Below are 130568 nucleotides of genomic sequence, written 5' to 3' on the forward strand. Positions count from 1 at the left end.
GTCAAGTCAGCATGCTTTGTGTAATGGTCCTAGTACATGTGTGTGTATGTGTGCCAAATATTACAAACAGTAAATACAATTCTGTGCATGGTTTGGTTTCCAAGCATTTCACAGGAAATTACAATAATGTTTGTGATTTTCTGATCATTCCACTGGCCTCCTGACGCGGCTCATCTGCCTCTGAAGCACTTGTGAGAAGGGTGTTTTTAAGTTATATTACCATTTAATATATGTAATTTGGATTAGATTAATGGTTTCTATGGAAAATCACATGGTTGAAGGATAATGCAAGTCCAATTATTTATGTCTCGTGATTATGGGGAAACAGCAAGAACAAGAAATCTCTTTAATATAATGAGCAATAGATTGTACGAACTTCAGAAATGAAGCATGATAATCAGCAACCAGGCCTTGACAAAGTGAACATAATCCAAACAAATACAGCTAAATCTTAAAATATCAGCTTTTTATATGAAGGCAATAATTGCGAAGAATAATTGCTGCTTTCTTTCTGCAAAATAGTCAAGCTTAATGGACAAAGCAGGAAAAGAGAAAAGAAAAGAAAGAACTTGAAAGTGATAAAGATAAAGGACATGTGAATATAAAATAGTAAATTTTGTTTTCTTTTGCCTCTTTCCTTCTGAATGGAAAGCAACGGTCACTCTTTTGTTCTTTAGGCCAACCATACAAATTTAAGCTCCATAGAAAAGTAAAATGTAATATTTCTATGAGCAAAAGTTACAATCTCTCAGATCTATCCAAAATTATATCACAATTTGTGGCAATAAATAAAATTTAAAATATTTACTAATCCTTTTGCTATCACAATAGATCTCATAAAAGATTTTATTTAAATCTTTATGTGGCTTGAATTTTAGATAAATTTTCATGGACTCGAATTGTGACTCGATCTGAAAATTTTGTATTCTGAATTGATTGGATTAGAAGTGAGTTCTAGTGGTAGTGGAGGGCATGGGTCAATAGCCCAAATTCTATCATTTGTAGGTAGAGTTGTACCATATTGAAGAAACACGTTAGAGTTAGAGTTTGAGAGTTCTAACTAATGATTGTATCTTGCTCTTTTGACCATAGTTCTAACTTTTTCTCGTCTTGCTAGACCTTACGGTTCTTTTGTTATGACTGTGCAATTGTATGTGTACCTTAAATTTGCTAGCCTACTATAACAGGTCCATAAACTTTTTTCAAATCAAATCATAGTTTGGGATGAATAAAAAAAATATCTAAAATACAAGCTAGTTCACAACAACATAGAATTTGGCTACAACAGTCACGAAAAATTGTTTTAAACCTTCAATTCACTGCCAGCCCTTATATATCCATTTCTTCAATCTCTCTCTCTCTTATCCTCCATGGTTTGCTTCTCTTTTTCTCTCAAGAAATGTACACGTCTAAGAGCTCCATGGCCTCTAGTTCTTCCTTTTCTTGCTCGCCTTTATCTCATGATTATGAGAGACCAGACCTTGAATCCATAAAGGCGCTTCTAATTGCAGTAAATGAATATTTTCTCGAGTTCTTAGCAAACGCTGAATTATGGAATTCTTTGAAATCTCAGTGCATTTCCAAGCTAAATATTAGAAAGCAGGAGTTCTTTGAATTCTATGAGCATTCAGTACTCTCAAATCTTTACTGGGGCATTGAAAACATTGAAGCTGCAATACATGCAAAATGCACAGAAGAGAAAACTACTTGGCTAATGAACTCGGAAAGAATGCTTCAGGCCCCAGCATTGCTTGATGAACACGGAGTCACAGCTGGAATTCAAAACCACTACTTGGTTTGCAGTTCATATTTTTACCTCTCAGCAGTTAGGAAGCTCCAAAATGATGAGTGGCAAGTTGCCCTCCATTTTCTCCAAGCCATGTTGGTGTCTCCAAGACTTGTTCGAACTGAACTTGCGCCAGAACTGTGTGGAAATCTCTTTCCTTCGAGCATTGTTTTGGAAATTCAAATCATGGGTGGAAAGAATAATAATGAATCTGTGGCAGATTTTCTTAAGGAGGCCAATGTCAATGATGCAATCAGGGAGATTGCAAGGAGATACAAACACTGGCTAATGTATTATCAGGTCATGTTACATGGAGCAACTCCTCAGTGGCATTGCAGAAGCAGAGGGAGTTCGTCCTATAAAGGCGAGTCACTGCGTTTTTGGTAAGTTTAGCTTCTACTTCCATCATAGTTAATGAAGGACAAAGTAAATGATTGTAGATTGATTTTTGATCACAATAATTTTCACGGCAAGCTCTTTGATTAACTTAGGATTAGCTTTTGAATGATGATGTCTACAACAATGATACATATTGTAAAAGTAATATCACCATAACTCACTGCAGACTATCATAGAACCTTTGTGAAGGTATGAACTCTTCCCAAAAATAATATATACCACGACCACCATGAGACATTTTGTTCATTAAGGCTGTGAAATGTAACATTAAGAACATGATTATCATTTAACTATGTTGTCTTCATTCAGTATTTGGTTTATAAAATACTCATCAACTTTCTTTATTTATTTAGAAAGTACATGAATTTAATTGAAAAATACTATAATCATTCACTTCTCATGACAGGCAAGCGACTAGCAGGACTGACTCTTCAAATTCAATAGAGCACGAATACTTCCAAAAGTACAAGGTAAGCCCAAAACTAATAAATAATTTCATTTAGACTACATGCAATTACAGATATCCTCTTTCGTAAGAAAAATGGTCAGTTCTGAATTTAAAAAATATACTGTTAATGCAGGACAAGAAATTGCATCCATTTGGTCCTCAACAATATACAGTTGATGATACAGCAGAGAAACCTAAGACATGCACGGAAATTCGAGAACTTCAGGATGACAATAAAGCTTTTAATCAGTTGGATCAAGTTCCAAAGTTGAAAATTCAGACTGAAAAGTATAAAAGCATCAAATGCCTCAAGGAAGTACTGTTGGAATCCCAATCAGATACACCAACTTCAGCAAATTCAAGCTACAGTTATTATCTGGAAGAAGATGATGGAGAGGTAATGGTTTGAAAGCTAAAATAAGCATGGGATTGTCTTTTGTTGCTGAGTAGCACTAAAACAAGATTTTTTGAGAATTACAGCCATTGAATGGTCACTAATCCTTTGTACATCAGGTAAATATGGATGAAAGTATAAGCTCAATCAGAACTGCAGGTGAAGATGATCTGCAACCAGAAGTTTGTGATCAGTTATGTTCAGAATCATAATTATATGGTATTTTAAATTATCAGATGAGAATGTTGCAGAGATTAGAGAGTTTAACATTGAAACTGTGCTTTTATTTCTGTACAGGATGCCGCAGGCTTCTTGCTTCACATTGGACCAACTATGCACAATGATGAATTTTCCACCTGCTTCTCAACAAAAAGTGCAGGAAGTTGATCAAGTAAATATTAGTAGCTTCTCTTCTGGAAGATTCCCCGATTCTATCAGTTGTTTTGATTTATCCATCTTGGAACTTAGAAATAAAAAGTCAGGCGCCCTCCAGGATCGCAATGTTGAAGACAATTCAGCTCAGAGGACATCATGGAAACACAATGCCCAAGTCACTAATCAAGTGGCAACTGCAGCATTGCAGAGTTGTAGGCTCATGCAGAGGGATGACCAGAAAAAAGTTAAGGATAAGAAGGAGTACTCTCACTGCCAAAATAACTTGAATGAACTTTGTCTTCAATCTGGAAAGGATTCCAACAGTGAGTTAATGGTGATACTTGAGAAAATTATTTCAAGACTATGCTTCTCAGAAGGATTAGCAAAATGTGAGGAAGACTATGCTGTCAAAGTTACAGCCGTTTACAAAATGTTAGACAGCAAAAAAGAAATAAAATACACAATCTTAAAGGATTTTATTCTGGATCAGCTGCTGACTGCTATATCAACATCTAAAGAGGAAAATGTCACAAGGGCATCAATTTCTATTCTTACAAGTATTGTGTCAATAAACAAGTCAGCTATAGAAGATATCAAGAATAAGGGTTTGCGGTTGTGTGATTTGGTAACTGCTCTAAAGCAAAATATGCATGAGGCAGCTATTCTTATCTACTTTATAAATCCTCCCCCAGAAGAAATAAAAACATTAGAACTTTTGCCAGAATTGATGGAGATTGTGTGCACTTCAAACAGCTATAAAGGAAAACCAGCTTCAGAACTGCTGACACCTCCTGCAGCATCATTGATGATTATTGAAATACTAGTAACTGCATTTGACTGCGATACCAATAACATGCAGTTGGCTGCAATCAGTTCTCCCCATATTCTTAGTAGGCTCCCAGATGTTGCTAGAGATAATAATTTGGAAGAATGCATCTCCATGGCCAAAATTTTTATAAAATGCATGCAGTTTGATGGACAATGCAGAAAACATATATCACAACTTACTCCTCTGGCTCCATTTAAACGTCTACTACAAAGTAATGAGAAGCGTGCCAAGTTCACAGCCCTTCAATTTTTCCATGAAATCCTTTGCATGCCAAGGTATGAGTTTCCCTTTCATCTTCTCTCATTTTAGGGTGAAGAGAAATTTGGTTACCTAAAAATTACCCAATCAGTATGTGCATTCTAATATCAACCAGGACCATCACCCCAGCACAAAAATTAGGCACAGCTTATGGTCATTACATAGGGAAAGGTCATCAATATCAAGCATCTCATTTATTTCCAAGGATGATAGATAGAAAAATAATCAGAAATGGCTTTAAGCGTCAATTATTTTCCACATTTTTTTCAGGTCATCAGCCATTAGCCTGTTGCAGCGGATACGTAAAGAAGGAAGTGATGACATTATGAACTTGCTGTTGCAGTGTGTCCAACAACTTCAAGCTGACTACCAACTTTTGGCAGCAAATTTATTACTGCAGTTAGATGTTCTGGTTAGTACTGTAACTTGGAAGCTAAAATATCACAGGAGAAACTATCATTTGTCCATGCTTACACAAGGAAAAAGATTAGATCTTTATTATGGGACTTTATCCCTCAACATGTTTTGCTTCTTTCTATATAAATCAATTAAATATAACTGCATTTCAATTACCATAGGTTGTGATCTGAATTGATCTGGTCAGATATTGAATATATGCAGGGACATTCATCTGGTAAAAGTATGTTCATGGAAGAGGCCATGCAAATCATCCTCAAGTCGGTGGCATCTGAAGAAAACTCTACTTTGCAACAAATATCTACTTTCATTCTGGCAAACATTGGAGGAACTTATAGTTGGACAGGGGAACCATACACAGTGGCCTTGCTGGTGAAAAAGGCTGGCGTGACCTCCTTGTATCACCGGAATATGATCAGAAACTTTAACTGGTCAGACCTTAGCCTGCAGGTAAGATGTAAGAAACAAATAAACAAATGAATCAATGTATGTGGTGTTTTGTCCCTATTAACTAGAGAGGTTAAGAAAGGTTCATGAAATGCAGGATGCAGGAATGGACTCATGGTGTAGCAAGATTGCAAAAGGCATCATTAGTATTGGGAAACCTGTCTTCCATGCTTTAGAGAAAGGCATAAGAAGTAAGATCAAGTGGGTCTCTAAGAACTCTCTCACAGCAATCGCATGGATTGGATGTGAAATTGCCAAGTATCCTAACAGCCTAAGAAATTCTGCATGTGAGATACTGCTTAATGGAATTGAGCAATTTCTGCATCCAGGGGCAGCGCTTGAAGAAAGACTGCTAGCATGTCTGTGCATTTATAACTATACTTCAGGCAGAGGTAATGCCCTTACTAAGTAACAACTGCCGTACTGGCACTCAGAGCAATAATAGTCAGATATATTTCAATTAAAAAAAAGATATAGAAAATCAGTATAACTCAACTGAAAATAGTTTCATCCTTTCTTTTGCTTCTTGAAGAGGCTGTTACATTGCACTAAGGCTCACCCTCCTTTGGTCCAGTGGCTTCTATTTAGATTTACGCGTTCTTTGTGCAGGGATGCAGAAACTAATCCATTTCTCAGAAGGAGTACGAGAGTCCCTAAGACGCTTTTCAAGTGTAACCTGGATGGCTGAGGAACTACATAGAGTAGCAGACTTTTACTTGCCCAACAAATCTGTTAGTATTCTATTGCACTTAAAGCTGCACTATTCATGTGAGAGCATAAGCTCTACATTCTATTTGCTTTCTGGGAAAATGTTTTTCACAGAACCCAATAGTTCCATTGAACTCATAAATTATAATCCAAGTTATAGATTTATGTCAGATGTTTTTTTTATTGTCTAACCAAACTTCTTTTAATGGCAAGACCAGCGTATATCCTGTGTACATACACAAATTTTAGAGGCAAAACAGAGCAAAAGTGGAGCTGTAACTGCCCTTATCTACTACAGGGGACTGCTTTACAGTGGCTATTCTGATGGTTCAATTAAGGTATGTAATACTATCATAGATTTTAGAGTTGGATTCAAAAAGTAAGCTTGCAAAGGTCCAACTTGTGCGCTCATGAAACAGGTGTGGGACATCAAACAGCAGTCAGCCACTCTTGTATGGGACCTGAAAGAGCACAAAAAGGCAGTGACATGTTTTTCACTCTTTGAACCTGGGGAAAGCCTTCTAAGCGGATCTGCTGATAAGACCATCAGGGTATTTACATAACATGTCTTATTGCAAAGATTGCATTCATTGATTGTTCTACTTAGTGCAGTTAATTAAACCAAGCCTTAATCCTGCAGGTTTGGCAAATGGTCCATAGGAAATTGGAGTGCATTGAAGTTATAGCAATGAAGGAACCAATTCAAAAGATAGAAACATATGGCCAAATGATTTTTATGATCACCCAAAGCCATAGGATGAAGGTAATAATGAACGAGAGAATATAGATGATCAAAGTGATTGTTGTGTGTGTGCACATGTATGCATAAGTTCATTCACCAATGGAGAAAATACAAATCGTAATGCCCTCGAAAAATTGCTTGTGAAAAACTGTTTAACTACAGGACTTATTATTTAACAGGTGTTTGATTCATCCAGAATAGTAAGGGAGATGAGCAAGACTAAGAGGGCGAAGTGCATGTGTGCAGTCCAAGGGAAGCTTTACATAGGCTGCATGGATTCAAGCATACAGGTTGGTTCGTTAGTGTCAAGGAACCACTCAATCTAAAAGCTTAAGCTTGTAGATGAGGGCTCCAATAATAGTTCTATATCTCTCCATTATGCCCCTGCACGCAAAAGCCCACTAGGCTTGAAGCGTGAACAAGCGCAGGGCCACTTTGTGCTGAAATATTCAACTAATAAATGGGGCTGGCCAGGGTTTAAACTCTGGATCTTTTGGTCTGAGAAGCTCTGATACCATGTCAATGAACCACTTACTCTAAAAGCTTAAGCTTATAGATGAATTCTCCAAGAATAGTTATATATCTCTCTATCAGTTAGTTGGTTTTTATAAGCCTCTTTTCATACAAATTTGCGAGAAAATTGGAAAAGTACCAAGACACATTACCTTTTCAGGAAGTAGCCACTGCAAACAATAAGGAGAGAGAGATCAAACCACCAATAAAGAGTTGGAGGATTCAAAACAAGCCAATCAATTCTATTGTTGTGCACAAAGATTGGCTTTACAGTGCGAGTTCAATAGTTGAGGGTTCAAAACTTAAGGTAAGAGCTAAGAACCCAAAAATGTAAATCTAATACAATATAAGAGAGTAGAAACCTCCAGTGACTGGAAGAATTTTGCAGGAATGGAGAACACAATACAAACCCCAAATGTCAATAGTAACAGAGAAAGGCAGAAATATACTAGCAATAGGAGTGGTGGAAGACTTTATATACTTGAATTGTAACTCATCAACTAGTACGCTTCAGGTATACAGTTTTCCTCTCTCTTATGAAGTAATTATAGGTGGTTAAATCTTGCCAAAGCATTTATGGTGTGTTGCAACAAATGAAAAAGTAATTTTCACTGTGAAATTAGATCTGGTTGAGAGGGACACAAAAGAATGTGGGAAGGATATCAGCAGGCAGCAGAATAACAAGCCTCCTCACAGCCAATGACATTGTTCTTTGTGGTACTGAGAAGGGATTAATTAAGGTTTGTTCATTTAAAGCATCTGATATCAAGTTTCTTTGCTTTGTTCATTCACTTCAATGGTTTTTCCTCTTTATGATAGGGCTGGATACCACTCTAAAGGCAAAAGTATCATGTGAAGTGGCTAGAATTCCACTACTGGTGTATAGTGTCAGATTTTAATTCCATGTAAATACATAGCCAAGAAAGAATGAACTATAAAAATCAGTGTTGCAAAAATATAGTTTTGCCATTTGTATTACAGTTGAATAACAAACATGGAGATCAATAAATTTACAGCCAGCCTCTTTTTGCTTCAATTGATCATGAGATTTCCCAATTAAATAAAGATTCATTACCACACAGTATATAGTTTGTCAAGAAGCTGCAATAAGTTGCGAATTGCTGACGCTAAATTATTTAGAGAAGATGGATGAACGCCTTGGAGGTTCGCCTGAAAGAGTGAAAGACCTTCACAATTGCTTGGAGAGAGTGTGGTTAGGGTTAGCCCACTTGCTTAAAACACCTTTGTCAATATCGATGTAACAAAATCCTTCTCATCCTTCCGTGTATCAAAATCCTGCAGAGTTGATAACAAAAAAAAAAAAAAAAGAAAAAGAAATCCTGGAGAGGCATCCAACTATGGTTAGCCCACTTCCATGCGGTGCTGTTAAGAAAAATGTTTATTAAAAATTAATTTAAAATTTATTGATTTATTTTAATAATATAAACTAAAAAAAAAAAAAAGCACTTCAATGCCTCCGAGCTCTACATTTTTATCAAGATCCTAATTCGGGCGGTGATAGGTCCGACACAATAGATGGGCATTGAAATCGGACCTAGGTTCCCTCTTAATTTACCATATTCCTCTTTTTCTCTATCAAAAACCCTACTGATAGCTGCTCGCAGAGGCCATTGGTGGTTAAAATGCCAGGGCCTACCCAGGAGATGGAGCCAGTTGAGCCGCAGTCCGTGAAGAAGCTTAGTTTTAAATCCCTAAAGAGCGCGCTCGATCTCTTCTCTCCAATTCACGGCCAGCTAGCTCCTCCCGATCCAGATAGGTTGCTATGGAACGTAATTCTTATTGTTCTTCGTGTTGTAATTACATCTTATTATCTGAAAACTAGTTGGCTTTTTATTTTATTTTATTTTTTTTTATCGTCCTGATGCAGTAATAGAATTCGCTTTAGCCACAAGGTTAGTGAACTAGCTTTGATTTATTTAAATTGGGTTTAGTTTTGTTGTTAGGATTAGCTTGGCATGAAGCGGGTGTGTGATAAGTTATAATGGCATTTGAATTCACTATGTGGATAAATGCCGAGTAAGGAATTAAAAGCACAAATGAACTTCCAAGATCAGTTAATTCTACTGCAACCAATCCTGACAATCAATCTTCAGCACCTTCCAATGCCCTCGCTCTTCCAGGTATTATTCTAAATTGTTTGATTATTAAGCAGGCTTTTTTCTAAATAAGCAGGACCAAAATTTTGAGCTTGGCATTGGGTGAGCTGGTTAATTTTCTTTTCCATACTGATGTGTGAGGATGACTATAGACTGAGGGAATCACAATGAGTACATAGCTTGGAATAAGAACTTAAACAAGTAGCTTGGAATTAAAGCCTAAACAAGTAGCTGGTATGGCGGGACACCGGACTTGTGAACCAGAAGGTTTGGGTTCAAGTCCAAGCTTACCTCATACATGGTTCTGTGCACAGAATCATGTATGGGGACTTACTGGAGCCATAGAGATTCCTCATCATTCCAGAAAGAACAGTTGAGGTTGAGATGGAATGAGGGTATGGTATGACATACTATCTTGATTTTGCCCAAAAACTGTTGTGGTCAACCTTTTTTTATTTAAATCCCTTGGCCTGTATCTATGAAAAGAGAGGTAAAGGTGCTTGCGATTCCAATTTTAAGGAGATAAAGTCTTTTAACTTTATAATACTAGATTAGGTAAATATTGTATTTTTATAATGATTTCCTTAACTGAAGCGCATTCTAGAATATTGAAAATACATTTTCTACTTTTGCAGTTCTGCCGTATACAGGATCTAGTATCGTTTGTTTTATTTTGTTCAGGAATTGCCTTGCCTCTGCCTCAGCTGACAACATAAAGAAATTCAGCCTTCAAAAGGAGAATTCTTGCACAACATGCTGTAAGTTTTTAACTTTAGTATATTGTTGCTAATATTCTGGATATTGCAATTTGCTCTTCTTCTTTTAAATATGTGTTGATACACACACATGAAAAATTATCCATTTAGCCATTCCCAGCTACTATGGGATTAATGCTTAGCTTAGTATGTGTGTGAATTTTGATGACTCAAGATTGTTGTTGATGACCCTTTTTTGCTCAGTAAAGATCAATTCCTTAGATCAAAATGGATTTGCAAGTAATCTTCATAATATTTATCATCATTTTTTTTATTCTGAGAAATTAGAAAATTGTTTGGTATATTTAATGTGCACATATTCATAATATTTATCTTGTATATGTTTATACCTTTCATCCTGTAATGTTGTTACCATCCTTCATGGATGTTAAAGTAGGCTGGAGGAAAAAAAGTGTTTTCTCTGTCCCGAGTAAAACTTTCTCAGTCTTTCTTTCTAGAAGAAATTTCTGTCACCGTGCCTAGTTTTTCTTTATTTCCTCACGCTTTTGCTAAAGATCTGTCTTGGTCCAAAGTCTTAAGTTTTTTTTAGTTTGGTAATGGTTCTTATTGGAGAGTATGGAGTTTGCTGAGTCACCGATTAACGAGCTTTGCTAAAAAACAAGTCTGCTCACTTGGGATGAGGTAACTCTGGAATTAATTGATGATGAGGAAGCCACAGTCTCGGCAGCAAATCTTAGATTGGTGGGTAGGATTATCTCCTCTAAACAGTTTTCTTTTGCTCATGTTCGTAATATTTTGCTTCAGCTATGGCAGTTAGCTTTTGCATTTGAAATTAAGCCTCTCCCCTCCATCAAAAATACTTTTCTGTTCAAGTTCGCCCATGAGAGAGATAAGAAGCGAGTTTTAGAAGGTGTGCCATGGTCCATTAGCAATCATCTCCTTATTCTTAAAAATTGGTTGCCATATCTGAAAATTGAAGAAATAGATTTTACTAGTTGTCCCTTTTGGATTCAGGTGCATGGCTTGTCTTTGAATCAGATTGTAACACCCAAGATTTTAAATTTTGTTATTTATGAGTATTTTTGGTATTTTAATTTTTTTAAAAAATTTTAGGAATTTTTTTGAGATTTTTCGGATTTTAAAAATCGGGTTCGATTTTCCGAAAATATAAACTTTGATGATTTTTAAAAATTAATTTAAAGACCACGTGGCAAAACTAAAAATATATTTGGAGTCTACGTATTTTTCTGAGTTTTATGGAATTTTTTTCGGAATTTTTGGACCTCGTTTTCGGTCCCGAGGCAGAGTAAAAATTCAAAATTTTGTATTTCGAATCGAACCGGCCGAATCGAACCGGACCGGATCGGACCGGTCGAATCGGACCGGTCTCTTCTCTTTTTCTTCCTCCCGCGTCGTCCCTCTCCCTTTTCTCTCTCGTTTCTCTCTCCTCTCCACCCCCAGCCGCCGCCCAGCCCAGCCAGCAGCCCGGCGCCGCCGCCCAGCCCAGCCAGCCGGCCGGCCGCCGCCCGAACGGCCGGAAAAACGCGCCTGAAACGCCCCCTGCGCGCGCGCGCGCCGCTTCAGCTTCCCCGGCCAAATCCGGCCGATCCGGCCACCGATTGGACCGGGTCTTGTGTCCAAAATCATCTACTCGGCGAGAGCTTTCCATAGACACCAAGAACGCCGAAATCCATCGAGCGGATTGTCCGATTTTTGCTCGGGAAGATTTTAGCCCATTTCGACTTTTGGGCTAGATTTCTCGAAAACCGTGAATCCCACGAGAAAACCGAGGCCACCAGCACGCTCCATTCGTCGAGAGCTTCGCAACGACATAAATTTCGAATTTTTCCGACACCGTTTTTCGGTGGGTCCCACGGAACTTCGCAGTGTATTTTCGAGCATTAAATGAGCTTAGAAAATTCTGAAAAATTTATGTACTAACCCCCGTGTTATGGGCTTCGTGTAGGTATCCTCGATTCGCGGAAATTCGACAGTTGACCGATCGCAAAATTCGCCGCATGCACTGCACTGGAAAAGTCCCCGAATTGGATCGAGGTTTTGGCTAGCCCCCCATTGTCAGACGTCCCGAGCGCGTTCCCGAAGTCGGAATCGGCAAAGGTAAACCCGAACCTTGCTTTTTCGTAATTTTCTAGTGCTTAAATAGGATTAAAAATCCATAAAATATTCGTGGTAGCTTAGAAAATTACGATTCTTTTTGCAATAGCTTAGTAATATTGCTAAGGACCGCGGGGCAAAGTTTTATAATTTTTAGAGCTTGTTTGAAGTTTTTTGCAAAAATGATCAATAATAAGGACTAAATTGAAATTTTACGTATTGTGATGGGTGATTGATTTGATGGGCCCAGGAGGGGCTGTGTGATATGATTGAACTGTTGATATATGGATTGTGAATATAGAAGTGCGTTTTTAGCCCTTTTGCAGGTTGGGTAGGTCCTAGGTATAGGGGAGACTCTGCCGGATTTTCGGCATGACTTAGGACGTAATTGGTCTTTTCTTTGTTTGTATTGAGTCAGATTGTATTAAATAAATGTAATATGATTGTCAGGTGAGCCGATGACCTTCTTCCTCCGCCCACCGCCACGTTGATCATTGCCAAGTCTATGAGTAGAATATTAATTTTAATTGTAATTTCGATATTATTATATGTTCAGCATGCTCATGCATCACTTATATGCATATATTTATGTAGTTAAACTTTAGGCACGATTTTTGATGCATTGATAAATGTTAAAGTGCCATGTATGTTGTTGTGGTAATTTGGAGCAGTGTGCGTGCGTTGGCGTGCGTGTGATGTGGTTTGGACTATGGATAGTACGGGTAGACACGGCTTGAGTTCTTCGCTGGGACCCGGTCCTTCGGAGTAGACACGGCTTGAGTTCTTCGCTGGGACCCCGATTTGGTATTTAAGTGAAAGTCCGAGCTGAGTTCTTCGCTGGCACCAGGTTGGATTTAAGAGAGCTGTATAGGGGATCAGCTCCCATATATTATGATTGATGTTACAGGGTGCGTGAGTGCTCCAAATTACCTTTGTGATGTTATGATGTGAAAATGATGTGGATGTTGCATTTCACTCTACAGGGTGCATTAGATTTAGATAGTTATAGAGATTATGGTTAAAATTGATATTTTACTCTCTGAGTCGAACGCTCACTCCTGTTCAATATTTTTTTCAGGTTACAGGAGGATTTTATTTTGGTTAACCTGCTTTTCTCCTTCGCAGGTTGTTTATCAATATTTGTGTAATTATAATTACTCCTAGAATTTCCGCATGTGTTAGCAGTAATTATTTGAATTTGGTCTGTAATATTATTATCATGTTGGACCTGTAAACTTAATATTTTAAGTCTGTTTTGATGGATTGGATGAGGGAGCTGAGCTCCCATTTATTATTATGTTGATGAGTATGTGGAGGGTGAGCTGAGCTCCCCAATGGATTGTTTATTGTGTTTACAGGTCGGGTGAGTCAAAAACTCCCCGTTGGTAAGTCCATTTTATGGTCGGACTCTGTCCGTTTGTTTTCTTGAAATTGGGCCCAAATGGGCCTCAGGATTGGGTAAATGAACAGTTAGGCTTACTACGGGCCTCGGGGGCTTTAGGCTGGCCCAGGTCCTAGTGCCGGTCCGGCCCATAGGTTGGGTCGTGACACAGATGACAAGACAAAATGCAAAGCAGATTGCTTCTATCTTTGGGGGATTATTAGAATCTGATTTTGCTGAAGATTGTGATGTGTCGATTGGGGCCTGCTTGCGCATCAAAGTGAACATTGATGTCACAAAACCTCTTATTGAGAGTTTTACAAATAAGAAAGCTAGCAAAATGGAAAGGGTACAATTCAGATATGAAAGGCTTCTGGACGTGTGTTACATGTGTGGGTTGTTTGGGCACCAAATTCAATCTTGTCCTAATGTTGCTAAGGTGACGAGTCCAGAAAATCAAGGCCGACGACAGGAATATGGACCTTGGATGCGAGCTGAAATTTGGGTATCCAAGTCGAGAAAGTCAGCCACTAAGGAAGCTCTTGCTTCACATCCAGATGATCAAACCCATCAGCCTAATGAAGAAGTTGGTATGGTGGCGCGTTTTCCCCAGCTGCCGCAAATAGTAACTCAAACCCAGATGGGGGTTGATACTTCAGACACAAATGTACCATCAATAGCAGGTATGAGTCAGGGTGTTGAGCCCCATAATTGTGCCGCCATTTCATGTGACGCTAACATACAGTCGCAATACCAATCTTGTCATTATGAACCATCTACTACCCAACAGCTTTTAACCATTACAAGAACTAAAACTAGAGAGCTTGTTCTGTCATCTATTAATTCTCCTACCAATCTTGACGAGCCTCCATCTGACACACACCCTGACCCACACGTTGGCCAAGAGACAGGTTCTCTTACGAGGAAACTTTACCCTTATGCTTTTACAGTAGCCAAAAAGGTCAAAGATCTCTCCAATAGCCCACAGACAATGATGGACCCTAACCCTCGGTCACAGCTTTCTATTTTTTCTGGACTATCATGGGCTGAATTTGTGGGCAAACCAATTCATCTCCCATCTGGTAATCCCATTTTAACTTTAAATAGTTTACCGGGTTGTGTCCCTAACCCAACTGATGTAGCAGAAAATCCAAATAACAATATCCTCTCAAGCCCACACCCTTTACAACCTCTGAAACCCAAACCCAAACTTAAATCTCAGCTCAAATTAAAACAATTGGCTTGCCATCGTCCTCTCACATCTAAGGTAAATTTGGGTATTGAGGAGAGGAGAATGAGAACAGAGGAGCAGGGACAGGAAGATTTGGAGAATGGGCTGGTATGTACAAATTCTGAGGCTCTGGTGGCTGGCCTAAAGCCACCACAGCAGCCATGACAATCCTAAGTTGGAATTGTCAGGGGTCCGGGTCCCCCCTGACAATGAGGACGCTTAGAGAATTAATCTCTGCTAATAAACCCGGGATTGTGTTTTTGCCAAAAACAAAGAAGAAAAGTGCCTTTTTGGAAAGATGGAAAGCTCGTTTTGGTTTTAACCATTCATTTTATGTAGACCCAATTGGGTTATCTGGAGGTCTGGCTTTGTGGTGGAGAGATCCTATTTCTATTCAGATTTTGAATGCCTCTAGCAGATGGATTGATGCAATGGTGCACTATCATTATTCATGGCATGCGACGTTCCTATATGGAGAATCGGAAGCAGGTAATAAAATTTCCTTTCTTAGGCAGCTGAAAAATCTTCATTTGAATACGGAAGACCCTTGGTTGTTAATTGGTGATTTTAATATCTGCAACTCCAATAGAGATAAATGGGGAAGAAGAACAATAAATTCCCAAATTGCATCTGCTTATAATGATTTTCTGATGGAAGAACAATTGGGAGAGCTTAAGTTTAAAGGGTCGCGGTTCACCTGGTCTAACAAGCATCAAGTTCCCTCTAGAGTAATGGAGCGAATTGATAAAGTAGTTGTTTCTTTAGAATGGAAAATGCTTTTTCCTTACTGTCAATTGTTTCATGATAAATTGCTCGCCTCGGACCATCGTCCACTTGTGTTGGTCCTGTTGTCCAAGGTCAGGAAACCTCGGAGAACTTTCAATTTTGATCTTCGTTGGACCACCTATAATAACTGTGACCGTGTAGTTGCTCAAGCTTGGCAGCAAGTGGACTCAACTGAACCATTTCAAACTAAGTTGATGGATTGTAGGAGGATGTTAAGTAGTTGGAGTGCTCAAGAATTTGGGAATGCTCGGTGGCGTATTCAAGAGTTATCAAAGCAGCTTGATATGCTTCAATCATACCCAAGGGGTATTTCGTCCCCTGAAGAGATTGATTCCATAAAAGCTGAGCTCAAATTTCAATGGCAATTAGAAGAAATCTACTGGTACCAGAAATCTAGGATAAATTGGTTGCGGTATGCAGATAAGAACTCTCATTTCTTCCACTCCTCTACAATAATTAGGAGGTGCAGGAATCAAATCAGCAAAATTAAGGGGGCAGATGGGAATTGGATCCAAAATGATTATGCTATCAAGCAAGAGGCTCTGAATTTTTTCAAACAGCTTTACCAAGCTAGACAGGTAACTACCTCTCCTGAGTTACTAAATTTTGTACCTCATGTTGTGACTGATGAGATGAATGCGGCAATGTGCAAGCCTGTGACTGAAGAAGAACTCAAAGATGCTGTTTTTAGCCTTGGTGCTCACAAAGCGCCAGGACCAGATGGTTTTCAAGGGGTTTTTTATCAGAAATATTGGAGTATTGTGAAAAGTGATGTGGTGAAAACGGTGCAGGATTTTTTTCTTTCAAATATTCTTCCATTACATTTAAACACTACTAATATAGCTTTGATCCCAAAGACAAGCGATCCTCAATTTTTTTCTGATTTTCGGCCTATTAGTCTTTGCAACTTTGCTTACAAGATTATATCAAGGACTTTGGCTAACCGTTTGAAGCCTTGGTTGCAGGACATCATTTCCCCTATGCAATCTGCCTTTGTGCCTAATCGAAGTATCCAGGACAACATTCTGGTTGCTCATGAAGCTTTTCATAGCCTCAAATGTCGCAGGAGAGGTACACATGGAGCTATGGCTATAAAAGTGGATATACATAAAGCTTATGATAGTGTAAATTGGAATTTCTTGATTTCCATTATGCATAAAATGGGTTTTCACACTAAATGGATCTCTTGGATAACTCAATGTATAACTACTGTCGAGTATGCTATTTTGGTGAATGGGGAGCAACCTATTTTTTTCCATCCTACAAGAGGGATTCGGCAAGGGGATCCCATATCACCCTAGTTATTTCTGATGCTTTAGCAAGAATGCTTGATTGGGCTCTTTCTAGAAATCAAATTGTGGGTTTCCAAATTAATCGCCATTGCCCAAAGATAACTCATCTACTCTTTGCAGATGACACCATCTTGTTTGGAAGGGCCTCTTTGGAAGAAGCAAATCAACTAAAAGAATTTCTGGATGATTTTTGTATAGTTTCTGGGCAGAGAATTAACAAGCACAAATCTGATATTACCTTCAACAGTAACACTCCTCACCATATCCAGTCCAGTATTGCAAATATGTTGCAAATTTCTAACTCTGGTTCTTTATCCAAATATCTTGGCTTGCCTATATCCGGGGGACGGTCAAAATGCAAGGCGTTATCTTTTCTGAAGGCAAGAGTGGTCAGTAACCTTCAAGGATGGCAAACAAAATATTTATCTATGGCAGGAAGGGAAATATTAATCAAGGCTGTTATTCAAGCTATTCCATCCTATGTGATGTCAGTGTTCAAGCTACCTTCAGGCTTTATTAAAGAGATTCAGCAATTGACATCTAAATTTTGGTGGCGACAATCTATAGACAAGGTAAAAATTCACTGGATGAGTTGGGATAAGTTGTCCTGGAGTAAGTTTGCGGGGGGGAATGGGTTTTAAAGACTTGAACTTGTTTAATGTTGCTCTTTTAGCTAAACAAGCATAGAGAGTGATCAACAACCCTCAGGCTTTATGGGTCCAAGTTTTGAAAGGCATCTATTATCCACACTCTGATTTTCTAAATGCAAAGAAATGTAAGTCTGGATCGTGGGGGTGGCGCAGCCTTTTGGAAGGGAGAGAGGCTCTTAAAGCAGGGTTAAGATGGCAGATTTCTGGTCCTTCCTTTGTGAATGTCTGGAGTGATCCATGGATTCCCACATTACCTGCTTTTAAAGTTTCAAGTTCTAGGCCAAATGATAGTCCTATCATTTATATTGCTGATCTTATAGATGTGCACTCAAATCAGTGGAATCTGCAGTTATTACAAGCCTCATTCCCAGAGCAAGGTTGGAAGGAAAAAATTAAAATTCCACTAGCAGTCAATCCTCATGAACCAAAAAGAGTTTGGCACTATACATCTAACGGGGTCCCTACTGTGAGATCCGTTTATTTCTGGTTGAAAAAATGGCATCATGAAGCATCTCGGCAGTCATCCCCATCCTCTTCTAGGTTGGTAAATCCACAGTTTTGGAAAAATCTTTGGTCTCTTCCTTTGCCTCCAAAGGTTCGAGTGTTTCTGTGGAGAGCCTGTTCTAATGCTTTGGCAGCTAAAGTGAACTTGTTTCCCTTATGTTCACTTTGTGGCATGCAAGAGGAAACAGTAGAGCACCTGATATTTTTTTGTGACCATGCTAGGGCTGTTTGGTTTGGTTCCAGTCTTGGATTAATTCCACAATTACAGGGCTTTAGCTCTTTTACAGACTGGTGGCAACATTTGTTTGATGTTTTGTATTCTAGGGATTGCGAACAACTTATTTTGGCAGGATTGTTATGTTGGAATATTTGGAAAGCGAGGAATGCGGCTCTTTTTGAATCTATTAAGCCTAATCCTTTGTTTCTCATTACAAAGGCCCAGAATGCCGTTGATGAGATGCTCTCTTTAGCTACCCAGCAACACCATTCTGAGCATATCCCTATTGATGGTAGAAGGGCACCTTTTAAGTGGCAGCCCCCTCCTTTTGCTGTTCTGAAATGCAATGTAGATGCTTCATTTGTGAAGGATTCTGCGATAGCAGGGTATGGTGTTATTGTTCGTGATCATGTGGGGCAATTTGTGGATGGTTGTGCAGCTTCTTTCACTTGTGGTTCCCCTTTAGTAGTTGAGGGAATTGCTTTGCAAGCAGCACTCCAATTTGTTATCTCTAGAAGATACAATCAGGTGATTTTTGAAGTTGATTCTTTATCTCTTGTTAATATGCTGATTTCACCATCTGCTACAATTCCATGGGAAATTGAGGCTGTTGTTCATGATATTAAGGTTTTCTGGACATCCTATCCTAATTGGTCTGTAAGACATGTTTCTAGATGTGTCAATGAATGTGCTAACTTGATTGCTAAAGTTGTAAGGCAAGGTTTACTGTACCAACTACCAAGGTTGGATTCTTAATCGTCCTGATGAGTTAGCTTATGCTCTACTTAAAGATAGGTTGTATGGCAATCTTTATCATGAATGAAATCATTTCTTCTTCTGAAAAAAAAAAAAAGTAGGCTGCCTTGTAATCCTAATTTAGACAGTATTATTTTGTTCATCCTCTCCTCCTAGTGGAACCCACATCTTTCCTGAAAACAAGGAATACAAGATAGTGTTTCAGTCCATAGATTCTTCACTAAAAAATCATAAATTCTGTTTCTAAGTGTCGCAAGGGTTTTTGCGATCGCCTGGACGAACCCTCACCGAAGTGGGAAGGAGTGAGGAGTCGCCACTTTAATTTTGAGGGAAATTAAAGGAAACCATTTGAGAAAATAAATTAAAAGAAACCACTTCAAAGACAGAGATTCTAGGTTCGGGGTCCGTAAACGGGTGGGGAAGGTGTTAGGCACCCCACCTCGTCCCTCAATGAGGGTGAGCAGATTTAACCTTACGTTCTTTATAAATTAAAATCGATAGTTAGGGGGGTTCGAATGGAAATGTTAATCCTTTTAATAAAAGGGAATATTTGATTTTTCACTAATTCGGATTACCCAGATACACAAGTAAATGAGACGACCTTAGTGAATTGATGTCGCGTAACGGTTTTTCATTTATGGGATTATTTTGCGTATTTGTTAAAATTTCGATTTGAGAATCGGATAAGAATTCTCCTCCGATCTCTTTTAGATGTTCATTAAAATTTCAATTGGAGATCGGATAAGAACTCTCCTCCGATCTCTTTCAGATATTCATTAAGAATTTTGATTGAGAATCGGATAAGAACTCTCCTCCGATCTCTTTCAGATATTCATTAAAAATTTTGATTGAGAATCGGATAAGAACTCTCCTCCAATCTCTTTTAAATATTTATTAAAGTTTTGGTTGAGAATCGGATAATAACTCTCCTCCGATCTCTTTTAATTATTTATTAAAGTTTTGGTTGAGAATCGGATAAGAATTCTCCTCCAATCCCTTTTATATTAAAATTTCGATTGAAGATTGGATAAGAACTCACCTCCGATCTCTTTTAGATATTTATTAGAATTTTTTTGGATTGAGAATCGGATAAGAACTCTCCTCCGATCTCTTTTAAATATTTATTAAAATTTTGGATTGAAAATCGGATAAGAACTCTCCTCCGATCTCTTTTAAATATTTGTTAAAATTTTGGTTGAGAATCGGATAAGAACTCTCCTCCGATCTCCTTTAGATATTTATTAGAATTTTTTTGGATTGTGAATCGGATAAGAACTCTCCTCCGATCTCTTTGAAATATTTATTAAAATTTATGGTTGAGAATCGGATAAGAACTCTCCTCCGATCTCTCTTAGATACTTATTGGAGTTTTTATTGAGAATCGGATAAGAACTCTTCTCCGATCTCTTTTACTTGAATGGGAGTCGGATAAGGATTTTTCCGACCTCTTAAAATTTGATTACAGCTACACATCATAAGAGCCTAAGACTAAGGGTTCTGGCATCTGACGATGCCAGGGACCCGAATGAGGCTTCTTTTAACTCATTGGTACCTCATGACTAGATAGGGGACATCAGACTGAATTTTTTGACCGACCTCCTATGTGGTCGCCTTTACTAATAACTTCCGGCAGGCAATATTTGCTTTATTTCATTTGCTAGTCTGAAACTCAATTTTATTCCGACACTCCACCTTACGTAGTCATCTTCTCGAGCTAGTCTAGTGGTTCGACTTCATAACTCTTTGATTTATTATCTGAACGTTTATTAAAAAACTCTTATATCAAGATACTGCTACCAACACTTTATAAAACTACCTATACGTTACCCGTAACCTGAACACCCGCATTGGGAGATAAATAAAGACCAAGAATAAATAAATGACATGAACTGTTGCATCAAAAGATAAACTCATGAGAATAACCACCTACGTGGGACCTTCTGACACAAGACAAACTTTAACGAAAATTACGTGCATAAATAAAAAGAAAATAAAGACGAACATTGGATAAGGCAACGGTTCAAACACTCACCTGCAGGAAGTTGAACCTATTGAACTAACTATGGAGTCGCGAATGTTGCAGAGTTTCGGGCTAACAGTCTGGGGACTAATGCTTGCCTTGAAATGACGAATGCCTAGTTAGCATATAATTGAACCAGAATGATAATGAATGAGATTGAACTCAGAAAATAAAAGTGGATATAAAGGTGGTGAAAACAGAACTGAAACTTAAGAAAGGGTATCACAGAGCGATGAACAAACTGAAAATCAGGAGTTCCAGTGTCCAACACTTCTTCAGAGAAAATACTTGAGAAAACTGGTTTCTAAAGTCTTTCTAGCTTAAAAATAGCAGAGTAGCGAAACTGAATTAATTTTCAGAGCCTTTCCACTATAATTACCACCCTTTTCTTCGTGTTCCGCTATCAACAGTTTTCATGCAGGTATTTATAGGGAACGTGTGCTCCCAATGAAGGGTCAGGATTCCCCTTGAAGGAGATGGACGGTTTGGGTCTTAAAGGACATGATCTGATGGTTGAGAATTAAAAAGAATCAAAACGAAGGACCGAGATCCTTTTCTGCATATTTGTCCTTTCTCCTTTCTAATCTGACGGCTCAGAATTTTCTTGTCAAGGGCGATCCGAAGGCTGAGAATAAAGAGCGCCGGTCTTGTCATCTTGTTCTTTGATCCAAGGGCTCTGGACTTGTCCTTACAAGTAAGATCAACGGTGGAGATTGGGATGTACAGCACTGTCATGACATACTCGCACCGCCGCAAGAATGTGGGCGATTCTGAGGCGTGCGGTGGAGATTTCGTCTGCAACGCTTTAACTACCTCGGCTCTGATCATGACGACAGTTAGCGGAAGTTGTCTTATTCTCTTTGTTTTCCGACCTCCACTCCCTTCCGATCTTTCTAACACGATCATTTTCCGATCTCTCATGCCGGGCTCCCCTCTTCCGACCTCTCCTACTTCGGTCTTCTTCTTTATCCGGTCCGATTCAGTCAAAGCATTTATTCCTTCGATTTTCGAGGCGTCCGCTTCGTTTTCTGCTCGCAATAAATGCTCAGACTTTTCCCTATATATATACCTTCAACAGGAAACCCCTCCGCATTTGATTTTCTCCTCTTTCCCTCTCACATTTCTTGTTCTAACCGCTCCGGCAATAATCCCAGCCATGATAGTTGCTTTTGATCTTTTTCCGATTGTCCTCTTTATTCCTCGACTGAAAATTTACGATCCCGGTGATCGGAGAATTATGATAACCTCATTTGATGACAGTGAGAGAACCGGACTAATTTGCCGACCTGGATCGAGGATCTCGATCGTGTCGATCTCGAATCGTTCAACCAATATAATCGGCGAACTGATTTCGGGCGAGAAGACTACTAATATTCCCATTAACATCGGTGACTGCCTCTCGAAGTTCATTTGGCTCCTCACCACATTGGGCGTCCCGACTTCAACTCGGTTCTGGTCGATGACAGTGGAGATGACTCACCATCCTCATGAGAGTCATAATCACCCCGTCTGAGCTGTACGTCTATCCGTTGTCTATGGCAGGACAAATCTTTTGATTTAGCCACGAGACTAGGCTTTGACATAGGCCTTCACTAGATAGGGTGTATTGTCGATCTCTAGAGATCGCCCAAATGATGTAATCTGACCTTCAATGTAATCCGATCTCTAGAGATCGCCCAAATGATGTAATCCGACTTTTAATGTAATCCGATCTCTAGAGATCGCCCAAATGATGTAATCCGACCTTTTGGAAATAAAATTTTTATTTTGTCAATTATCATTTTATTATTATTGTATTGGTTATTTTCCGATCACTGATGTGTTCATCCGATCCGGTTCCTGACTGAACAGCCCTTAACCGATCTGCACTTCCAAACATCCGCCTTAATTCACCGATCTCTAACTAGTCGATCTCTCCTTATTATGGAATTTCTGGAATGTTCGTGAGACGTGTCAGAAAAAGCTAGCGAATCCCCCGAATCGATGCGCCGCTTGGGACACCGTAAGCATTAAATGCTCAGACTAGTATAAATAGGGGATGAGTCCGCCAGTCGCGCCCTTATGTCATTTTCAGCCTTTCACGAGCGATTCCAAAATCCTCTCATTTTTTTCAAGTTCTTCCGACACCGATCACACTCCGGTAAGGATTTTGATCTTTCTTTCAGTTTAAATTTCCTCTTTTCTTTGAAAATGAGCGGCGCCGAGGGTCAGAGAGCGGCAAGCCCCCCTTCCGTTCAGGTCTCGTGGTCGTCAGATGAGGTAGAGGTAGTCGGAACAAGCGGGCGATCTGAACCCCCTAGGACCTCCATTCCAGCCCGCGGTCAAGCAGCATCCTCAAGGCAAACACATTCTTCAGGGAGAGAAAACCTTCCCATGGACGAGCTGCCATCAATCCTTCAAGAAACCGACCTGCAGTCGTTCAGCCAAGAGTATAACATTCAGCCCGATTCATACGAACTCATTAAGTGTCACGGCGATCTTCGAGCCAATCACTTCTTCGAAGAGAATGATATGATCATGGTATATGAAGAGCAACTAAAAGCCGAGCTGCGGTTCCCTCTTGATGACTTCTTCAAGGAAGTTTTAAAATTTCACCAAGTGTGCATAGCCCAAGTTCACTCGAACTCATGGCGGATCCTAGTGGCATTCAGAGGTCTTTGCCGAGCCAAAGGACTCAGTCCAACGGTGAAGGTATTCGCCGGGCTACATAGGCTAACTTGCCGAAAGGACGACGAGCACTGGTTCTTTCAGGCGAAGCCACATTGCGGGTTCTTTACCGATCTGCCCTCCTCCCCGAAGAATTAGAAGAATCGCTTCTTTATTCTGAGGAGCAAAATTCCGAATGGCTTTAAGGGTTTCCCACGTAGCTGGCTACACCAGGGCCCCTTACTTTCGAAGCGCATCACCCTGAATAGGGAAGAGGGTCTAATGGTGATGGAACTGAAAGATCAGGCGGGCAGACAAAAATTCTCTTGTTTAGATGCGATGTGGCGAATCGCATCATTGGACTATGCAGCTGGTCACCGGCCAAGAACGCGGGCTTCAGCTCTCTGACCTCGGCTTCGGTACTTTCTATATCTCTGATCTTTGGGCCTTAGCGATCTCACTGACCTTTTCTTTGTGCAGGTATGGCAAGCGGCGAGGCTTCTAAGAAGAGCCGGAAGTGGAAAAGAGAGGTCTCCCAGAAAGTGCGGGAGATGAAGCGGGCTGAGCTGCTTCAGACGCCCAGGCATGATCCTGGGGAAATGCAAGGAGGCTCGTCTCAACCCTCGGGACAGCCGATCCCCGACATAGAAGTGGTCCGGTCTCCTCCTCGTCAAGAAGAGCCGCCACCACCTCCTCCGGTTGCTTCAAGCGCGGAAGGGGGTCCTTCCCAACTACCTGTGAGGACCCTTTCCCGAGGCGCCCAGATCCTGATCCACTCGCTGGAGAAGAACCGCACGGTTCGAGAGAACCCGGGTTTTGCTAAGGTCTTGGGGTCCTCCATCTGCCTTCGGGAGGATCGGGATAGGCTAACCCCGAACAGCCTCGACGATATCCTGACACAAACTATGAGCCTGAGCGTGGAGAGTCTGGTGAACCAACATATTATCCGGGAGAAGGCTCACCGCTTGAGGCAGGATGTCGAGAAGGTGGGTCAGGAAGCTGCTTCCCTCCGATCTCAACTTTCGTCCGCCCAAAACTACATATCTGAAATTGAGGGGCGGATGAAATTCTACGAGGATAAGCTGGCCGAGCAGGCTCATGTTCTTGAAGAGGTTCGGGTGCTCCGAGCTGCTGAAGTCGCTCGCCTCACTGAGGAGCTTAAAGCAAAAGAAGAAGAGGCAGTGACAAGGGAGGCCGGTGCTTATGTGAACGCTCATGGGGATCTCTTGGCCGAGCTCAGGAAGCGTTATCCCGAGGAGGACTTCTCCTGGATGGTGGATCTGGCTCCCCAGGACGAGGAGGATAGCGAGGAGGAGGCCGAAGGTGATAGAGGGGGTGACCAAAATGTAGAACAGGCTGGGGGTGATCCTCCAGCCGAATGACTTGTATAAATTTTAATTTGAAATGAAATGAAGTTCCCCTTTTTGTTCAATGATTGGATGCGATCGGAAAGTATCTAAGTTGCATAAGCACTTGATTGTCTGAACATATTAGAACAACAACTAAAAGTGATTATTAATCTAAGTGTAAGAGGTCGGAAAATACTATAAGCGTGAGATCGGCTGAGAACAAACGCTAAACGGGACTTGATTAAAATTGGAAATTTGATTTAAACACTTAAGATTGGAATCATCATTAAACCGATTGGAACCTTAACTTTATCAGACGATTATCCCCAAACTTTTAAAAGGGAGATCGGCAATAAGACTGGTGACATGAAGGTCTAGTATTGGTTCAATTTCGTTTGACAAGAGAGATCGGAAATGTAATTGACTAGTCAGGAGACTTGACAATTGGTTTGAGAGATCGGTGAAGCTTTAAATGATATGGGGACTTAGTATTGATTTGATTCCTTTTGAGGAGAGATCGGAAATGTAATTGGCTGGCAAAGGGAGACTCAGTGCTGGGGATCGATTTCAGAGTTTATTGATTTCAGGGATCGGCCAAAATATGGTGTCGACACTAAGAAAGTGCCATAATGGCATTCTAGGTGTGTGATTTGTTGTTAATTTTCTGAAAATATGCAGAAGAGATAGGTGCAAAAACTTTCTTGTCCAATTAAAATGAATTTGGTAACGTCTTAAATGGAGCGAGTTCTTTTAAAGAAAAAAGGTTGATGTACATATCTTGAAAAGTTATTCAAAATAATGGCACTGCATGCTTCCATGCAGTTATTTTAGTTGCGGTTCAAGTAGTTTTTTGGAAGACTAAAGATGCAAAGTGCTACGACTTCTGCGTGCCTGTTTCTTTTAACTTTCAAAATTATACTGTCTCATGTTGTTGTAAATTCTAACAAACCTGAATTTTTGCCTTTTTTATTTGATCAGCTCTCAGCAGAAAACCATCATTAATGCAATGGCTATCAATGAGGATGGTGTAATGGTTACAGGAGGTGCGAATTATTTTAATATAAATTAATAAATAATTGGTTCAGTATGAATCATCATCTTAGTTCTACTGGTGTTGTATGTCTTAATGTGATGATTGGCATCCACAGCTGACTGTGGGTTACAGGCTGGTAAAGTAAGGTTGATATGTAGCGTCAGCCCTAGCAGTGTGATCAATGGCCGTAAAAGCATGAACTTGCCCCTCTATACCTTATTAACAACTGAATCACTCAGTTGGGGTCTTGCTGGTCTGTACTATGTCAATTTTTAGGCTGATCCAAAAAGAACATTTGGCCTAAGTTTGTTTCAGTTTTGTTTGATTGGACTGGAGGAGCATAGATATATTTTGACTTAGTAACTTTTTGCCATTGTTTGCCCTTCGTGTTATTTTAGGTGATAATGGGAGTATATGGTTCTGGGATTGGAGGAGTAGTCATAATTTCCAGCAAGCACAAACGACTGTGCAGCCTGGCATGTCCTTTTTCCCTCCCCATCTTTTCCCTTTTATTTTACTGGGGAATGAAAAGGTTGACAATGATGGGTATTTTGCTCCAGGCTTATTGGATAGTGAAGCCAGTATTTATGCTCTCTCGTATGATATAACTGGCTCAAGGCTTGTTACATGCGAGGCTGACAAGACTACTAAAATGTGGAAAGAAGATGAAACTGCAACCCCAGAAACTCATCCCCTCAACTTTAAGCCTCCAAAAGATATCAGGCGGTTCTAGCGGTCATGGTGCTGCTTTTGTTTTTCGCAGGTTGGCAACAGATCATATGAATTCATGGTAAATGTAATTGGGGGTTCATTCGCATCAGTGTACCAGAATGAACACGGGGTTTAACACGACTTTCTCAACATTGATAGTGCAGTCTCAGATCAAGTTCTTGAAGCGTTCAATCTTTTTTCTGTACAAGCACATAGCATGACCTATCAAATACGAAGCATTTTGTGATCTTGAAGCTAACGTTAATTCTTACATCACCTTGCATGAAAGCCCAAATTCAGGAACGAGAGAGTATTAGTTGTTCCCAAGAATTTATGTATTCGTATGTTGGTGTTGATGGATCAAGTAATGTGATTATTTATAATCCCTGTATATGATATTTAACTCGGTGAATAGTCCAACTCATACGGTGCTGCCTTCAACATTTCTGCTCTGAGGACTTCACTCATAGAAAATGTCCATGTAACCTTACCGAGCAAGTTCCAACAGAAAAGTTTAGAAAAACAAATGAAGTAACTTCGGAATGGATTCGAATCATTAAATATGTATGATTAATCGTTAAGAACCCTTTTTTTATTATAGAAGTAACTGGTTTTTATCAAAATCACTGTAAATATAAAAGAAAAGAAAGATATAGGGTCTATTTTGTATTGTGATTGAAAGGTAAATAAATTAATTTGAAATTATTATTTTTTAAATTCAGTTTAGATATGATTGAAAGAGTGTGAAAATTTTATTTTTATTCTATTTGAAGCTTTAATTATTAAAATATATTAAATTAAATTTTAAAAATTTTTAATAAATATTTTTAAGTCCATTGATTAAACAATATTGTCAAATTGTTGTTGTAGAGATTTTCTTAGGTTTGTAGCCCATTTCAAAAACAAGCCCATGTAAACCCTAAGAGGCTAGAATTCGTTTGCGGGGATCAACAATCAACAGGCCCAATGATTCAAATGAGTTGCAAGGGCAATAAAACCCTACTGCAATCCTCCCGTTCTTTTCCCTTCACATCTGCGGCGTTCCAAAACCCCACCTACCATCTATATCCAATCGGTAAGCCCCTCTCTCTTTCTCCGTTTCCTGCTTCAGGTGCGGGTGAATGCGTATTTATATATCCATTTATTGTATCTTCATTTCTGTTTTCTGTGTATATAGCAATTAAATTAAAGAGAAGTGAAGAAAATGAGCAGAGGTGGAGCAGCTGGGGCCGGTGGAGCCAAGGGGAAGAAGAAAGGAGCAACGTTCACGATTGATTGCTTGAAGCCGGTCGAAGATAAGATCATGGACATTGCCTCTCTCGAAAAGTTTCTTCAGGAACGCATCAAAGTCGGTGGCAAGGCCGGAGCTCTTGGTGATTCCGTTACCGTCACCCGTGAAAAGTCCAAGATCACCGTCACCTCCGACTCCAACTTCTCCAAACGGTAAATTCCATATTTACACGTGTTTTTGTGTGTGTATGTTTTGTTTGTTATAGTTACTGGTTAGACGTGGTAATCAGCTATTACATTGGAATTGGCAGAAAACTGATAAGAATTTATTGAACTAAATGGTTCGTTGCATTGCTGTCGAAAGTGAACTGCAGCTTTTGATCGTGTGCATTTTAGCAATAAAAAGGCCTCTGCGTGTATCAGACGTTATGCCTTATTTTATTTCAATAATTAGAACTACTAAGCAGCATAGGTCAATATTCATTTTTTAGTATCTTTGCTCATAAGGGGGCTAAAGTATTGCATGGATATTCTAGTAATGATGTGTTTGCTGAACTGTCTTTCATTACGTGTCTCTTATAGCAACCTTCTTGGGATTGCCCAATGGGTGCATCATCTTGTGTTGATTATCATTTTGCCCGTGCAGATATCTGAAGTACTTGACAAAAAAGTACTTGAAGAAGCACAATGTGAGGGATTGGCTTCGGGTCATTGCTTCCAACAAGGATCGTAATGTTTATGAACTGAGATACTTTAACATTGCTGAGAATGAAGGTGAGGATGAAGAATAGATTGTATCGGTTTGTTATTTTCATACCCCTATCTCTAATTTTTTTCCTCTTTTTAGTAATGTTTCTTACTTGATCTAGGGTTTCTTTTGAATGTTTTGGAAGTTGAAGACATCCAAATTTTGTTAAAGCTATTTGCCATTTTCAAGATTTTTTTTGTTGAAACAAGAATGCTTGCCTTCATTATATCGGTCTTTTTTTTTTTAAGAAATTATTATTGGTATTTATCCATAGGAATAATGATCTTTTGCTGCATCCTACTTTTGCCTATAATTTTCTTGCCACTAAATTTGATCTAGTATTCTGGTCTGCCTTCTGTGACTCTGATAAGTCATGAGTTTGTTAGGATTTGGAAGAAAAGCCGAGTGCTTAAGCATTCATTATATTTATAGAATTTTAGAAATTACCTTCAAGAAATTGGGTAAAATTCCCTAGCAACACATTCTATTTAAACCAACGTATTTGGTTATTTCATTTGTCCATATGCTTGATACATCAGCCGTTGCATTGTAAATGCATTTCCATACTGCACTATTGCACTTGAACCCACTCCCAAAAGCAACTTGTCAGACCCTATCGCCCCTTTTCATCGTCCCTTTAGCTTCTATGTCGCAAAGCTCATACCCTACAGAAGAAAATGAATTATTTCCAAATCTGTAGGGTGTCAACTTAGAGGCCTCAGCATCCGCTTTCTTCAAAAGTAAGCCTCTTTCAACTGCTTGAATTACAGTTTTTCCTCCAGCGTGTGGCAGATGTGTTCAAAAGCTCTCTTGAAATTTGGTATATAGGAGTTTGTTGTCCGTAAAATCATTATCTTCCGATGAATTATTGAAAGTACGTACTTAAATTGCTCTGATAATGGGGAAAGCCGAGGTGCTATTGCAGATGTATTTCCCTTAATGCATCCGCTGCTACATGGATTATATCCTTTGATATTGAAACTCCTAATTTGTTCAGAGTCTGTCCTGAAAAATGCATGTGTAAGAAGTGCTTTTTTTCTTCGAACAAGGGGATGCAGCTCATACTTGCCTTTTTCTTGTCTTGAAATTTGCTTGGCATCAGTATGGCTGCTCCAACAGTTAGGAAAAGACATTAAGGGTGTGTTTAGTAGAAGGTTAAAAAATTAAGGGTTAAATGCTATCTTTATAAATTTTAATCTTTAAGGAGGGTAATTATTAATTTAAGTCCTCAAAAATTAATATTTAATATCTCAAAAAGGTATAAATATTAATAAGATGAAAAGTTAACTAAGACAATTAGTTAACAATATCAATGTATTCTTGCCAGTGTACTTAGTATCTTTGCTAACAATGAGCGCCAATGAATTTTAATGAACCCTAATTAGGTCTCTGGCCAGGCTAAAAGTTGCTATTCCAGCCCTGCATCCCATGCTTGACAGGTTATAACTCTTGATACTGCTCCTCATCTTGAATTTATTAATTATCATTGCACTCAGAGATGGTTTTGGCGCAAACAAGCCGTCATTAGATACGAGTATGTCTATAGCTTTTGGGTCGATGTCTTTGCTCCGCAGATCTGTTACGATAGAAACTATCGTTGTTGCGGCCTCCTCTATGGCGAAAGAGAGAGTATTTCTTATTGGGGTTTCAGCAAAAGATTCAAGAATCACCAAACCCTGATTTTTCTAGGATCTTGATTTGGAAATCAATACTTTTCGGATGAAATCTGCTGTCAAGATTGACATGCTCTAGGAACAGAGTCGTGGGCACTCTATTAGAATCAGGTGGCCGGTAGCAAGTGAAGTCTGGTAAACACACAGCAATTCTTCTTCTGTATGCAAGTTATAAAAGCGTCAAGTCTGCTACACCAAGCATGGCAAAGTGGTAGGAGGTGAAGAGAGCATTAGGCGTTCAGAGAAGTGTGCTAGTATCATAGCCAAGAAGGAAGACTTCACTAGCTGACTTCGATTTCGCAGAAGTCCATGGCACAGATTCATGGATTGGAATCGTGGGATAGTGCACTAGTTGTGTCAGGTGGGGCACGACAGACGAAAGATTGTAGCTTGGGGAAAGTTATGGGAAAAGAAATGTGGTTTACGGCACCGAGCATGCTCTTGCAGAAATGGAAATTTGCACGCAAATAACACCATGATAGCAAGCAGCCAAGCAGCACTACTTTGCAAGCCAAGTGGCATAGGCACATAGCTATCAGCTATGGACCAACTTGTATGGGGCTTTCACTGTTACTTCTTTATGGAGCAACAAGGTCTCCTATACAAGGGACAGAAGGAAAAACCTTATGTCACTTGGAACTAATGATTAAACAAAAACCCTATCCTAATGAAATCTCAGACACTACCAGGATGTACTGCTCGTCATTTATGTACAAACTTCATTGAGAGGAAGCCTGAGCTCCCACTTGTATTGGTGAATGGTGAATAATATTTCCAGGCCCATTTGGAAAATGAAACCAATCACATCAACTGCGTGATAAATGGCCTGGAAATTTGCAATCCATACCTTAATCATGTGCACGTCCACCTACCATTAACAAAACAGATAACGCCTAAATTCCAGGGCCGTAGCCTGTAGCCACTTCCAATGTAATGCCTAAATGTGTCCTAATGCACATAAAATTGTCTTAAATGAAAAAGACACAGGACAAACCGAAAGAAGCATTGGTGGGCACAAATGCGGTCTCCACGACCATCTGCAAAACCTTCTTCACCGCCTGAGCAACGAGAGCGAGCCGCTAGGTCCTGCAGAAGAAGTGCCTTTTCCTGAGAATCCATTTCTCAGAAGAAAACCTACCTTCTGCACTGCAGTATCAGCTTCGTATACAGGGTTAGGCCCACACTAGAGCTAGAAGTAGTCCTTCCTGGGCATCTTATGATATTGTTGCTTTAATCTTCTTAATTATAAAGTTGAGCCTCATACTAGCAGCAATCAGCAACATTGAAATCTTCTATTGTCTAAAGTTAATGAAATTTGAATTTCAATTGAAGTGAATTTCATTAAACAAATGTCATCTTCCTAAACAGATTATAAAAGAGATGCATGAATATCATTCAATTTTTATTTGGATAAATTTTAATAATTGTCCCTGAACTTATATAATTGTAACACTACAGTCTTTCAAGTTTAAAATGTAACATAGTATCTCTTAAATTTTTAAATTTTACACAATAAAATTTCTCTGATTGATTTTCCGATTAGAAACCTACGTGAATGGTTTCTACATGACACTTTATCAATATTTCTTTCTCCTCTCTTATGCAAAGTGTAAAATTATTATTCTTTACATGTAAAAAATTTTTTATCTACAAAGAGAAAAATGATTTAATTTACACATTATTTAAGAGAAAAAAGAGAAATACTAATTAAACTTCATGCTATAATTATTCAGATCAGCGTCTAACTAAAAAATTAATAATTTGAAATTTGAGAAATTTTATTATACAAAATTTGAAAGTTAATAAAATTTTATATTATATTTTTAAATTAAAAAATTATAATATTATAATTATAGAAGTTCATGGACGATTACCAAAATGAAACCTGGGCGGGGAACATCATCATGAAATTAAGTCTAAAAAAACAAACTACTTTTTGAGGCCAAATTCTTATCCATTCATCAATGTATGGGCTTAAGATTAAGACTCCACTGGCCTCTTTAATAGCGGCTTAATTAGCCCATTTACTCATTAACTCTATCCTTATAATTACATTCACCTCTGCTAAGTTAGGAGTGGCCACAAGAGGCCCATCAAAATGCCCTGCTTAATTTACCCTCAATTCATATTTTGGCTTAATTTGCTGTTAAAAAATCCATAAAGTATATGGAAAGGAATAAGGTTTTCTTTTTTCCAGGATTTTTTAAGACCTTTTCACCTTATCTGAAATGGATTCTAAACTCAGTAACACCAAATTTGGGATAAAAGGCTGAAACTTTTTGACAGTTTCTTTGAAGAAATGACAATGGGAGTGTTGAAAAGTTGAGAAAGAAAGAGCAAAGTTATAATAGTATGGCTATTTCAATAAGCTTTAGGAAGATGTGTCATATGGCTTTAAATATCAATGTCTTATTAAAACAGAAATGGGAAGATGAAAGATCATCTTGACACTGCGCTCAAATATTTGACCAAAATTTTATTAGACACAGACACATGCTGCTCCAACAGGGACCCTTTTGTTCCTTTTCTCTGTTGGGTCCTTATCTTGATAGCAAAATTACACAGCACATGAGCCCAATTTGCATGTAGATGTAGAATCGAATTTCACTATGTGGCTTCTTTAGGCTTCACTGGATCCAAACAACTTATGCACCTTCCCAATGACCCAAACTCTAATCGAGAAGTGAGCACCTTTGTAGGGGTGGGGTGCGTTGGGTGCCCTTAGCTTGGAGAAAATCTAAGCCCTTGGGTTAAAAAAAAAAAGTACATGTTTTAAGGGTCCACTTATTAATGTTCAATGTCCCCTGAGGCAGCCTTTTTCACTTGTCTTTTTCCATTTGCATACTTCATCAAAGCGCAGCCCTTGTCTCCCCTTCCATCATTTTTCAGAATTTTCATTTCTTCTTTGCTTGGAATTTGGAAGTTAATTTATTCCAAGAAAGTCCTTCCACGATTCTTTTTAACCTTGTCAAACTAATTTCCACCTTGTGTCTATATTATTGAAACAGTGCATTGGCTTAGTATTGAAATAATCTGTATCTTGAGATATATCAAATACTTGAACATTTAGGGAGTAAAATGCCTTTGCTCTGCAATTGTTTAGCAAACAATAGAGAAGGATATGTATGTTTTAAAAGCCTGTACAATACGAGTAATAATAACCTAGGGTTTGCATAGCAGCTGAAGTAGCTCATAATCTGAAACTAGGATAAGCACTATTTGATTTAAATTGAATAAATCGAACCAAGTCATTTTAATTTAAATATTCAATTTGATTTTTAAGAAAATTTAATTCGATTCAATTTTAATTTTAAAATTTTCAATTATTTAAATTTGATTCAATTTTATATTTTTAAAAAATTAATTAAATCGAATCAAACTGAATTACTTCATTAATTTTTTTTATAAAAATTTATAAATAATATGTAATTATATATATTATTTAATTTTATTGATTAATAATTCTTAAATTTAAACTAAAATTAAAATCAAATAATTTAAAAATTAAATCTAACTTAAAAAATTACTAAAATTTAAAAAACAATTAAATCAAATCAAATTAAATTAAAATAAAATAATTTAATTTAATTTTTTATTTATTTTATTTTGATTTAATTTTTAAACTTTGATAATTTAATTTTAATAATTTAATCCAAATCGAACATTTATCCCTATCAGAAACTGCCAAAAATTTATTGTCTACATAGTGAGTCACTCACAAAATGGACAATTAAAACACAAACCCTACAAACCACAATCAAATAAAAAAATTGCCCGAAAAAGAGGTTAAAACTTCGTAGAGGAGGCTGGCTATGAACACGACAACAGCGTAATGATAAGCAAAATAGGATCATAGAGCTTCCAGTGTGTTCAGTACCACCGGACATGTGTGCCCATGTGATGTGAATATCCAAACATAGTCCTTGCAATTGCTAAATGCATTTGAAATTAAAAACACATTAATTTCTTTGTCACTGCATCAGATACAGAATACAAAATAAACACTAGAAAGAGATTAAAGAATACAAATTCAACACGAAACCTTCCAGCAAATCAAAGGAGTGATTGTGAATGTCAAATACATGTTGTATTGGTAAACATTTCTCCTCCTCCTGCAACTAGTCCAAACTGACCAGCCAGACTCACCTGCGTTTTTGATGGAGTTTTGAACCCACATTACATATGGAAACTATCTAAAAGATAATAATAATAATAATAATAATAATTAGCAAATATGACCATCAATTTCAGAGGAAGAAAAATACAGGTGTGACACTGCCTATGAAATAGAGACCAAGATAGAGATAATAAACACAGAAATAAGCAAAGATGACCAGATATACTTTGTATTATAACCCGACAGGCCCTTGATTCTTCTCTTTTTAGCCTCTCACAGCTAACAATGAAGGAATGGCATTTAAGTTTGGAGCATTGTTCTTATTGGAAGCTTCTCTAATGTCCCTCTTGCCATCTTTTGAAGAAGGCTTGCTAAAAGCTCTCATTGGACTAGCAAAAGCCCAACCCCAGCTTCTACTCCTACCATGAGCAAGAGGCCCGGCTGCAACCCCAGCTCCTGGTTTCCCATTCACGTCTTCTGCTGACGATGAAACCCAATAAGATGACGATGATGAAGATGAAGATGAGGATGTGATCATGAACCCGCCAAAGATGCCACCGCACTTGACTCTTTCTTTCATGTTAGAGGTGGCTGCAGGGACCTTTGGCTTGCCTTCCCTTTGCGACTCCACTCTCCTAAGAGTGCAATCTCCAAACCCCGTTGAGATTCTCTCGAAGAAGTCACCAGAGAAGCTCCTGCTTCCACATCCTACAGATCTGGATCTTGACACCTTTCTTTCAAAAGATGAAGCAGAAGCAGTAGCTTGACTATTGGGACTATCATCTTCTTCTACCACCACAATGTCTCCTTTCTTGGACAAAGAAGACCCCAAGCACTTTTCCTTCGGCTTCACCACAGACCCATTTGTTGTTGATGCAGATGCTGATGCTGATGTTGCTACTGTTAATGATGACACCTTATCTGTTTTCTTGGTAGTACTAGACTTGGAGGAAGAAAGATAAAGAAATGACCAGAACCCACCTCTTCTTCTCGGGCTAAAATCCTCTCCATCATCAGTGGAAGTAGAAGCATACAAGAAATGGTTTCTTCCAGGGGTTGTAGTAGATTTGCTTCGCTTGAAAACAATATCACGATCTGATGATGATGCGACCATGATTTTCTTCTTCTTTTTAGCCAAAAGAAAAGGGATCCTGACCCTCCTCGTGTAGTATTCTTGATAGTGACTATTATTGCCACCTTCAGTTCTACCTTTTGTAGATGTGGGACGCACAGAAAGAGAAAGTGAAGGAGCAACACCACCATTGCTAGCACCAACACCAGCACCAATATCAGATCTAAAAGAAGGAGAAGAAGAGGAAGAAGAAGAGCCACGAATAGGTAATGGAAAAGAAGAAGAAACCAGCTTGCCAAGCTTTTCTTGAAGGCAAAAGGCACAGATCCCACCTGGGTTGTTTCTATAAGGATGGTCACTGCATTGCATACCATCACCCATATCTTCTTCACCAATACCAACCCTACCACCTCCTCCACCACCACCGCCACCACTAATACCTCCTTTGATGATTCCATCCATCATGATCTATATCGATGATTCTTTCAGCAATCTTTTTAGTTCCAAGCTAGAAATCTTTTCTTGATACTGGTCTTTTTAGGCAACCTGAAGGGGCCTTTCACTAGTTTTTGCTTTTCTTGAGAGAGAGAGAGAGAGAGAGAGAGAGAGAGATGCAAACAAAAGAGAGGGCACAAATGGTCAGAGAGTGTAATCGAGTGTAATAAAAAAATGTGGCATTGAATTGGAGTAAGGTTTGGGAGAGGGACTGAGGGGAGAGTCCCCAGGAGCACGTGGAATCCTGACTTACCCTATTATATATTTTTTTAAAAAGTCGTAAACAAGACAACCAAAAAGTGCAACCAAAACCCTAATACATCCGAGGCCCTCCCTTCCTTCCCCCTCTTCCATATACAAGAATCTCCTAAAGCCGGTCCCAACCCTCAAGCCTAAGCCCTCTTAAGTTTACCATCCAATAAAACAATAAAACAATCTTTCATTATTATTATTTTTTTCTTTCTTAGAATTAGAAGAGGAATAAGCTTCTGCATCTTAGCACCAGATTCCTTCTATGCTATTAGATCAATTTTTATATATTTTGCTCATACACTACGTGTCCATTTTCCTAGCGGAGACACCATTAGTACCAATTTTTTCCATGTTTCTTAGGTTGTCCCTTATGTGATTTACTGTGGATTATTGTCAATGTTTAAAAGATTGAATGCTTAAGATGGTAATTTGCTTTGATGCAGTGAAACCAATATAACTAGTTGATTGATTAACTCGGGACCCCACAAGCTTGTTTGTGTTGACTGTACACCCAGATATCCAAATCTATCAACTGTGAGGAAAAGATTGTGATGTTTATAACACCCATGTTCCCTGCCATTTTGCCAATTCATCTACGCATGAGCCAGAATGCCACCCAACGGATCCTGAACTGAGGCCCCCATATTTACAGATTAATTAGGAGTTGAATTAATGATATAGAAAATTTGTAGAATTTTCAAGACACATTCTAGTGGACATTTCCTCCATACTTGATGGCATAACAGTTGATAATGGCGCAAAGTTTCAGGAACCCAATTGCAGATTGCAGAGAGTGCTCCTTTGTTTATTTTTTATTTTTTTGCAGAAAGAGTGCTCCTATTCTTTAATATATATATACATATTTTTTTGTATCAGGTCATTTTAAGAATCAGATAATGGTAGCCTGTGGATCTTACCCCGTGGGTTTATGCTTAATCTTATCATATCCACCGATAGATTCCAGAGTTGCACATGGAGATCTTCACATTTCTTTGTCTTATTTGAGATCTAACCCATGAAGCTAAGCTAAAGCCTAAAGCCAGGCCAACGACCCAATGCATTTTCGTTGGAGTTTTTCGTTATTTAATACTACTTTGGTTGGTGTACGGTCTTTTTGGCCATTGCTGGCTGGGTCTCTTCCCTTCTTGAATTTCTGATACCACATGATTAGAGAGGGTAACCCAAGGCCAAGGCCAAGTTAGTGTTGAGTCCCTATCCCGCTATCTGCCCACCCATGGATTTTTCTTGATCGTCTCTTTCTCTGCTGTTCCTTTGCATCAGATTAGACCACTCAACCGTACCATCTTAGCCACTAATTTTACTTTTCACTGTAATCATAAGTCAATCAAACGGCTGAGATGAAATCAGAAATCGAAAGTTTCCTGTTTTGGTTTGTCCATGTTACACTGTTGAACCCCAATAATTTTCTCCAATAGTCAATACATGGGCCAACTATAAATTACGATCATTCATACATGATTTATCTTAAAAGCAAGTGTGATTCGTCAATTATAAAAAGACATTAATGTACTGTTTCATGGATCTATCCATTTAGAATATTATGTGTTGTGTTGTGTTGCTTTGCCAGTTCGGTTAAGCAGTGCTAATCAAGTCATAAGACTTTGATTAATAGAAAAAGACGAGATTTTGGTGGTAATATTTGGATATTTAGGGCACAAATGCATGATCTCACTAATTAATGCAGCTCAGTCTTGGACATCTTTCTAGTGATGATTTGTTTATTTGCATGGACAGGTTAGCATGAACATAGGAGCATGACAAGGCAAGGCAGCGACACAACCAGCTTTCTTTCTTTAAATAATTAATGACCCATTTGTTGATATAACGAGAGAAAATTGATAATAATGCATGTGAGATGGACGGCATTCAGTATGCAATTAGAGTTGTTCTTATTTGTGGTAATTGATAAATGATAATCAAAACATGGAGTGGATATGATGATGGCTTGATGAGTTTTACTTCTCACCTAATCCACCCATAAACAAACCCCCAAGGGCGAGGCAGACAGTTTTCTGGTGGAGGGTAAGAAAGGGCTCTGTGTCTCCCTCTTATGGGCCTTGGACCCATGTTCTATGTTTTCATGTCCTAATACAGGAATTTGAGAGAAAAAGATATTAATGGGTGTTGTAAATTTGCAGTGAAGAAAGGCAAAACGACTCTTGGGTCAGAGAGAAAGGAAATGACTCGAAGATTGTTGTTGAACAGCTTCCAAGAACAATAATGGAAGAAAACAAAATAATGTTGGTTAATGCAATGGGTTTTGAGTCAGCCCAAAATGATTCGGCAGTCCCAAATGGGTTTTGTGATTCCTTTTTTTGGGCTGGGTTGTTCTGTATCCCAAATTTGAATATCTCAACATCGAAGAAAGAGATAAAACCAACCCATTTCCACAGTATAAATGGGTTTTATTCATCGGCTATTCTTGACTGCTGAAAGCCTTGCAAATTGCACGTCCTTCTTCCCTTTGTTCTGAAAACCCAAAAGGCCTCTTGATATAAACTGGGCTTCAATGGCCTGTGATTGGGCCTCCATTGGTGTTCTTCTTCTTCCCTTCCCTGTCTTCTTGTAAACTAAAGGTCATGATTCATGAAGCCAACGAATTTATGACTCATGCCTTGATCCTCATTAATTTTCTTGAATGGTTCGGATGGGCATTATTGTGACAGCAGAGAATCAATGCAGCTCTTCAGATCCAGGAGAAGCCAAAAAGGATCAAAACTCAACTTGCTTAAATAGATTAAACCAGGCATTCTATGAGGAAAAAATCATGTATAAGGTCATATGAAACCACGTAGAAAACATGTGTGTACAAGATAATCTAGATCCATATATATAGTATATGTACATTAGTGGTGAACACAAAACAAGCTTTTAAGTCTCCCTAGCTATTCATAAACACAAATGTTTGGGTTGTTTAATTATTGTAGTAATAGATAGCACTGAAAAGATCTTGGAAAGAGCAGCCAGAAAGGCAAATAGTGTTTCCTTCTCACTCCAGCATCAGCTCCCTGGACCTTTGCCAAACAAATGAAAGATTAATTTAATTCTAATAGCATGCACTTCTTCTTCTTCTTCTTCCGTCTTATTGTTTAACTTCATGGGATTGTTCCGATGATGAAGATGAGATAAGGGTTTGGTATTGCCATCCTTCTTCAAGCCCATCAGAAACGATCCTGGAAGGCTTGGCATTCCTGTAAATCGCATAGAGGACTAGCTGTGCAGTTCCAAGTAAAAATCCAGCCCCATTTGGAACCTATACCACATGAATAATGCATGAGATTTTCTGCGTTACAGTTTTGGACATATTGACAGATATGATTACCCTCACGTTGAATAATTTCTTGAAAAGGTACCTCTATATTTATTTAAATCAAAAAAAGTGTTTTTCCAGTCCTCAATCCATCTAAAGTAGGTCTAGGCCCTGGCCAGGTGCAGCCAGCTGAAAAGGGAGCCCAGATTTCTCAATGGTCACTATTAATGCATGCTGGTTCCACAATAAAATGGCCACATTTAGATCTCCCTAGAATGATAAATTCTTGCCCGTCTCAAGTCTCCACTATTATTCAACCGTACAATTAATCAGTGTGTCCCCAAAACTTGTTAGGTTAACAAATTTAATGAAGGCATAGACAGCTAGCCTTAGTTAACTCCTACCAGCCAATCTTGAATCTTGATGGATGGGCCCTGGAGATACATCCAAGCCAAGAGCCTAGAAGGACCTACGCTCGCTACCCTTAAGGGATCTTCATTCAATTTTGATGGGTCAACGTCTAATCGGTTCGGGGAATTCATGGTTCTTAATGCCAACATGCAGAGATTAATTGAAAGGGAAACTTACTTACCCCGAGAAAATAATCACCTGTGAGAATAGCAAATAAAGTCCAAATCCCTCCGTTCAAGAAAAGGAAGAAGGAAAGGAGGAAGGGCATGAACTCAACACTCTTGGTGATGACCACTGTTTTCTGAAAAGAGATGCTTCAAGTTGTGTTAGAAAAACCTCCATTACATAAGAACCACAAAATATTTGATGAAGGACCCACGAAACTGTTTATCAAAAGTAATCATATGGTAACCTGTGACATAGATGGAACGTGGTGTATGCATGGACAGAACACTGCCACAAGTTACAATTCCGTTTCTTGTTTTTTTATTTTATTTTTTTTAAGGCAAGTTTGGAAATTGATTTCATGACTGTTTGATCTATATATGATCAAGATGGATTTTTATTTTTGATTTAAAAGAAAAAAAAATGAGAGGCAATTAAGAGACATAAATAGCATAAGTTGGTAAGAATATGATCATTTAAAATGTAATTAGGGACATAGGTGATATGATATAGGTATATTTTTATCCGGAAAATTTTTATTTTTATTAGTTTTATTATAGACCTAATATATATATATATATATATAGATGAGCTTCATCATATATTTTATTGTCTTAAGTAAACGATAATTGAATCTAAACAAGAAAATTTTATTTTTATATATGTAACGGCAATAAAGAAATGTGAGTTCGAAGCCCTACCCTCACATACACATATTAACATAATTATTAAAAAAAAAAAATTTTAAGTTCACCACACCTACTGATTCGATAATTTTTTGAAGGTTATTTTTTTTCGATAAATTAAACAATATACTTTTCTCACCGATCATGATCTAATTATTTGATATAATTTTAATGAGATTGCTTAACCATGAAATAGATATCTTGAAAAAAAAAAAAAAAAAAAAACTGGATCAACAACTAATTAATGAAAAACATGCAAGCTTATCAAAAAAAAAAATGAAAAACATGCAATATGAGATTATGAGATGGTAAGGAATATTAATTAGGTGATGAGAAGCATGAAAGCTAGTATACTCACCATGGCAGCAAGAGGCGAACCATACATAACAATATTGAGGCCAGCACATATGAACCCCGTTGCATCAATCCGCACTTGACCCTGCAATGCTAGGCGGGTAACCAGAATTGCTGCTGCTAGGAAACCCACATCCAAGAGCCCAAGAAGAATCCACGTTTTAGCCTGCACCACCAGGAATTTGATCCATTATGTATGCTGGCCATGGTGACAATGATGATGATGATCTGATCACGAGTAAATAAGATTAAATGTCTATATATACCCTCATTTTTGGTGGTGCATATATAAGGAATAGAGTTACGTAGACGATTTCCACCAGGATCCCAAAACCATTGACAGTGGCAACTGGGAAGGCTCCTGGCTTGATGATCCCATAGTAGGTCCATAAAGCTGCGCTCAGTAACGTGCACACGTAAGGAATACTCTCGAAATCCTCTGTGCATCCGTGCTTTACTATTCTCCAAAAGGTTCCACTACAAAAATTATTTAAGATTAGCAAACAAAATCAAACTAACGAGAAGCTTGAAGGAAAGAAATCAAGAGGCTTACGCTGGAGAAAGAAACATGAGCACTGAGATCACATTGCCTGAAAACAAGAAAGAAAATCATCAGTAACTCTTTCTAAAATGCTAACGTTTTAGAAAGATCACTTAGTACATTATCTTTCCTCACCTATGACTCCAAAAAGCAAACTCAAGATTTCCATTCTAGGAAATTAATATAGTTCTTCAATTTTGTAAAATGGCAGAGACTAAAGTACTGATGTGTGGGTTAAGAGAGATAGAGAGAGAGAGAGAGAGAGAGCTCTGAGCTATGATTTGAAACGTCAATGACTCAATGAGCATCTCTTGTTCATGTCCTGGAGATATCAAATCTTCTTTGCAAAAAGTAGTGGACTGCATAACTTTGCAAAAGAGGTCATTGGGTTTACATTTTACAATAAAACAAAATGTCTTAAAAAAATTAATAGATGCATTAATATAAAAAGAAATTATTATTTTATTATTTAATTTTTATGTTTTATTAAAATTAATTATTTAATTTATGTATTTTAAAAAATATATTATTTAATTTATATATTTTATTTTTATTGAATTATTTAATTTTTTCATTAATTTTTTTATTAGTCAATACAGATCAAATTACTATTTAATCTATCTATTTTAATGAAACTAATTAATCAATTTTTATATTTTTTTAAAAATATATTATCCTTTATGATATGAATTCATTAATTATTTAGTCACATAATTATTTTTTATATTTAAACTATGCTATCCCTCTCTCCCTTATTTCTCTCTCTCCATATTTCTCTCCTCTACACTCACACAATTTTTCCCTCATTCTCTCTTTATTTTTATTTATTAATAAAAAATGATACAAACTTTCTACACAAAAAATTTAATCAGTGTCCTTGAATTTTTAAGTAATAAAAAAATTTTATTTTTAATAAAGAAAATACAAAAATAATACATAAGAAATTAAAAATTAAAAAAATGTAATTTCAGATTTAGTATCCACATAGTAAAATTTTTATTTTTATCTAATAATATATTCTTTAAAATATATGGACCAACTAGTTAGTTTTACTAAAATAGATAAACTAAATAGTAATATTTTTCTGAATATAGATATCAACTAATTAATTTTTTTTAAAATAGATGAGCTAAATAGTAGTTTAAATTGTATGAATAACGAAAAATTTAACGGATAAATAAAATAATTGAATAGAGAACTAAATAATATAATTTTTAAAATACAAGATCAAATAATTAATTTTATTAAAATATATAAATTAAATAATAATTTTAAATAAAAATTAATATTAATATCTATGATATATGGTTGGCATTTTAAACTTGCAATTTGAAAGCTAATAAAATCCAATCTATAAATTTAATTAAGCCTGTCAATATACGTTCACATAGAAAAATTCAATTTTTTTTTTCATTAGTACTGTTGATATTACCTAACCATTTTTTAGAATGATGAGACCCACCTTAACGTATAAGCAATGGCAAAAATTGTTATTAGTTGTTAAATAATTGTATCATTCCTCACATGTCTAAAAATTATCTAATTTAGAGGTCTGGTGAATCTTTATGCTCTCTGTGAAACCATTTTGTATAAAGAAAAATAGAAGGGGGGAAGGGGTGGGGTGAGAATGGAGAATGTGAAAAGGACATTTATAATGATATGTTCATGAGTTGGGGCCCTCAATGTCTACATTCAACCACCAAAAAAATGTAATTGTGAATCACATGTTCTTATGGCTTCAGAGATATCTTTCTTTCTGTTTCTCATTTTGTTTTCTTTTGTTCTGTTTTCCATCTCCACAATTGTGAACACAAAAAGGATGGATTATATGTTTCTTTTATTGTTTTGTTGCCCACTTGAAAAGAAACCTACTGCCAACTTTAGGAAAAAAAACAAACGTTCATCCTTATTTAGGGTTTTCTGTTTTTTTTTAAAATATTAAGCACAACCAAATCTGTATCTGAATTGACGTATTTGGCTTTTCCTATGGCATTGGCAGCAGCTTAAGGGCATCGAGCTATCTCCCAACTCCTTATGATAAAAAAGCATTAACAAGAAAACACTTATTAAGGTAACGATGATGTATTGTTGGCCTCGTTAAGATGAAATAAATGGCAAAAATTTTTAATTAGCTCTCAAACTTTTTCCAAATCTAAATAACTCCTTCAAATTTTAAATAAAAATATAATAAATCCTTTTAATTTGAAGAATCTATTTTTGAAAATTCAAAAATTTGTTCAGATTCTAAAAAACATTTATTTAACTATTAATCACACTTTAAAGGCTAAAATAAATAAAAAATTTTCCCCCACTTTTCAAATGCTTGCATGAGACAACGTCGTTTTAGTTTGGGTGCAGTTTGCCTTTCAAATTTGCCAGCCACTACCATTTAAAGCTGTAACAGTATTCGTCTTATATTAGTTTAAAATAAAATATTTATGCCATATATAAAATTTTGATAAATCACTTTTTTTTTAAATTAAATTTTAAAATAAATTAAATTCAATTTATTTTTTCAATATACTATCAACAGAGGCGGATCCATTTTGATAAAAGATGAGTAAATTAACTTTTTTTTCTTAAATTACTCTTGCATATTTATATACCTATTTAAATTCATCTCTCATAAATTTTTAAGTATTGAATGTTCTTTTTTTTTTAATAAAAAAATATATTTATACTAATAGAATGTCAATTGATTGAGCAAATTGTTATGTGCTTATAATGTTTAGCGTAAATCTTATTTTCTTATATTTAAAACTTAACTACTTTACATGAGAGTATTAAACACACTACTTTTTAGTACACCAAATATATTATACAATTTACTTATATATTGACCTCCAAAAAAAAAAAATTTTCTAAATCTATCATTTTGAGTCTTAAAGCCTAACTTATTTCAATATTGAACCACTAATAAAAGTGTTTAACTGCAAACTTTACGTTCCAAAAGATATGTTTATATCCAAACTTCATATCTAAATGTTATTTACGCCTAAACACAAAAAAGAACATTGTCTCGTATTGATTTAGACAAAGTATTTGTGTTGTCATGACAGAAATCTGAGATCTGATCGAAAAACCAAGGATTTACTTTCCTGAACATTCCCTCTGCCTCTTTTTTTTATTTTTATCTTTTCCTCCAATTTCTCACACTTACTGTGAAATATACCGTTATACATACCAACACAAAATTTTGTTTTCTTTTCCTCCGACGTCGTGTCTATTTGCACCACTTCTATCGCCAATCCTAACAACTGCACCACTAAGAACTATCATATGCTAATGCCATAGCACATAGACACTAGATTTTAATTCCACATTTGTAAATGAATCATGCTAAGTATGAAAGAATTCATTAAAAATCCAAATGGGCTGCATATAAAATACCATCACCTAAGCTCTCATTTCTTAGGTATTCTTTACCGTTCGCATTTTTCCCATGCCATGCATTATTACTAGCTAGCAATTGGCGAAGGAAAAGATGAAAGAAAATCCAGGAAAAAATATGAACAGTTGGCAATGCAATTATCAAATTAATCTTACAACCGAGATTTTGCTTGTTCCACCGGAGAACTCTGCAACAAGACGGTGCAAACATCATTAGAGATGTGCGATATGGATTTGAAATTTTAGTAACACATAAGATCGTAAACTATTGACATTTGACAATTTGTTCATTGGTCAAACTAAGGCCATGATCCCATTTAAACCATTTACATAGTTTTTTATTCCCTTGGTTTGCACTTTGTTGTTTTTACCATTAGATGAATCACTATTGATTCTTCCAATGGTGATTATCTACATAGTATGCTTTACCCTATTAAAAACAAAGTAATCATCGAATTTCTCTAGTTTTGTCCTTTAAAGTTTCACAATGGTACAGAAGATAACAAGAGTGTGGGTGTTCAGAATTCACCAAATTTGCATTTTCTATAATTATTGTGCTAAATAGTTGCCTAGATATGACTGTACCAAGCAACGCATAAATCAAATTAGCATAATTGCCCATGTAGACAGGTGAGACCCAGATAACTCTACACTTTTATAGGCATAGACAAAACTGCCCATAAACAACTCTTCTGGGGCATCATATAACAGTTTATTTTGCTTCTCGTTTGAATTATAAAATAAACTATAATTTTAGATATCTCACCAGTGGAGCACCATTGGCAGCTCTTTCAGCCAAGAAGTCGCAGGGCTTGAAGAATTCTCCATGCATCTTTGACCACTCCTCCAATCTTGAATATATATATTTTGATCCAAGAGAATCAGCCCAGAACAAAATACCACCCCTGGTGCAAGCAACATCAATAAATTAGAGACAGTTAAGTCTTAAGGGAAAGCCGTTCAGCTAAGGAAAAACAAAGACCTGTAAAAAGGAAAGCCCATGCCCATAACAGAAGCAATGTCAAGGTCTGCAGCTTTAACGGCAATTCCTTCAGCAAAGACTCGGCAGGCTTCATTCACTACTGGGAAGAATATCATTTCCACAATGTCTTTCTCAGGTAACTTAGCAAGCTGCATCAAGGATTAACGCCACAAAATGAGAAAGAGAGAGAGAAAGAGAGAGAGAGAGAGTCCTGTACCAAAACACTTCATATATTCTTTTCAACATTCACAAATCAACATTTTCCAGTTTTCAGTATTAGATACAAGTACAATAATAGTTATAAACAGCATATGAGAGGGAAAGACACCTTGGGGTCAATGGAAACACCAGAAATGCTTCTTGCCTTCTCAACATATTTTCTTAATTCGGGATCTGGGCTAGCTTTGCGCTTATCATTGTACAAATAGAAACCTTTGCGAGTAGTTTCCCCTGTGATAATCACATGACAAATCAAATACTCAAAACACAGTTTTTATGCAATTGCTATGGAATATTAAAGCATGCCTCTAAAGTTCAGTGATCAAAAATTCCACCCTCTACCCATATTTGCGTTGACGAGATTTAAAGATTACCAATGGAAGAAAGACTACCTGCTCTCTTGTCCTCTTGCAGTAGTGGGATGAGCATTGATTTATAAGTTCGCTCAGGGAAATTCTCAATAAATTGCAAGCCAGTTGCGATTGCCACACCAAAACCAACCAGATCACATAACCTGCATCATCAAATGAAGTGTTAAACTTGTTCAATGTTTAGGATGCAATGAAAATCAGCTGAAGCATATTTTTCTCTCCAGCTAAATGGCGGAAAAAAAAAAAGAACCATGTTTCTCCAAATGTGTAAAGTACCGGAAAGGACCCATTGGCATTCCAAATTTGGTGATTGCCCTATCAATCTGATAAAGATCCGTGCCACGTTCAACTAGCAAAATAGCAGCTTGCGTGTAGGGGAAAAACATCCTGTTGACGGCAAATCCTGTGCAATTTCCAACCACAACAGGAGTCTTCCTTATTTTCTTTCCAACATCTAGTAAATCCACAATTGCTTGGGGAGAAGTTTGGTTGGTACGAACAATTTCCAAGAGTGGCATGACATGAGCTGGACTGCATCAGGAACACAATTTAAAGGTTAAGGAAAAAGGCAAATTAGGGGGAAGCTCTTATTCAACACGCAAACATCCACCACAAAAAAATAGAAAGACAGAGAGAATGAAGAAGTTACCTAAAGAAATGGGCTCCAATAATCTGATCCTGAGACCTGGTCCTCTGGCCAATCAAGTTCAAGTCAATTGTGGAGGTGTTGCTCGCAAGAATGCAGTGTAGCGGGCAGTATTTTTCAAGATCAGCAAAAATTTGTTGCTTCAAAGAAATATTTTCAATAACAGCCTATTTCAAGAACCAAACACAATAACAGATATTAAGCTTGTTTATTTTCAGAATATTATACAATAACAATACTATAAAAAATAACATATATTCCACATTACCTCTATGACCATATCCACATCTTTGAAGCTCTCATAATCAAGAACACCCTTAAGAAGAGAGAATGTTTTTTCAAACTTCTCTTGAGACATTTTTCCTTTCTTGACACGGCTTTGCAGGTTGGCTGAGCAAAAAGGAATATTTTCTCATGACCATATAACTCCAAAAAGTACGACAAAGAAATAACAATTGAAATTATAGGATGGTCAAGTAAAAGCTAATATTTTAAGAGAAGCCCAAGGCTTAACCTCTGATTCTATCAATTCCAGCTTGCAAGAACTTTTCATTTACTTCTTTCAGGATAACCTGGTAATTACTCAGGATCAGTGCAGTTGCTATGCCAGAACCCATTAGTCCTCCACCAAGTACTGCAACCTTCTTCACTCGTCTAGGCATCAAGCCTTTGTCAGTAATTCCAGGAACCTATTCAAGATTAAAAGATAATGAATTAATTTACATGACAAGAATATTAACGAACATGATGGTAAAAGCTGATTCAATTTGCAACTCCAAGGAAGTAACTTGAAATGAACAACAAACAATTCCATAAGTGAAACTGCAATAGAACCTTTGTGGTTCCACGCTGGGCAAAAAAGATGTGGACCAAGCTCTTGCAGGTGTCAGAACAAACAAGTACTTGGAATTCATCAGCCTCCTGCAAACATCACAGAAGTGTTATCACACAGTTGCCCATTAACTGAAATTAGAAGCAACAAAAAAAATGGTGAAGATGGATCAGAACCTTCCAGAGTCCAGCCTGAGGACCAGAAACTACACCCTCTTCAACAACATCAATGCAAACTAATGGATGTTTGAGATTTGGAGCCTGTTTCCGAGCTTGTGCTCTTGCAAACTTGAATATCTCCCTTGCTTCTCCAAGAGAATCTAACTTGTCGGTCCTGTAAAGACTAGCAACCCATGGCTTCCTACGTTCCAAGATATCAAGGGCCCATTGACGTGCAGTGTTCACCAACTCATTGGGTGAAACTATAGCATCCACAAGTCCCAAAGCATGACCTTCTTCCCCTTTAACTGGTTTTGATGTCTAAATTCATAAAGAATAGAGATAAAGTTTATGACAATCTAACTACCATGTAAACCTATAGAAGCTGCAACAATCAAGCTATAGAAAATCTAGCTAGAACATACCAACATCATTTCAAGGGCCTTCGTTATACCAACAAGACGTGGAAGTCTCTGTGTTCCTGAGTCAATTCAGTAGAAGAAGATTGAAAGAATTCTCAGTTAAGCATGAAATCAATAACAAAGTCTCATATTGTGTATGTATATTGTATCTTATACAAAAAAGATTGACAATATGGAAATGTTACAAAAAATGAAAACATTAAACCAGATTTATTTATCATTCTTAGTTCATTGCATGATGATACACATCCAACTTATGAAATTAGAAATTATAACCAAAAACAGGACTAAGGTTTCAGGAATTGAGCCTAGAACCATCAAATTATATCAACTATGCATGCATTGAGACATTAATTCCGGAAACCTTCCAAACAAGAGGAACATAATGATCAGGCATACCTCCAAATCCAGGAATTATTCCAAGTTGAAGTTCAGGCAGGCCTAATTGTGCAGTGGACGTTGAGATACGTGCATGACATGCCTGATGAAACAAATGTATAAATTATCTCAACAAATCAACTAGAAAAGCTTCCAGCTTGAAAGATATAGCAATAAATACCATTGCAACCTCCAATCCTCCGCCTAAGGCAAGACCATCAATGGCAGCAACTGAAGGTTTTCTTGCAGCTGGAGAACAAAGCAAGCAGTCAACCAGTTAACATATACCAATGCATTTTTTTGTGAAAATGTTTAAGCCATTATGAATGAAAATAAAAGTGTAGCAGTACCTTCTACAGTTTCAGTCAGAATCTCCACTGATATATAACCACGCTTTGGTTGATCCACTGAGAAAACATAATTTAGTTATTACTTAAGTTCCAATTATGCATTTCTAGAGCACAAGACTTATAACAAATTAAATATACCAGTTCCACTTTGAATTGCACCAAACGCAGTAATGTCAAAGCCACCAGAGAACTTGCCCTTTGCACCTGCCCCATCAACATGACATGTTAGCTTCACATCTTATAGTCTCACTTGCCTTTAAAAAATGCCTGACAAGCATCCACACAATATAAGCCGCAAGCAATTTTGCATGAGTAGTAGCTTTAAACTCACCCGTGACAACAATTGCCTTCACATCATCTCTTCTTAAGGCTTGGTCAAAACTATCTTTCAAGCTGTTTAGCACTAAGAGAAGACCAAGAGAGGAAGACAGTGATAAGCCCAGTGTCCAGTCACAATTATGGAAAATAACATTTGTTAAAGGTATAAAGTATAAACTAAGGTTGTCTAGTCATATCAATTTCAAAAGATGCCCAAAGCCATAGACCCAAAAATTTTAAGACCTGGTCAAGCAAATGGACTTTTTAACTTATTTGAGCGAAGGAGGAAACCTTCCATTGAGAATATGAAGTAGAGTGATAGTCACCTATTTAAACAAACAAATCAACAGAAACGGAGGCCTTTTACCCTGTGAACGATTCTTCACAAATTCTATGGAACTTAACATCCCAAATTACCAATTATCCATTAAATTATTCAATTATTTCAGCATAAAAAATTCCCTCTCACTCGAATTAACAAAGGGGCATTCACATCCTGTTAGTCCAAATGAACCCAGGAAGACACGCACTCCAAACATGTATTCCTACTTAGATCACTACATGTGAAGCAATTGAATTGTTCACTCTGGCGCAATCTCTTCCACTGCAATTAATGACCATCAAATCCTTTAATCAAATTGCACGTCACTACAAGAAAAGAAAAGCAAAACATAGCTTCAACCAAACACCAGCTAACTTGGCTGTAATTTCACAAGCTTCACTCAGGCATAAATCCCATTAAGACAAAGCATACAACTAATAATACATAATTGAAACCCAATAACCAAAAGAAATTAAGAAGCTCGCCAATGAGAAAATGACGCATTAAATTAAGCTTAACAATGAGAATAAAGCCCCATGAAATGAACTGGATACATAAAGATTGGGTTGACAACATCAAAGAAAATCAAATAGACGAACAAAAAAAAAAGGAAAAAGAGGGTACCATCGAAAGAGAGGGAATTAACAGGAGGATTGATGATGGTAATGACAGCCACACCATCAGCTCCTACATCAATGGTAGTTCTGCCCTTAGTGGCGCTTCCCATGGCGTATCTATGGAATCAACGAGTGTGATGGGTTAGGCTAGGCAAGATCACAGAAGGGGAGCTCTAGCTAAGCTTAGGAGATAAGAGATCGGTTAGCTGTTGAGATTTATTTAAGGAGAAGAGTCGTGTACGGCTCGGTTGAGTGGCTTTTGTACAAGCCTGTAGCTTCCAAGGAATTCCTCCTCATAGAAAGGCAGAAAGATTTATAATTGCACATTCCAATTTGGATAAGCGGTTATACTTCAGCTTAATCGCGTTCCGCTGAGTGTGAGGGACACTCGCCAGTTCTTAACGCTTGTTGGAAGGGTCGAAAAATATTAGGGGTCAATTTTTTATCATATAAAATTAAAAGATTCATAAGATTATCTCTCTCTATATATAGTGTTAGAGTGGGTCTCCTTTGAAATTAGTTTCATTTATCATATATTTTTTATGTATAGAAAATATCAAAATATTTATATGTGCACCAAATTTTATATAATAATTCATCACTCAAGCATAATTAAATGTACAATATATTCTAGTATTTACATGATCACTTCAAAGTTTCTATAGTTAAAAATTGAAGCTAATTAGTTAAAATAATATTTTCTAAAAAATCGTTTTTAATATGAAAATTTTTATAAATAAAACATATTAAATTAAATTTTAAATTTATTTTAAATACAAATATTTTTTTTATCGGGTCTAATCTTGATAAAAAAACAAATGCTAAATAAATTATGATTATTTTACAAAAAATCATTTATGTATTAAAAAATATTTGTTATAAAAAATATTTTTTATTATTTAATTATAATGTTAAATTAATAATGTGTATTTATTTTATATATAAATAAATATTTTTATATTTTAATAAAATTATTAAAATTTAAAAATAAAAATAATTTTTTCTTTTAAAATTAAAATTTATTTAAAAAAGAAAATCTTAATATTGCCTTTAATTAAAATAATATTTTTTTATTAATTAATTTTTTAAATATTTTAAACACTATTTTCTATAAAATAAATGGTTTACGCTTTTTTTCTTGGACGCATGTCTTGCGAGCGTTGGCCAAACCAGGTTAAGAATAATATGTTGAAATTTCGCCTAGAAGTTCTAAATATCTAATGGGAGTGTCTCCTTGTCAGCAAGCCATGGCTGCTGTTCTAAAATGGGAAATTAATATTAGATATTTCATTCTCATTCTGCCGCTGGGGCGCGTGTAATCACGAAAATTACATAACGAAATGATTATTAAAAACAATTAATAAAAAAATTACATATACTATTATAATATATTTTATCCCAAACCAAGTAATTAATAATTAGTACTAGAATATAATATTGATTTTCTGTGTGGTTGTCATAATTTTTTTAATATAAAAAATTATTAAATTATTTTAAAATTAATAATTAAAATATATTAAATTTAATTTATAATTATGCTTAATAATTTATAATTGTTGTATTTAAAATGTTATTTTTAACAATAAGAAGTTAAATTTTTTAATGAACTTAGAACATACTTGATGGATATATGGGATAGTTTTCATAGAATATTTTGATATAATAAAAAATAATGATGTATTTTATATTTATAAATTTTTTTAAAACACATTTATTAAATTTTAATTATTTATTAAAACAAAAAAATAATAATATAATATAAGAGAAACCCAACAAATAACTCAATACAAGCCCAAACTTTAGGCCTAATCGTTGCCGTCGAAGGATGAGAGCTATACAGTCGTCGCTCAACAATAACCACGAATAATAGAAAGAGGAAGCAGGCTCAACTTCGACTCAACATTGCAAACAACATAGAGTCAAACTGCATCTCCAAAGCATATCACAAAGAACTATTGAAGATAAAGTACCGTCAGACCGAAGAAGAGAGGTGAATAGGGTCGCCCGATAAAGCTCCAAATGGCAAGAGAACCATAAAAGATCAAACGGTAGAGACACCAACTTTGCAACCCCAAAGGTTCCGGGCCTCATGGCTTAAAGGGTTTTGCACCCTCCCACCGAAAAAGCTTGAAGATTAAGGAGACTACACTTCACCATGCACAAGGACCCCAAAAAAGCACAATAGCTCCACAGTTGCGCTGGAGGACAGCAACCCAGAGAACAACAACCAAGCATCCTTACCGAAACATAAACTTTAACAAGGAAAAAATAGGCTAAGGCTTCAAATGGAACTTGATGAAAATGGAAAGGAAGTTAGTAGGGCCCTCTTACTAAAGCACAGAATCTACCAAAACAAGTTTGCGCATATTATATTTATAAAAAATTGGTAAAAAAAACACATATATATAACTAAAAAAACTACTAAATTTATAAAAAATTGGTAGAGAAAACACATATATGTAACTAAAAAAACTAACACCCAAAGAAAGTTTATATACATCATAACCGAAAAGAAAGAGAGGGACTTTCATCCAATGAGTAAGAACGACCACTCACGTGCTCCTCTTATTATGTAGGCAATGAAAAGAGGAAACCCTTACTTAACAACGAGACATAGCTCACCACTCTTTGTCCTTACTTTAAAATCAATCAATTTCTTTCCTATTTATCGAATACTACTACTCATATATTCTTATGCTATATTGTTATTTTTTTAATTAAGAAATATTTTGTCATTTTTTCTAAGATGAAAAATTTCATTCTTATAATAAGAGTACTGATGGGATAGAACTCATAAAATTAGGAATGTCAATCTACTCATATATTTATACTCATAAGAAAGTTGAAAGAATAAAAAAAATTCCTTATAAAGATTTGAGAAATAAAAACATATATTTTTTATATCTATTTTTGCATATACAGAGTTTGTAGACGAATGAAAAATTCATGGATTTTCAAGTCTATTGGGTCTAAAGGTTCTTTACCACTTGTAATATGTTGGTATCATATAAACTCACTTTAATTTTTGCTTGAAATTTTTCTTATTAATTAAGTCAGTTAAGGTAAGTATTTTCAAGGAACATAACTCTTAGTCTAATTCTAAACAAAAATCTCATAAAGAGGATAAACCCAAAAACTATAAGAGGCTAACTGCATAAAATGAAGAGAAAACTAAAAAAATTTCATAAAAAAAAATTCATAAATATAAAAGAACTTCCTTTATTATTTTAAAAAATAGCTAAAAACCCAAAGAAAAAAGAAGTAGAGAGCCATTGGTGATCAAAGAAAAGGTCAGCAGCCCTTACTCGTATTGCAGAAAAGGAAAAACTGAAAAGAGCGTGTTAATATGTCATATTTCAATTGAAAGTCAAAAAAAAAAAAATAATAATAATCACTCACATTCATTTTTAAAATATATTAAAATTAAGAGTATATAATTGATAATTTAATTAAGTAATCACCTAAATATATTAATCTGGTTTGCATTGTTAATAATTATTATCATATGCAATATTGTTGGTTAGAACAAAAATATATAAAATGAGTCATAATAATAATAATAATAATAATAATAATAATTATTATTATTATTATTATTATTTTTAAAATTATTTCACATTATACTATCTTCATTAAAAGATTTTTTGAATAATAGTTTATTTTATGTTATTGTGGTTATTATAATAAATCAAATTCCTTAATATATGTATTTATATATTTATAAGCTATGTTTAAAACAAATTATTGTGATTATTTAGTTCATTTTTTACTTTAAATCAAATATGATAATATTTTTAAGAAATTATTTTTATAAAAAATATTTTTTTAAAAAAGTCATTTTATATGGCAATGTTAAATTTTAATAATAAAAATCTTAAATTCGAGTTTTGTGTTTTTCATCTTTTAATAATAATGACGAAGTTTTGTAGATGTGGGCTTGAAATTTGATAATAAACTTTCTTTTTATATCAACTTTAAAGAAAATGATAACATCAATTTTTATTATTATTATTAATCTTTCTTTTTTCCTTTAAATAAATTTATGTATTTTTTTAGAGATAAAATGCATGCCACGTTTGTAAGATTTTCCATCCGTACACGTCTCTTGTAAAAGGGCAATCAAACGACACCGTTCTACTGAAGCAAGCTTGACACACCCAAAAATATTTTTCCCGCGTAAGTAAAACGAAACCATCCAATATCCCCTCCATTACTCCATCCTCTCGTCAAAATTACAGACACAAAAACACGGTCATCGCCTCCACCAGCGGCAGAGACCAAGAGCCACCACCAACCCGCACCGAGATCGTAAACCTAGCCCATCAAAACAACCTCCATCCTTACCTTTTCTCTAAATCTTACCACGCTTCTCTCATCTCGTTGTACCTCCACACCCGCTCCCGTTTTCCACTCTTTCCGTCGCCGTCTCCGAGTATACACTCTCTGTCCTGTCTCTCATTTCCCTCTCTCTACACCACCCTTCCCTATCTGTCTTTCTCTCCTCTCCATGTACACCCATCTCTTCCTTTCTTTCCAAATCCGGCCCACACGATCCCAATTCCCTCAAAACAGTGGCAGCGGCAACATGGGAACCTTGACAAGTTGAACGGGCAGAGGTAAATGAGTAGGCTAATTTAAGAATCCAAAGGTTAAAATAACTAATAGTAGCTAGCACTTCACCCCTTACAAGCCTTTTGAATTTTTCTTATAAACTTTAGTTGTGTGACTCAAGTTGCCTTCGCTTGCATATCAACTGTTGGTTTTGGCGTACAAGGGATCCAATTAGAGGGAGGTGATTGAAGGGATTATGAGTTTTATTGGGGTCAGAGTTGGGATCGATAGCGAATTCCACCGCTAGGGAAATTGAAGGGACCGTTTTGCTTCACGTTGATTTTCTGGTGAAGTAGGATCCTTCGTTGGCTCAGGAGGTTATGGGACTTGTGAAATTGGATCCTGGTGCTCTTGATCATTTTTTGCTGTGGCTGTTTTATTGTCTGCTGCAAGGGTTAGGAGGTTCATTGAGAGCTCCATGGGGATTTTTGAAGACTGCATTGCTTACTGCTTATGGCGATTACAAGTTTTCCAGGTAAGAATCAGCGCTTATATATGCCTAAATAATATCAAACAGCGTGAGCTGACCGGAAATACAAATGAATTGACATGGTGTTATTTCCCTTGAAGCTGCAAGACAATATTTGACTCTTGCTAGTAGAATTCAGTGCACACATTTTTCTCATTATACTCATCTAATGATATATTGTTTTGTAATTTTTCCCCATTTTCCAGGAACTTTCTGTGCTTACCACTTCCCACTTACCAGATGATTTAAAGAAAAACTATAAATGTTCAAATGGTGGATAAGGCAATATTAACAGCCGTTAGTTTCTTTTTACCAAAGTTCCATCAGTTGGCATGTTTACAATGGGACATTTGCGTACAACATGGATAAGATGAGGTGATCAAAATTGGAACTAGTATGTTGTATTCAAGAAAATTATATTCATAGAAAATTCAGATATTAAAATTAGCTCTCTCTGTGTCTCTCTAAACTTGCTTTATGTATTAGTTTCCATTTCAAAATTTTTACTTGACTTCATTATTATTATTATTTTTAATTTTTGGCTTAACTTTTCATTAGGATGGTTTTTGATTCAGGCATTCGAGAAGCATGATGTTGAGAACCATGTAGCTGAGCGCATAAAGGAGCTCGATAGGAGGCAGGACCCACTTGGCATTGCATCGTTGGTCAGAGTTTGGGTAACCCCTTTCAATCCTGTTTCCTTTTGTAGCACTTTCACCTTTTTTTTTTTTTTCTCGCAGATTTGGTGCATGTGTTGCTATATTTTTGGGGTATTGAAGTTGAATGTGACTATGCAATGATTTGCTTCTGTTTTCTAAGCTGCATGACTGATGCTGTTTCTCTATTTAAAAACACTGGATTGAACAAAATTATGATGAAATAGGTATGGATGCATGGGTGATCATTAGCTACCATTCATTGCAGATAGTTATATGTTCACTTCTTTTTCATCTTTAAGATCGTAAGAGATGGAAAATTGTCTAAACCAGAATCACACCCCACCTAACCTGGGCTATTTTTGGTGGTTGAGCGCCAATTTTATTGAATGCCACGATTTTGAGACAAAGCAATTTGCATCTTGGTGAAACAAAGAGTTCTGTTTGTACCTATGTTAGCCAATGGAACAAGTTCACATATGTAATTTCCCTCTTACAAATGCAAGTGCCTATGTGCCACTAAAAGCTGTTCAATTATTGGAGGAATTTGTTATTATCACAATATAGACCAAGTTGCATGCTTGACAAACTTTTTAAAATGGAAAGAAGAAAGATAAGAGTATTTTTGGGAATGCAATGAGCTATGGTTCAGTAGCATTTGGAGAGGGCTTCCCCGTGATCTTGGTTGCATGTGAGGTTTGAGTGGCTTTTGGCTAAGAATTAGCATATGTTTAATTTCCTATTATGAATGAAACTTAATCAATCAGGGCAAACAATACTGGTAGGCAATAACTAGTCTGTTTATTTGCTTTCTACTCGTTGTTGGACATAGTCAGAAGTTTATTCCCTTTTTTTTTTCTAATCATTGAGAAAGATGAGTTGGATATATACTCTAATCCAACCTTTAAGCCTCCCTAAATTTAGCTTTATTTGGTGGCTGGGCATCAACATCATTGCATGCTCAAAATTTGGGACAAAGCAATTTAGATCTTGAGAAATGATAGTCTCTATTTGTTCTCCTCTATTAGGCACCATGACAAGGTCATAAATACAACATTTCTCTTAAAAACCCAAATGTCACTCTGCTGCTCGAAGTAATCCAGTTAATCAGTAGAAGTAGACAATGTTGTTGATGGGCAATCACTAGGTTGTTTTGCTTTCTTTCTTTTGCTTCTTAACCACTAATGCTCTGTTTGGGGTAGGAGTGAGAAAAGGGTAAATAAGGGTAACGAGAGATAAATAACTATTATGCCTCTGTTTGGGAAGAGGTGAGTTAGTAAAGGATAAGGGTAAGTAAGGGTAAGGCTTACCCTCCCTTACCCCTCAAATCCCAATTTTTTTTACACCCCAAATTAGGGTGTAAGCAGGGGGAGGTGAGAGCTGAAAATTACTTTATTTTCTATTTTTCTATTGTATCATTAATTTTTTATTAAAAACCTAATTATACTCATTAAAAATAAACTTGTGGCCATATATAGTTTCTCTGCTTTCAATCATTTGTTTTTAAATAATTTGCTGTAATTATTGTACTTCAATTATTATTTTTTTATTTGTTCTTTCAATAGTTTGCTTCAATTATTATGCTTCAATTATAATTTTTTTTTTCTAAATAATCCATTTTTTATTTAATCTTTGTTAGATTTGCGCATTATTATTTTGATCTATTAATTTTATGATTTATTTATAGTGGACCATTATTATTTGTAAATTTAAGATTTATCAAAATGAGTTTACCATTTAATAAATTATCTAATAAATAAGGGTATTTTTATACTTCTAATAATTATTTATCCTTTTTTCACCTATTTTTAAACATGAAGAATATACATTACCTTTCCTTACCTTTCAATTAATTCACCTCCTTCCAAACATGAGATTTTTTTTATTGTAACCCTCCTCACCCTTTCCCTTCCTTACCCTCCGTTATCCTTCCATTAATTACCCTTTCCTTACTCCATCCAAACAGAGCCTAAATGGAAAATCTTCTAGTATCCTTTACAAGTAGGAATTAGTGATTAGCACCTCTAATTCTGATGTCACAAACTTAATTTACTTGATTTCTGTAAGTTTTCCTGTTTCATTATTAATTAGGTTAGTGATGCCATCGCTATAATTTCTTCATTATTATCAAACGTCTGATCATTAGTGTTGACCAATATAGTAAAAGAAATAGTAACCTGTGTGGGTGAACAATCATGTTGTTTATTTTCCCTGGCATGGTGTTTTAATTTTCTTTTTACCAGTATGGAGCTGATGGGAATGGGAATGGGAATGGGAAATCGAGTGGGAGGGAATTTGTCTAGTCAATATCCTGCAACGTCAGGAACATTTCACCTCTTAGAGTGTTGCACTAGCTTATTCAATCCACATTGCATGTTTCTTGTGATCTACAATGAACGTTCTCTCATGATCATGAGGCTATATAGTTAGTAGGTTAGCTGTATGTATTTAATTAACCAAATCTACTGGCATGGAAAAACTCTAGCCAGAGTATATTTAATTTCACTTGAAATGGCTCTGAACTATGGATTGAATTGTGGGATGTCAATTTTTGTTCCATTTGCTGCTGTTGCCCCCGGAATTTGCAGTAAAATAATGTCACGTGGGAGTTGAATCTGTTCACTGTGTTACGAAAAACTATGTTTGTCCATTTCCTAGAAAAGTTACAGTATTCTTGTCTTGTACCAAAATAATAAATAAATAAATAAAATTGCTGTATATAACTTAAATGGTTTCCATAATTCTATATGCCGATGGAAAGACCTTTTGCATGCTAAGCCAAATTCATTTTATTTGAGTTGAATATTCTTTCCTTCCATCATCTTTCCCCAGTTTTTCCTTTTCTTGAATATATTATTTTTTCATGTTTGTATTATATCATAATAATCGAATTCTTATATTTTAAAAAATAAATTAAAATATTTCTACGAGTTTTAGTATGTCTTCATTTATCTTTATCAATTTAACTATTAGTCAATAGTTTAAAAAATAGTTAATGAGGGACGAAAGTGAAAATATTATAAAACTTTTAAGAATAAAAATATTTATAATAGCAAAACTCATAGATAAAATAATAAAATAATTTTTATTGACAGCATAAATTTAAAAAAATGATAAAAAGGTGTATGATATAATTGAAAATTTAAAATATTTTAATTCATTTTTTGAATGTAAAAAATTGAAATATTAATTACAATATAAAATAGAAAAATAATATAGACTAGTAGCTAGCATCAGTTGAAATATTAGAATTGCATTGTTATTAAAGAAGGCTGATTCTACTTTGCTTTTTTTTTTTTTTTAATGATAAAAATAAATTATTATTAAAATTATGATAATTTTAATAATAATTTATTTTTTCATATAAGAGCCAATGTGGAAAAGAGATCTTTCAAGACATCCAAAACCAAAAGTATCATTCAAAGTTGATGAGGAAAGTAAGTGGAAAGAGACAAACTGGAAGTACTTGCTTCTTAAACCTCTCTCTTTTTTCTTCCGTCTTGAAAAATATATTATTGGCTTGACCTCTGAACGATGGCCTGCACGGGGTTTTGGAAAATCCAGGAGTTTGATTTATATATATCGGAGGATTGATTTATATTAAAATAATCTTATTATAGGTAATTTTTTTATCGGTTGTGGTAATTTTTATCTTATTTTAATTTTCTTTAACTTAATAAATTATTTAAAATTTTAATATATTGTTAAACGGCCTCTATATATATTTTCCAAGATGGACAGAAACTGCTGGAATTGCCGTTTTCAGCAAGTCATTCTTGTGCAAAGGGCTTAGCTAGATTAAACACTTGCTATATATATTGCATGGCATCATCATCATCATCTTTATTAATTAATTAAGCATGCGATGAACAATTGGCATTCTGAGCTAAGTCCCATTCTATGGAATATCTAATTTAATTAATTGTTTTTGATATATATAATTAGACATCTAAGCTTCAAAAATCACGTTCAATTTTTTGGTTTTTGAAATGATATAAACAGTGATTGTTGATATATATATATATATATATTTCTTCTATGTTTAGTTCTCCATATATGGATTAATTTCGAATGCATGGTGAGACAGAAGGGAGTGTGTCGGTGAGTAAAATAAGGAAATAGAGTGCACAACTAGCAAAATTAAAATTTGTCGGAAATGCAATCTCCACCCAAAGGAATGTATTATAAATATATATATTGCATTCTTGTGGGAACCCAAATGTCCCTTTCCTGGGGAGGATTTGTGGACGGTAGCACCACATAAAGACAACTAAGTGGCAAACCCTATTTATTCCTAATTAGTACGTATGCCCATCTCTTATATGTATATATGCTCTGCTAGCTCTTTCTAGGGTTCCTACCTTTCAATTAAACCAGCTGCTCCTCCACATTGGAAAGTATAAGATTCTATGCTCTTTTTCTTTCTTTTTTTGCCCCCCTTCCCCTTCTCTCTAAATTCAATTATTTATTAATAGTGTCACGTCCACCTTCTATCCCAGACTGCTAGCTTTTGCCTGAAAATCTCATGCGACTTTTTTTTTTGGGTAATTATTTGGTTGACACCTTGGAACTTTCTTTCTACTGCTTTTCTTTGCTTGCTGTTCTCTTCTTGGCTCACCTAATCAACGTATCGAGTACTAGCATGAACGACGAGCAGTGTTCTCCCTTTTTTCTTTTGCTGTTTCTTCGTATCTATTTTTACAAGAAAACGCACCGAAATGACACAATCATATACATTTTTCTAGTTTCTGGCAATTATAGATCTGTGGCTTAAAAGTTATGGATATGTCCTTGCTCAGTTCAGTAGCTAGCTAGTCTCCTTCAACACATATCTATACCTGCCTCTGTAGGTTGAGCTTTAAAAACAATGAGCACCCATGAATTTAATGCTGGTTTTTAGGCCAAACTTGCTAATTCGGGTCAGTTTTGCTATTTGCTGCAAACTGGACCCATATATTAGATGCAGCTCCATATACACACATGTGTATTTGAATTCTCTTTTCTTCGTTGCTAAGAGTTGTCCATATATATATATATATATAGACAACTCTTAGCAACGAAGAAAAGAGAAATATATATACACTTTTTCTGCTGGGGACCATTTACAATTTGCTCGAGTATTAATTCTTGATTCACTTGCTAGCTAGTCTGTTCATCACCCACAGAACTTCTCCATCCTAGCGGGTAATTTAGCAAAAATACCCCAGCACGAGAATCCAACATTTAGGTACGCCCTTTGTCATCTTGCTAAACAAGTGAACAAACACCTTTGTTTGTTTCAAGAAATCGATAACTCTCATGAACATTAACATTCTTTAGAGTTATTTTGTAGAAAAGAAAGCATAATCAATGAATTAACTAATTAATCAATAGTTTAATTAAACTCCTTCAACCGTCCTATTGATTATGGGCAAATAGGAAACATATCAAAACCAAAAACCAAAAACCAAACCATGGGCTCCAATACATAATTGGTGCTGAAATTTGAATGCCCTTTCGGCTCCATACCCGCCAGCAAAAAACGATAGAGAGGATATCAACGTCATTACAAAAAGGACACTAGGGTAAAACTGAAACAAAATTATTGAAATTAAAAAAAAAAAAAAAAAAAAAAAAGAAGAGCTTCAGTTCCCTCTCTCTCTCTCTCTCTCTCTCTCTCAATATGCAAAACCACCCGCTCGGTTTCTTGTGCTTTTGCGGTGACGAGAAGCAGGAGATGAAGATGATGATGAAGAGGAAGATGCAGAAGTTGGTTTACTGGCTGCCACTGAACAGTTCTCTTTCCTCAGGTTTTCCTCCTCGTCCATAAATATCTGCCTACACCTGCACTCCACGCTACAAAAAGCTCTGTCTCCTCTGCATGTAAGAAGATAACCACCCAAATCAAGCTTTTATAAGAAATATTAACACAGTGCCATTAAAGCTCACTATGAATAACATAAAATCACAGGAAAAACATGAAAACAAAAGAAAGATCCGTCTTTTGAAGATTAGCAAGCGAGAACGTAGTGCTAATTCGCCAAATATCTGCCATATAAGATCTGGGTATTTAAAGAAAACACAAAAATGGAAGAAAATTAGAAACAGTAGAATATTTGTTTGCTATGTATTGCTTACTTGTACATGTAGATATCCTTGCCAGCCAAGAGTTTCTGCCCACAAAGAAAGCAATGCTCAAGAAAAGTAGGGACTGGGAAAGATAAGTAGGAAGATAAAGAGCTTGAAGAAGGCAAAGAAGAAGAAGAAGAAGAAGAAGAAGGTTTATTGATCATCATAGTGGCTTTACTGATCACCTGTGGGGCTTTCTTGTTAACACCACCCTTTTGCGCCTCCAAAACTATACTTAAACCCACCATCTCTCATTATAGGATATTCTCTCTTTCAAACCCTTCACTCCCAAAACAAGACAATAGTTGCTTTAAAGACCCAGTGTGGCAGTGGCCGTGGCGGTGGTGGTGTAGGAGGAGACGAAGGAGGGCGTTATCGGAGGCGAAGGAAACTTTTTCTAGGTGACGAAATAGAAGGGGAAATAAATAGAAGAAAGAAAGGGTAGAAAGAGAAGGGATTGGTGGGTCCATTACAGCAGTAGTAAGGACGATTAGTGTAGCGAACGATTTGACTTCTTCTGCTTGTTAACTGCCACGTATCCCTTTTAGTTTCCATTTCATTTTCCCGTTTTTCTTTTTTTTTTTTTTTTCCTCCTTTTCTTGTTTCTTGTTTTGTTTTCTTCTCTTCATTTTGTACGTTACGGTTCAGTAATGCGTCCCATATTCGCACTTTCAGGCGAGTTCCCAACACGTTTCTCCTCCTTCTTTGACTGCTTTGGAGCAGTAATTTTTAAAATCTTTAATTTCCAAAATTTATATTTATTAATAATTATAATATTATATGTATAAATAAAATCAAAGTTGCTTCTATACTATACGATCTGAGCAATGCATGTGAAAAGACATCACAAGTTGTCTGCAGGCAAGCAATACTAATTATGATCAAAATTTTACTTTAATATGAATTATTTAGGGAAAGGTGATTGAAGATCATGATAACTATATGCTATCCAACCCGATATAGTATAAAAGAAAAAGGGTTAACATTATATTAACTAAAGATTGCGTTCCATAATGAAGTGATGAGATTATATATAATATATTGTTAGCTCACATATGATATGGTTTTTAATTGTCTCAAAAGTTGGGATAAAGGAAGTAATCTTCCTCTTATTTTTTTTTTTTATGTTATAATTAAAAGATATCGAGTTAGAATTATAAGAAATCATCCCATCTTTAAATCGAATTTAGTTTAATTTTAATGGTTCGGATTCATTATCTTTCTGAATCTTGAATTACATCCAATCAGATTGATGCCCAGGTATATATCTAGCTAATAGTAATACAGGTTGAGTATATTATTTTATACTTAAACTTTATAAAAGAAAAAAAATTTTTCTTAACATATTTTAACTCTTCTAAAATGAAATTAAAATAGTTTTAAGATATCTAAATTAAAAAGCATAAATTCTAATGATAATTTACTAATTAGAATTCGAAAAATATTTAAATTTTATTTTATAAAAATAAAAGTGTGTCATATCATATTTATAAGAGTTGAAATATATCATAAGACGTTTAAAAAATTTAAGATACTATAAAATATTTTTAATAAAATTCAGGATATATATATCTCTTATGATTCATAAAATATCAATAACTTATAAAGATGATAAAACCTAAAAGCGATGTCAACTAGCTTTAAGAAATGTTGAATGCATTCAATCCCAATTTCAGTTGTTTCAATTTTATACTCAAAAAAAGTTGGATAATTGATTTTCTTAAAGCACACTCTAATGTCGAAATCATGACCGTAGGCAAGGCAGGCAATATGTGCACGCATGCTTTTGTAATATTAATGGAGGGGTCTATGAAAAACTATATGTATCTTCCAAACCCAATCCACTCCCTACCTTAACCTATCACGAGTTGACACAAAGTCTCTCAAACCTCTCTTTGACTATACATGTGCACAGAAGAAGAAACAATTAAACACAAACGACATTGCTTTCATATCGTTTTCATGCTTATCGACAACTCGAAATTATGGAGCTGAAATTATACACGACTACTCACCTCTACTTGAAACTTTAAACCCATTAATTGATGCATGAATCACAGCCAACTGATTCACGATGAACCAACGTCTCTGTTTTGCTTTGAAATCAGTAATTGCTTGGTGTTTTTCTTGTGATATATATCCATCCATGGAAAATAAGTAAATTATTAAGAGACGTGCTTCATTTTATATTCTTGAAAATCACTTTACAATAAGGTCCCCAAGCTATGATAGTTTTTCAATAATTTTACCTAACTTTTCAAATATTATTAATTTAATTTTGAATTTGTTGACATTAAATCCTATTAATAAAGTTGATTCAATTATTTTTATCCATATAGTACATTTTAGAAAGAATTATAGTCCTTAATAATAAAATTGGTGTTAAATATTTTTTTATATGTGACTTTAAAATATTTTAAATTCAGATTTTATCAGGTAATATCGTAAGATTTATCATATTTTCATGAAAAATTTTATTATTTTAAAAAAATAAATTAAAAATTCTTTTAATTTTACTTTCATTTAATACTTCCTACTCTTTTATCTATTTTGTAATAAATTTTATTACTTAAATAAATTAAATGAATGATAAAATTTTAATAAATTATTGTTTTATCTATAGTCTCATCATTTTTAACACTTTTGTCATTTTATTTAAAAAAATATATGAAAATATGTTTAACGTTATTAGTTTGGATGAGGATATTTTTTTTTAACTATTATTAATAATTAAATTGATTATAAAATATGAATAGATAAATATAAAAATTTTTTAATTTTTTTAAATAAGAAAATGAAAAATATTAATACAAACATAATATAAAAACAAAAAACAAAAAAAACGGAAGCAACTAACCATGAAAATTGCAAAACATAAGCTAATAATAATAAAGTACGTGACACAGGTGTTTGATAAATTGCGCAAGTAGGAATAGTTGATGCAGGCGAGCAAGTTACTCTCTAAAAAGGCAGCAAGTAATAGAGCGTTAAATGCGATAAGAGGTAAACAAACAAAGAAAGAGGACTGCTTCATCCAGGTGGTACAAACTGTGAACAGAACTACGTGTCCAACCTCAGAGGCATTCAGCTCTGTGCTTTTCTAATTCCAATTCTATCTCCCACGCTGCTTCTGCTCAAAAAAAAACAAAAAAGAAAAGATCACCATCAAAATTCTGCAGCACTTAACGCAGAGATTCTTTATAATAAAGCCGGCGCTCCACCACACCTGTCCGCCGTATTACTCTTCCTTCTATTAATGCATTTTAATTTCCTTTCATTTTTCACAAATGTACGTTTTTAAATTAAATTAATACTTTTTTTAATTATTGAAGACAATTAATAATTGGAATGACTGTATTACCTTGTCGGGTAGCGAAATGAAAGAAAGTCCAAATGATGGTTACGGGGCAACTCTGGGCATCGAGAGACGACCCACGGGATAGCTAGCACGTTGATCAAAGCGAGAAAAGAGAAGGAAGCCATGAAGACTCTCTTATGTGAGGCCATCATGTCTTCTTACCACTATAGGCCTACAGTGGGTCCATTACAACTCATTGGGACCTACAGTTACCCTTTCATGGGACCCAACTCCATCGGCCATTTTGCTGGATGATTTGAATCAGAAGTTGTTGTTGGGCCACGTGCGTGTGATAAGAATGATAGAAAGTGGGGTCCCATTGCCAAACGATGGAACTAAGGCCCAATTGAAGTTGACGTGACATGACACTACTTTTGTATGGCACTGTAATTATATTAATTAATTTTAATAAGTTATTGTTTTAAAGTGATTACCAAGCAGTCTTACCCTAATCCCACTTTGATCATCTTCTAATTTATCATTAAACCAACTGAACATCAAAACATATAATAAAGTGGAGGCTTTATGCGATGGGTACAAAGCAAGGACCTCTTGTGTAAGATACTTGCGTTGGAACTCAAAAGCAAGATTTCAGATTAGAGATTTGGGAACAAATCAAGACTATTCTCCCACGAAGATGTCAGAATCATTGATTTGAGTTCAAATTTTGGAGAGAAAAAAAAACTGAAATTACATTATTTGGTTTTCTTTTAAATTGATATTATTAATTAAAATGTTATTGAAATCACATCAAATCAAATAATGGGATGAGGACTAAAAGGATTATGCACTTTACTTACAATACCTATTAATTAAACTTGTCAATAAAATAAAACATAATTGGGCTTCTCGGACCATTTCAAAGACTAAAAGTGGCTAAATGGAATATATATATATATATATATATATATATATATATATATATATATATATATATATATATATATATCTTTTTTAGGGATGAGTTTGTCTAGTGGGCATAGATTCCATGCATGGATGCTTTTTGAATTTTCGAAGACATTTCCCTCAAGAAGTTCTTCGCAGATTCAAGCCAGAGTATTTTTATTTTTTATTATTCTAAAAAATATATGATTTTTATATTCATAGTTTCTTTAAACTTTAATTATGAAATTATTAATTGATATTCTTGATTTAACTCATATAATCTCTTTAAATTCGAGTTATAAATTCACTTATTAATATTCTCAATTTAATATAACCCTATAACAAGAGATTTACTATCAAACTTGAGATTTTACATATTAACTGGGTTAGAATCATAAATCTCAAATAGGCCCTAAAATTCAATCAAACCTCAAGCCAGTAGAAATGTAACTTATTGAAGAATCAGTATATTTATTAAATATTTATATTAAAATTTATATAAAATTAATTAAAATTTTAATATAAATATTTTATTTGAAAATTATTAACTTAATTTTTATATAAAATTTAGTTTATACTAATCACTTCCTTTGTGGAGTGGGCAGAGTAATAGTGATTAGCCTCCTAAATGTTCTCTACTTTCTTCACTTGTTTATAGTTATTTTACAGTTTCATAATTGTTGGTCAGTTTATTATCTTTTTCCTTTCTAATGTATGGCATGAAAAAGAAAAAAAAAAGTTGAATTCAAAATAATTAAAAGAAAAAAAAAAGCTATTATAAATTTTTTATTGCTTAAAATGACCCAAATTCAAAATATCAAAGCATGTAAAATGATTTTAACATTATAAATGAAAATTTATTATTATTTTCACTTTTCATTAAAAAATATATATATATATGGTACGATAAAATGAGAAAAATTATTATCTATAATTTATCTTTTAAATCCACAACTAGCTTGTAAAATAAGAAAATGAAGAAATATATAATGGGAGGTATTACTTTATCTTATAATAATATCACAATTAATAATTAAGAAATTTCAAACAAGATCTTAGTATTCTTTATCTTTGTAAATAGAACACCAATCATATTGCTATTTGATTGCTATTGTGAGCCTATTAAATATTAAAATTTAATAATTATTAAATCAAATATTTTATATATTTATTATATATATATATTAATTAATATTATATAAATTTTAATAAAATTTTTTGATTTAATGATCAATGAGCTTATTCATGTATAGAGTTAAGCATATATTACATCACGATTTTGATGATTATAATAAGCTTATTCTGTCCGTTTTATTATAATTTAAATAATTTAATTATTTTATTAATAATTATATAAAAATTTTAAACTATAAATAAAAGTAAATTGATGGAGTATTTAAGTGAAAAATAAAATTTATTATCTCATAATAATAATAATAATATTATTATTAAATATATCAAATTATTTTAAAATTTAATTGGAATATATGGGTGCTGTAAAATCTTTTTCATAATTATATTTGGGATGTTGTTAGCAAGTGAATTATTGGATGCGGTGAGTTTTCAAATTATTGGAATGCATCTCATACTTAGAAAAGGATTTTCATGATTATGATTTGATGTTGTATCTTTCCCATTGTACTCCTACCTTACAGGATATGGCTAAGAAAATATATTTTTGTTGCATAAAAAATGAGCCCATTTTAACATTATTCTTATTTTTCTGTTCAATAATATTGTTTAAATTATTTAAAAAAAATAATGTTCTAAAAATATTTATTAAATTTTTTCAGTTTTATTTAATTTTTATATATTTTAATTATAAAAAATTTGAAATAATAAGTAACAATATTATTTAAAAATACGTTTAAAAGGTAATTTAAATTTTTTTTTTTTTAGTATAATTGAATTCAATTGGACCTCAAACTCAGAGTCCTTTCAATCCTGGAGCATTAAAAAGGTTGCAGCCCAACAAGGGCAGTGGGTGCCCACCACTTCCGTTTATGGGCCTAAAATCCAACTGCTATGTCATTAGACCCATCTGGGTAAGCTCAACTGGCCTCAGAGGCCCACCTACTTGATGAGAAACATTTTATTATTATTTTTTTTTTATATAAGCAATATTTTATTTTTCTTATTTAAAGAAAAAAAGAAATTGTATCATTTGATTAATATATTTATTCTTTTTTATATGATTCTCCTCATAGCGATTTAACATTTGAATAAGGATAGTTGGTGGAGCAAGAATAAAAATATTATTAGGATAATGGGGGGAATATCTCTATCATTATCAAATCTAATAGGATATGTTTCACCACTACACCAGTGTTGAAAGCAAATCAAAGACTTAATCTGTCAGCTTATGCAAATGTACTTTTCTTTCCATTTGACATTTTTGCATTTGTTCTTTCAGTCTTTTCAGCCACCCATTTATCTGTCACTTGAGGGACATATGGAGAGTGAGCAGATATACAAAATTTAAGACTTGTCGAATGTCGACACTCCAAAATATTTATAAATTTAATCTACTTCGTGGTTGTTGTGGGGTAATTCAATAATTTTTTTTACAGTATTCATAATTTAAGAATAATTATAGACAAGTATTAAATTTATTTATTATTATTTTAATATAATATGATATTATTAATCGTTTAAAATTATAATAAATAAAAATATAATATAAGTAAAAGAAATCCAATTCAATTTAAGTTATTTTGGTAGAGATAATTCAAAGCTCAATAATCAAATCATGTCAATAATTTTCAATACTCTTTAAGTGAAAGAAGATTTCATATTCATGTAATATATGAATACGTGAGAGAGTTAGTAAGAATTTCACATAATAAGAAGAGTTTAGTTCAATTGAGTTAAGTTATTTTAGTGGATACAACTCTGAACTCAACAATCGAATCATGTCAATAATTTTTAACACTTTTCAAATAAAAGAGGGTTTCATATTAATGCAATATATGAACACGTGAGAGAGTGGGTAAGAATTTCTCGTAATAATGCAAAATTTTTGACTTTTTTAGCTGAGAAATCATGATGCGCTTTCGCTTCATTCCCTTTATCTTTCCCTCATTTAATTGTTGAACTAGTTTTGAGGCCAAAATGGATGAATTTAATCACTAATGGTCATCTTCTGAATCCGTATCTTTTCAAACAACCCAATACGCAAAGATTTTGTAAAGAAAAAATTTTCTCCTTAATTTGGCTCTTCCATTCACAGTCCATGTTTGAAGAGAGACGTAAGTTTCATTTAGATATAATTTTATTTTCAAACGTTATTTCCTCTGTAATTAAAGCGATATGAATATGTATGCAATATCCTGATTAAATGCATTCACTTTTTGTATATATAATTTCATTTTATTGTAATTGTGATCAAAAGTTTAACTTTGATGACTTTATTTTTGTTCTCTTCTCTTTTTGACATATCACAACAAAACAACCATAATACATTGCCGATAAGTTTCAAATTCTCACCACCCACTTCTAAATAATCTAATCTTTGTTTTATATTAATGGTTTTCAAATGCAATGTTGATGAATTGTCAAATGAATCCCATCTACGTTAACTCTAAAGCAAATCAAGTTGCAAAGATGACTTGGAGCATTTCTCTTAATTAGGTAGTGTTTTACTTTTGCTCACAAACGTTATTATTATTTTTTACTATATATGAATTATAAAATCCATTAATTACTGTCTTTTTGTTAATGCCTAGCTAGATTCTAGCTCAATGCCCTCGAGAGTATTCAATGTGCTATAGAAATCGAGTCTATTTATTTTAAGTTGCTATATAGGCTTTAAGAAAATGGTGAAGGCTATGGGATCGCCATTATTGTGATGAATTTGCTTCCAATGGAACTGTGACCGTAATCTCCACAAGCATTTCGAGAGGTTCCTGATGGTCGAAGCATTTCATTTTTTCTTGTCTAAATACATCTACTTATAAGTACAATGCAGGTGTATATAAAGAATACATGAATAAATAAGATGTAAATATTTAATTTAATAGTTGTTAAATTTATTTTCATATGAATTCAAATTTTTCACAACCAACACCTTATAATTAATTATCAATAATTTGTTATCTTTGATTAATTTTGTAATACATGCAAGAAACATGTAATAATTAATGAAAGTGAAGCCCTTTATTATAACAAGTCCATTATTTGTCTAGGGATCATTTTTGTACTTCCATCCAAGAAAATAAAAAGAAAGTTTGATGTTACATATTTTTTCAATTAGTAAAAAAAAATTGGCAATTATCCACCCAAGCTTGTCAAATTATATATATATATATATATATATATATATATATATTATTTATTTATTTATTTGGTTCTGATTGGAATTTAAATTTAATAATTTTAAAAATAACTTTAAATTTATTATGAATTTAGAAAGACAATAATTACTTTAGAATTAAGTTGTCACTCTCAAGTGTCATGTACAATACGTCATGATCATGGTAAGGTAAAATCAGATATAGAAATTAAGGTGGTCCATTTGCTAGAACGGAGGAAACACCATCACGTTATCTCTTTGATTTGACACTGTTTTATTCTTGAATCCATGGCAAGCACATACAGCATTTGCTAGGCCTGCAAATGTGAACATGCTTCTGGATATTTCGATAACATCATGTTTCATATCTATTCTTCTGTTCATCGTCCATGTATTCGTGTGCACAAGCCAGGGTGCGTGTGACTTTTTCATTTGGTGTAACATTAATTAGCTCTTTCAGTTGTCCTTTTCTACTCATTTCAACAAATTTAAATCTTCTAAAAAGTGGATGAAAGAAGGAGCACATAGAAGGAAGACATAATTATGTGCCTTTTGTTTCAAGAGTTTTGACTATTTCTCCTTAAATCACTCTTTTAATTAAACCTTGTTTGGTTTAATCCAACACATACCCTATTCCTATTATTTGCCAAAAGTCAAAGTAATTATTCTTGTTTCCTTGACAATAATATATTATTGTTTACTTGTGATTGAAATTTAAACTAATAACTTCTTAATTTTAGAGACGATTTAAGTGTCATTTAATATATTTTTAATTTTAATGATCATATGTATGAACTATTGCAATGCCTAACTATAGTTACTTTTTATCCAACCTTTATAATTTTACATTTTGTGGACTATCTTTTAGTATTGTGGTATAATCCAATGGAAAATTTAAAATAATATCATTAGGTTAAGATACATTGAGAGTACTAAAAGATAGTATTCTCTTGGTACAAATATTCAACTTTTTCTTATATATATATATATGCCATTCTTCTATATGATAATTAGATATACTCAACAACCAACTTCAATAATATTGCAGAAAAACACAAGAAATAAAAAGGTGATTGATGGGGCTTCGGGGAGCAAAAACTGGTTTTCTTTTACGATTTGGACCACCCAAAAATGGTTCTTCTCCTGCTGCAACAAATGCTTGACTGTTGGAGCACAGTGATCTCAGTGCCAGAGTATACAAGCTTTAACGTTTATGATCAATTCATATATATATGAACAATGTTTTCTGAGCTGGTTTATTTTGTCCGGCCGGCAAGACCAACGGTAGCTACCCATGTATTCATTTCTCACTCGAGGAAGTCCTTTTGTCATCATTGATCAGCAGAAATATTGGACCAAACATAATGAAAAATGGACAATATACATGTGCAATCAACAACTCCAAAGCTAATTTTTAACAAGCTTATTCATTAATTATTAATAATATATGCTGCCAGACAATACCTTAATCATATAGAAATTTTTATATGAACCCAACTTTACCATATGAATAATAACATTTTTAGTAGTCACACATTCAATTTTCGGAGTCTTCCCCAGGAACAAAATAATAATTTATGCCTTAGATAGAGGCAATTTGATCATAAGCTATATATTCCAATTTGAAAATACAAGAGACATTGATGTTCATGTTCGAGCAAGCCTGTAGTGGATAGGGATAAACGCAAGTGGTTGCACATATGCCTTGCACATGCCTCTTTTCTTTCCTTTTTCTTCCCTTCTTCTCTTCTGCTCTGCAGGCTTACACATGCCTATACCCATGGCTGTCCACAGATGCACATGCTTGTTAAATTTTAGCGAAAGTACTTCACGCTTCATTTTGATGTGCATGCCTCACTGCAATACAATAGGCAAAAATTTCCAAGCCCTAAGTAAGAATATACACCAAAACCAAACCAACTACATTAGGTCTCCATCTCATGACTGTGCGTTCATTTAGCGTAACTAGTTTTGAGCTTTTTTTTTTTAAGGTTATATTTATCCAAAATTCTTGTTTTAATAGTTGAATGAATATCATAAACTTGGTGTATATTAGTCATACACGATTATATGAAACATCAGCAAGTATACCATGTGATTTAATTATTGCTTAAATATCTAAGATTCTAAATCAAGTTATGGCTCTGGAAAAAAACATATTACGTGTTACTTTTGTTTGTAGCAAAATATATATAGCTGTATGTTTGATCCTGTGATTTTCTTTTAATGTACAATATTAAGAATATAAATTGAAGTAATTTATTTTTTTTAAATAGACAGAATATATAAAATTTTTTAAAAAGATATTATTTGATTGTAATATTAAAATAATACATGTATTTTTTTTATTAAAATAATATTTTTTATTAATATTTTTTAAATATTTTAATTATTAAAAAATTATTTTTATTAAATATTATCATAGTACAACTATTGAATAGGCTAAGGACGCATGGAATTGGAGGTCATAAAAAAGAAAAGAAGAGAAAAGGGACAAAAACTAGAAAAGACAAGGTAAAGGAAAAACAGTACAATATCACTTGATGAAACAATGAAGATAAAAAGTGAAGTTTGAATTTTTGTCCTGTTAATGCTTAATTCACTTTTTTTAAAATTATGAGTCTGAAATAAAATCATTTTTTCTTCCTTACTTTTCAAAATCAACGACTGTATATGCTATCTTTAATCCGAGAAACCCTACTCCTTCTTCTTCATCAGATTTGAGTGCTTGGTTTGCATGTGCCAATGCGTCAGTGCACTTGCCTACCAAGTGTTTGGCCTTTAAGGACTCTCTTTCCCAATCTGTCTTGTATACCACCGTCAAGATTGAGACTACACAAGCAATTTGAGCCGCCAGAAGTCCATAACATAGACCCACGAACCCTAGTTTCCAAACAAAGCCTAAGACTATGGCCACTGGGGCGCCCACCAAGTAAAATGAGTAAAAGTTTATCCCTGCCCCAATTCCTGGCCTAGCACTTCCCCTTAAAATCCCACAACTTGTGGTTTGTGGACAATTTGCTAGCTCACATAATCCAATTATCGGCAGTACAATCATACTTAGCTCGAGAACTTCTTCATCCTCTGTAAAAACTCTCCCCCATGCTTCTCTTCCTACAGTCGTCAATACCAACCCAAATAATGAGCTTAATAGCGCTAGTCCTACAGCAACTGCCGTCGCCAAACGTGCCTTTCCTGGCCTGCCTGCTCCCAGCTCGTTGCCTACTCGGGTTGACACTGATGCACTCAGTGCTGTAGGCAATGTGTACATAAGAGATGTGGTTTGGATTACTATAGCCGACGTTGCCAGGGCAACACGAGGTTTTGATAAGTATCCTGATAGAATTGTCATGAACTCATACCACCACCACTCTAAACAAACGGCCACACAACTTGGTATAGCCAGTCGAAGTAGAATTCCCCATTCCCTTCCCAGTGAAGAAGGTGGCTGTGATGGTTGCGGTGGTGGTGAAAGTTGTGTGTACAAAGGCTCCTCAGGGACACGAGTGAAATACATGTAACATAGTAGGAATAAGAGGGTGTTAAAGTTTGAGATAAAAGTGGAAATTGCAATTCCAGGTACCCCATGACGAAGAGTGAAGGCTAGGAATACGGTGGTAGGGAGGTGAAAAAAAATGGAGACAAAAGTGCACCACATTAACGGCCATGTAGTCCCTTTACTACGTAAATATATGCGTAGAGGATGCAGGAGGCTATTAGCAATAAGATCTGGGACTGAAAAACGGCAATACAAACTTGCAATTCGGGTTATATCAGGATCTTGATGGAGGGCAAGCATGAGGGGTTCAAGGTTCACCCATAGCAAGCCAACAGGTAAGGAAGCTAGGAGTAACATCACAACTGTTCTTTGTAGAGTTACAGATGCTACTGACAGGTTCCTTGAACCAAAAGCTTGGCTGCAAAGTGGCTCCATCCCCATGGCCAAGCCAGATAGGACTGAGTAGCCTGTGATGTTGGTGAAACCGATAGCTAAGGCACCTCCGGCGAGCTCCAGACTTCCTAGCCTTCCCAAGCACACAACTAAGATCATGTTTTTGAGATAACCCACCAAGCTCATGGCTGCTATTGGGAAGCCTATATCTGTCATTTTCTTTAGTTCATCCACCACCTGGCAGAAAAAAAGAGAATAAGTATCGCGTTAGAGTGAGAAATTTATGAGAATTGGGAAGATTTTCTAGTTGAGTTTCAGAATTTATACCTCTGGCATGGTCGGGTACTTTTGGGAGCTCTCTGTTGTTAGCATCTTTATATTCCTTTTGCTATAATTAATTCTTGATTTCTTTCCTTTTGCTCTCCTGCAGGCTTTGAGAGTTAGCAACTTAGCAGATATTTATATGCAGAGGTTTAATGGTGGGATCAGCGTTAGCTAGTTTGCTAGAGGGAGAGAAATAGGTAGAGTCTAGAGAGAGCAAATAAAAGTAAAGCAAGAGGGAAGAGTGAGGAGATTTTTATAGGTGGCGGAGGATTTTAGTTAGTCGTTGAGTGTTCGGATGACAACGCAGGTACCAGAGACCTTAAAGCTCACAAACAAATGTTAAAGTGGTTTGAGTACTAGTGTCCGATTGCAAAGCTGATGTATAAAAAAAGCACCATTTAAACCTTATTTTAACAGTGTCATATATATATATATATATACTGAAGCAGTCTTCCCATACCCTACTGTTCAACTCCCATTTTGTCATTTTCCAAATTAAACCCAACATATCCTCTTACTCTTGGGGATTCATTATATCCTCACAACTCGCTCTTCAAGTGAGGAAAATTATAATAAATAAATGACCCATCATTTTTAATCACAGTTAGTATATAATTAATCATACAATTCTGATTATATATATTACTTGTTCCTCAGAAAAAAAAAAAATCCCATTAATTATATAAAGAGACATTACAAAAATTACGAAGATAAGAAACAATAAAATTAGTTAATTTTATAAATTATACAGATGATTTCTATAATTTATGGAGACAACATTTTCTAGAGTTGTTGTTCCCTTTCTATCTTTAATGATCTATAGAAATAAAATTAAATTATCATCTCCAAATTTTGGATTAGTATTTAGCAATTTAATAATTTATATTTGAAATTAATGTAATATTAAAAAATTTAATTTATTATATAATTTTCATACTATTATTTATTGCTTAGAATATTAAAAATTTAAAACTTTAATATTTTGGCACATAATCCTATTGAAAGAGAAAAGAAGGATGTCACTCCCTTTTATAAAGGAGAGTGCACAATCTTAATTCATATCTAAGTGATATAGGATTTATATTATTTTCATTTGTTTTTGTAGAGAAAATTATTTATTTTCTCTTCATAAACTAATTTAAAAATAATTTTAGGGATGAAATTATCTATTTATTATTATAAGTCTTATTTTAAATGATTAAGAAGATAATAAATTAAATTTTATCACTTTAATTTGTTCTCTTAAATTAAATTTCTTGTATTGAGAGGATAAATTAATGGGGGATGATTTTAAGAAAAGACTGAGAACTTAAGGTGTCAATTTTTCGTCAAGAAAAAAAAATGAAAAATGGGTATGTTTTATTATTTTGTGTATATTCATTATTAGATATAATGATTACTCTGGCACCCACTATATATATTGCTACTCATATGCAAAGTAGAAGAAAGGTGCTTGTTCAGTGAAAAATTTTTAAAGAAACAGAATGTGTAAGGATTCTTAGATCCTTGAAGAATCTTGATAATATCCTTTTATCTTGTTTGTATCAGGTCACCTTTTGTAATCAGGGATGGCCTGAAATGATCAAATTGGAATTGGTGTGTCTCCATCACAAACAGAGTTGAAATTTAGATTGTATCAGAAGCAAAATTCTTTTTTTTCCACATGTTTTTCGATGGATCCAAAATTCTATAGGACCAAAACCCCTACACATTTAGAATAGAAGCACGCAGCTTGTCTATTAAAGCTACTACAGCCAAACTGCTTTCTATATCGATTTCTATATTTCTTCTTTCATAAGCTTGATTTTGTTCAAGAATTTAATTGGATTTTGAGCTCTCTTTCTATCTTTAAAGCCTCAATTATATGTGCTCTCTTGCACGCTTCTTCATTAATGTAGGCCTCACCCCTCAACTAACGGTTTGTCCAACTTTTTTGTTTGTGCTAAGCTGCTTCCAACTGCAACAGAATATCACTACATATAATAAATTTCTATTTAGCAATAATGATGAATGGAAGTTACATATATATATATATATATATATATATATATATATATACCGCTGCTAATTTGTTTGTTATTATATAACATTCCAAATTGTTATTCTTCAATTATTCAATTCAAAAGGGTTAATTTTAAAATAAGACACCAGTGTAGATTTGATTTCTTGTGATGTATGTAGCTATTTTTTTTTATATATTTATAGTTAATTAGGTGATATTTCATTGAATGAGCAATTTATATATTTATATTTCAATTTAATGATACAGATCTTTATTTTATATTATTTGATTCTTTAGAATACCTCCAAGATTCAAATGTTGCACTATAAAGGGTAATTTTTTTCAAACATTTTACCAAGACTTACTCATCTTTAAAATGAATCAAACTACCAATTATTAAGCAAGAAATATCTTATATAATTCGTTCTTGCAAACTTTGATTTCCACTAAATCCAATGGGTGCACAAAGATATGTAGATGTTAAGCTAAATGATAAAGAAAAAAAGGCAACACTAACCATGAAAATTATGTTGCTGTCACACTTACATGGAACCATGCATGTGCATGTAGTTACACCAAATGACCAAAGGAATCAATCTTTTCAACAATAATTACACCCACTTCCGATCGATAAATCTTGTCTACAAATTGCATTTCAATCACCTTTTTTTTTCCCCCTCTATCATGTCTAAGATGTGATTTTATACCTTCCTAGCCAATGATAAATCAACAAATATCACCAGAGAGTGGTGGATAAGGGGAAACGGTACCGTTTCCAACCATCACATCTCTAATGCTTTTGATGGGTTTTTAATAAAAATGCTGGCTCTGGGTCAATTACTGAGGCCCTTTGTATGGAAGAACTCAAACAACAGACACCCTTCTCGCTTCTCCCGCAATGCGTGACAAAGAGTACTATAATATCAACAATGCACTGGGGCACTGGGCTTTCTATATGGCAGTCGACACTCGACTATATTATATGAGGATATCCCAAATAACCAATCCCATTACAGATCTCATTATCTAATATATAACCCACTATTTAATTTGCACCTCTCAGTTGACATTGTGATGCCTTTGTTTCTGCTTGTGCCCCACTTGCATATACATGTTGATTGCTGCCTGCTGGGTTTAGTGTGTTTCTCCTATATAAATATTGAGAAGCTTTATAAAAAATACATAAAAACAAGCACAATAGAGGAAAATGTAAGTCAAATGTCAAGCTTAATAAATGGGATTTAGTGGATCTAATAGTGTAATTCTAATCCCTCTTGTGGGGGTCCATGAGCTTGACATTTCTTACTAGATTTAGCACTCAAACCCTTTTTGTTCTACTTAGTCAACATACTTTGCTACATTTTAAACCCTAACCATGATGGTATCTCTCTACTCATAGTGGAGAGAATCAACTTCAACCAGATTTGTCCACATTATTTGGTATCTTCTTCCCTCTCATGTAGCTTGCTAGTGCCAAATACTAGAGGTAGATCTTCAAGTCAAAAGGCAAAGATTGGTGTGCCAAAAATCTTTAGACCAAACCTGCTTGCAACATTATATAAATCGCAGATTGGACAATTTGCAAGTTCTATACGTTGCTTTAGCATGATGAGTTTTCGTTTGCTTCACCACTCACTGTATGCTAGTTGCCCATTGTTTTGACATGAAATAAATTTCGGAAAAGAATGTCTCTTGGAGCTATATCATAAGGAATCTTGTCCCAGACCATGACGACACAAAATAATTGGAGGGATTTCTGATGAATATATGCTACAATAAATCCAGCACATATAATTTGTTGTTGCCAGAATTAATCATAGCAAATTAGCAACTTGATTCCCTTAATTATTTAAGGTAATTATTATCAAAATCCCAGTTTTCATTAATGACAGTTGGTCTTGTTTGCCTCACTAATCTAGCTAGCTGTGATTGATTTAGCTATATATGATATTATTCAACAAAAGTAAGAAATATTCAATCCAACTCAAAAGTCTAAGTTTAATGATGGTGAGGCCCAAACATTATATTAATCTTTATTTCTTTTTTATGTATTTTTTCAATTATGAAATCTTTAACTTTAATGGGTTCTTAATGTTTCCAATATATTATTACGTTAATATGTACTTGAACTTGTCATATGATGATCATATAATTAATCTGAGAGCTTTAATTATGTGTCAATATATTTTTTTTAAATTTGGTTAATTAATTATGTTCTTAGCATTACACATTAAATTCTATAAAGGTGAATTCGGCCAAGATTTTGTTTTTACCTAGATTTAGTCTATTATGGACCCAAAATATAAAATATACATGGTAAAACACATCTATTAAATACATAAATCTCATGTATTTATGTTTTAAATATATAATGAATTGAATTTAGGCAAGAATTTTTCAATTCAGACATTCAAATTAGCTAGTCAAAACATGGAAAGATATTTTGTCATTGAGTAGTCTATTCCCTTATGGTTATAGATCATTATTCTAACAACAGAAAAAATATTATAGGAATATGATCAAAGGCCAATTTCATATATATTTAGTCTCTCAATAAAATAATTTGAAAATAAAATTAAATCATGATTGGTCTTTTCAAATACCAAATTGGACAACAACATATGACAGCTCCTATTCAAAAGGCCATTAATGATTTAGGCAAAGTAATTTCCCTATCCATTTTCCTTTGAAACTAAGCTAAAAAGCGATCCAACACCAAGCAGCTAGCTAGCTAGCTAGCTATTAACACAATATCATAATCCACAAGGAATCATGGTGTTTAATGTTATAAAGGAAATAAAATAGTTTCTTATGACATTTCACCTAACAGATTTTGGGTAAAGTAAATCTCTTTTGATGGGATTTAAAAAAAAAAAAAAAAGATTCATGGAGACTTGATATCAAGTGGATCATTAAGGAGAAAATTTGAATGACCATATATATATATAACACCATAAAATAGCTCTACATTTAAAAAGAAACTTGGACAGGCAAAGCTTGATTTCTGTGAAAAAAGAAATAAATAATATCATGTGATCATCATAAGGAGGATTGGGTTGCAGGGCACATCAACATGTGAACCTAAAAAATCAAGACCGAACTTCTCCCACTTGCATGGATTTCAATAAAAGGCAAAAGCATATAGAAACCTTTATTTTATATCTGAAAGTGAGGACTACTCTTCCTACTTATATTTTGCTAAGGATGACCTAACTTGGCTATCTCTATAAAGAAAGCTAGCTCTTATGGAGTAACATTGATTAGCAAGTGATGGAAAATGATAGCCTACGTATTTATGCGACGGCACACATGTGTACTTTCAAGTAGATAAGAAAATTAGGTATACGTTTAATAGGGTTACTGCAATGATTCTCCCTTTCTTAGCAATCAGGCTTCACAGAAGTATATTTCATAATTATTTATTTTAAAAAATTAATTTTAACTCATAAAAATTGATTTAAGAAAATACTCTTGACTGAAAAAAAAAAAAGCTAAGGTATACATGGACTCCCAACACCCAAATCCATTTTCAAGGTAATTTGATCTTATGGGTAATGGACTATGAGTGTATACATTCTAATTATGGACAAAGGCTCGTTGGGTTAAGAAAAATTTCATGCAAAACTGGATGGGCTTGTAATCATGTAATTCTAGATCCACCAAGGGCCTTTCTGGATCAATTTGCCCATTTATCAAGCTTGGAGTAAAATAATTAACCAAGTGGATTTGGTTTTATTTGCTCAATCATACATACATTGTGATTAAATTTAATTTTCAATGTCTTTATCATTTTTATTATCTGTTTTACATATAAATAATATTCATATATTTTTAAATAACATTTAAAAATTTTTTAAAGAAAATTGTGATGTTAAGGTTTAGTGTTTAATTGAAGAAAAAAAAAATCTGAATTTTTTATATTTGATTAAAATAAAGGAATTTTGTAATTTTAAATAAATTTAAATATAAATATTTATAATTTCTTAATATTTGTTATTTATTTATAGATTTTATGAAATCATTTTATTTTTATAAATTTAATTATTAATTTTTTTTCAATTAAATTTATTTATTCAATGAAATATAAATAATTATCAGACTTTTTTTTAAGGTTCAAAGTGGTGATTTTTATTTAATTTAAAAGTAAAAAAATTAATTCTGTTAAGTTTTGAATAAATTATTTTCAGACGTTTAAATATCTCATTTGATTTAATCAAGATTTAAGCTGCTCAAACGCTTAAAATTGCTTTTTTGCGTTGAATGAGAGAAGGAAGAGAAATGGCGATGGCTTCTTTGGACATCCAAAAGCTCTGCTAAGTTGGGACTGGGGAGAAATTATACTGTATAACGTGATTTTAAGTTAAGATTTGATATAAAATGACAAATTAATTATGAAATAATAATTAAATATAAAAAAATAATTATTATTTAAAAAAATTATTTTTAACTTATAAATAAAATTAAATTTTATGAGATTTATTATAATTTAATTATTACTTCGTAATTATGTGTCATTTCATGTATGACAAATATATAACTGATTTAATATATAATTTTTCCGCCGTCGGCCATAACTACGCCGCTCACTCCAAAGAACTCGGCAACGATGTTCTTGAGGTTATATGTAAAGATTGGTCCTTTTTATTTGTGTTTGGTATATATATATATATATATATATATATATATATATATAATGTTACAGCTTGTATTGAAAGTTATCAGGAGTCGGTTTTGTTCCCAAAACCGACATGGTGACATTGTTTTATTTGGCGAATGGAGGCACAATCAAAGATACCCCATCCCTTGGAGTCTCTATATCATGAAGTGGAGCTCTGCTGCTCTCGTTATCTGCCACAAAGCTCGCGATGTGCTCCATGCCACCGCCATGGATTACTTTGGACGTACTTGCTGTTATCTGTATATGCTGATGGTTGACAATTGACAAAGGAAGCCCCTTTTAATTTTTTTTTCGTTCTTTTCAAATGAGAAAATTTGTGCATTTGAAATAGAAATAACTAATCAATATTGGATTTTAAGCTATGCTCTTGCCTTGGACATGACTGACAGGGAAATCCAAGCTTCTGCCACGGTAAAATTTTGTACTCAGGCTCTAAGCTAATTGGTTTACAGCCTGTGAAATTGGGATGATTTCAAGAACGAACATTATGGCATCTGTTTATTCCCAACACTGAATGTGGGACTTGAATGGGGTGCTGAGAGAGTTGCGCAACATAACCTTCAGATTTCAGCCATATCCACTCCTGCTCTTCCTTTCTTTTATTCATTATTATTATTTTGTTAGATCCGAGTTCTGAATGTATTCACGAATGTAAATTTGCCCATCCATGAAATCCAATTTTGACATTGGATCACACAAATCTACTGTAACTCAACAATTACATTTTTGGAACACAGGAGTATGTAAGCTCTCAAATACAAAGAGAATTTATTGTAACACAACAATTAAATTATTTTAACGCCAAAGGAGCATGCAAGCTCTCAAATACACGCACTTAAATAAACATCCTCTAACAAAGAGGACAAGAGAGAGCAAAATCAGAACTTCTGAAAGAAATCATAAATGTGTTTACTGATTTCCTCAGGCTTCTCCTGGGTGAGGAAGTGGGCAACTCCTTCCATTACAACTACTTCTTGCAACAATGGAACATCTCTCTTGAACCCACCCTTCTCTATATAATCCTTGTTACCAAGAGAATTGTAGGTAAGGTCCTGATCACCAACAACAAATTTAACAGGTACTTTTACTTGAGCTCCCGTCCACGGTGCAGTGAGTTCCCAGTTTCTGCAATTAAGAACAAGAGCAATCAATGTAAAACTGGAGAAGGGTCAAACGTACAAGATACTAAAGTGGGGAAGCAATTAAAGAATAGAGATAATTCCTAGTAGGTTTTCAACAATGCTAAAATGGAATAATTAGACTTCGGATGGGGAACATACAGGTTCAAATTCCGGTAATAGTTCAATCCTCCAGCGAAGCCTTTCTTTTCAAACTTACTGGTGTAATACTGCACATCTTCCTCAGACAACCATGAGGGCAAGACAAGCGGCGTTTCTGCTGGACGGCTAAAAACTTTACCTTTAGGTAAGAAAAGAGGACCTGGATGCCTGTATGTTAGGAATTCCTTCACAATTCTCTCTGTACCAAGCTCAGCAAACTCGGCTTCTATATCTCCATGCTCCTACAAAAACCAACTACGCACTAAATCAAACACCTCCACCCTAGAAATCTATTAAAACCCAGTTGGTAATTATCATACTCTTTCATATAAACCCAATTAGAGCCTCCAGCAAATGCAATTAATTAGGTGACCGTAATGGCAGACAAACCAAAAGATTAAAAGACATTGGTTATTTCAAATTATCTACTGTTTGGGTAAACAAAATGCCTTATTGCCTATTCCCTACCCACCTATTGTCTATTCTCCAATTCTAGAATCTTGATTTTATATTCACTCCAAGCGGTAGATGAACATGAAAAGAAATTGAGATTCAACTTTTGAAACAGGACAAGATCGAGAGTAAAAATAAGATAATGATCAATGGTAATCCATGCAAAAATTCAAGTACCATAGATTCAACAACAATGCAGTAAACCCATTAACAAACCTGAATTCTGCACATGTAGTAATCATCACCATAGACGGCTCTAATCATATCTATAATTTTCATCTTGGGGTTTCTAGGAGGAAGCGTCACGCTAAGGTTGACCAAAGCCTTCACTCTGTCTGGTCTAAACAGACACAAGAACCACGCCATGTAAGCACCCCAGTCATGACCCACTACAAAAACCTTCTCCTGGTGGGGTGCCACAGCGTCCAGGAGTCCGATTAGATCGCCGACGATGTGGAAGACCGTGTAGCTCCGAGGATCAGACGGCGCGTCAGTGTCTCCGTAGCCTCTCATATCCGGCGCCACTGCTCGGTAGCCCAGAGAAGCTAGTGCCACTATCTGGTGGCGCCAGGAGTACCATAGCTCAGGGAATCCGTGAATAAAGAGAATCACTGGGCCGTTCACTGGACCCATCTCAGCCACGTGCATGTTTATGCCATTGACATCGAGAAATCTGTGCTCTATAGCCTCCATTTTCTCTACCTTAGCTTGACTGAATAGGTTTTGGCTTTCGCTTCTTACAGTGCAGAAATGCGGGCTGTATCTGTGTGTTTCCCGACGAAGTGCAGCGTCGAAAAAAACAACGGCGATATAAGTACGAAAATAAACAAGTTAACATTGCCATTAATACTGTGGCTCTGAGCAGGTGACAAGAGAGAGCGAGTACGACAAGTCACTAGCGAGTGTGGGTTAAATATTTAAAGCAAAGACCAGTGATAAGCTGCCGCTTAGGCAGAAACAAAAAAGATGGGAATATATAATTGAGGAGAGCTCAAGGCAAGAAAAGTTATTCCCCACGTTCGGGCGTTGAATTTTGGTACTTTGATGACTTGTTGGTGACAGTTGTGTAACTGTAATTAACCTAATAAATAAAGCGAATCAACATATTCTTATTTAATGGTTGAATTTATCTTTTTAAATGCGTTGTTCAAAGACCTGTACTATTAAATATCTTCATAAAAATCTGGACCTTTTTTTTCCGATAAGATAAGAGAAGATGAATTGATTAAATTAAAAATAATATAATAATAATATCTCTTATCTTTTTTAAAAAATCCCTTTCTAAAAAATGCGTTAAAACTTTTTAGATGGATCAATATTTTATTCAAAGTTTTTCTACATAATAATATGTCGCTTTAAAAATCCCTAATCCATTGATACCCACATGGAGATAAGAAGGGTATTCTTATTTATACTTTAGAGTAGTAAGACTCATTCTCAGTTTACATGAAATACGTAGGCTCTCAGTAACTGCTAGAGTGTCATTTCTTGACACTAAATTTCTCTAATATGAGCATGCGATCATTGAAACGTGTCTTACCACCCTTCATGCTGGAAGTGTAGTATTAACGTTCTTTCCAAATTATAATCTCTCACTACGAGATTCACATTTCTGCACCGCACTAAAGGTACAAGTCCAGCTCACAAGAGTAGAACAGGTGACGTCATCTATGATGGCCACCTTTTATCGTTAGATTATCTACAGACTATAGGACCATGCGTTAGATCTGTCACAGCCTTTTGTTTCAAATGATGCCTTACTGGTACTCGCAGATACTGAGACTACTCCAACTATAATCCAGATACCTAGGCAACTGTCTAGAGGAGAGCTTGAACAGCTTATTCCAAATACCTGGTTAACTAACTATGAAAAGCTCCATGCAACCTCTCAGCCGATCCAAATCACTGAGTCTTCTTTCAGAATAAATACTGATGGAATGGTACAAACTACCTTCCAGCCACTCAGACACTCCACAGGATCTCTGTCTGTGTTTCAAACTATGATGGTCCAGCCATTAGAAAATGAGCAGAAGCACTATCCTATCAGGGCAGTAACACCTGACAACTACTATGTTTATCCCATAAGGATAGATGATTATTGTCCTTGGGATCTCCCAAGATCTAGCATGTGCGACCCAGATTGTAACTGTTGTGACAATTATTGAAAAAATGAGTATGACCATCATTTGTCAGACAAAAATTAGAAGAAACTTACTAAGAAGTCTAGAGCTTCTTTTAAACCTCCTCAAACTCTCAAGGAAGATTATCCTGACAATAGTCCGTGGATAGGCATCCATGAAAAAACTAAGCAAAAGAAGCCTCTTCCAATTTATGAACTCGCTTTGGAGATCATCAGAAAAGAATGGCGGCCTCCTTCTCCTCCTCCCCCTGTTCTTCCAACTCCACCTCCTGTATTGCCATTAGTGCAGCCATACATGATATTTTTTCCTGTCTCATATGAAGTGGATTTGCCCCCACTAGCCCAACAGACAGATCAGCAAGCCAAGATTTCCACAAGACCTTTCATCCACTCAACCAAAGTTGATGCTGAAGGTCAGATGACCCCGATCACTCAAGCTAAGGAAGTTCTAAATTGGCAGATAAAGAATGCAGCAGTTCAGAACAAGACGTTGCAACGAATTAATTCTAAGATTGATCAAGTCCTCACAAGAACTCAGCACATTGATCAAAAGGTGGATTCCTTTACTCCATTTGCTCAAAATATGCACAGAGAATTACAAGAAAAAATTATGCAGCTTGACGAGGATCTTAGGTCCTTGACACAACATAGAAGATTTGGTATGGAGTTTTCCCAAAAGGAAGCTGAGATCAGAAAACTAAAGCAGCAATTAACTCAGGTTGAGGTAGACCTTCACAGGCCAACAGAAGCACCTGCTTCTTACAGCCCCTTTTCTGCCCCAAGATCACAAAATCCTTTCCTTGCACCACCTGAACCTGCTTACTCTCCTTTTGGCCCGTTCAACTACTCCTATGATCCTACTCCTACAACATATCACCCATCTCCCTTGTTTCAAAGACCAATACCTCTTGCAGCACCATTCAAACATGAGCCTAATAATCTATCTTCTTCAGATGAATCCCAATCCACCAAAAGAAAGATTGATAAAGGCAAAGAAAAATTGCATCCTGAACCACTATCTCAACATATGATATCTGTCCCTTTTGATTCAGAAGATGAATCTTCTCACAATGAAAATGAATTTTCCAGTGATGATAGTGAATCTGAAAAAAATGGATGTTACGACGTTGCTCATGGCTGATCCTCCACCAACCTCATCACAGACTGGTCCTTCTCCGACCCCAGATTCTACTAGTGACACCACAGGCCTTACAGGGTCTCCCCAGGCCCAAGACTTGCATGTAGAAATACCTGAAGATGATCCAATATTGGACTTTAGACTTCCAGGAGCCCAACAACAGTTTAGACCCAGCTCAGGCCCATGGTTTACTTTGGATGATATACCTCCATCCAAATGGAGAGACGGCCTTGCAGAATTCAAATTCTGGCTAGATGTCCAGATGCTTCGAGAAAGTGCTCATTCCCATACTGTTCTCAGAAAATTTATATCTCGAACCATTGGAACACTTCAAGATTGGTTTGCCTCCCTTGGAGAATACAACAAGGCTCAGTTCTGCCACTTAAATATCCTGCAGGCAATCAACTCTATCTTCGCTGAATTCTTTGGAGATGCCTCCCTGTATAGTAAGCAACTACGTTAAGAATTTTTTGACATGCGTTGCTGTTCTTTAAAAAGGACAGACATAAAAAGACATTACCAGCGTATGGTCTAGAGCTACTATCTACTAAATGGCTATAATGACATAAACTTGGGGCATACTTATGTTGCCTCTCTCCCAGAAGCATTACAACCAGAGCTACACTGTAGCATTGCTGCCACCCACAAAGTTATGAATGCCATAACTATTGGAGAAATACACCAGATGACACTGGCTTATTTGGACAAAAAGTGTGAGCAACAGAAATTATTCAAAGACATTGTTGACAATAGTAAGACTTTGAAGAATATCTGCCAGAAGTCTCACCTTGCTATCAAATGCAAGGAGAAAAACTGTGAATGCAAGCCAAAGAAAAAAGGTCATTTTAAGAAATATCCTGGTTCTTCAGGGTCCAAACCTCCCTTTAAACATCGAAAGAGAAAGAAGCCAGTCAGATATTTTAGGAAAAGAAGGATGGGCACGAAGAATTTTGATCGTTGTTACATTTGTGAAAACTGGGGACACTATACAAAAAACTATCCCAAGAATCCTAACAAGGCTGTTGAGCTTCTACATCATATTCAACAGGATTCTCATATCTCTTTGAAGCATAATGACACTGAATTCTTGTTCTCAGAATAAGATGAGCCCGATGAAGAGACTATCTTCGCTATTGGAGAAGATACTGATTTTGACCAAGCCCAAACTCTATCCTCAGAAAGCTTAGAGTCTGACTCTGAAGCCCATTACCCATTCTACTTAGCCCAAAATATCCAGTCTTCTTGACCTACCTATAGCGCAGATACTATTCTTATCCCTCTGGTCCCGTTGCATGTCCTGCCCAGCAAATATGAGCGGCCTATAAGTGTTATTGGGTTTCTTGACACTAGAGCCCATAAGAGTATGATGAACCCAGCCATACTCCCTCCAGAATATTAGGTTCCACACATAGAGTATTTCAAAGCAGCTGATGGGAATATCTTCAAGACTAACCTGATTACCAAACAACCCATTGGTATTCAGTTTTTTCCCACCTGCATCCTTTGGACCAAGATTATTGTATCAGATCTCCCTGATAAAGACTTGCTGATTGGATTTGATTTGTACCAGCAAGCAAAACATTTGAAGATACTACCAAAGGGATTGAAATACAAAAGATATTTTCAACCTTTCACCTCTGTCCCTAAACTATATTCCTTAACAGATGCCTCAATAGAGTTTCAAGAACACAAGAACACAAAGAACTTCTCCTAAAATCTTGCCCAGATTCTCATGCACAATTCCATCACCATCACCCCTTATGGAGAAACCCAGAGTTCTTTGTCCATCTCCCATTTAAGCTGAATGAAGATATAAACCCAACCAAGGCATCATACCCAGGAATGAATCCAACGGATCTAGCTTTGGCCCAAGAAGAATGTAAACAGTTACTTCAATAAGGCCTCATAGAGCCCACATACTCTCCATGGGCTTACCAAGCCTTTTCTGTGGAAAAAAGATCTGAAAAATTGAGGGGCAAAAAGAGGCTCGTGCTTGACTATAAGCCTCTTAACCATTTTCTACAAGATGACAAGTTTCCTCTACCCAAGCCTGAAGCCCTATTCACCCAACTTCATGATGCCCATATCTTCTCAAAGTTTGATCTCAAAGCTGATTTTTGGTAATTGGGTATCAAACCCTCAGACATGCCCAAGACTACATTCTGCATTCCTACGACCCAATACCAATGGACCGTTCTTCCATTCGGTCTAAAGACAACTCCTTCTGTTTTCTAAAAAGCCATGACAAAGATATTTGAGCCCATACTCCATAGTGCCCTCATCTATATTGATGACATCCTCCTGTTCCCAAAAGATGTCATAACTCATAAAGCACTGTTAACCACCTTTCAATCCATAGTGGACACTCATGGCATCATGCTGTCTGAAAAGAAAAGTTCTTTGGGATAGACTGACATTAACTTCCTTGGAATGAGATTCAAAGATGGAAAGTATTAGCCAGGACCACACATTACAGAAGAATTGCTAATATTCCCTGATAAGGATTTATCGGTAAAGCAAATACAGTAATTCCTAGGTATTGTCAATTACATAAAAAAGTTTATTCCTCATGTCGCCACTCACACCTGCAAACTTTCAAAGATGCTCAGGAAAACTGTACCACCTTGGGGCAGGGAATTAATAAAGGCAGTCAAAGCTCTTAAAGTAGTGGCCTCAAATCCACCACCTCTGAAGATTCCCAGCACAGGACATCACACTCTCAAGACTGATGCCAGTGACACCCACTGGGGTGCTGTCCTTATTGAAGAAATTCAAGGAGAAAAATACATCTGTGGACATGCTAGTGGTGAATTTCTAGAACCACAAAAGCATTATCACTCAGTGTATAAAAAAATCATAGCTGTCAAGAATGGGATTAAAAAGTTCGAGTTCTATCTCATTGGACACCACTTTACTATAGTCATGGACAACTCAACTTTCCCGAAGATCCTAGACTTCAAGAACAAGTCACTCCCAGAACCACAACTATTAAGGTAAAAGGACTGGTTCGCTAAGTATAAATTCACAGTCCAACATATAAAGGAAAAGCATAATCTAATCCTAGATCTCTTATCCAAACCTAGAGATCTTCACCTCATTAAATCACATTTCTCATTTCCCTTGATTTTTATGGCTTCCTCATCCTCTCCAAATACTCCAGGTTTTCTCATCTCTACACCAGATAGTTTCCCACCTGGTTGTTCTCTTGATCAACCCATCCCAAAGATAGCTCAGTTTGCAAAAGACCACCTGTTCCATTACTTGAGTGCTAGAAACACCTTAAGGGGACTACTTCCCCCTTCTTCTCTTTTCATCCCTGACGATCTTTTCTTAACATGCTTCAGCATTCATCATGACTGAGACCTTATTCTCGAGGAACTATGGCTCCTATGGTGTATGGTCACTTTATACTCTACGAGTATAGAGTTTCCCCTCTTGGCACTTTATTAGCATACTCTCAACAACACAAATAGGACCCTCTTATTTAGATTCTTTGAATGGTTCAAGCCCATCTCTGCATGGCAATACAGCCTCAAACGACTCATAGAGGTTTATGAAATTGAATAAAGGCCTATCAGAACTCAACCCACTATCAGGACAATGTTTATCATGCATAGGCCCTTCTCTAGAAGGCCTGATGGACTTTTTTGGTCCCAGAACTCTGAATACGAATGGAGGACCTATGATGGCTCAATCTTGGAAAAAGATACTATGGGACCACTAAGAAGATAGCTGGCAGAGCATTTCACTGTGGGACCTTAGAACGTGTATTATATTTTTGTAATAAGAGATATGTATGTTCTACACTTGCCTCGTTAGAGGATCCTGTATATCAGAAATATCTTTGTTATGATATTGGATGCGACGGTCCGGTTATTATACGCATAATGTTACAAAAGGGCACAACCAGAGAGTACCTAAGAGAGGGAAGAGGCATATATGAGTAAGTTATGTGTATGATAAGGGCTCTCAGCCTATCTTGGTATCAGAGTCTGATTATACTTGTATGGTACATACTTTAACGTTGAGTAAGGAGAATCTCTCTCAAATATGTCTTGCCAAACACCTGCTTCTTCTTTATAAATAGTCCTACAATACCCTACTCCTTCTAAAATTGTAAACCTTACCTCCTCCCTTTCTTTCTCCTATCCTCTAAGAAGGACTCTTTCTTCCCGTATTGATAACCTTGTAGAAATAACCACCTTACCTGAAGATGCTCAGGTCGGGAAATCTCTCATTCCCCTTCTCAGTCCTTATAACATTTATAGACGTTCTGGATCTCTTATCAGAAGTATTAGATCTCTTATCTCTTATAGGACATCTCTTTCTAAAGAATACGTCCATGCTTCATAGATGGACCAATGTTCTCTTCAGAGTTCTTCTGAAAACAAGGATTCAATGTCATCATGCTCCAAAGAGATATGAGAAACCTGCTGAATATGCTGTAGAAGCTTAACAGCGGGGGACCGAGTTAAGAGGATATTTGGGCTCTAACTAGACTGGATATCCTTTTCAGTTCAAGTGGTATTAGAGCCCCGTTGACTTTGGATTTGCCCTTGAGGTCCTGGGTTCGAATGCCTGCCTTGTAAATGTTAAGCACTGCGCGCAAGCGTAGCGTGGTGGGTCAGTACTGGGGGACCGAGTTAAGAGGATATTTAAGCCCTAACTGGACAGGATATTCTTTTAAGTTCAAGTGAGGCTAAAGTACTTATATTATATAATAAAATAAATTTACGATTTAATCCTTTAAATTTTATTATTTATAATAATTTAATTTCTATATTTTAAAAATTAAACTTCAAATTTACTCCGTTAAAATTTTAAATTTTTTGGTCTAAATAAATTCAAAAATTTTGTTAAGCTTGTGGTAAAGAGAAATTTTTTTTTTTTTACAAAAATACCCTAAAAAAAAGCTTATTTACCTATATGATAACATTTTATTTATTTCTCCCATCCAAGCTTCACCAACCAGACCAATGAGTGTTAGTAGTATGCTATAGAGCATATCATTTAGTATGTATCTTGTACATCTTTTATTAATAAAAGGCATTTTCACTTTTTCGTTTACATAATATATTTATGTGTAATAGAAAAGGTCCATTGATATTTTGTTAGAAATTCTATTCTTAAGTTGTTAAGAATATGAGTGACAGTATTTCTAGCACAAAGTATCATAAATAGGTTCACAATCGAGGATACTTCATAATAAGGACATGACTTATTCAGTAAGATTGTAATAATGTTTGTTCCCAATTTATTTATATGAGATGTAAATAAGATGGAATGGTGAGTCTCATGCCATATAATAAACATGATAGGCACTTATGCATGATAAGTAGACCAAATCAGTGACATTTATGACAAGTATATGGAGTTTACTCTTGTCAATGTATTGTCATAAATCATATCAGTGCATATAATCTTTAAACCTGAGATAACACAGTTATCTTATATATAGGTGGTTTGAGTTTGATACTGCTTTCATACTTATACTGTGTATGGGTATATGGGCATGTATTGGCTCCTACTAGTTATATATATATGGAGGTAGGTGTTGATTAAGATGGAATATGTTCCTCTAAGTAAATAGAGATAAAATCCTATGTTCATTTAATTGTTCTTGATGTTTCAAGTTCATGGCCAGGACAGATAGATTTAATCACAAAAGAGTTTTTGATGAGAAAATCTTTTTAATCAAGAACTGTAATTAAAAGAGAACATAATATTTATAACAAATGGGGTTTGACATAAACTATGACTCCAGCTCGAATTGAGATTTTGTAATAGAGAGATTCTAGTGCATGGTAACATATGATTATAGGTTTATTTAAGGTAAACCTTATTACTGATTGGGTGGCCATGGCATGCTATGCTAGGTGTTAACCATGGTCTATGAGGTGCATAAAATGATTTAGAGAAATCATTTATGGTAAGAAAGAGTTCTGATGATATTAAGAGTTGATATTATGTCTCATTGCCAATTAGTGATGAGCCTAGTAAGTCACATACATACACAAGTAATCACCAAATTAAATATAATTTAATTAATTAATTAAAGAGTTTAATTGATTAATTAAATAGGTTTGGTTCGCAATTAGATTGCAAAGTCCCTAGCATGGCTGGAAACCAAATATAAGTTATTGGATGCATAGTATAAGTTAAATTTATATTTAAGGTGTTTAAATATGAATTTAATTAAGGAGAAATTAATTAATAGAGATTAATTAATTAATTTATATTTGATATAAATTTATTAGAAGAAGAGAAATAATTATTTTGGGTTGAGAACTAAAAATTAAGACACAGGGGTATTTTGATCATTTCACAGGATGACATGTGGCACCATAAGATGGTGACACATGGCACTACATATAAGCTTACCATATGTCTTTTAATCATGTAAGATGATCAAAGTCAAGATTAAATATACGTTTGACACTTGGCACAATGTGATTGGGTTAATTGAACATAGAGCTAATCAAAAGGTGACATGTGGCAAGGGTTTTAAGTGGTGACCTAGCTATATAAGTGTTGTTATGAAAGAGTAAAACGTGTAGCTGCTGTTCTTCTTTGGTGCCGCCACCCAAAGAACATCTCCCATCTCTTCTTCTTCATCTCTCATCAATTCAAAGAGAATAGCCAACAATTTATTGAATTAAAAATACTAGAAATCGTTTCTAGTGTCCTGTATATATCTGTAATATCTCAAAAGGCAAAATTTGATTTTCTAATTGATTGGAAATGCTTTAAAAGCTGTTCAAGGGTTGCCATTAGTGATCTTAGTGTGGACAAGCTAGAGGGACAACATCTGATGTTCTAGACACATCCCAAAGGTGCCAAACACATTGCAGTGCATCAAAAAGGTTAGTGCACTTATTATTGATCTAATTTAGGGTTCTTAAAATTAATCTGACTAATTCTAAAATCTTAAATGTCAAATGTAGATCCAAACACATATTAAAAGAATTTTAATATGCTGTTTGTCATTGAAATCAAATAGATAAAAATAAATCTTGCATAATGCATGTGACATTAGGTAAAAATTTTTTGAATTCAATTATATAAATTTATATTTTTCATGCTTCTGTTATTTTAAGGAGGTGTTCCCAATCCGCTTCAAAATTTTTCTTCCCTCTCTTCATTAAATCTTTACCTTTGATCGAATCTAACTCCAACTCCACAGAAAAGAAAATAAAAAAAAAATAAAATTTATATTTGTGAATTTTCTGTAATAATGTATGGAATCCATTTGAATTCTGGCAATTGCTACACAATTCACTCCTTTCTAAACCCAAATGGCAACAAGTACAGAGCCTCCGAATTACCTGTTCTTCAAGAATTTGGCATGGAGCTTGCTATTGTAACTTTGACTCGGCGTCGACTGAGTTGGAAGAAGTCAGAGTCAACTCACTCTAAATTAGAGCTAGCCCTATCGTTAACTCCAAATTAACTTCCTGATTTTCATGGCTGCTTTTTCTTTCTTGGTAGTGGAGGTGGTGGTGTTGTTCATCGTCGGTGGTCATGCCTGCTGCTACAATTATTTTCCTTTGTGGACTCTGCTACGAAATGACGTTAGCTTTCTCTAGCTTGCTAATGCTATGGTCAAGAGCCTACGTTGTCTCTTCAAAATTTCAGATAATTCATAGAAAATAAAATGCCAAAAGAAATTTTAAATTGACACTCACTTCGCTTGCCCAGTTCAAAGCTTCTGCAAATATGCAATGCATAATCTCAACCCAATATTTTTTTCCTTTAATTATGTTTTTTAATTAAAATTAAACTATAACTAGTCAAAAGGATTACACTGGTAAATCCTTGCGCGTTATCTCATTGTATACAAGTGGTGGGTGACTGTCTTCCCTACTAAATTCTGACCATTTCCAGTGAAATTACCAGAAAGAAATTCAGAAGATGTTGGCAATGGAAGGTGATTTGCGATGAACAATCAGGAAAAGAAAAAAAAGAAAATAAAAAAAAAAGAACAATCGAAGTGTCAACCTCAACTATTAGCCCTAAGTCAAAATGAGGATAGAATTGTCTTTTCAAAGTAAACTGACAGCATCTCGATCTTTAACTAGGAGGGGCCTCGATCTCTAAGTAGGAGCGACCCCGAGGTCCCTCGATTTTAACAAAAGTAAACGTGGGGATAAGATTGTTGAATTTTTAAAATATAAAAATTAAATTATTATAAATTGATGAATTTCTGAATATACTATTTAATATTTTTAATTATTGGCTAGTGTTGAACATTGGATAACCGAACACAAATAACAATGTTAAAGCATAATTTAATTTTAAAAGAAGAATAATATTGCCGAATGTAAAGAAATTTGAAAGTTATCATGTTTTGTTTATCATATAGGAAATAGGTTGAAGATAAAAGTTAGAATGGAGTATTAAGCTTTCGTCATTCATAATTGAAGTACTACTGATTGATTCCTGGTTCTGTGTTTTGCTTCTGAATACTTAATGGGGCTTTTCCAACATAGGCGAAGAGTTGTAAACAAAGTTGGTGGTGGCTTGGAATTTGGAGCAAGGAATAGGATTCCAGCAGTGAGGAAAATTTAAACAACCGCATTGCTTTTTCCATTAAAAGTCTAACCAGTCACAATTATACAAGAAAAGAAGAGAGATGGCCGGCTTCAAAGAACACCTTTTGGGTTGCGATATTTGGGACACAAAGAAATCCATTTTGGGGCTGCTGGGCTTTCTTCTTAGATTCGATGGGTTAGTTTGTCGTTAGTTTGAAAATAGGAAAAGGGTTTTCTTTTCGGCCTGTAAAATAAAAAGGCCCATAGTAAAAATAAAAAGAACAATGTGACGGTACTTAAAAATTGACAATCTTTTGAATTTAATAATATATAATATTAAAAAAAAAGAGGTGATAATTGCATATCTTCTTCATTGGCCACACCGCATGGTATGGTACTCCAAGAAAACCTGCGCCCTGCCCATGTTACCCCGTCTCCATATCACAACAGACTTGCCGTGCACGAAAATTTTATTCACGGGATCTATCCTAGACGTCGATTTTGAAGCCCGATAACCATATTTGCCTTGGAGTTTTTTTGTTTGTTTCCAACACAAACTGAATGTGGGATTCGCCCATCCATCAAATCCAATTTTGACATAGGATCTGAGCGATTACTAAGTGTATCTGATACATTATATTTTTACTATGAAAATATGAGTTTTATCTTTTCATAATTAAGTAAAAATTATTTTATTGTGTCTAAATAAACATTAAAAAATAATTCTTTTAATATATTTAATAATTGACGATGATTAAGGATGTCAAAATCCTATATTTCTGTATTCAACTGTTTGCATTTTGTTTTCGAATGGAATTATCAAACTGGTTGAGGTACACTGGATGCGTTTCTACCATAGGTAGATGGATATAAGAAAGAGGTTCCACCAAAAATATGATTTTTAAGATTCGTTATCTCATTGGCCACATAAGTTCAATCATGAAACTTTTTTTGAAGGAGATGTTACACTGACAGGTACCATGTTGAACACATCCCGATTCACTCTTTAGGTTATTTTCATTGCTCAAGTTAATCAAAGAATCACATAAATCCTTCCAGTAGTCCTTCAAAGAAAGCCCCTTAAGCAAAGTGGATCTCAGCTGCAAAGGAGAATGTGATCAATCCTCAATGGCTTTTGGACATGTGAAAACAAGGTGCTTCACCGTTTCTTTTTCCCCAGAAACCAAACACTCATCCGGGTTACTTTGAAATCTTGCATGCAGTACTGCATTAGAATGGAGTTTTTCCTTGAGTAGAAGTCAGAGAAAAATTAGAAGCGTAGGGGGTAATTAGATAATCCAAACTTTCTTCCAAAAGGACTAGAAATTTGCTTGGGAAGTTGGTCCCGGTCCAGCAAAATTCTTTATAATCCTGTTTATTTTAAGCGTATGGGCTATGTGATATCCTGACTTGATATTGTAGGCACCATTTTGAGTCAAATGCCAGGAAAATTTATCTTCCTTATCCACCATGCTTATTGGAATAGCCATAATGTTCTTGATTTCATTCTCATGAAAAACATCTTTGAGGACTCAATAATTCCATCTACAATTGGGTCTATCAATCAAGTGCAAAACTCAATTAATGAGAGGATTCGCATTAGCTTTGGCACAAGGAAGATTGGGGAAAGATTGTGGAATCCATTTGTCCTCCTTGCATAAAATGGAATTTCCATTGTTGACCCGCCATCTTATAACCTTCTCCACAAAAGACTACGCCAACCCATGATGGATTCTAATGAATTGAAGCTTGTGAAAATAAGGAAGCATGAAAGTATTTACCCTTCAACATTCAAACAAGTAGGGAATTAGAATTAGTAATTATTCTCAACCTTATTTCGCCAAAAGAACTTGATTAAAACTCTAAAAATCTGTAAAACCCAATTATCCAAGAGACTTGCTGCAACACATACCAACCATCTAAGAAATCCAATATTGCTTTTTCTCTGCTTTATTTTGTCTCTACCAAAAGTTAGCCACCTTCTTGTTAATTTTCTGACAAAAAAAGTGAATTAGTTAACCTAATAAATAAAGCGAATCAAAATATCCGTAATGGTTGGAAATTTTCTTTTTTAATTTTCCTGATAATTAATTGTGTGATCTAACTATATGTATAATTATCTTTCCAAAAAAACATGTCTTATTGGGAAATTAATAAAGATGAGAAGTCAAAATTGTCATGGTTTTGACAGCAATCTATTTTTGTCTCTGAACTGTGTACGAGTGTATTTCTACATTCTCACCAAAAAAATTAAAAAAAAAACAAAATAAATGTTTCTAAATATCAATTGAAATGTAATAATAATAATAATTTGGAATATTTTTAGAAAAGCTTCCTTTTATATATAGTATAAAATTTGTTTGTTTCCCGAGAAAATGAATGATGGGGATTCGTTTCCAAAATTGCAAATGCAATGTCATTATTGAACGCCAGTTAGATGATGAAATGGAAAGAGTATTTGATTGAATGACAGCCTTTGGAGAAAATGTCAAAGCAAAATCCAGTGAGAAAAAATACCAAAACGATTTCATTTTTCTTTTTTGGTTTGGTTGGAAATTTCTTACGATAAATAAAAATCTCGTTGCAAATGAACCCCACCATACAATAGAAGACGAGAGAAGGAGAGCTAAAATCTGTTAGGGTTGCGAAAACGAAGGTTAACTGGGCCATTTTAGGACTGCTGGGCTTTCTTCTTGGATTTGATGGGTTGTTTTGTTATTAGTTTGAAAATATGAATTGGCCCATAATAAAAAGGGCTCTTACATAAATCTACGAGTAACTGGGCCATTTTATTGCTTGTTTGTTTGGTAGAGCTGCTTGACAATCTTTAGGCATCAACGAGTCTGCAATATTGGAGTAATTCTCCTTCTTTACATAAATCTCTACTCTACCCAGCAAGGAGGACACTCTAAATTCTTACTGTTAAATGGAATGTGACGCTAGTTAAAAATTGCCAATCTTTCGATTTCCTTTTTTAACATCTTTCGAATTTAATAATATGTTATAATATTAAAAAAAAAAAAGGTGGTAGTTGCAGATCTTCTTCATTGGCCACACCACATGGGTATGGTGGCCACACCCATGTTACCCCAACTCCATATCACAACACACTTGCCGTGACACAAATTTTATTCACGGGATCTGCCCTAGAGGTGGGTGTTTCATCTAAAGCATAAAAGCGACAAGCTTTGAACGGTTAATTTTCGTTGAAAACTATGCTAACAAAATATTGGATAAATTTTAATAACTGTGCATAAACTTATATAGTTGTAACATTATATTTTTTTAAATTTAAAATGTAATATAAAACTCTCTAAATTTTTAAATTTTACATAGTAAAACTCTCTGACTTTCAATTATTGATTTTCTAGTTAGAAACTGATATAAATAACTCCCACGTGATGTTTGTCAACATTTCTTTCTCATCTTTTATGCAAAATGTAAAATTGTTCTCTTTATACGTGAAAAATTATATTGTTTATAGAGAGGAAAATGATTCAATTTATACATAGCTTGAGAGAAAAAAAGAAATACTGACTAAACTTCATGTCAATGTGAAAGTTTGAATCATTCTCTTTACACGTGATGTTTGTCGATATTTCTCTCTCATCTTTTATGTAAAATGTAAAATTATTCTCTTTACAAGTGAAAAATTATATTGTTTATAGAGAGAAAAATAATTCAATTTATATACGGTTTGAGAAAAAAAAAAATACTGATTAAGTTCCATACTAATGTGAAAGTTTAGAGGTCAGCGTCTAACTAAAAAATCAGTAATTAGAGTTTATAGGGATTTTATTGTGTAAAATATAAAAGTTGATGAGTTTTATGTTATATTTTAAAGTTTGGATACAGTAATGCTATAATTAGATAAGTTTAGAAACCATTGTTAAAATCTATCTCAAAAAATCTCAATATATATTTTTAATAATATTTAAATTAAAATTTTAATAAGTATTAAAAAAACTTAATATTATTAAATTAAAATTTTAATAAGTATTAAAAAAACTTAATATTATTAAATTAAAATTCGTAAATAATTTATGTGAAGTTTTGACAATTATACCTTAACGTATATCTAATCTTAAAATCTAAACGGACACTAAATTTAAAACTCGAAAAATAAAACCGTTGATTAGAATCCAACTGACAAAATGCGAAAAGAAAACGACATAGGAGGACAGCATAGGATGAGCAGCCCTGTGAATGTGATATTTGCACTCAGCATAATCCGCGAATTAAAACCAGCACATGGCAGACGGAGCCGCCGTCCTTATTTTGTAGCCTAGTGCCCCAATCTACTGCCGTTGAAACCCTTCTCTCTCTTTCCCTTTCTATAATTAATTTGCCTTGTCAAAATCTCGTTTTCATTATTCAATATTTTTTAATGCCAATTTGTTAGGTCATCCCACTGATACCTTCCACCCTTTGCTGGTAACAGACTAACAGCATCATTGCCTTCTCTTTCATGTAGGCAGCTTGTATCCATTTGCTTCCCATGGTCTTTGTGGGCAAATACAATATCCCAATTCGAAAGCTACCCCCGTATTTGGAAAAAGTAGCATTAACCGTTTGAAAATTCAAAACCCAAGGAGAAATCCTGTAATTTGTACGCGTATGCAGTGCGTTTCCCGTCCTGCCTAAGATCCATCAATGGATTTTCTTTTATTTTATTGCAAGCCAACCACTAACAGCCTCGTGAATGTTGAAGAATAAACAAGGGAGAAAATGAGGGAAGTGACTCAGTCAAACCTTTGAGCACTGACTAGTCTATTAGTTGAAGAAATCAATAAAGTGAGCAACAACCACCAAAAAAAAAGAGGATCCAATCCAACCATCCTCCAAGATCAAACGCCTTTTGCAGTTTGCACTTTGCAAAACCTGAAAAGTATAAAAAAGAGAAAGGCAAAAACCCAAGAAGATAATTATAATAATGGTTAACCCCCAAAGCAAACCCACAAACATCACTAACCAAACAAGAAGTAGTCACTAGTCAGTAACATCCTGAAACAAAAGCTGCCCAGAGCTCAAAAACTTGAAACATTTAATTAAGTGACCAGGTATACTGGCATAGCAGAAGTGGACATCCTCTGCTGCTGATGCTCCATGTTTAGCTCCCTCAGACTCAAATAAGGTATCTCTAAATCACCCTTCCTAGCCGGAGTCAGAGTTCCGGCGAGCGGACCTGACGATGGGCTGCTAGTGGTCCTGTACGGAGTACTCGACCCGCTTCTGCTTTCAGTTACGTACACAGGACCCGATACTGATGCCCTGAATGCTCGAGCCCTGGCTTTATGCACATTTTCATCGGCATTATCATTATGTTGGCTATAGATCCACTTCCATTTGAAAAACAAGGAGGCTTTTCTCCACCAACGCTTCTTCTTGGTCTTGTGGATCTTTCTGTTAGACTCATCTTTCGAGATGGGTTTTTGGAGCTTGAAATGCGAAGAGTCTATGGACCTCACTGTCTCACGCTTGTGCTTTCTGGCTTCCTCCAAGAACTTTGTTTAAGCACAAAAACAAGAGAATGGGTCAATCTCAAAAAGAAAGTGAAAATCATAGAACATATGAGAGAGTAAGAAAACAGAGTAATAAACCAATTAAGAGCAAGACCTGAAAGTAGTTGATTTGCGGGTCAAAGCCATAGTCGCTGTAGTGATGAGGCTCTGGCATAGGGAATATGGGAGTCTTATTGGCCATCTCTGTGTTTGCAAGCTCTGCTTTTGTTAGTTTGGATTTATAACTGAGGGGTCAGGGGGAGGTCAGGTCACACGAGTTCGAGGAGAAGTAAATAGCTAGAGGGAGAAAGGCCTGCAAAGGTTTTAGGCTTTAGGCTTGGGGCTCAATGTGGTGGTGGGAATGGCCGTTGGAGAACAGGAAACCCTAGTAAATGCTGTTAGGATCTTTCAAGTTTAGACTTCCAATGGGTACCAACTCTTTATTTAACACAATTGTACTACAGCTCACGCATTGTCTGACAGCAGGAGATTATTAAAGCCACGAAGTACCCAAGTCTAGTATATTTTAGTTTACAAGCTTTGGTTGTTCTACCCCACGTGCTTCTCCTCTTAACCCCAATCCCATAAATGCTTTAGAATTGGCTAATTAACTTCTCAACAATACAATTCAATATAACAAGTTAATTAATTAATTAATATTTGGAGTTAATTTAGCATATAAATCTGATATTAACATGATTATCAGACAAAAATACATTACCCGCTAAGTAACAATTGATTTTTTTTAATTGTAATTTTCTTAATTTAATGAAGTTTATTTTATGTTAAGAAAAGAAAGGTAAGCATTGGTGCTCTGGATGATCATTTGAAACTTGAAGGGCCGTTTGGTAGATGCAATTTGGCTTTCATAGGCACTATGAAACTAAATTATAAAAAGTAAATTATAAGTAAATTATAGAGTACATTCAGTATATTAAAAAATAATATATTATATATTTATATAAAAATAATTATATTATAAAAATAAAAAAATAAAATTTATTATTTTATTATTAAAAGTATACATACACATATAGTGTACCTAATAATTTATCCACCGTAAACTAAATAAACTAAGACAGTAAAAAAGCAATGAAAAGACACGAATTTTGGATGGAGAAGCGATAAACATGATTAGAGTAAGTGTTCATATCACGTGCATGGTATGCACATGATATTATTATGATACGCCTCTGCATACAGTCAATAGGTTCCTCGTGAGCTCTTCCGTATGACAACATTATCTTCTTTTTTTTTTTTTTAAATTTAATGGAATTTAAATATAAGAATTTATAAATCTAAAATTTTAATATTATTAAATTAATACAATTGTATTCTTTTTAACATGTATTTCTATTTTTAAAAATTTTAGTTAGTATTTTTTTAATCATTAGTTGCTAATTTATTATTTATATTATATTTAGTATTGCTATTGAAATAATTTTAATATGATAATTAGATAATATTAAAATTAATTTATAAATAAAATTGATATATTCTAATTATAAGAATCATAAAAATAATAAAATAAAATTTAAATTGCTGTAAATAATATTTTAAAAAAATTACTTTTTGTAACTCAAAATCTTAACGTCAAACTGATCTTAGAATGTTTGCCTTCTTCCATCTTTCATCCATCAGAACCGCTCATCTCATCATACTGATTAAAAAAAAAGGAGAGGGGTTCAAGCGGCTCATTCAAGAATGTCCAAATTATAGGAGGAATTTCGCGTGCACCCATGAGTCCATCAAGTTGGGTTCCTCCTCTTACACGCTTCATAAAATTCAACCGTGATGCTAGTTGGAAGGAAGGATCATCTCTCTCAGCCATTGTGGTGGTTGCTAGGAACTCTAAAGGTGACTTGATTGATGAGTATGTGCAGAAGGTGGTCACTGCTTCTCTTAATCAGGCGAGACTAACACTCTTCTGCAAGCGATCGGATTAGCTATGGCTATAGAAGTGAAGTCTATAATTTTGGAAACAGATTCTTGAATTTTATCCTTTGCTATTCAAGAAAAGCAAGATGCTATTTGCTGAGAAATCCAGGTAACTATTGATGTTATTAAAATCCTTCGCCTGTAGTTTGATAGTTTATCATTTTCCATAATTAAAAGCTCAGCTAACAAAGTAGTAGACTGTGTAATAAAATTGTGCTTTAAGGCTATGCTAAAATATAACTGAATTATTTATATTTATATATACAGGAGGATCAAAATTAAAATTGCAGATTCTCTCAATTTTGGTTTTCATTTTGATTGCAGATCCGTGTTTAGAAGTCTGATGGTACTTCAATCAGTCTGCTTCTTTTGCCGTCGATGTTAGCCAGTCGTTTGTGTTAAAGTTGCCATAGTTTTACGCCAAGGTTCCTATGGTTCAATTTCTCTATGGCGCGAGAGTTTCCCACCGAGTTATGGACATCGAGTTGGGTTTAGAGTTAGGATTTATCTTATTTTGGGCTTGGGCCATTCTTTGGACAGAGCTTGAGTCTTGTTACTTATTTTGCTTGTGTTGCCATAGGCCTTATTCTGTACTACAATTAGGCCTCTGGGCAGTTTTTTTTTCTAATTGAATTCCATAACTATCTTTCGAGAAAAAAAAAATTAAGGAAAATGTCGAGTTGGTTTGGAATTTGCTTGGATGTAGCATCTCCTGTTATTGATGGAATCTCTAGTAACACCCTGCTCATGGGCCTTCGAGGAACAGTTTCACCTAAACTCACCCAGACCCGGTTAAGCAAATATGCCAACTGCTACGACTCTACAACTGCTTCTTCGAGGAAAGGTTGGGACCACTCACCAGTGTCCTTTTCAATGACCAGTCACCATTTCATGATTGATGTTCTTCAACAGTAGATCTTTTTGTTTTCTTATTATAAAATATATATGAAAATACAATTTCAATAGATTAAGTTTATGAAAATTTCTCAGATTAATATCATGTAGTTGTTAAATATAAGAAAATACTTATCCTAGGAAGAGCTTAAGTATATAATAATTAATAATCTCGGTGAGTTCTAACTAATATGTCGTGAAAATAGGGGCAGAGTGAAGACAAAGGAGAGGAAATGCCATGAAATGAAACAAAGGACATTTAAGACAATTCATAAAAATCCCGCGTCAACCCTGGCGACTGGTCCATAAAACGCTGCTTAAATTGTTCAATAACAGAGGCGAAGTGGTTGTGAAACCCTCAAGAGCCTTCCTTTTATGCTCCCTTGCTTTCTCCTTTTTATTTCAATCCTTGACACGCCCTCTTCATTTCTCCTCTGCTAAAACCCTCTTCTCTCCTCTTTCCGCCTCACTAAACACTCTCTCACTCAGCTATTTCTCAGCTCTATGGAATCAGACCCACGGAATCCCAACAACAATGAATACTCCAGCAGAGGCTATGCTTTAAGCGGTAGGATAATGCTAAGCGCGATTGTCATCCTCTTCTTTGTGGTCATTTTGATGGTTTGCCTCCATCTCTACGCCCGCTGGTACCTGTTCCATGCTCGCCGCCGCCAAATTCGCCGCGCCCGAACTCGCCGCACTAATCTCGTCTTTTATGTCGACCCCTCCAACCCCACTGCCACTCACGTCACCCAACCCTCCCGCGGCCTGGATGGCGCAGTCCTAAAATCGCTACCCGTATTCGTTTATTCATCCAAGACGCACCCGGATTCGATAGAGTGTGCCGTTTGCCTATCCGAATTCGAAGAGAACGAAAAGGGTCGGACCCTACCCAAATGCAACCATAACTTCCACATCGAGTGCATCGACATGTGGTTCCATTCTCACTCCACTTGCCCTCTTTGCCGCTCCCCCGTTGAACCCGTACCCGAAAAGCCTGCCCAGGTAGATTCATCGTCGGAGATTATTGAAATCGGTTCCAGCACCGGTTTGTGTTCCACTTGTCAGCACGAGGAAGAAAACGTGGGTGCATCTACTTCATCCTTTATGGGTCGAAGAAAACCAGCGGAGCTGGTTGGCGTGACGATAGAAGTACCTAGAAGAAATGGGAATTTCGAGAACGAGTCGGGAACCGATTCACCGGTGTACAGATCGCCAATGAGTCGTATGTTGTCTTTTACGAGGATACTGAGCAGAGAAAGAAGAGGAAATCTGTCTCCTTGTGCAGGAAACCCAACGAGTTGGGGTGGGTCAGTGAGCGAGTCAGACCTGGAGAGAGGAAGAGATGAGATTCAGCAGACTCAGGATAAAATGGGTTGTAACTCGGTGGCATGAGTCGAGTGGGACGTGGCAATCAAGTTATAAGGCGTTCATTAAGAAACATTCTAGCACAGTCAGAAGTACGTAGGACTAGAGAGGACACGCCGCCGTGAGTTGCAGTGTTTGACTTTGACCTGTATATAATTAAATTCCCCATTTAATTGATTTAATTTTTTTTTCTTTTATAGAGATGGATGTTTTATGTTTATTAGAAAATGGGTTGAATATATATATATAATAATTTGATTATTTATATTTGTTAGATAGTTTGATGGTTTTTTTTCCTCTTTGATAGAAATAATAAAAGCACACAGCTTTATAAACAATCCCTATATTATATTAATAATAATATAAAGTAAAAGAAGTGTAATTTTAATAATTTATAAAATTACAAGATACAAAATTAATGTTTTCCAATGGTGGTTCCTTTTCTTGTCTTGTATTTTCCCATCCAACTTTCGCTTATAAACTTCCAACATATTGATTGATTTGTAAAGAGTATATCAAATTATGAAATTTGATTGGTTATTTCAATAAAATAAAGCTTATAATAAATAAAAAATTGATGCACATGCAAATGAAAGTTAAAAAAAAAAAAAAAAAAAACTTGGAGCTAATAATTAATGAATAGAGATGGAAGATGGAATTTGTTAATAAATAGTAACAACCATACTCATGCTTTTTATACTATAAATATCATGAATATATTTAGAATATGTTTGGGTTAATTGTTTATTTTTTAATTTTTATTTAAAAATATTTTTTAATTTAAAAAAATAATTAATTATTTAAAAATAAAATTTAAATAATTTAAGTGTTTAGTTAAAAAGTATTTAAAAATATTTTAATTTATTAAAATTAACAAAAAAATATTATTTAACATTGTTAAATGAGGATGGTGTTGACATATTTAAAAATTATTAGAATAATATATATATATATATATATTTTTTTTTAATTATGATAATATAGTTATTATTTGATAAAATAGTAGTTTTAAAATATATAAATAAATTATAAATAAAATATTATTATTTATAATTTCTAATTTATTTTAAATATTTTTTATTTATAAGCTCAATCGAATATTAATTTATTTATTATTTTCTACTTGTAAATAAATTTAAATACATTCATGAGACTTAGTTGGTGAGACAAATTCCCTATTTTGTTTTTGTTCTCGTCTTCCAACTCCACATTTATATGTTCACAAGAGCTACCCATCTTTGTTTGTTTGTTTTCCATAGCATTAGCATGATTGGTGGGTAATGGTTCCTATGCCTTAGCTATCAAGTGATTACTTTGTTTTTCTTTCTTTTCTTCTTGTTTTCTGCCGATCACCTTCCATAAGCCTATCCCTCTAATAATTGAGAATTAAAAAAAAAAAATTCTTTATTTTTTTTAAAATTATTTTAATACGAGAAAGCAAAATCACTAAATCAAATTAATTAAACTGCACTTAAGAAATTAAAAAAAAAAATTATTTTATATGTTATTAAAAAATATAAAAAAAAATTATTTAATTTAAAATTTTTAATTGTTTATAATTAAAATATGTATTGATTTATAATTAATATATATATTCTTTTTGAATATTTGTACTAAAGGCTCATATCAAATTGAGCGTATGGGATGACTCATCGATAAGAGACCCAGAAGATGAAAGCTGAACAACGAGGATTTGGAAATATCAGAGCAGGAGCAAGTACACCTTGTTAGTGGGTCCCAACAACAGAATAACGCGGCAAACAGCGTGTTCCCCACGCGGTTTAGCAAATTGCTTTCGTACTTATTTGGGTTATTAGTGCAAAAGTCAAAATAAGGATTGAACAGAAGTGCGATGGTGACCCACCAATTGCAATTTCAAGGGTTCAGATTTGTGGGGTAAAAGGCTACGAAGAAAGTGAGCAACCTTATTGAAGCAACTAAAGTGAGAATTTTACAAGAAATTGCTCAAAACTTTGGGATTCCTTCCTCACCTTGCTTACAAGAATTTTACAAGCAACCCATATTCATTTGCAGTTGAGTATTCAATTTTAATATCATAAATTAGTATTTATAATATATTGCAATAACGTATTTAGAATAAGTTTGAATTTAAATTTTTTATATTAAATATTTACTATTTAAATTTATTTATATAAATATTTAATTAAATATAAAATAAATATTTTTATAATAATATTTATAAAGTTTAAAATATTATATTTTTAATAAATATAATTAAAATATCTTAATAGAGAATAGAGTAATAGGCGTATGATATTATAATAATTAATAAAACTATGAGTGATCACGTTTGTTAGATAATGCATGTAGTATTTATCTAGGATAAAATGAGAAAGTATCGATTAAAATGACTTAATTATATTTAATGTAATAATTAAATATTTTAATATAAATATGATAAATTAATAATAAAAAATAAAAAAAAATCTAAAAACAACGCTGAGAAAAGTAACGTAAAAAAATTATAATTTTTAAATATTAATATAAAATTGATCTTAAATATAACTAATTGATAAATAAAAAGAATCATATAACTGATCTAACTAATTTAAAATTAAAATTTATTTATTATTATTGTTTTATTTTTAATTTTTTAAATATAAATTACTTATAAAAAGTTTTAGTAATATAAATTATTAATTAAAATATGTAAAATTAAATAAATTTAAATGATTTATAGATAATAATTAAATTTAAATAAATATAATTAATTCAAAATTAAAATATTAAAATTATTAAATAATTTCAAATTCAGATATAATAATCACCTCGAATAGCATATCAATCGCATCTTTCACATAATGCACCGCCAGAAATTTAGTCCACCATCCAATCATCTTTAAAATTTACTTTCAACAAATCACTTTATTATTATTATTATTATTTTTTAATCAAGAGACCATGAGTAATTCATTTAACAGGGAAAAATACCGTAAAAATAGAACAGCTAGTCACCTGGGGCACAGATATACAACCCCCCATTAAGAACACTAACACGAGTTTGATTAGCCACCCAGTTAGCATATTTGTTTGCCAACCTATTTACAATTACATGAATAACTCTAGTTAGAGAGAACTACTAACTAGAAAAGATCTGACATCAAACACACAAGATTTTACTTTCCAAGGCAAAAGAGATGTGGAAGATAAAATCAAAGATGCTAGCTGTAGTGAATCTGTTTAAATAGAACAAAAAAAAAAAAAATCCTGCTTTTTATCAGATCACAAGCAATACTGAGAGCTGTTCTTTCAACAACTAGAGGGGAAAGACTAGGAAATGAAGCACCATACCCATCGACCAATCGGCCTGGGAATTTCGAAAAACAATACTGTAGACCCTTATTTTGTGATGAGTAAGTGCATTGAGGCCGTGGGAAACTCGATAATGAAAAATTATATGACTGTAAAATGTAATTGGAGGCATGGAGCTGAATTATTAATTCCGTGGCATGATCTTGGAAAAATAAAAATAATAATAAAGTTTTGGAGAAATTAATTTAATTAAATTTACATAAAATTTTATTTTATTTAAATTTAATATGGGTAGTTCTTAAATGGATCTAATTAAGTTTAATTGGGCTCCATGAGCCTAAGAAAGCCTAGTTAGGAATTTTAAATGGGACTCATTTAATTATTTTCTGAAAATTAAAATAATAAAATATCTCTCTCCTCCTTGGCCCCTCTCTTCCTCACTTCCTATTTGTGTCTTCCATTTTTTTCTGTCTTCTTATTGGTTGAAACACCTCACCCATATCCCAGTTTTATTCGAATTCTGCAATCGTAGTTGTTTAAGTCATCTAAACTTTATCACCCTAAGACTCCAAATCCTACCACACCTCTTCCTCATTTCCTATTGGTGCCTTCCATTTTTTCCTGTATTCCTATTGGTTGAAACACCTCACCCATATCCCAATCTTATTCGAATTCTGCAATCGTAGTTGTTTAAGTCATCTAAACTTTATCACCCTAAGATTCCAAATCCTACCACACTTCTTCCTCATTCCCTATTGGTGCCTTTCATTTTTTCTTATCTTGAAACACCTCACCCATATCCCAGTCTTATTCGAATTCTGCAATTGTAGTTGTTTAAGTCATCTAAACTTTATCATCCTAAGACTCCAAACCCTATCACACCTCTCTCCCAAAACCCTATAAATACCCTACTAGAGAAGGGAAGAAGGGATGATGGGAGGAAAGAGGAAGAGAAAATTCAGAGCTATAAGAAATTTAGAGATATTTAAGACTCTTTGAGTTCTTTCTTATTTTTTTTTTTCTTCAAGAAGATTTTCATACAAGATTTCTGGAAGGTCAGTTTTTATTGTTTTCTTTTCAAGATCTATGCCACGCGATATTTTAATTCTATACTCTTTGTCTTCAATTTATTTTATATGTTCATATAGATCATGTAATCATGTTTAATTTGAGGGGATACACAACTCTGCACATGTTTAGTTTCTGTCTCTCCTACTTTTATTATTTTTCTTTATTTTCTTTACTTTTTATTACAAACAAAATTGGCAAGTAGCCCTAAGGTAAGTACCAAAGAGTACATTTGCGCGGAGCTTATATGGAGCTAAACGGGAGTAAGCCAGGGATATCATTGCCATACTAGAAGAGAAGACCATTTTTTAAGGGTAGCTTGCCCCAATGGCAACTGCATTTACCAATAAGTAAGTGGCTCTAAATTTCTCGAATAACCATTGGCATGAAATTGTAGTAATAATAGAACTTTCATTTGGTAAATTAAAATTAACTTTGTTTTTAATTTAACTGACTTTTGCATGTAATTAATTTAAATAAATACTTTGTAAATTAAAATTAATCTTGTTTGTAAATTAAACTAATATTGGCATGTAAAATAAATTTAATTTAATACTTGGTAATTGTAAAATAAATTTGCATGTTAGAAATCTTTATTAGGTTGTGATTATTTGGGACTTATGTGATATCAAAATAAATTACACATGTACATAATTAACTTAGTTCAATTATCCTTAGGGTAACTTGGTAAAAATTAATTATTTAGGTTAAATAGAAACATAGGGTTATTTGAAATTGAATTTGTTTGTAAATTAAATTCTTAATAATAAATTAGTTTTAGTCATCTGGTAAATATCATTTAAATAATTAGCAACCCCAAAGATAGGAATTACTTGTGCATGAAAATTGTGTGTAAACAACAACCCTTTTTGTGAATTACTTGCGTGTGTAGTTTTAGAATTGCATTTTTTTTGATAAAGTTTAATAAAGGAATAATAAACAAGACTTCTAGAAACATTAGTAGAGGACTGGCACTCGAATTAACGAGGTTAGACCAGGCGTAAGGGGTGCCTAACACCTTCCCCTTACGCACTCACTATCCCGAACCTAGACATTGGGCTATGGTAATGACGGTTGTGGAAACTCTGCAAGGAGTAAGTTGCCATCCATGACCCTCGAAAGAAACACTGAATATGTCCCGGTTATTACCCGGGTGTCGACTCCTGTCTATCTATACCTTCGTGGCATAAATTCTTAGTACCGTGGTAGTGTCATGGGAAGATGGTACTTACCAGTGGTTTGAATGTCTAGGAAATGCTGTTTAAAGAGGTGGTACTTAAGTGAGACCATTGTGACTCCACCATCTTTCCTGGGCATTACCTGGTGTGCATTTTATATAATTCTAATGAATGATATTTCGCCTCACGCCCCACCCCCACAAATACCAATACCAATACCAATACCAGCATTTGCAGAGTCATAGTCATATGAAGCATCTACATTAACGCTATACTAACTTGCACTAAGAAGAGACCAAACCATCGAACTTATGCACCTTTCTCCCGGAGGAACCAGCAAAGAATGCTGTTGCGGAGAAGCTATTGATTGCAAATCCTCAAGAGTATTTTGTGCTTTAGAAATAGTGAGGACAGGATCTGAAACTATTGCATTAAATAACATATCATTTCTTGTTTTCCAAATGAACCAACACAATAGACTTGCCATTCTGAGCTCTCTCACATCTGTATGGGTTAACTGCTTTTGTAATGCGAACCACCACTCCTTAAAAGACGAGGGACCTCTATCATTAGGACAGTAGCCCAAAGCATATTCAAACCAGGTAGCTCTTGAATGGTTGTATAAAAAGAAAAGATGTTCCACAGTTTCTTCATGTTGATTGCAAACAGGACAGATAGCACTCAACGAGCACTTTCTTTTAAATAAATTCAGCCTTGTAAGCAAAGCATCATTACACACACTCCAAATAAAATTTCGAATTCTTGGAGCAGCAGGAAGGGACCAAATTTTCTTCCAAGCATTTTGGGGCAAGTTACTAGCAGAGGGAGAAGTAGTATTAGACAAAGGCCCTTGATGACATGTTAAAACATGATAAACTAATTTAACAGTAGGTTCTCTATGTCTTGTAAAATGCCAAATTCTTCTCTCTATCTGAGAGGTTCTACTCAATTGAATTTTCAATGTCTCTCTACATTCAGCTGGAGAGAAAGAGGCATGTAATATGAAGGGATCCCATGTCATTGAAGTCTCATTTATAAGATCAGATACATAAAGAATAGGGCTATTTGGGGGTTGCTGAGTGGAAATCTTAAATTGTGGCAGAGTAGGAACCCAAGGTTCCGTCCAGACATTGATAAAAGACCAACCAGTTACATGCCATCTCAAGCCAGATTTCAAAGCTTCCCTCCCAACCAAGAGACTCCTCCATCCACAGGAAGGAGAATGATTAATAAGAGCATCCATAAAATTAGAGAAAGGAAAGTAAATTCCTTTAAGCAATCTGGAACATAATGTGTTGGGCATAGTAACAATCCGCCATGCTCGCTTGGCTAAAATGGCATCATTGAAGCTACTGAGATCTTTATGTGATTCTTTTGCAAATGTGAATATCCATCATAAGCCAATGACAATATTACATGTTATTATTGGAAGAAGAGACGTTGGAGACTTATGGGATGAAATTGAGCTACTCAAATCATTCTTCTTGTCACTATATTTATCTCCTTTGTCAACCTAATAATCACATATTTAATTCCAGTAGATGGGTTTAAGAAAGAAACATAAATTCATTGAAAAGATTTATTCAACACAATATAAATGTAAAGAGTCAATAGATATGTTAAATAATTTCTTTCGTTTTAGAGTCTTTCAACCAAAAAATAAATGAATTAAATAGATTAATTGATCTATGTGCTATAATCCCTTGCAACAATTACTAGTGCGGCCATCATCTGTAAAGGTATCTGGTTAGTCACTGGCCTGGAATTCCATAAACAACAATGTAAATCCATTTCCAACTTCATCCATCGCAGCCAAGTAAACGGGCCCAATGTAAAGACATCAATCATAGCCTACTGAAAAATGCTTAGGAAATTGAGAAGAGAAACGAGTATATTGCAAGTTGATGGTAAGTAAATCGATATCATTACATTGACAGATAACCAGATCATTGTACAATTGAAATTAGTGCACGTTATTACAAGGTCTCTTCATCTGGAAGTGTGCATCCTTCATAATAAATTAGAAACATCACAGGTCACGGCTAATCATTGTATGATTAGTCTAGAAATACTAATCTATTCACATTATACATTCTATGAGCCTTTCAGCATACAAGCTGAATTGCCCCAGCAATGAAAGTTGGAAAGATAACTTGCCTACAACATGTGTCACTGCTTAGAATGCAAGTCTATCGGTTCAACAAATCGAGATCTCCGCCTTCTCTTACCCTCAGGAGTGCACCTTACACCACTAACCTTCCCAAGCTTCACAGAAAACTTGCAGTTTGTTTGTGATGACAACACTGTTGATTCACCTTGTGAAGATGAATTGACACGCGGGGACCTCCGTATGCCAAACTTGTCCCCTGAATCCTTGCCACATCCTATCCTTATTGGTGATGTAACCCTCTTTTTTGAGAATCGAATTTGATTCTGCTTCCGTTTATTGTCATGGCTGAGAAGCTTGATATGGAAAGGATTCACAGCTGTATAACAGATGGACTTATCACTTACTCCACTTTTCTCCAAATCAACGTCTCCATTGTTCACCTGAAAATTGGAAAATTAATGGGGGATACTACTGTTCAAAAAGCAAGCCAATACATCTATTTCACAATAAAACAATTTCACCGAATCAATCACTTTTAATCATAGTGCTGGAATTTCAGATCGTAATAGGAAAGTTTATGATACAACTCAATTCAACTCAACTAAGCCTTTATCCCAAAAATTTGGGGCCCGCTATATGGATTCGCTTTTTCCACTCTAAACGATTTTGGGTTAAATTCTCAGGAATGTGTAATACTTCTAAGTCATGTTGTACTACTCTCCTCCAAGTCAATTTAGGTCTATCTCTTTTTTTCTTTCTATCCTCTAACCTAATGTGCTCTACTTGTCTAACTGAAGACTCCGTATGTCTACGCTTCACATGACCAAACCACCTTAATCTCTCTTCTCTCAACTTATCTTCAATTGGCACCATTCCTACCTTTTCTCTAATATTTTCATTACGGACTTTATCTAGTCTAGTATGGCCACTCATCCACCAGGAAAGTTTATGATGTTACACAGAAAAATTTTACTAAGTTATAAGAAAAAGTAAAAGTAAGGGACATTCCCTTGAGTGCAAACTTAAACACTTTCTCTAAAAACAAACTATTTTACTTTAAGCTAACCAACCAAGCTAGGCAGGACTGAATTGTAACAAAGGATTTACCAGCTGAAGAAGCGCAGAGAATGTTCGAGCCACATCATACTTTTCTTGGCCATCCACAACATCAATGAAGGACACAGCATTATCACTGTCTGCTTCAAGAGAGAGTTTGTCAAGAATTCTTTCACCATAGGCAAGAATATCAAATGGAGGGCGTGCATCCTATCAAAGACAAAATTTTCCTTCAATTTAAAGGAGTAAAAAGTTGAGCAATTTAAAAAGCATAAGAAACAAGACATACAGCTGTAATTAATCAAAATTGAAGTCCAGATTTAAGTGAGGAACAAAGAGCCGGAATTTACTTGTTCTTCCAAGTTGTTCTCAATCTTCTGTTTCCACGATGAAACCCGAGTAGCCAATTCACTCTGTTTCTCAGTTTCAGCTATGTTAGCAAGGAGAGCATCCTGCATGACAAAAGGTCAGTGGCCTTCCACACACTCCCATGATAACCAAGCAAAATATAATCAGTATGGATGGACTTTAGGAATGTCATTAAAGTATTGGATTAGATTGCATTTAATGACTCCTTTAATAGACAGAATTAGAAAATATCTGAATCCAATTCATATCCACTTAGTTTATGACCTTAGCTAAATGCCAAACAAGTTTATGCTTACTAGGTGAGAGTAACAAAGATCTTCTAGGCTTGCTTGAGAACTCGGATCTTCATGTCCATTAGCTTCATTGTTGTCAAAATAAGCAGAGCTATCATCATACTGTGTAAAATCAATCAATAAGCAACCTCAGGAATTCCTGCTATACTGTTCAGATATGAACTTTACAAAGACAAAAACCTACCAACCTTTTCATGGTGAGGTAAATCTTCATCCATATACATACTTTCTGGCATCTCATCATTAGGCTGTCCAAAATCTGGATTTCCACCCTCATATCCATTGCCTTCATTGTCATTCTCAGAATTACCAAACGTTTCATTAGTGTTGTTAGCCCCATCACTGAGGGATTGCCTTAGCTGCAATAGAAGCAGCAGGAATCATGCAATAATCGCAAGACAAGTTCAGGTAGACACATTGTCACCGAAACCATTACCTTTTCATATAAAGGAGGAGACTGGGCGTTTCTTTCAGATCTTTTGTGCTGTGCTTCCCATATTTCTGTGAGCTCAGGACTGATAGCGCCGCGTATCCTTGCAAGTGGAAATAGGGAACTTATAGATTCCTGCTTGGTAGAATTTACAACATTCCTTCTGTAAGGTTTTACTGCTTGTTAAGACAAATTCAAGACAAGTGATAATTAGGTGAACAAAGAAATTATAAAGGTAAACAAAACAAACAAGAGTCTCAAGTTCTTTAACAACCTTTTCTAAAAGGTTTCGCTTTTAGGTTCCCAGGCTCATGGGGATTTAAAGGTTTCCATGGATCATCATTATTTTCGTCATCTTCTGAATCCTCCAAGTTCATAGGTTCTGAATGTGCGTCATCCATATCAAATCCATGATTACCATCTCCATAATTATCATGGGCAGGAGGGTTTGGCCCCATGCAATCAGCCATAGGAGTTTGGTTGCGATTTGCATCCGGATTCTTTCCAGGAGATGACTTGCATGCAGTTCCCCCCAAACATCTAGTGGGGGATAGAAAGCTCTTGCAAATTGAGCTTCCCCTATAAATACTATTTGGTCCATTTCTACCTTTATGTCCCTTCAAAAAATCATTCACTGCAACAGCATCACATGGGTCTAAAAGAATAAAATCCCTGTAGAGATCATTGGTGGCTAACTGCAACCATGCAGAAAAAGAAAAGCGTCTAAGATCAGGCAGGTAGAAAATGCGTCAATATATAGAAGTGGACAAAAGTCATACCAGGTATGACTCTAATTCTCCGCCATCAACACTGGCATCTAAGCAATCACCTTCGAGAACAATAAGATTTGCAGGTGGTTTCACAAAGTGATAGAAAGAATCATCTTTACTGGTTGAAGCATCTAAGGAATTCCTTGCTTCCACTGCAATATAATGAATACTTCATCTGATATTTGCATTATAACATCACTAGAACAGAGTGGAGTAATTAAACCCACCAGGGACATCATCCAAGCACCAAAATTGATCATTTTCTTCATCAGAAACTGAATGGGAACCGCTTTGCTCAGCCTGAACTGATGTGCCCTCCAATTGCTCCTGCTGCCTATTCAAAATGCATAAAATCAACAAATAAAAAAATGTACATTGTCGGCATATTGGCATGCACAAAATGGACAAGGTGATGTAGAAAAAGCAAACCAAATTAAAGATCATGCATCAAATGATCTAGACAACTACAGCCATAAAAGTAAACCTTATGGAAGTATTAACAACATATATATGTACATATACATAATGTATTCTGAAATATATAATATTTTTGTCAGCTTTACATTATTATCCGATGTAAAAGGCGATGAGAAAAATTTGGAAAATAAAAACACATCTGAATGTGGCAACAACAAATTCACAAATTAATGAGCACAATGACAGACTTAAAAAGTTTAGTAGTGACATCCCATACTTGTGGGCTCTAGAGAGGGTTAATGTATGTTGTTTCTGTGACTCAAATCCGTAAACTCCAAGTAATTTACCCTTCACCCTATATTAAATGCTCTATTAAATTACTTTATAATTAAGTGCAAAAAGATGTGAACTTCAACTAAGTGATCAAGTCCTTTAAAATCTACATGCAATAAGTTACAGACAAAAATTTACTGCTACAAGAAAATTTGCGTTATTAGTACAATTAGAACTTAATCATTAAAAATAATAGAGAGAGAGAGAGAGAGAGAAATTGAACCTCTTTTGAGAAAGAAACTCCAAAGCATGCAAGACCAAGTTGTATAAATACTCGACCTTCCTGCTGTACACCTGAACCGAACCTTGAAGCAGCAAAGCAGCTACATTTCCCAATAGAAACAGCAGTTATTCAACATGAAAACAGGAACGGAAAAAAAAAAAAAAAACAATTTGTTAGTACAGAAACGCAATGAAACCCTTACCTTCAGCGAAATTAACAGAGGCGTTAGCGTTATAGTCTTCGGCGGCGGTTATTTCACCGGAGCAAATCTTAAAGAGGTAGTCTTGAAGCCTCTTAGAGAGATCTACCTCCCAGTTGGCTTCTAGGTCGCGCTCTGCCTGGACGGTGTGGAACTTATTCGGAGGCGCTTCTCTGTGATTAGTCATCTCAAATAGCCTTCCGCATGGTGAGAGGGTTTCAATTGGAAGTTTGGAAGCCTAGGGTTTGGGACTTGGTGAAAAGGGTAGAAAAAACGCCGGAAAAATGGAACGGTGGGACTTGTGGTTTGATTGGTTACCTGGAAAAATGAAGAGAGTTTCGATTGGTGCTAATGGAAGTCAGATTTCGCAGTTCGTTCTTCCCAAAATACGGAGAGAGAAGAAGAAGTTCAAAAGTTTCGATTGACTGGTTTCCCGCTCGACTGTCAGCGCAGAACTTGAAAGTTCATTTCTTTTGAATGATTAGTAAATTTTATATTTTAATAGATACCTCCAATGCATATATTGGGCCCGGCCCAATTCGTTCGTTTCCTATTATTAAATTCACGGAGGTCCGATAACCCCAGCAAAACAAAAAATGGATAATAACAAAATTTTGATATTCACTTAAAATTATTATTATTATTTTTTTTTTTTCCCAAAGAGGTATGATTTCACTCCCATAAAAGACCTGAGCTAATACATAAGAAGATCTAATAAAGATCCAAGAAATACAAATAACAGCTCAACCCAAAAACCAGCTAGCTAAATGCTGAAAATCATATAATAAGCTTAACTAGAACAACTAAGTTTGTATAAAAAAAAAAGGCTCTTCAAATTCTACCATACAATTGGCCAAATGCCAAAACCTTAGGATTCCAACTTGACCCAAACGATGAGATCCGAGAATCAAGAAATAGTTGCGTTGCCACCCTAAATTTTCAACACAAATGAGCCAATCGAGGAAGTAAGGAAACTGATGAAACCGCACGGAAACTTAGATCAAACGGCCAAATGCCAACACACTGCAAGAATCCCGAAACAACGTCCCCCGATTGAAGGCAAAACTAGCAGAGCCCATAAAAATAACAAAGGCAAGAACATAAGCAGTTGGAAAAGGGACATAATCGATAAATGAGAGGAGTAAATGGGCGTGTGGCAGAGCTCTTTTGCTCCTTTGAATGTTGAGGGACTGGGTACCAAAAAGATGGCACCAGTGGCATCCCCAAGAGATATCACACAGTTAAACAGAACCCATCCACCCCAACCAAAGCTTCAACGCACTTCAAGCAAACAAAAGAGTCTCTTGATAATCCATGGATTGCTAGAACCAAATCAGAAGTATTCAAAGCCAAGTTCGAGTAAGCAGATCAAAACTACCTTCTTCCAGACAACCATAGATTTGCTGTCAAAAGAGCCAAACATACTCTTACTTATTCATTACCATCCTACTCGGAGGGAGGAAAATTGACCCACTTTCAGCATAGGAGGATAACTACCCTTTACCCCGAGGAGCTGAGGGAGCTATGGATTAGCAAAAACGAAAGCTGAGCCTCAAGGAACCAAGGAAAAACACTTTAGAGAACATTTCTTTCTCTAAGAAAGAAAAAGAGAGAGAAGTTTAAAACCAGCCTTGCCTTTTTGCACTTAAAATTAGCAAGTTTCAGAATTCATAATCTTATATATATATATATATATATATATATATATATATATATATATATATATATATATATATATAAAGTATGCAACTTTTCTTTGAGTGTTGCCATGTGGACAAATTTCTCATTAGTATTGCAGAGATTGCCATGTGAACAAATTTTAATCCCTTTAAAATTAGTTCAACAAAATAAGAGACAAAAATATCCATAATAAAAAATTAGACTTTTATTTAGTTAATTTAACATTATTAGATTCTTATTTATTAAAAGTTACTAATTAAATAGTTAATAATAATAATAGAATACACATTTAAAAGTTGTAGCCTTATAGTTATGTTAAAAATCACATATGACTAGTGTTATCAAAGGCAAGTGAGTCGCCCAGGCGAGGCGCCCTTCGGTCGCCTCGACTGGAACGCCTGGCTTGACTTTGAGGAGGTGACGCCTCAGGCCGGAGAGGTGAGAGGAGACGCAGGCGAGAGGCGACGCCTCTTCACAGCAACGGTAAGTTTTTTTTTTTTAAATTAAAAAATCAATAAATCTACCACTTACTTACCTGATGCAGCCACATCACTTCCTCACAAAGACAGCAGGGCCTCATTTTTCCTCAATCTCACGAAGAAAACAGAGCCGCTCACGACGACAGGACGGATCGTTGCAGACCCTCTTCCTTTCGAGACAAAATAGGTACGCCCTCTCTCTCTCTCTCTCTCTCTCTCTCTCTCTCTCTCTTTTATCTTCTTCTTCTTCTTCTTTCCTCGCTCCGATCTCTCTCTCTCACGACTTCTTCTTCTTCTTTCCTCTGTTCGATCTCTCTCTCACGTCTCACGTATTTATATACTTCTACTCACGTCATTTTTGTTTCCTCTGTTCGACTTCTTCTTCTTCATTTTTATTTTTTCTTTTTTTTCCCCTCTCCTCTCCTTCTTCTTTCAGCAGTCCCTTTTTATTTTTTCTTTTTTTTTTCCTTCTCCTCCTTATTATTAATTATTTATTTATTTATTAATTTAATTATTTTATTTTTTATTCTTGTTAATTATTTATTTAAATTTTATGGGTATTGGTAAATTGATTATTTTACTTTGTATTCTTATTTAATTAGTTAATTAATTAATATGGGTATTGTTGATTTGTTGGTAATTAGTTTAATTTTTATTTGTTATTCTTGTTAATTTGATTAGTTTTACTTTTTACCTTGTTAATTAATTATTTATTTTATATAGGTATTATTAATTTATTGTTAATTTGATTTTTTATCTTCTTATTATTGTTAATTAATTGTTTAATTTATATGGGTATTGTTAATTTGTTATTAATTACTTTACCTTTTACTTGTTATTTTTGTTAATTAGTTTTAGTTTGATTAATTTTGCTTTTTTCTTGTTAATTAGATATTAGATGTTTATTTTATATGGGTATTATTAATTTATTGTTAATTTGATTATTTTCTTTTTGTTCTTGGTAAGTAATTGTGTAATTTATATGGACATTATTACTTTGTTGTTAATTAGTTTACTTTTTACTTCTTATTATTGTTAATTAGTTGTTAGATTAATTAGTTTTACTTTTGTCTTGTTAATTAGACATTAGTTGTTTATTTTATATGATATTATTAATTTATTATTAATTTGATGATTTTATTTTTGTTCTTATTAATTAATTGTTTAATTTATATGGGCATTGTTAATTTGTTGTTAATTAGTTTACTGTTTTACTTTTTACTTATCATTCTTGTTAATTACTAATTTAATTTATATTGGGTATTGTTAATTTGTTATTAATTTATTTATTTTTTATTCTTGTTAATTTTTTTGTTAGATTATAAATGGGTGATAAGAATAATACATCTGTATCTTCTGCTAGTAGTAGAAGAACGGATCTAGGATGGGCACATGTAATTCAAGTTAGTGAAAATAATACCAATGATCTTCAATGCATGTACTGTATGAAAGTTTATAAAGGATGAATTAATAGAATCAAGCAACATCTTGCTGGAGGTTACAAAAATGTAGTTTAGTGTCCAAAATATTCAGAAGATGTAACAAATCAAATGCAGGAATTCATTGCTAAAAAAAAAGAGCAAAAATCAATTATGAATATGGAAAGATCACCTGAGTTTGATGATGTTGAAGTACTGGGATTAGATGAAAATGAGGAAGAGGAATAGTTGATGTCAGAAATTGGCAGTGAAAAAAGAAGGCAAGTACTAGAGGTTACAGGTACTAGTGCTTCAAAAAAACTAAAAGTTTTACCACCACAAAGTAATAGAGGGCCTATTGACTGTTATTTTTCCCCTAGACCTACTGTTATGGGAAAAAATATGAGGTAAACTACCATTGATGAAAATAGTCCAGCCAAAAAGGAGTTAAGGGAGCGTGCTTGTGTTGCCATAGCACGATGGATGCGTGATGTGGGAATAGCTTTTAATGCTGTGAATTATGATAGCTTTGGGGAAATGATTTGAGCAATTGGAAATTATGGGAGAGAAATGAAACCTCCAAGTTTTCATGATGCTAGAGTTCGGCTACTTAACAAAGAAGTGCAAATCATAAATGATCTTCTCGAGTCTCATAAAGAAGAATGGGAAAATTATAGATATACATTGATGTGTGATGGATGGACGGATAGAAAAGGGAGAACCTTGATTAATTTCTTGGCTAATAGTCCAAAGGGACGTGTATTTGTTAAATCAGTTGATACAAGTGATGAATCAAAGACAGCGGCATTGTTGGCTAGTTTGATTGAGAAAGAATTGATGGAAATTGATCCCGAAAAAGTAGTTCAAGTTATTACAGATAATGCATCAAATAATGTTGCAGCAGGTAAAATTTTTATTTAATTTTTTCTATTACTAAAAAAAATATCAGTTTATTTTTATTATTAATGGAATGAATTTTTATACTTGTTTATGACAGGGAGAATATTAGAAGTAAATTTTTCTCATCTATACTAGACTCCATGTGCAGCCCATTGTATAGATTTGATGTTGGAGGATATCTTTAAGATCCGTGTTTTCAAAGAAACATTCCGCAAAGCTGTTGAGTTTACTGGTTTCATATATGGCTCTTCAGGAGTTCTAAATATGTTGCGGAAGTTTGCTAATGTAGTAGAATTGCTAAGGCCAAGGCAAACTAGATTTGCTACTGCTTTTATTACACTGGGAATAATTCATCTTCAAAAAGCCAACATTAGAAAAATGTTTACTTCGAAAAGTTGGACAACTAGTAAATGGGCTAAAGAAGTGAAAGGCAAAAAGTGTGAAAAAACGGTTTTGAGTCCTGCCTTCTGGAATCATGTTGTTTATGCTCTTAAGGTTTCCGGTCCTCTTGTTCGTGTGCTTCGACTTATTGATAATGAAAAAAAACTAGCTACAGGATATATTTATGAAGCCATGGATAGGGCTAAAGAAGCCATTACCAACTCACTTAATGGCAATGAAGAGAAATACAAGAGCATTTTTGAGATTATTGATGCGAGATGATCACTTCAATTGCATTGTCCTTTGCATGCTACCGGATACTTTTTGAATCCTGAATTTTTTTATCCAAATAAGATGAGAATTGAATCTGATGAAGAGGTCAATACAGGATTGCTTTCGTGTATTCATAAAATGGAAAAAAAATTCAGCAAAAGTTGACATGATTCTTGATGAAATTGTGAGATACAAGGCAGCTGCAGGGACCTTTGGTTTTCCTTCTGCTATTAGAGGAAGAACAACCGAATCTCCAGGTTATTAATTTAATTCTTATTAATTTTTCATTTTGCTCATTTATTCATTTATATCATGAATTTAACAATCATTGGTTCTATATTTTAATAGCTGCTTGGTGGAAAACATATGGTTCTTCAACTCCAAACCTACAAAAGTTTGCTGTATAGGTTCTGAATCTCACATGTACTGCAAGTGGTTGCGAAAGAAATTGGAGTGTATTTGAGCATGTAAGTAATATATATATATATATATATATATATATATATATATATATATATATATTTCTTAATTTGTTATTTTATCTTGAGCCTTTTGAGTTTGAAGTTCAACTTATTTGTTACTATAAAATAAATGACAGCTTCATAGTAAGAAAAGAAATCGGTTATTTCAAAAATGCTTTGACAATTTTGCATATGTGAAGTATAATAAAGCGTTGCTACGCCGACACACTTTTAGGGATATCACAACACCTGTTGATTTGGCAAATATTGATAAAAGTAATAAGTGGTTGCTTGGTGAATTAGAAAAAGGCGATGGGGATGATGATGATGATGATGATGATGATTCTTTTGTTTTCATGAATGACGTGTTGACCTGGGGTGATGTTGGTAGAGCAACTGGAATTTCTAAATCTCGTTATGAATTGAGATAAGCTGCAAGATCAACACCAGTTGAAACTCCATTATTTCGAAGGCCTCGTGCAATGAGAAGTGCATCCTCTTCGCAAGTTGATGATGATGAAGAGGAGGAAAAATTTGTGATGGCCGTTGTTGAAAATGAAGATGATTTTGGAAATCTTGATGATGAGTAATTTTAGTTATAAGTTTTTTATGTACTTCTTACATTTTGTTTATTATGACTTACAACTTATTTTTATTTATTAAATATGAACTTCTATAATTTACATTTTCTATTATATGACTTATGACTTGTTTCTAATTTTTTATTTATTATGTATAATTTTATAGCATCACTTTCATCATATACATCTGCTGAAAATTCAAGCATGAACTATTTCTTTTTTTAACATCTCTTATTATTATGTGTGTTTTTACTTATGCTATATATTTTAATTTTACAGTCTCATACTTTCACTTGTATCTTATACTTAAGTTGAAAATACAGGTATGCACTATTTTCAATTTTTCTTATTTTAAATATAAACATAGTGTAAATAATATATTTTTTAATTTTTAATATGTTTTTTTACTTATCAACTATTTAAAATTATATATATATAAAATTTAAACAATTAAGGTTATGGCGCATTGCTTTAAAAAGGCTCTCGCCTCTCGCCCAAGGCCATAGAGTGCTCTATTGCCTTAGTATCGCCTTTCGCGTTGACAAACTACATATGAGTAGTTTTTAAATTAAATTTTAATTTATATTATTAATTAGTTTATGTCTAAACTTTGAACGCAAAAATTAGAAGTATAACATTTATTTAATTAAAATTGTTTAGTCATTGAATTTAATTTATTTTGAACTGTTTTTTTATCATCTTGGCTAATACTTTTCAAATTATTATTTGATTTCTTCTATTTTCCATTATTTTTAATTAAATTTTATTTATAAGTCTCGATTCTGGTTTTGAGAGATGGATTTACAGAGGATTTAGCTTTGTAGTCGTCATTATTGACCCTTACAGCCCACTGCAACCAGGATAACTGGTATTCATCTTTGTCGATAATTATTAAATAATTTAATTGATTCCAATTTCATTTAGCAATTGAATTTAATAATTTTCTTTAAAAAAATTATTAAGTGCCATGAATTTTATTAATAAAGTTCATATGAGCAATGTTAGAGACGAATAATTTTCTTTATAAAAGATGAAAATGAATCATTTGAATTAAGCATTTTATATAAAGAAGTAATTTGATATTCATCTAATCATCTCAATAAAATCACTATTAAGTAACATATTATTTACATTCAAAATATTATATTGCATCTCATAAAATAAATAAATAAAGCCAACTAATAGAAAAAAAAAAAAAAAAAGAGATAAGGGAAAAAGCTATGATTCTTGTGAACATGAGAAGGAGAAAGAAACGAAAAGTAGCATTGAAGAAAAATAGTTAAGGCTTCTTTGTCATGTATTATTAAGAAATTTTTTATTTTTTTAATTGATTTAATATTTTTTAAAATTTATCTTTATTTTATTTGATGGTACTTTAACTTTATATAATTATTTTTTTTAAATTATATGAATTATTATTTTTTATTATTAATTTTGAGTAATGTCATTACTAATTTTTGAATTAAATTTCTCTCAAAATATATATATATATATATATATATATATATATATATATATATATATATATATATATATATATATATATATATGTGTGTGTATGTGTGTGCGCGGGCGCGCATAAGTGTGTGCATATAAATATAAGAATAAAAAAAATAAAAGAAAATAAAAATTAATTTTATTAAGAAATATGAGTTATAGGATATAAATAATCAATTTTTTTTTTGGTCGATAGATATGAATAATCACTTAATACAATAGTTGTATGTATAATAAAATAAAACATGGAAGGTAGTTTTTGTGGAGTTTTCCTAATTCATTATTAGAATTCTAATGGTGGGAAAGTCTCCTTTCATAAATCTGTTTATTTTAGGGATAACCATTTTTTTTTAATTACAAGCATACTAATCACATAATTAATGATAATATTGATTAATAATGCAAAAAATAAAAGGAAAAAAACAATGATATGGGTGGTTCCAAATTTTTGCATATGCAAGCTGTACTAAGTTTTTGACTATAATATATTGTAATATGTAAATATAATTAGGCCATCAATTCTCACTAAAATTTTTTTTTTTTTCTTTAATAAGGCTTTGAACTAAGTTTTTGCCAAGAAAAAAAAAACCCAAAAGTCATTGATGGTATTAAAATTATTAAATTAATTAAGTAAATCAACCATTATAAATAATTATAATTAATAATTCAATCGTAAAATCTGAATTATATAACATGATCATATCTCATAGGGGAAAAAAAACACTTCGGACAATAAACACATCAATAGTAAGAAGCATTGACCATAACTTTCTTACATGCTATAGATTTGTTTCGCACCAGTTTCATCCTTTCATCCAAAGACGTTGCTGCAGGTCCTAAAGATTTACTCCAATTGATTCAACTCGTTGAGAAACTCCGTGTAGTTGGTATCAAGTTCGAGCAAACGTCTCATTGAGTGCTCAAAATCCCAGATTTGACAATAAATGACTCCATTAGCTCCTTCTTCTTATTGAATTGTGTGGCATTGGAACAATGTTATAAGCATTGCTCAAGCCACTTCACATAGTATGGTAGCTGCCTCATCAAGACGGCTGTGGATGCAGGGTATTTGCGACACCAACAAATTATTGAGAATTACTTTGAAACAGGTACAGAAGTCGTTAAATTCTTCAACGAGATAGGCAAGGATTTTTTTTTCGATCTTACAAAATGTTATCTTTTTTTTTTTTTTAATTGCCATAATGCATTATAAAGCCACAATGGCATCAAAAGAACAAGCAAAATTTACAGGAGGAGGAATGGCTATTAGCCAGTTGCAAGGAAGCTGATCATTTACTTTAAGCTTTGCTAACCTATAGGCTGCTTCATTAGCTTTTCTATTAACATAAGAAAATTGAACAGATTGGAAGAGCGGGCAGAGACCCTTAATGCAGTGCACTGATGAAGCAATTTCCCAAGGATACTCTTCTCTTGAGTCCTCTAGAGCAGCAATAAGGGAAGCTGAGTCTGATTCCAATATAATGGAGGGACATGCCATCTACTTCGCTAATCGAATTGCTTCTAAGATAGCTTTTGCTTCGCCTGCAACAGGTATAGCACAGATGACATTCTTAGCAATTTCATCTACCAAATACCTTTTGAAATTTCTAGCAATCACTGCAATAGAAGAATAGACTTGATCTATGACACGCCTCACCCGTCTACAATGTAGCTGAGCAAGGCATGCTACACAGTGTGTCGGAGCGTCTTAACTTATCCCATTATATTCTTAGTTATCACATTTAATTTTATTTAAATTCAGATCAATTTATTTTACCGAAGAAACTGACGGAGTTTTCCTATTTTATTATCAATTAGCGTATTTTACTATTCAGCTGTTTGAAATTTTCAATAACATTTTCAAATAAAGATCTCATCTATGCTCATCATTTCGAATAGCGTTCATACATTTCGATTCTTATTCATTTCCATGCATATTCATTCATGCTTATTTCGTATATCAAAATTCTCAAATTTTCATTAATTATATAATTTAGAAACTAATTACATAAATTCGAAATTTACATAATATACAAATAAATTACAATTTCATAATTTACATTTGAACATGATAACTAATTATAATACACACAATACATAATAGGCCTTTTTGTGAGCTCTATCTACATGCATTGCTGAGGAGGTGACAATCTTATACACTTCTGATACTTCTGCAGATCTGGACTCCAAAAAAATCCCAGTCTAATATTCACTGGGTTTTAGCTTCAGTACCTGTGTGAGGAAACAAATCTATCACGCTAAGTATTGCTACTTAGTGATGCAATAATATAACAAGGAAATAATATATACAAATAAAGATAAAAATAGAGTCTAATTTGCGTAATCAAGAATTATTTTCATTTTATATGAAATTCTTAATATTAATTATCTTTTGTCATATTATATTGTTATTTGGAATCACTCATTTCCTAAGTTTACTATAGTAATATACAAAATATAAAATATATTAGTATATTAAATTTCTGTTCATGTTATTTCAGAAGATGTAGTTATAATTATTTATTTAAATGATATCTATTTTGCTAATCTTTTTGTCATTTTACTCAATATTTTCTAGGTGTTTGGATCATTTTATAATAACTAATATTCTTAATTCTAACTAATTCTTTTCAAGTCTTTCTAACTCATTTATTAAATTTCTAATATTTTTAATTACTAATATTCTTAATTTATTTCACTGCCTAAGTAACCTATGACAGGCTGACTAAATTGGATAAGCGGGTCACTGGGCACTGGACACCATGGTGTCTCGGGCCGTCATATCATGGGACGTGAAATACGGAACGTCAACCACGTATGCAATCAGTATGACTAAAAAGCCATGTTAGCAGATTATCAGATAATCGGACATATAAGCCATAACTGCGGGCATGAAGCCAGAAATATAGAGATAAAGCCTTACGCAATACTGGTAAAATGATACCCTATTGGCATGCCAATCTATCTAATCTGACACATGTGTCTAGGCAATACATGGGCACATTATTACCATTAAATATTCCTAAGTTTTACTATTTCATTTTATTTTCCAATTATAATTTATAACATTTCAATTCTATTTTTAGCAGAAATGTAAATTTCTAAAATACAATTCTACATAAATTATGCATTCATCATAATTTATACATTCATTATATCATTCATATTAATCACAATTCACAACAATGGTTCTTATATACCATTGTACTTAAAATATTCTTCCTTTCTCTCATAATAAGAACTAATATCCCATTTCACACATTTATGTGATTCATTACAAAATTTATATGAATTATCATTTGCAATTCAAGAAATATTTTTGCTTTTTAAGTATTTATGATTCTCCTTATTTCGTCTCATATACTATTTATGGGGTAAGGTATTATTATTGTTATTCTAGTTACGATGAACATGTACCCTCATAATGACTTCGTCTCATCTCTACATTTGACAATTTATTTATGTTAATTATAATTTCATATTTCGAGTTGAATTACTAATGTATTATAAATTCTATCTGTGGTGGGCATATAAGTCATAACTACTTATTCACATAATTTAGGTGAATTACCATTCATTGTTCAAGGAATCCATGAACATTTCATGGATTTCAAATTTTTAGCCTTAATTTCCCTTATATCCTAGAGTCACTAAAATATAAGAATTTAAATTCACTAATCACATTATCTATATTAACCATTATAATAGCTTTTCTAATTTATTATACCATTTCCTATGTCATTGGGGTCATTCAAATTCACCAATCACAAATTATCTATCACATCCTATATTTAACAATTACAATAGTTTTTCTAGTTCGTTTTACTATTTCACATAATTTAGTGGTTACTATTCACACATTGCTATTCACTCAAATAGTTGACTTTTTCATGCATAATATGTATACAAATTTTAGATGCATAATTATACCACATTTTGAGTTTTGAATTTGTTGGCATTGATTGCCAATTATAATTCAAAGTTTCCTAGAAGTATTTTTAAAAATTTAGTTTTTGTATCATATATTTACTGTTCCATTGGTCTAAGCTACAGTGAGAATTTAGTAAACTTTTCTTCATCAAAGTTGTTCATTTATGTGTCTTCTTTAATTCCCTTTTTGAATTACTTCATTTGGAGTTTTGTAACTCAAGTTATGGCCAAATTACCATAGCTGGCTGGATTGGCCATTGTCTAGAAATTATGGGCAAATATTGGTTCTGGCAGTTTTGGTGTCCTAACTTTGACTAATAATTTAAATTGGTTAAGGTCAGAATTTGAGTTTTTGTTCTTCATGAAAATTGTTCTATATTGTCTCAGCTTTCCATGGCCACAAAAACCAGGTCAATTGGAAATTTCTACACGAAGTTATGGCCAAATGAATTGTTCATTAGGTCACTTTTACCAAGTCCATAATTGGTTACCCAGATTTGATCAATTTTTAGGTCATCCTAAATTGGTTTTCTAGGCAGGGTTCCTCCATAAAAAATGTTGCACTATGTGTCTAACTTCACCTCCAATTCACCTTGCACCATTTGGAGCTACACAAATCCAATTAGAACTATACAAACACATTGGACTCCGAGGGTCCATAATCTCAACCACAAGGCAGCATACCAATTCCCTAATCTAATGCCATAGTTCACTTCATTTTGTGTTCAAACCTCACCAAATGGTCACTAATTGACCATTAAAGTGTTCATCCACCATTACATGAGCAAAACCCTAATTTTGCTCAAAACCCTAATTCCAAAAGTGTCCATTTCATGCAATCCAAACAATCTAACACATCCAATCACAAATACCTACTAAGCAACTCCAATAAACACATTTTATTTCATTTAAATTCATCAATTCTCATAGGTACACATGTTGGCTGAAATTCTTCTTTCATCAAACATGAATAATTCCTCAATTTTTTTTCTTGTTATTCTTTCCATATTCATGCTTAAATTCAAGTTTGCTAAAAGAGTATGGAAGAAATTAACACTAACCTCTTTGGAGCCAAACTTGGTCTTGTAAAACTTTAAGAATTCTCTTAATTCTTGGCTGCCAAACTCTTATGGAGGATCTAAGGATTATTTTTAGTGTTGGGGCTTTGAGGTTTTGGGCAAGAAATAAGGAAATTCAAGCTTGAAGAAAAAATAAAAATGGAGAAGGTGGGAGAGATCTGGTTCGGCCAGCTGAAGAAGATGAAGGAGAATGGACTGATTTTGTTTTGTTTTTATCCCCTTTTATGTCTTTATTAAGTGTGTGTCTAAATGGGATTGGTGGGTATTTTTAAATAACATTATTATGATGTCATAATTGTCATAAATTTTCATTTCTTTTTACTTTGTTTTCTTATTTTCATTTCTCATTTTTAATTAAATTTTTAGCAATATTTATTTATATTTTTGGACATAAACCTCACTCACTTAAATGGACAAGTTGGTCAAAAATTATCTCTGAAGGTGAAATGACCAAAATGTCTTTCGTTTAGCTTAACGAGCTGAATTTGTCTGTACCGATTTATAAAATTCTCTGAACATTTTTTTTGCATTCTAATGTCATCTAAAGCTCAATAACTATTCTCTGTAGTCTCAAAAATTATTTCACAGGGTTTCTCCACCGTTGGAGCTCAATTAGAGATAACTCTTCTCTGTAGTCTCTGTAGTATTCACAGCCACTTCCCGTTAGGTTACCCATCGCTGGAGCTCTGGCTCATTTAGTCTTATTGTATTTTATTTCTAAAATTTTTCTTATTATTATTTGAGTTATTTATGACTCCTCACTCTATTCTTAACATGGTTTTAGACATTCTGG

The 130568-nt window shown here is 34.4% G+C and overlaps 13 protein-coding genes and 2 long non-coding RNA genes across 24 annotated transcripts; 6 read left to right on the top strand and 9 right to left on the bottom strand.

The window, feature by feature from the left end:
* Window positions 1-1239: 1239 nt before the first annotated feature.
* On the top strand, window positions 1240-26488 carry LOC110673945 (putative E3 ubiquitin-protein ligase LIN-1). Of its 4 annotated transcripts, none has more exons than XR_009144146.1 (20): window positions 1241-2169; window positions 2592-2655; window positions 2767-3030; window positions 3147-3220; window positions 3325-4506; window positions 4760-4901; window positions 5111-5356; window positions 5451-5745; window positions 5963-6084; window positions 6280-6399; window positions 6481-6612; window positions 6702-6824; window positions 6983-7093; window positions 7477-7623; window positions 7705-7830; window positions 7940-8056; window positions 8967-9093; window positions 9269-9457; window positions 10069-10191; window positions 26075-26488. XR_009144146.1 is itself a non-coding variant. In XM_021837193.2 (17 exons), the coding sequence occupies exons 1-17, from the start codon at window positions 1400-1402 to the stop codon at window positions 8151-8153; spliced, it is 4053 nt and encodes a 1350-aa protein (XP_021692885.2). In that variant the 5' UTR covers window positions 1242-1399; the 3' UTR covers window positions 8154-8352. The 4 variants fall into 4 exon arrangements, 2 of the variants coding, with proteins under 2 accessions (XP_021692884.2, XP_021692885.2); XR_009144147.1 differs by having other exon boundaries at window positions 10115-10191; XM_021837193.2 differs by lacking the exons at window positions 8967-9093; window positions 9269-9457; window positions 10069-10191; window positions 26075-26488 and adding an exon at window positions 8136-8352 and having other exon boundaries at window positions 1242-2169.
* LOC110673947 (uncharacterized) lies at window positions 2714-5989 on the bottom strand. The gene is made up of 3 exons (XR_009144148.1): window positions 5850-5989; window positions 3296-5350; window positions 2714-3197 (listed from the first exon to the last, which is right to left on the bottom strand). It is a non-coding gene; the product is annotated as an uncharacterized LOC110673947 (long non-coding RNA).
* Window positions 13816-27383, top strand: LOC110673946 (uncharacterized). The gene is made up of 4 exons (XM_058136317.1): window positions 13816-16240; window positions 16628-16733; window positions 17075-17526; window positions 26528-27383. The coding sequence occupies exons 1-4, from the start codon at window positions 15038-15040 to the stop codon at window positions 26735-26737; spliced, it is 1971 nt and encodes a 656-aa protein (XP_057992300.1). The 5' UTR covers window positions 13816-15037; the 3' UTR covers window positions 26738-27383.
* LOC131173813 (uncharacterized) lies at window positions 17524-26050 on the top strand. The gene is made up of 2 exons (XM_058136318.1): window positions 17524-18853; window positions 24228-26050. Exon 2 carries the CDS (start codon window positions 24230-24232, stop codon window positions 25127-25129), a length of 900 nt encoding a protein of 299 aa, XP_057992301.1. The 5' UTR covers window positions 17524-18853; window positions 24228-24229; the 3' UTR covers window positions 25130-26050.
* A 380-nt stretch (window positions 27384-27763) lies between the features above and the next one.
* On the top strand, window positions 27764-29063 carry LOC110673924 (60S ribosomal protein L22-2). The gene is made up of 3 exons (XM_021837170.2): window positions 27764-27915; window positions 28018-28283; window positions 28717-29063. The coding sequence occupies exons 2-3, from the start codon at window positions 28045-28047 to the stop codon at window positions 28859-28861; spliced, it is 384 nt and encodes a 127-aa protein (XP_021692862.1). The 5' UTR covers window positions 27764-27915; window positions 28018-28044; the 3' UTR covers window positions 28862-29063.
* Window positions 29064-34432: 5369 nt separating this feature from the next.
* On the bottom strand, window positions 34433-36425 carry LOC110673939 (uncharacterized). The gene is made up of 2 exons (XM_021837187.2): window positions 34835-36425; window positions 34433-34637 (listed from the first exon to the last, which is right to left on the bottom strand). Exon 1 carries the CDS (start codon window positions 36143-36145, stop codon window positions 34874-34876), a length of 1272 nt encoding a protein of 423 aa, XP_021692879.2. The 5' UTR covers window positions 36146-36425; the 3' UTR covers window positions 34433-34637; window positions 34835-34873.
* Window positions 36426-39253: 2828 nt separating this feature from the next.
* On the bottom strand, window positions 39254-42269 carry LOC110631425 (bidirectional sugar transporter SWEET17). 2 transcript variants are annotated; one of them, XM_021779251.2, is made up of 6 exons: window positions 41991-42269; window positions 41868-41904; window positions 41581-41791; window positions 41319-41480; window positions 40308-40410; window positions 39254-39701 (listed from the first exon to the last, which is right to left on the bottom strand). In XM_021779251.2, the coding sequence occupies exons 1-6, from the start codon at window positions 42022-42024 to the stop codon at window positions 39610-39612; spliced, it is 639 nt and encodes a 212-aa protein (XP_021634943.2). In that variant the 5' UTR covers window positions 42025-42269; the 3' UTR covers window positions 39254-39609. The 2 variants fall into 2 exon arrangements, with proteins under 2 accessions (XP_021634943.2, XP_021634942.2); XM_021779250.2 differs by having other exon boundaries at window positions 40291-40410; window positions 41991-42262.
* A 2908-nt stretch (window positions 42270-45177) lies between these two features.
* LOC110631424 (glyoxysomal fatty acid beta-oxidation multifunctional protein MFP-a) lies at window positions 45178-51152 on the bottom strand. The gene is made up of 18 exons (XM_021779249.2): window positions 50868-51152; window positions 49935-50006; window positions 49742-49807; window positions 49604-49660; window positions 49435-49502; window positions 49275-49356; window positions 48879-48934; window positions 48472-48774; window positions 48298-48384; window positions 47978-48152; window positions 47732-47853; window positions 47467-47630; window positions 47094-47348; window positions 46839-46960; window positions 46556-46677; window positions 46228-46376; window positions 46012-46150; window positions 45178-45433 (listed from the first exon to the last, which is right to left on the bottom strand). Exons 1-18 carry the CDS (start codon window positions 50968-50970, stop codon window positions 45398-45400), a joined length of 2178 nt encoding a protein of 725 aa, XP_021634941.2. The 5' UTR covers window positions 50971-51152; the 3' UTR covers window positions 45178-45397.
* A 3758-nt stretch (window positions 51153-54910) lies between these two features.
* Window positions 54911-60293, top strand: LOC110631435 (uncharacterized). 6 transcript variants are annotated; one of them, XR_002490514.2, is made up of 4 exons: window positions 54911-55946; window positions 56147-56315; window positions 56516-56823; window positions 56930-57076. It is a non-coding gene; the product is annotated as an uncharacterized LOC110631435 (long non-coding RNA). The 6 variants fall into 6 exon arrangements; XR_002490517.2 differs by lacking the exon at window positions 56930-57076 and adding an exon at window positions 59967-60293 and having other exon boundaries at window positions 54984-55946; window positions 56516-56617; XR_002490519.2 differs by lacking the exon at window positions 56930-57076 and adding an exon at window positions 57625-57643 and having other exon boundaries at window positions 54984-55946; window positions 56516-56617.
* A 1774-nt stretch (window positions 60294-62067) lies between these two features.
* LOC110631434 (FCS-Like Zinc finger 15) lies at window positions 62068-63127 on the bottom strand. Its single transcript, XM_021779264.2, has 2 exons — window positions 62714-63127; window positions 62068-62452 (listed from the first exon to the last, which is right to left on the bottom strand). Exons 1-2 carry the CDS (start codon window positions 62950-62952, stop codon window positions 62254-62256), a joined length of 438 nt encoding a protein of 145 aa, XP_021634956.2. The 5' UTR covers window positions 62953-63127; the 3' UTR covers window positions 62068-62253.
* Window positions 63128-73739: 10612 nt separating this feature from the next.
* On the bottom strand, window positions 73740-75831 carry LOC110673942 (protein DETOXIFICATION 55). Its single transcript, XM_021837190.2, has 2 exons — window positions 75458-75831; window positions 73740-75367 (listed from the first exon to the last, which is right to left on the bottom strand). The coding sequence occupies exons 1-2, from the start codon at window positions 75500-75502 to the stop codon at window positions 73886-73888; spliced, it is 1527 nt and encodes a 508-aa protein (XP_021692882.1). The 5' UTR covers window positions 75503-75831; the 3' UTR covers window positions 73740-73885.
* A 7043-nt stretch (window positions 75832-82874) lies between these two features.
* On the bottom strand, window positions 82875-84799 carry LOC110631473 (uncharacterized). Its single transcript, XM_021779312.2, has 3 exons — window positions 84084-84799; window positions 83415-83656; window positions 82875-83259 (listed from the first exon to the last, which is right to left on the bottom strand). Exons 1-3 carry the CDS (start codon window positions 84558-84560, stop codon window positions 83013-83015), a joined length of 966 nt encoding a protein of 321 aa, XP_021635004.2. The 5' UTR covers window positions 84561-84799; the 3' UTR covers window positions 82875-83012.
* A 15606-nt stretch (window positions 84800-100405) lies between these two features.
* LOC110673938 (uncharacterized) lies at window positions 100406-101618 on the bottom strand. The gene is made up of 2 exons (XM_021837186.2): window positions 101293-101618; window positions 100406-101180 (listed from the first exon to the last, which is right to left on the bottom strand). Exons 1-2 carry the CDS (start codon window positions 101377-101379, stop codon window positions 100725-100727), a joined length of 543 nt encoding a protein of 180 aa, XP_021692878.1. The 5' UTR covers window positions 101380-101618; the 3' UTR covers window positions 100406-100724.
* Window positions 101619-104038: 2420 nt separating this feature from the next.
* On the top strand, window positions 104039-105574 carry LOC110631454 (RING-H2 finger protein ATL2). The gene has a single exon (XM_021779292.2). It carries the CDS (start codon window positions 104514-104516, stop codon window positions 105402-105404), a length of 891 nt encoding a protein of 296 aa, XP_021634984.2. The 5' UTR covers window positions 104039-104513; the 3' UTR covers window positions 105405-105574.
* Window positions 105575-112804: 7230 nt separating this feature from the next.
* LOC110673934 (condensin-2 complex subunit H2) lies at window positions 112805-117593 on the bottom strand. The gene is made up of 11 exons (XM_021837182.2): window positions 117100-117593; window positions 116898-116997; window positions 116152-116258; window positions 115934-116076; window positions 115429-115849; window positions 115161-115330; window positions 114913-115083; window positions 114728-114826; window positions 114413-114514; window positions 114114-114272; window positions 112805-113446 (listed from the first exon to the last, which is right to left on the bottom strand). Exons 1-11 carry the CDS (start codon window positions 117281-117283, stop codon window positions 113066-113068), a joined length of 2037 nt encoding a protein of 678 aa, XP_021692874.2. The 5' UTR covers window positions 117284-117593; the 3' UTR covers window positions 112805-113065.
* Between the last annotated feature and the right edge of the window lie 12975 nt (window positions 117594-130568).

The sequence above is a fragment of the Hevea brasiliensis genome, chromosome 15 (assembly GCF_030052815.1).
Source record: "Hevea brasiliensis isolate MT/VB/25A 57/8 chromosome 15, ASM3005281v1, whole genome shotgun sequence".
NCBI classification, from domain to species: domain Eukaryota; kingdom Viridiplantae; phylum Streptophyta; class Magnoliopsida; order Malpighiales; family Euphorbiaceae; genus Hevea; species Hevea brasiliensis.

Excerpts from the sequence above, each read along its gene's own strand:
- LOC110631454 (XM_021779292.2), top strand. The coding sequence starts at position 104,514 with ATGGAATCAGACCCACGGAATCCCAACAACAATGAATACTCCAGCAGA.
- LOC110673938 (XM_021837186.2), bottom strand. The coding sequence starts at position 101,379 with ATGGCCAATAAGACTCCCATATTCCCTATGCCAGAGCCTCATCACTAC. Across the intron at positions 101,181-101,292 it reads CGCAAATCAACTACTTTCAG|TTCTTGGAGGAAGCCAGAAA; the intron begins GTCTTGCTCTTA and ends GCTTAAACAAAG.
- LOC110673946 (XM_058136317.1), top strand. The coding sequence starts at position 15,038 with ATGACAATCCTAAGTTGGAATTGTCAGGGGTCCGGGTCCCCCCTGACA. Across the intron at positions 16,241-16,627 it reads AGCTTTACCAAGCTAGACAG|GACATCATTTCCCCTATGCA; the intron begins GTAACTACCTCT and ends CCTTGGTTGCAG. Across the intron at positions 16,734-17,074 it reads CCTCAAATGTCGCAGGAGAG|ATGACACCATCTTGTTTGGA; the intron begins GTACACATGGAG and ends TACTCTTTGCAG.
- LOC110631434 (XM_021779264.2), bottom strand. The coding sequence starts at position 62,952 with ATGGTGGGTTTAAGTATAGTTTTGGAGGCGCAAAAGGGTGGTGTTAAC. Across the intron at positions 62,453-62,713 it reads AAGGATATCTACATGTACAA|AGGAGACAGAGCTTTTTGTA; the intron begins GTAAGCAATACA and ends TCTTACATGCAG.
- LOC110631424 (XM_021779249.2), bottom strand. The coding sequence starts at position 50,970 with ATGGGAAGCGCCACTAAGGGCAGAACTACCATTGATGTAGGAGCTGAT. Across the intron at positions 46,151-46,227 it reads ATGGGCTTTCCTTTTTACAG|GGGTGGTATTTTGTTCTGGG; the intron begins GTCTTTGTTTTT and ends TGCTTGCACCAG. Across the intron at positions 45,434-46,011 it reads CTGCCAATGGTGCTCCACTG|AGTTCTCCGGTGGAACAAGC; the intron begins GTGAGATATCTA and ends GTCTTGTTGCAG.
- LOC110673942 (XM_021837190.2), bottom strand. The coding sequence starts at position 75,502 with ATGCTAACAACAGAGAGCTCCCAAAAGTACCCGACCATGCCAGAG. Across the intron at positions 75,368-75,457 it reads AGTACCCGACCATGCCAGAG|GTGGTGGATGAACTAAAGAA; the intron begins GTATAAATTCTG and ends TTTTTCTGCCAG.
- LOC110673945 (XM_021837192.2), top strand. The coding sequence starts at position 1,400 with ATGTACACGTCTAAGAGCTCCATGGCCTCTAGTTCTTCCTTTTCTTGC. Across the intron at positions 3,031-3,146 it reads TGGAAGAAGATGATGGAGAG|GTAAATATGGATGAAAGTAT; the intron begins GTAATGGTTTGA and ends TTTGTACATCAG. Across the intron at positions 7,624-7,704 it reads TTGAGGGTTCAAAACTTAAG|GAATGGAGAACACAATACAA; the intron begins GTAAGAGCTAAG and ends AGAATTTTGCAG.
- LOC110673934 (XM_021837182.2), bottom strand. The coding sequence starts at position 117,283 with ATGACTAATCACAGAGAAGCGCCTCCGAATAAGTTCCACACCGTCCAG. Across the intron at positions 115,331-115,428 it reads AGCGAAACCTTTTAGAAAAG|TAAAACCTTACAGAAGGAAT; the intron begins GTTGTTAAAGAA and ends CTTAACAAGCAG. Across the intron at positions 114,515-114,727 it reads ATCTTTGTTACTCTCACCTA|GATGCTCTCCTTGCTAACAT; the intron begins GTAAGCATAAAC and ends TTTGTCATGCAG.
- LOC110631473 (XM_021779312.2), bottom strand. The coding sequence starts at position 84,560 with ATGGAGGCTATAGAGCACAGATTTCTCGATGTCAATGGCATAAACATG. Across the intron at positions 83,657-84,083 it reads ACTACATGTGCAGAATTCAG|GAGCATGGAGATATAGAAGC; the intron begins GTTTGTTAATGG and ends TGGTTTTTGTAG. Across the intron at positions 83,260-83,414 it reads TATTACCGGAATTTGAACCT|AAACTGGGAACTCACTGCAC; the intron begins GTATGTTCCCCA and ends TCTTAATTGCAG.
- LOC110673924 (XM_021837170.2), top strand. The coding sequence starts at position 28,045 with ATGAGCAGAGGTGGAGCAGCTGGGGCCGGTGGAGCCAAGGGGAAGAAG. Across the intron at positions 28,284-28,716 it reads GACTCCAACTTCTCCAAACG|ATATCTGAAGTACTTGACAA; the intron begins GTAAATTCCATA and ends TTGCCCGTGCAG.
- LOC110673939 (XM_021837187.2), bottom strand. The coding sequence starts at position 36,145 with ATGATGGATGGAATCATCAAAGGAGGTATTAGTGGTGGCGGTGGTGGT.
- LOC110631425 (XM_021779250.2), bottom strand. The coding sequence starts at position 42,024 with ATGGAAATCTTGAGTTTGCTTTTTGGAGTCATAG. Across the intron at positions 41,481-41,580 it reads ATGCACCACCAAAAATGAGG|GCTAAAACGTGGATTCTTCT; the intron begins GTATATATAGAC and ends CTGGTGGTGCAG. Across the intron at positions 40,411-41,318 it reads GTTCGCCTCTTGCTGCCATG|AAAACAGTGGTCATCACCAA; the intron begins GTGAGTATACTA and ends ATCTCTTTTCAG.
- LOC131173813 (XM_058136318.1), top strand. The coding sequence starts at position 24,230 with ATGGCAAGCGGCGAGGCTTCTAAGAAGAGCCGGAAGTGGAAAAGAGAG.